This window comes from Euphorbia lathyris, chromosome 4, assembly GCF_963576675.1.
Source record: "Euphorbia lathyris chromosome 4, ddEupLath1.1, whole genome shotgun sequence".
Classification (NCBI taxonomy): Eukaryota; Viridiplantae; Streptophyta; class Magnoliopsida; order Malpighiales; family Euphorbiaceae; genus Euphorbia; species Euphorbia lathyris.
The window spans coordinates 60,813,173-60,953,286 of NC_088913.1; the positions used below are offsets into that span (position 1 = coordinate 60,813,173).

The 140,114-nt window shown below is 36.8% G+C and overlaps 5 protein-coding genes and 2 long non-coding RNA genes across 13 annotated transcripts; 5 read left to right on the forward strand and 2 right to left on the reverse strand.

Annotated features, from left to right (window-relative positions):
- Window positions 1–2,683: 2,683 nt before the first annotated feature.
- LOC136226917 (uncharacterized) lies at window positions 2,684–3,705 on the forward strand. Its single transcript, XR_010687905.1, has 2 exons — window positions 2,684–2,957; window positions 3,390–3,705. It is a non-coding gene; the product is annotated as an uncharacterized lncRNA (long non-coding RNA).
- Window positions 3,706–34,571: 30,866 nt separating this feature from the next.
- On the reverse strand, window positions 34,572–36,524 carry LOC136225694 (uncharacterized). Of its 2 annotated transcripts, XR_010687232.1 has the most exons (5): window positions 36,388–36,521; window positions 36,148–36,196; window positions 35,730–35,822; window positions 35,222–35,273; window positions 34,572–34,819 (listed from the first exon to the last, which is right to left on the reverse strand). It is a non-coding gene; the product is annotated as an uncharacterized lncRNA (long non-coding RNA). The 2 variants fall into 2 exon arrangements; XR_010687231.1 differs by having other exon boundaries at window positions 35,222–35,822; window positions 36,388–36,524.
- A 13,104-nt stretch (window positions 36,525–49,628) lies between these two features.
- LOC136225527 (uncharacterized) lies at window positions 49,629–52,409 on the forward strand. The gene is made up of 2 exons (XM_066013588.1): window positions 49,629–50,033; window positions 52,214–52,409. Exons 1-2 carry the CDS (start codon window positions 49,784–49,786, stop codon window positions 52,237–52,239), a joined length of 276 nt encoding a protein of 91 aa, XP_065869660.1. The 5' UTR covers window positions 49,629–49,783; the 3' UTR covers window positions 52,240–52,409.
- Window positions 52,410–67,733: 15,324 nt separating this feature from the next.
- On the forward strand, window positions 67,734–72,245 carry LOC136226704 (uncharacterized). 2 transcript variants are annotated; one of them, XM_066015329.1, is made up of 4 exons: window positions 67,734–71,387; window positions 71,480–71,606; window positions 71,850–71,951; window positions 72,141–72,245. In XM_066015329.1, exons 1-4 carry the CDS (start codon window positions 68,620–68,622, stop codon window positions 72,198–72,200), a joined length of 3,057 nt encoding a protein of 1,018 aa, XP_065871401.1. In that variant the 5' UTR covers window positions 67,734–68,619; the 3' UTR covers window positions 72,201–72,245. The 2 variants fall into 2 exon arrangements, 1 of the variants encoding a protein (XP_065871401.1); XR_010687823.1 differs by lacking the exon at window positions 72,141–72,245 and having other exon boundaries at window positions 71,464–71,606; window positions 71,850–71,949.
- A 1,025-nt stretch (window positions 72,246–73,270) lies between these two features.
- On the forward strand, window positions 73,271–75,989 carry LOC136226705 (protein disulfide isomerase-like 1-3). Of its 3 annotated transcripts, none has more exons than XM_066015330.1 (6): window positions 73,271–73,794; window positions 73,870–74,008; window positions 74,170–74,341; window positions 74,429–74,526; window positions 75,576–75,606; window positions 75,695–75,989. In XM_066015330.1, exons 1-5 carry the CDS (start codon window positions 73,277–73,279, stop codon window positions 75,588–75,590), a joined length of 942 nt encoding a protein of 313 aa, XP_065871402.1. In that variant the 5' UTR covers window positions 73,271–73,276; the 3' UTR covers window positions 75,591–75,606; window positions 75,695–75,989. The 3 variants fall into 3 exon arrangements, with proteins under 3 accessions (XP_065871402.1, XP_065871404.1, XP_065871403.1); XM_066015332.1 differs by having other exon boundaries at window positions 75,579–75,606; XM_066015331.1 differs by having other exon boundaries at window positions 75,579–75,988.
- Window positions 75,990–89,310: 13,321 nt separating this feature from the next.
- On the forward strand, window positions 89,311–91,777 carry LOC136226509 (V-type proton ATPase subunit G1). 2 transcript variants are annotated; one of them, XM_066015029.1, is made up of 4 exons: window positions 89,311–89,468; window positions 90,736–90,866; window positions 90,972–91,072; window positions 91,424–91,777. In XM_066015029.1, the coding sequence occupies exons 2-4, from the start codon at window positions 90,779–90,781 to the stop codon at window positions 91,565–91,567; spliced, it is 333 nt and encodes a 110-aa protein (XP_065871101.1). In that variant the 5' UTR covers window positions 89,311–89,468; window positions 90,736–90,778; the 3' UTR covers window positions 91,568–91,777. The 2 variants fall into 2 exon arrangements, with proteins under 2 accessions (XP_065871101.1, XP_065871102.1); XM_066015030.1 differs by having other exon boundaries at window positions 89,351–89,468; window positions 90,754–90,866.
- Window positions 91,778–91,866: 89 nt separating this feature from the next.
- LOC136226508 (uncharacterized) lies at window positions 91,867–95,176 on the reverse strand. Of its 2 annotated transcripts, none has more exons than XM_066015026.1 (8): window positions 94,985–95,176; window positions 94,699–94,900; window positions 93,041–93,431; window positions 92,815–92,952; window positions 92,578–92,737; window positions 92,347–92,488; window positions 92,129–92,269; window positions 91,867–92,049 (listed from the first exon to the last, which is right to left on the reverse strand). In XM_066015026.1, the coding sequence occupies exons 1-8, from the start codon at window positions 95,125–95,127 to the stop codon at window positions 91,867–91,869; spliced, it is 1,500 nt and encodes a 499-aa protein (XP_065871098.1). In that variant the 5' UTR covers window positions 95,128–95,176. The 2 variants fall into 2 exon arrangements, with proteins under 2 accessions (XP_065871098.1, XP_065871100.1); XM_066015028.1 differs by having other exon boundaries at window positions 94,752–94,900; window positions 94,985–95,126.
- Between the last annotated feature and the right edge of the window lie 44,938 nt (window positions 95,177–140,114).

A 140,114-nucleotide genomic window follows, 5' to 3' on the forward strand; every position in this document is an offset into this window, starting at 1 on the left:
CATGGGATGACCAACAATATGCGATTTACCATTAGCTTCAGAAGCATTGCCTCTCCTTCGGGCGTGTGGAATGCCTCTTTATTAGATATACCGATTTCATCCCATATGTCCACAGGCCATCAAAATCCTTGTGACGCGGGGTATACAACTGACCATTGTTATCTCGGTTTTGGGTACACGAAGGATCCAACATCGTAGCCAGGGTATATTCAATTTCGAGTTCCCTCATACTTCAGATAAATGGTCAAAAGCATCCTAGAAGATTACGAGTTTCAGACCTAGCAACCGATGCTAACCAGGTCAAACTCTTCCTTCCCCCAACACATCTTAAGGCACCCGCTTAACCAAAAGTCCAAACAGTCTCACATGATCACACATACTAGAGAAGGTGACTTGTTTACCCACGTCGAGATCTATCGAGATAAGATGGTCATCATTAGAGAAAATGAAGCTTTCCTTTGCAGATGCTTCTCCACTACCTTAACCAGACTCGTAAGGTACGAGCTCAAATGACTAGAAACTGGCCCTACACATCACTACACTTCCATTTGATGCCTATTTGATGCAGCGAAAATAAACAGACTTTCGTTCTAAACACTTGCTCGCGCACGAACAAAGCTTAAAACCGTCAACTATCGTTGAATCGCGCACGACTAACGAAAATTGGAAGAAAGAGAATAAACTCTGAAATTCTTATTAATCAATAACTGCCTTACATAAGGTGGAGGTCGAGCCTTTATATAGGCTGACAAAATAAAAACCTAATCCGAAACCTAAAAGGAAAAGGAAAACAACAAAAATAAGAAAAGTGCGCTAAAACACAAAAAGGCCGATTTGAGGCCCTAAACGACCTCGGATGGCTAAAAAACACGTCCACCATGGGTCCGTAGCCAACAAAATTAGGGTCCGAAATCGCTAAATTCCAACAACCCGTTTTATCTTCAAAATCTCAGTTTCGGGTCCGCTTTCTCCAAATAGTTTAAGGCCCGCTCCACTTCATCACTATTGTAATGATAATCGACTTTTCTCTTGAATTTTCAAAAATTTACGCGTTCTATCTTCATATATAAGGCTGTACATAATCAGTTAACCAATTCATCAACAATTTTTTTACGTGTTTGTTATCTTCATATATAAGGGTGTACTTTACTTCTTGTTATCTCTATTTTCATAGCTCTTTCTGAGTCCTTTCTAGGAGTACCTCGAAGACAGAACATAGCGTCAGAGAGGAGCTGGAGTCCGACAAACCCGTTCTGATGCCTAAATAAAAGGGTTGGAAGGGTCGAAGGTGATGAATTGCTTGTGAGATAATAATATTAACGTACTTTTAGGCTCTTTCATACCTGTCTATTTATAGTGTTTTTGCTAAATCTTTTTCTTCTAAACTTCTTCCATTATTAGGAATAATTTTCTATTAGGAGAAGTCTTTTGGTTCGTAAATAGTTGGCAAGATGATTTTCTTTTATGAGAAACGATTCCTGAAAGTCTGTTAGATTCGAGTGCTATTATTTTTCCACATGTCCGTATGATATCACTTCCTCATAAATAATTTTGATTATCCTACTTAATAACTAGTTAACATTTCATAATCATAAAAATAGCTTACCTGTACTAGTATTGATTGATAGTTAATTAATTAATACAAAAGAAGGTGTTAATTAATTAATAGTTTAGGCATATAATATACCCAGATAACCGTATATTAATGTAAAATAACGATAACTCAAAAGGTTGTTGCTTCTAAGCAAACATCTTTTCTAAAAACGACAATTTTGATGGCTTCAAACTCAAGTAATTAAATTAAATGTTTCTTTAAGTATCTTTCAACTTACGCTATAATTTTTCCCCAAAAGATAACCCCACCTCTAAATTAAATTCTAATTAACCAAACCAACATCTTAAACTACTTTTGTTGAAAACAAAGGCTTGGGTTCGTTATTATAATTCTATAATTCACTTAAAATTCAACCAATCAGATTGACTTTTTTTCCCACCCATTAAATTTCAATTTAGACTAATTAATTTATTAGTTTCTATATCTTGACAAAACACACTGTTTAGTCCCTGTATTTTCAAAAACACATGATAAAATTCCTAACCTTTTTCTCGATGAACTATTTAGTCCCTAACGTTTTTCTCGGTCAACTGTTTAGTCCCTGTCGTTAGACTCTCATGAAGATTTTGTTAGTCAATTTGGATTTGCGTTATTATTTTCATTTCCTTTAAACTCTAATGCATCTGAAATCAACTTTGAGTGTTCTTTTTCTTGATTTTCTTCTTAATCGTTCAAATTCTTAAGCACTGGGTCTGTTCTTTTTATTGTTCTCCATACAAATAGCTTTTTTTCTAAATTGGATTTCCTCTTCTAAAGTTTGAAGGTAAATAGTAAAGGGTAATTTAGTCATTTCCGAAGTCATAAACGGTAAAAAATCTAACAAACAGACGGAAAGACTAAACAGTTCACTGAGAAAAAGGTTAGGGACCTTACCATGTGTTTTTGAAAATACAGGAACTAAACAATATGTTTTATCAAAATATACAGACTAATAAATTAATTACCCTAAAAAAAATTAGTCTACGTCAGTGTAGGTATTTGCTTGCAAGAGTTGTCAAGAATCTAATAAAAGCAAGTGCTATAAATATACCAATTTAATTTGTTTAGTACTTGTCTTAATAAAGTATAGAGAAAATATTCCATATATAATATAAATAAAAGAGTTGAAACATAAAGAAAAGATAATCTTGTTTAGTCATATTGAAATGGCTCCAATAACAACAATCTTGTTGTTTCTGATATCTTCATTTCGTATTCTGACAGATCCAATAAATCTAGTATCGTTCAATGCAGTAGCTTATCGTGAAACTCCTTATTCAAGATTCGGTTATCCTCTCATTGATGTTTCCTTGATCCCTTGATCAAGATCAAGATCAAGATGCTGGTTAATTTCCATTATTAGGTGGGCTTCAAGCTTTCAATTTCTTGTTTTTTGTTTTGTTTAATTTATTACAAGTTCATGTTCTCTGAATATATATGAAGCAGAATGTCAATCTAAATTGAATGATTTCATTTATCTGCATCTAATTTTTGTAATGTTTGTTCAGATTTTCTTGTGTTTATTCTTAACTTACCATCACTTTAAAGAGGAAGAACAGAACCTCTTTCACTTTGAGCTCAAAGCTTCCATCACTTGAATGGATATGGATCTCTCTCTTTTTTATTTTATTTTTTGGTAATATTTACTCGTAAGTTATTTATACTCAGTGATAGATGGAGATTGAGAAAAAGAAGAGTGATGATTTTAATCCTAATTACAAAGATGAAGCTAACCATCCAAATTGATTAAGAACTTTAATTTTGTTCCTGAGAGAATTCCTAAAAATTTCATCAGGAATGTAATAGATGTACAGACTATCTCGTTAACGAAGCCCATGCTTCTCCACTTGGAGTTACGGTCCTCAATTAACCAGATCCCTGACCACATCCAATACATGTTATACAAAGACTCGTATAAAGGTGGATCCCAGGAATGATCGCTGTGTAGCTTGTTTTTTTTTTCGTGACTTTCTTTTTTGTTGTTCGCTTTTTAGGCATAAAGCCTTATTTTCTCTATGTGGTATTCAAAATTTGTAATTTGCTATTTGTGGTGTCATTTGGTAATATTTGTCTAATATTCATATATGATATTCAAATGAAAAGTTAAATGATTTGTTAATGTAATACATACACATACCAATTTATTTTAATTATTTTTTTATATAAATTTAATATGCGAATAAATAAAAAAATAATTTAAAATTTTTTTTTAAAGCAATTAGACAAATTAAATCTTACTAAATAATACTAAAGGGACAAATGATAAAATTTACAGCAAGAGCCATGGCTTTAATTTTTTTTTTTTTTACTTAACTTTCATATTTTAACAAAACTTTGTTTGTTTTCTTTACTTACTTTCATATTATACTGAAAAAACAATAAAAATAAATAAATAAAGATAATGGTCTTCTTAAACTGGATTGACCCATCTATCTAAGCCCATCTTACTTTAATTTTAGAGAAAATTATATTAAAATTAAGATTAAATTTTATTTTATATTTAACTAATTTTTATAGTTGTATTTCATCATCCCACATTTTTCTTATAAATATATTAAAATTCAATTACTAATTTATAATATTAAATCCTTTGTCTCCGTTCTTTGAGCCAAAATGATTATTTGGCTAAAAATAATCTTGATAAAAACTGTCAGGAACTCATGATTATTCCAAATTTAGTGAATTAAGTTCATAATATTTTATTTAGGTAAATTACACCCACGGTGAACTATATCTATTTTAACATTATAGTCACTGAATTTCGATTTTTAACAGTATGACCACTGAATTTTACACTTTTTAACACCGATGGTTACTCAATTTTAACTAACTCCTCAAAATGACCGTTAACAACTCCAAAATGAAAATATTCAAGAATTAAAGTTGTTTAGAACGACATTTACTATGAAACCACATTTTTTATTCTCCAAAATCACATTTTTTTGGAGTTTTCTCTTTCTAAAAATTCACTCTCCTAACCAAATAACACCTAAATGACCTCAAAACGAAAATTTTCAAGAATTACAGTTTTTTAGAATATCATTAACTCTTTGAATTTTTTATTTTGAAGCAATTAACAGTCATTTTGAGGCGTTGAGTGGCCACCAATGTAAAAAAATGTAAAGTTCAGTGACCATACCGTTAAGAATTGAAGTTCAGTGACCATGAGTGTAATTTACCCTATTTTATTTATATATGCATACTTATTTTTATGGGAAAAGTACAAAAATAAACCTTGTGGTTACACCTATTTTCGAACAACATCCATGTGGTTTAAAAGTATACCAATTGGTTCTAATTATTATTTTTTATTTTTTAAATTTTATAATAGAATTTGAAATTAATATATTTTAAAATTTGACGAGATATTAATTTTTTTATGAAACTCGTAATGAAGACACTATAATATTTTAATTTTTTTTTGTACATACATATATTTGTGATTTTTGTACTTATTCTTTAAAGAATGATTAATACTAGTTCTCCAATTCCCTTTTATGTGTTTCAAACCCATATTTAATGTATTATTTTTTAAATTAATCAACATATTATCGTTAAATCTATACTATATATAATTTTAGAAGCACAGAGAAAATGTAAGATTAGTTTTTAAAGGGTTTTTAATGATGTGTCATTTTAAGAAAAAGAGTAATTTTATTACCAATTTAAAACCCAATAAAAAGAAATAAAAAAATTAAGAAACAGAAAAAAGAGAATCCGATAAAAAAAAGGGTTTGATATTCTTTAATGCATGTTAATTACTACCTATATGTTTGGGCTTTTCAAATTCTAACTCTCTCACTTCCTCCCTTTATGTTTGGTTATGGATTTTTTTACATATATTTTGTTCTTCTTTTATTATATACTAGCAATAGCCCCGTGCAATGCACGAATTTTATATTTTCATTATTAATTTTTTCAATTAAATATATATTTTATATTTGATAAAATTCATAAATAATTTTGGAATTATATTTTTCTCAATCTGTTTTAAAAAGACATTACACATTATTATTTTCCAAAAGTATATAAGTAGCAATATAAAAAATTTCTTGAAATTAATTTTTGCAAAAATGTGCGGTAAGTAGTATATTGAAACATGTAAATAACATTGTTTAGGTGTTGTTGCCCAGTGACCATGAAATGGAAATAACTTGGCATTTTCATAAATAGCTGAATATATAAATTAACTTTAATCATAGATCTGCATACAAACACTATCTAATAGTTAATATCCATTTTTGAAATTAATCCTCTTTCTAGAATATAAAATTATTTACACAGTTAAATATATATTCTTTTAATAGTTTTTTTATACATATTTCCACGAATTGGTTTGTCAGTGCTTTGCCCTCTAATGGAGGTATGTATAATTCCATCGTTACTTCAGTATAACTTCAAAAGTCCCCGAAATGCATAAAAACAAATAATAAAAAAAAAGAAATCAATTTAGCAATATCTTTATAAAATTACATCTAAGAAAATATGATTACTTTTTGGGTTAAGGCATAAAAATATCCCTAACGTTTTGGGTCAGAAATAATTTTACCTCTAACGTCTAAAATGGTGCATTTGTGCCTCTAAAGTTGGAAGTTAAGAGCAATTTTACCCCTAATATTGATAAATTGGGTCAATTTAAGAAATAATTCATCAAACTGTCTTCTCGGTCATGAATCTTGTCATTTACACTTCACACGTGCGTCATTTTATCAGTAACAAATCACAAACATATGTTGGATGTAAAAAAAAATATACTGTCTTTTGTACGAATTAGACAAAATAATTCAAAAAATCCACCGAATTTATAAATATTAATCTCCAATTCTATTATTAAATTACAAAAAAAAAACATGAAATATTTTTTTTTATAGAACAAATTGATATGCAATTGGTGCAAAATAAGAAACAAAAATATATGTGTTTTATAATAATGTTTGAAATTGACCCAATTTATCAACTTTAGGGATAAAATTGCTCTTAGCTACAAACGTTAGGGGTAAAATTGCACCATTTTAGACGTTAGAGGTAAGATTGCTCCTGACCCAAAATGTTAGGGGTATTTTTGCACCTTAACCCTTATTTTTTACATGCTTTCAAATTTTATATCCTTGAACTTAGTAATCAATTGAATTACCCCTAGAGTTGGAAATGTTCAATTTAGACCAAATCAACTCAAGAACTTGTCTATATTTGATAAGTTAGTCTAAATACAATCAATTCATTATTTAAAGGTTTGTCAAATTTAGACTAATTTATCAAATATTTCTAACTTTGCCAAATCTGGAACTGTCTAAACGTCTATATGGGTCAAACTGAACATGTTTACCAACTTTAAGGGTCTAATTGGCCCTTAATTCGTAAATTCAAATGAGTCAAACTAAAATGATTTGTAATTAGTTTTTTTTGATAATTTTTCTGTTCCGTAGCAATTGCTAAGAGTGACATCAAGTAGTTGAAAGCACAATTTGTGACCTTAAAACAGAAGAATAACAAATAAAGAATGTGTTCGCGCAGGTTTTGGATCTCGATTCCTACTTAGACCATTTTTAAACCTATGCAAATTTCTACCAACTTAAATTATGTAAAATATACTACCTTCTCATAAGTACCATCGAAAATGTAACTTCCATTTACACGGATATAATAGAACTTTATAAACTATCAAGAATAGAATTATTAAATCAGATAACAAATGAATGAATATCAACACTTGATTAATTTCATATCAATTGTTATTAATATAAATAACCAACAAAAAATATTTAAAATTGGTTCAGTTTATTGACAAACTTGTTTGGACTGAATCATGTAATAGTTAAATAACAATTAAACTTAAATGTGTTTAAAGCTGGTGTTGAACCCTGTGTAATGCACAAAATGTATAATATTTTATTAAAAAAATATTGCACGGATGTATAATATTTTATAGAAAAAAAAAGTATTGCTAAAAAATATTCCACAGCATTGATAATCTCTTATAAAAGAATAATTATTGCAGCTTTTTATTTTTGAATTCATTTACATATTTACATGTTCTCTTTTCCTTATCATAACTAAAAGTTTTCAATGTGTTTTTAACTCTAGAAACCTTCACATGCAATCATCCATGACTAAATACTTATTATTATAACTGAAACTGATGGTAGATAGATTGAAGCAGAAATAAAGTTCAATTATGAACTTTCAACTTTTCCTGAACATGTGTTTTAATTCTATTATTCTATTAATTAACCAGCATAAAAAGTAAACATAAAATGTTAATAATTCTTATATATTAAGTAATTTACTACTCTGAGATATAAATACCTTGAATTGCGAATCGAATGACATTGAGATAACTCAATGATCTCAATGAGTATACACATTGTTACTTTCTGTATTTAAGGATACAATCATTTTCAATAAATAACATTCCCAGTTTTTTTTCCCAAGTGAGCCTTGTCAAAAAAAATTACTTTGAATGCAATTTCCATTGTATAAGAAAATGTTTTTTTCACATAATTGGATGGTTGATTCAGTTTAATCCTAGCATTGCATTTGATGTAAATCAATCCCATGCCTAAAAAGCCTCTCCGTTCTTCATTTAAGATACTGTTGGCCCAAAATAAAATAAAATTTATTTTATGTATATACAATACTTGGGTTTCGATTTTAGGATCTAGTTTATATTTTGTCTAGGAAATAATAAATGATAAAATAAAAATGAAAATACATTCGTAAAAACACGCGGGGCGTGCCTTCCTATACGCGAAGCGTATACCAGCCATCCGAAGACGTTCCGCTTCAGAGACTCCACTGCGCGGGACGTGCCTTCCTATACGCCACGTGTAAAACGCATCAACAAGGCGCTCCAGGATTAGAAACACAAACACGCGGAGCGTACCTTCCTATACGCGGAGCGTATATCATGCACCCGGAGAAGTTATACTTCAACAGCTCAACCATGCGGGGCGCAACACCAGAAACGCCTTGCGTAAACATCATCGACAAGACGCACCAAGTTCAGGAGCCGCACTATGCAGGGCGTAGCCAGACTTATGCGGGGCGTGCTGTTTCTCTCGGCGAACTAAAGGTCAGTTCTCGCCCGGAGCCCGTTATCGGTCACCGATTTCTCAGAACGCGTCCGGACACAGCCACGGGCTAGCCTACAAGCTTAGCCCCATCCCCACATCTAGGTCCAAACCTTAAGATTTTCTCTAACCACAAGGTAGTGGGGTGATGTGGCATGGAGGTTAGTGGAGGTTAGTGATAGTTGGAGGAAGTTGAGGAAGTTGATGATGTGGCAAAGTAGTGGGCAAGGTTAGAGAGAAAAATAAGGGGTAGTTGACCAATAATTACCAAAAAACTACCAAATAATTACCAAAACGTCACTCCAAAAAACTATAAATAGACCCCATCCCCTTCATAAAAAATCACTCATTCAACACACAAAACCCCTCTCTAAAGGTCCCTTCCAATGCTTTCTAGTTTTTAGTTTTAAGTTCTTAGTTCTTCTTTCCATTTTCTAGCTCTCTTTCTAGCTCTTTTAGTGTGCTTTAGCTTTAATTCAAGCCTCTTTTCAAGTTTTTCAATTCAATTTAGCATTCTCAAGCCTTTAATTTGCTCAATTCATAGCTAGAATTCTGTTTTTAAATTAATTTTCCAGATTCGTCCATTTATTTTCAAAGCCTTATTCCGTCCATTTAAATTCATTTTTTGCTTCCAATCCCTTCGACAAAGTTGTTCCTGACGTCCTGAAGTTCGATCTAGTGTATTTATTTTCCCAATTCTGTGTTCAAACTCTATTTATAAGTCGATCTTTCCAGCTCAAATTCTTTTAGATACTCTGTTTCCAGAATTTTCCAGATTCGTCCGGTTGTTTTCAATTCCCAATTTCGTCCATTTAAAATCCGTTTTTGCCGTTGATCCCTTATAGAAGTTTGTTCCTAGCATCCTGAAGTTAAATTTAGCCTACTTATTCATCCAATTCCGTGTTTCTTAAGCACCCAATCGAGCTCCCCAAAGTTAAAGATTAAATCTGCCCCATTTGCCTACCACATGTTTTGACATTGCCAAAGATCACGTACCGTACGGGGCCGACCGGCTGCAGCTCTCCGAGGACTTCGCACCAACACCAAAATTCAACATCAATCCGAGATAGCTATTGTGGTTCCGAGTTTGTTGTTGAATTTCAATTTATTTTATCGCATTTCAATTCTTTGTATTGATTTGTTTATTCTAATTCAATTGATTACCTATATGTTTAATATAGAGATTTCTCAATCGTAATTTATTTCATTTTAATGCTTACTTTGAACACATGTATTCAAACACTTATTCATATCAATAAATATCATTTTTCCCAAAATCTCGCGTCAATTTCGCACTTTAATTTCCTTTATTTTTCCGTCTTCAATTTGTACGCTTAGCTTAAATAAAAATAATCAATCTAGCAAAGTTTCTATAACGGCGCTAGAGACCCAAGAGGGACTTTTTCAATCCTTGCGTCCCTCGCCAATCGCTTCGATTTAGAATTCATGTCTTCGGCGCACAATTTCACAAACGTAACCGTTTTTCATAATTGAGAAATAATTTCTCTGGCACGCCCGCACCCTAACCACACGTGACAAGGTTGAAAATTAGCATATTTCGAAAATATCGCTAACAATTTTTGGCACGCCCAGTGGGACCTATGTTTTAGGCTTTTGCCAAAAATTTTAAAAGCCCGTTTCTTTTCATACCACGTATATATTTTTCATTCAGTTTTTAAACTACTTGTTTTTCATGCTTTGCTTTTATTCCATCAATAAGTGTTTACTTATTTTCTTGTTCTTTCTTTCTCAACACTAGATTACTAACTCGATTTCATCATTTTTATCTATAAATACTCACGAAGGATGCCTCCTAGGAAGAACACCGAGAAAGATCTAATTCCATCGGACTCCGAAGAGAGTCAAAATCAAAACCAAGACCGAAATAATGAGTCCGGAATACCCGAAGGCTTTATGGCCGAGACTGTGAGTCATAGTCGCGATACAAACCAACAACCACCTCAAGGCCCGCCCATATTCGACTTGGCACCATTTATAGCAAATATGGAGAAGCAAATCAACCAATTTCTACATGGGTTTTCACAATCCATGAGAGAGAATCATGAGGCTATATACAGCGCAATGCAAGCTAGCAACGAGGCCATGTTCAAAGCTAACAGCGAGGCGATAAACGATTCCAACAAGGTTCCGGCCCTCGAGGAGAGGATTGTCGATTTAACCGGAGAAATCGGCAAAATCCCAGAAAAATGTGCCGAGCTTTTCTCACAAAAGTTAAGATCCCAAGGACCGGCAAGCAATGGAAAAGGAACGCCGATCTCAGGTGCCAGTGAAAGGTATACCCCTCCACCAATCCGGGAAGAAAACCTCAGGTTCAATGAGCGCGGCGATAGGATCAGCCCAGAACACGTTCAAGTCCCACCACCTCAACAACAGTTTAGGTCTCATACTGGGCCTAGTAACCATGCCGAACATTACGGGGAGAGCTATACTCGTAACTCGGGGGGCAATGGGAGAGGAAGCAGCTTTCACCCACAACGGACGACGCACACACGCGTGGAACCCACCAACAACGTAGGAGAGGCCCAACGCATAAAGAACATCGTCCAAGAGATTTATGGGCCAGCCGTGAGGGAGGTGTACCTACCTGAATTCCAAAAACCGTACCCACGGCAGTATGACCAACTCTATCCCTTACCTCACAATTTTAGAGTCCCTGATTTCACTTTATTTTCAGGAGAGGAAGGGCAATCCACCGTAGAACACGTGGCACGCTTCACCTTTCAGTGCAGTGGTTTGAGCATGGATACGAACTTCGACATGTTGCGCCTGCGACTATTCCCAGGATCATTAACGGGACCGGCGTTCTCCTGGTATGCCACTTTGCCATCAGGGTCCATTCACATATGGGAGCAAATGGAAAGGCTCTTCCACAACCAATTCTACCGGACGGAGCCCGAAGTTTGTGTGGCGGAACTGTCCCGAATGACGCAGCGACATGGGGAACCGGTTGAAAATTTTATCAACCGATTCACAAAGATGCGACATCGATGTCGAATCAAAATCCCCGAGGTCAAATTCGTAAAGATTGCCCAACGTGGACTAGAATTCGAGAACCGGAAGAAATTTCAGGGGATTGATTTTCACGACTATTATGAGTTGGTGGCCAAGGTTTCGGAGTATGAGGAACTGATGAGAGAAGATCATCGACGCAAGAAGAACTCGATGGGAAGCTATCAAGGGGATGTACAAACACATGAGGTAGCCATCGCCGACCTAACAAACACCGGATCTCGAACATGTCCTGTGTTGTTAAAAAATCCCAAAACACCTGAGGTAGTCAAAAGAGTTCCAGCCACCCAATATACTTTTGATGTCTCAAAGACGGAAGAGATTTTCGATTATTTGCTAAAAGAGCAGTCCATCACGTTACCACCTAGGCATGTGATCCCATCTAAAGAGGAAATACGCGGACGAGATTACTGTAAGTATCACGACAACTGGAGCCATAATACTCAAGCTTGTTTTGGTTTTAGAAATGTCGTGCAGGATAGGATTAACCGCGGGATACTCCAATTTCCGGAAAAGAAGGAAAGCATGCTGATCGACGATGACCCATTCCCAGTAGCCAACATGATCAATGCCACTTCGCTAGTGTGGGGGGGCAGAGGAAAGCAACGTTGCGACTTAAAGACCCGGCAGATATGGGTACCAAAAACGATACCGTCTAAGTTGGAGGATAGTTCAAGGCAATCACAAAATACAAAGAGAAGAGATGTGCAACAACAACGACCACATTTTGTGACACCTTCGAGCACGTCGCCCATCGATCAATGGCGATTGAATAGCCACAAGAAGTTCCCAAGGCCGCTCTCCAAAAATGCGAAAAGAAGATTAAGGAAAAGGGAGGCAGAAAAGAGAAATGATCGAAAGGAATCATCCAGCGTTAACTCTAATGATGCGAAAGGAGGAGGAAAAAACCAAGAGCAAAACCTCTAGATCGGGGTTGGAGATTTCATCATACGGATAGAGTGTGCAGCTACCTCTTTAATCTTACCTTCGGATTTTAGAGGTGAAGACACCAAGGAGGAAGTCCCCAACCTCGAGCACAAGGAGCAAGAAGACACATTACCGAACGCATCGGGTGAAAAAGGCATGAAGAGGGTTTACTTTGACAAGCCCACTCCGAGAATGACCCGCCATATTAAACCTTTATACGTCAAGGCTCACGTAGATGGCAAACCAATCTCTAGAGTGCTCATTGACAACGGATCAGCCGTCAACATCATGCCGATGAAGATGGTCCTAGCCTTAGGAAAATCGGAGGAGGATATAATCTCGTCAGAGGTGTCAGTTTCAGCCTTCACGGGAGAAATTGCAAAGACATATGGTGTCCTGCCTTTGGAGCTCACCGTTGGCTCTCACACGGCCATGGCTGCTTTCTTCGTGGTAAATTCAACTGCGAGCTATTAGGCGCTTTTAGGGAGAGATTGGATTCATTCCAACTCATGCATCCCCTCGTCATTACACCAACTCCTTCTATTTTGGAAGGGAGACGAGGTGGAAGTTGTTCGGGCGAACGAGAAGCCGTTCGAAACTTAATCCGATGTGGTCGAAGCCAGACTCTATGAGGAATCTGTTGGCCCAATCCGAGTTGGGTCCAATCACAAAGAGCAATCATGCGGCGAAGAGATTAAGAATATCCTAAAGCCAACGGCAATCGTGCCTCGCCGAAGGCCATTCCGTAATGAACCGATAATTGAAGAAATTCCATGATTAAGACAAAATCGGGAAAAGAAGCGGTAGCTTCAGCCGCTATATCAAAACTGAATGCATAACAACTAGCGGAGAAACTATACCAAGAAAACGACGTGAGGGTCTCAGAAGTCGAAACCCCCAAAGGAATAACAGAACTGAATCCTCAAGGAGAAGAAATCCAACTACAAGATCTGAAGAGGGCAAACCCAAAGTTAGAAGATGAAGGTTCCATGGCAGTCGATCCTTTAGACGAAGTAAATCTAGGAACGAAAGAGGAACCTCGGGTTACATTTGTTAGTAGCTTACTACGCCCAACGTTGAAAAAAGCCATTATCAGTTTGCTTCAGGAGTTCAAAGACTGTTTTGTTGAAACACCTTTCCACATAATTTTGATTTGACAAAATTGTTTAAGTATAATTAAAATACATATTCTAAACACACCAAGTTTAAATGCTTTAATTTATTCTACTAATGTGTTTGTTCAATGTTGAGTTAAAACTGTTATAAGACATAAGGATTAAATGGCCCAAGCCCATTACGGAAGCCAAGGCCCAAGTTAAACAACTCAGTACACTCGGCCCGCGTATGTCAAGACGTTGCCGTTTTGAACAAAACGCAACTCAGCAAACGGAAGGATCTAGAAGACCTTCGGGAACAACTTCAAGATGAAGCTACTGAGTAGTCTTGACTAACGTACAAGACAGCAGCTGGCGAAGGAAAACTTCCAGATAAAGTGTTTCCTCTTTTGGCAAAGTTCAGACGACACAGTATGCTGTCCAGTTGACCTTACCATAAAAGGAGAGACCATCTGCTGAGCTGACCGAGGACAGAAGATACACGATTGTGATTGGCCGAGAGCTTTGAGCAAGTCAGGATGACAACGACATATAGCCGTTTCCCTCCAACGGTTATTTCGAAATTCAAAATGACCGACGCCCAGACGTCTCTATAAATAGTGCCATCATAAGCTTCACAAGAAACAGAACTTGATTAAGCAGTTACGCTGACCAAATTTCTACACAAGTTCTGCAAGCAAGAAGCAAAGCAAATCTTACACTACAATTTCTTATATTTGTGTAAAAGTCTAGAGTGATTGTTAAATCGTCTAAAGTGTCTTAGCACATCTTTGTATTAGGACAAAACACTTATCATTTCTAGAGATAGAAAGGAGAGGCTGAGTACTCGGTTTTAAGTACTCAGCGAGAGATTAGGATTGAGTAGAAGTATAGAGGAAGGTACTCTTGTCATACTCAATTGCTGATATTGTAAAGGGTTTGAGGCTCTACCTTTAAAGAGCTCAGTAGAGGATTTGAAATCTCGGAACGTGTTCCGGGGACAGGACGTAGGCTTAGAAGAAGCCGAACCTGGATAAATCTGCTGAGTGAAGTATTTCTTACCTTTAACTCCTTATTTATACTGCTTGCTTTAAATAATCAAAACTGACCAAGTAAAGAGGTCAAATTGAGTTGTGCGCGTTGAACGTCTGAGCTCAGGAATAGACTCTAAGTGCTATCTCCTGACTCAAGCTAAGAAACTGACCTAGTCACCTGTTGACTAAGCCAGTATCTTGCTGTTTACTCAGCGCTGCTGTTCAAACCTTTTTCTTTAGAAAAAGAAGTCTGCCCTAATTGCGAAAAAAGTTTAAATAGTTCCTAACCCCCCCCCCCCTTGGAACTATACTTGCAAACTTACAAGGGACCAACAAGTGGTATCAGAGCTCAAAAGCTCACTCTAAAAGGTCTAACAACCTTGAGCTGATCCCTACCATGGGCGAAAACAGCACTCGGTTTCTCCCTGAAAACCAAAAAACTCAAATACTGCCTGAGGGGCTGTCCATTACTAGGCCTCCCCTATTCTTCGGGTCAAACTATACCTTCTGGAAGAATAGGATGAAGAACTTCATTCAGGCTACAAACATGAGTGCCTGGCTATCTATAGTCCAAGGCCCATTTGTACCTGTCGAGGTTGTGGCTGGCCAAACAGTTGTAAAAGCTGAGGCCAAATGGACAGAGGATGATCTTAAGAAGCTCCAAAACCATGCTTCGGCTGTCAATATGCTTCACTGTGCGCTCGATGCTGCAGAATATAATAAAATCTCAGGTTGTGAGTCGGCACAAGAGATCTGGAGAAAGCTGGAAGTCACCTACGAGGGAACAAATAAAGTAAAAGAATCCAAGGTGAATCAGCAGATGAGACTGTACGAGCTGTTCGAGAGGAACAATGATGAGGGCATTTCAGACATGAATGCAAGGTTTACCAACATCATTAATGAGCTCAAGAGACTTGGGAAAATCTTCACTGAGGAAGAACAAGTCAAAAAGATTCTCAGGAGTCTTCCTAAAGACTGGCAAGCAAAGAAGACAGCAGTTGAGGAAGCTCATGATTTAACCACCTACAAATACGACGAAATCATCGGTTCATTGCTGACCCATGAGATATCCATGAAAAACTTTGAGGTGAAGGAAAAATCTGAAGACAAGAATCAGAAGTCACTTGTCATGAAAGCTGACTCCACTGACGGGAGTTCAACTGACGATGAGGAGATGGCTATGTTCACAAGGAAGATGAAAAGGCTATTCAAGAAGAGTGACAAATACTCTAAAAAGCCTTACAGAAAGTTTGATAAGTATAAGGCTGACTCAAGTGACAGCAAATACAGAAAGGACAGATCAAAGCCCATTACATGCTTTGAGTGCCATCAAACTGGCCATATTAAGTCAAACTGCCCCACATTGAGGAAAGACAAGAAAAGTGGGAAGAAAGCAATGGTGGCTACTTGGAGTGACAGCGATGAGTCTTCATCTACAGAAACTGAGGCCACCGAGTCAGCGAAGATATGCTTCATGGCTGACGAACTTGTTGAGCCATGCGTCTCTGAGCATGCTGACCTATCAGAAGACGAGGAGCAATCAAATGAGGTAATTTCTCTTCCCCAGCTCAGAAATGATATGGTTAATGCCCTGAGTGATCTCTATACACTTGTCAAGAAGTGTAATAAGAAAGTTAGAGCACTCAGCAGGCACTGTGACGAAGTGGAAGAGGTCAAACTGAGTGACCTCAGATTCCTTCTTCAGGACAATTCGACTCTGCATGATAACATGAAGATCATGCATGAGTATGTCTCTGAAGTTCAGTCAGTTTTAAAGAAACTGAGGAAGGACGTCACAACCATCCAGAACCAACTAAAGGTTCCAAACAAAAATGACATTCCTCTGAGAACTCAGTACCAAGGTACTCGGCAGAGATGGAATCCCCAGCGAAAAGTCCACTGTGACTTTTGTGGGAAGTTAGGACACACCACTAAGGTGTGCTGGCACGCTCAGCACTGGGGTGCTGACAAGTCAGTAAAAAATCCTAAACAGAAGGTCAGTTGTGACTTCTGTGGAAAGAATGGCCATACTGTCAATGTATGCCGCCATAAAATAAAATATGATGCTATACCTGTTGCACCTAACAAGTCAGGACCCAAAAACAATTGGGTACCTAAAAGTAACTAGTTACAATGCAGGTAAGCCTGAGATGTGCCGAGAAGTCAAAGATGTGGTATATTGACAGCGCATGCTCAAGGCATATGACGGGTGATGAAACTCAGTTCATCACGTTTGAGCGTAAACGAGGAGGGAGCGTAAGTTTTGGAGACAACAAGAAGGGTAAGATAGTAGGGTCAAGAACCATCAGAGGTAATCCTACTATTGAATCTGTCTCCCTAGTCAGCGGACTCAAATATAACTTACTCAGCGTAGCTCAGCTATGTGACAATGGGAGAAAAGTTATATTTGATGCTACTGGATGTAAAATATACGAGGGTAAAACAAATGAGTTAATTTTAACTGCCCCTCGGATAGATAATGTCTTTATGCTAAACTTAGAGAAAAAGTTTTCAGAAACTGTGTGCTTAGTATCAAAGGAAGAAAATTCCTGGCTATGGCACAGGAGACTTGGTCATGTAAGCATGGACCTCCTGGCCAAACTAGCAAGAAAGCAATTGGTTGAGGGACTGCCTGAACTTAAATTTCAAAAAGATCAGTTATGCCACGCTTGCCACGCTGGAAAACAAACCAAGCAATCTTTTCATAGCAAAAATATTGTCTCAACTAAACGTCCGTTAGAGTTGCTACACTTGGATCTCTTTGGTCCAGTCCAGCCGCTGAGTCTGGGTGGAAGAAGATTTTCCTTGGTCATTGTAGATGACTTCTCTCGGTATACGTGGGTTATCTTGCTGACCAGCAAGGATGAGACCTTTGAGACATTTTCAAATTTGGTTAGAAAAATTGAAAATGAAAAAGACCTAAAATTAGCTCATATCCGTAGTGAAAACGGTGGAGAATTCAAGAACCAAAAGTTTGTTGAATTCTGTGAACCCAGCGGCATTGACCACAATTTTTCTGCTCCTAGAACACCTCAGCAAAATGGGGTTGTGGAAAGGAAGAACAGAACTCTGGTTGAAATAGCCAGGACAATGCTGGATGAGCATAGGCTTCCAAAGTATTTTTGGGGAGAAGCTGTTAACACGGCATGTTATATTCTTAATAGGGCTCTAGTTAGACCTATACTCAAGAAAACCCCCTATGAACTTTGGAAATGACGAAAGCCCAATATTGGATACTTTCGTGCCCTTGGCTGTAGATGTTTTATTTTAAATACCAAAGATAGCTTAGCAAAGTTTGATTCAAAAGCTGATGAGGCTATCTTTTTGGGCTACTCAACAAACAACAAAGCATACAGAGTTTTTAATAAACGAACTCAAGTTTTAGAAGAGTCTATACATGTAGAGTTTGACGAAACTGACCCTGCAGGTAGATACCAACCGCTGACCAAAGATGATCCACACTCAGTAACCATCGCTGACCCAGAACCAGCTACTGAGTCATTCACGAAAAGGCTGACCAAGAGTAAGAGTGAACCTAAGATTACTTTTACTGACCCATCTACTTCTGCAGAGATTATTGAAACAGAAACAGCACAAGACATAAATCTACCTAAAGAGATAAAGATCCCAAGAGGGCACTCAGAGAGTGCGATCCTTGATTCTGCTGGGAATACCCTGATGACGAGGAATCAACTCAGGAAGTACCTCAGCAATGTTGCCTTCGTCTCAGTACAAGAACCGAAGAACTTCGCTGAAGCTGAGTACGATGAATTCTGGATGAACGCAATGCAAGAGGAGCTCGATCAATTCAGAAGAAACGATGTATGGGAGCTAGTACCTCATCCAAAGAGTCAAAAGACCATCGGAACAAGATGGGTCTTCAGGAACAAGATGGATGAACAAGGAAACGTAGTCAGGAACAAGGCAAGGCTTGTAGCTCAGGGCTACAGTCAGCAAGAAGGTATTGACTACGGTGAGACCTTTGCCCCAATGGCAAGGCTAGAGGCAATTAGAATTCTATGTGCATATGCATCTTACATGAATTTTAAATTATTCCAAATGGATGTCAAAAGTGCATTTCTTAATGAAGTTATAAACGAGGAGGTTTATGTAAATCAACCTCCAGGTTTTGAGGACCCTAAGTTCCCAAACCATGTTTACAAACTCAAAAAGGCTCTGTACGGCCTCAAGCAAGCACCACGTGCTTGGTATGAGAGGCTGACCAGTTTCCTGCTGACTAGAAATTACGTCAGGGGTAAAGCTGATACAACCTTATTCATTAAGAAAAAGGGTAAAGATACCCTGCTGGCCCAAATTTATGTTGATGATATAATATTTGGTGCAACTAACGAATCAATGTGCAAGGAGTTTAGCAAACAAATGCAGACTGAGTTTGAAATGTCCATGATGGGAGAACTCAACTTCTTCCTCGGTCTTCAAATTAAACAAGGAAAGAATGGCATCTTCATCAGTCAAGCCAAATATGCCAAGGAGATATTAAAGAAATATGACTTGGAGAATTGCAAGCCAATATCCACTCCTATGGGCACTGACACTGTCCTCTGCGCTGACGAGAATGGTAAGTCAGTAGACAGCAAATTATATCGAGGTATGATAGGCTCTCTACTTTACTTAACAGCCAGTAGACCGGACATTCAGTTTTCAGTATGCTACTGTGCTAGATATCAATCTAACCCTAAGGAATCTCATTACATTGCTGTAAAAAGAATCCTTAGATACTTGCAAAGCTCAGTGAACGCAGGTTTGTGGTATCCAAATACTCATGATTTTACACTCATTGGATACACTGACGCTGACTATGGACGAGATAAGCTGGAACGAAAAAGCACCTCTGGAGGATGCCACTTCTTAGGAAGCTGTCTTGTATCCTGGTTCAGCAAAAAGCAGGCGTCAGTAGCCTTGTCTACCACTGAAGCTGAGTACATTGCTGCTGGTCATTGTGTTGCTCAAGTCCTATGGATTAAGCAACAACTTGAAGACTATGGTGTTCAAACGAAGACAATTGAAGTCAAATGTGACAACAAAAGTGCAATTGATCTTTCCAAGAACCCAATTCAACACAGCAGAATGAAGCATGTCAGCATCAGACATCACTTCATTAGAGACCATGTACTCAAGGGTGAGATCAAGCTGACCTTTGTCCCAACGGACGAACAGCTTGCGGATATCTTCACGAAGCCACTGGCCCGTGAGCAGTTCAGCATACTGAGAGAAGCAATTGGTATGTTTAATCCTCTTCAGTAAATTCCTGTGCTAAATAAATATGAATGCTGAGTGAATTACTATGCTGAATGATTGATTGTTTGCTGAGTAACTCATTGAAACTGACTAAACATCAAATACTGAGTAACTTGCACACTGAGTAAATTAGTTTAAACTTAAACTTTAAAATCATCCGTAAATGCATTACTGACCACTCAGAATATCAAACGCTTGACATTCTAAATACTGAGTGTTAGATCCGCTAGCATAAATGCAAAGCACGCGTATAGCCCTAGGATGAAGTATTCGCCGTATATGTCATAAATGCCAGGATCGTTGTCGGTACACAATCCCAAGGCAGAACTGACACATGGATTCGATTAAGATCCACAACCGTTCATTCCGTCTATAAATTATGGGAATTTCCCCATCTTTTATTCTTTACGCTTAATCAATTCTAAAGGAAAAGAAACTACTTTGAACCTCTTCTCTCTCAAATTCCTCTAAGTTTTCCATATTCGAAGAATGACTAAGTTATCTTTCAACATCTCCGGTGCCGGCCACTAAAAGACCAGTTCCGATGAACCTACTGGAAATCCCCCTACGCCGAGCAAGGGAAAAACTGGCCAAAACTCAAACTCTGGTCAAGGAAAGACTGTGAAAATTCGTACCTACTCCAAAGTCTTTGAGAATGTGCGAGAATGGAAAGTTGAACCCTCCAGATGGGTTTCAGAGCACTTCGTACAGAATGAACAGCCATTTGCCGAATGGATTTCCAAGAATGAATGGACTGGGCTGTTCTCGGTCAGGGATGAAACTTATCCTGACCTAGTGAGGGAGTTTTACCACAACCTCAAGGTTGCCAGTGACTCCACCGACTACCTATGCACTGAAGTAAGAGGCAAAACCATCTTCATCAACCCTCTGTACATAGGAAACCTTCTCCAACTGAAAACTGAGGGAGCAAGGCTGAGAAAATCGGGAGATCAGGACAAGACAAACTATGTACACAGTTTCTGCAAACCCGATGGCTACTCAGGAGAAGTGTCAGCTTCTTCAATGGGTCAGCACCAGAAAATGGCTCACTACCTGCTGAGTTATTTTATTTACCCGAAGATCAACTGCACTACATCAGCAACAAACTTTGAACAGTGCTTCATATGGCACATGCTGACGTACACCCCATCAACATGTCGGTCTTCTTAGTTGCTGGGTTCCTACGCAGTACGGGTACGCTGAGACTTGGGTCACTCATAACTAGGATCCTCATTGACCACAAGATTGACCTCCAAGGTGAGGAATCTTACCGAGGATCTGAGATAACAGCATCCTCGCTGAGGGCGCTGAAGTTTGGACAGCCTTTGAAGAAAGGTAAAGCTGCTGCTGATGCTGGCCAAGCTGAGGAAACTGCTGAGCCAAAGAAAGGGCGAAGAACTAAGGCCCCAGCTTCCCGCAAGAGGAAAACTGATGAGACTCCTACTCCAAACGTTGAGTCTCTAGTAAAGAAGCAGAAGTCAGCTGGCAAGACAGCTGAGAAAAGAACCAGGCAAGGTGAGCCTGGAACTGAGGAAGCTGCTGAGCAACCTCAGAAGAAGCAAAAAACTTCAACTTTGACTCATCTGGAAGCCATACCGACCGACTTCATTGTACCGGGTGACTCTCACTTCACCTAGTGTCAAGGTACAGTTGCTGAGTCTGAGGAACCTGAGGTCCAACTAGATGATCACTTCATCTCTCAAGTTGAAGAAGAACTTGATGGAGATAGTACTGAGGAGGAAGAAGAAGAAGAAGCCAGCGGTCAGGATGACGCTGAGGATTTTGAGGAAACTGCCAGCGAACATGACGCTGAGGATGCTAACACTGGGTTAGCTGGTGGAGATGTGCATGTCGACACTGAGTTGGCTGCGGGAGTTGAGCAAGTACTTGACCAACACATTGTTGATCAAGTTGAAGAGCAAGCTGACCAGACTCATACTGAGCAACAGGAATCCTCTCCTACTCACTCAGAAGAACCTGCTCCTACTGACACTCCACCTCGTAGAAGGTGAAAGTTGGTCAAGGCCAGTGAAAAACCAGTCATTGAACTTCCTGTGCAACTTCCAACTCTTCCTAACATTGTCCTCGCTAAGACAACTAAGGACCCTTCTACCGTCCAACTTAAATTCTTCAATCGCCAATCCACTTCCACTACATCGGCGCAATTGGAAAAACAAGCCTCTGTTTCTTCTCAACAGGAACATGCCGACCCTAATGCCTCAGCAACATCAACCAGTCAAGTTGAGCCGTCTACTGTTCATGCTGTTTCCTCAAGCATGGTGCTGACTCCTCATCCTTCTGCCGTCAGCACAGACAGTGTTCAGGTTATTACTTCCACAACTCAACTCTCTGCTGATCAACCACCAATTCCTCCAACTCAAGTGCAGATTGAGCATACTCTTCCAGTAACTGACCAGGGTACTCCCTTCACTCCACTTCCTTCTGGTCATACTGATGTACATCTGAATGCCACTGAGTCCGGCAAAAAGATCATCGACTCAGTGCAAGCATTAATCCGGGAACTTCAACATTCCACTCCTCCTACTGCTGGTTCTACTATTCTCGAGACTACCCAGCTCTCTCAGGTCACTCAGCTTCTCAATGAAGTTAAGGGACTTAAAGATTTGTTGAATGTCGTCTTATCTTTCCAAGCCCAGCAAGCTAAGCAGGATTCTATTGCCAAGTTGGCAGAAATACAGCTGACAACAGTTCAACATCTGAACTCTCTCCATCACCAAGTCCAGAAGTTGTCCGCTGTGAACACTGACTACGCCACTTCCTCTGAACTCAAAATGCTCTTTGCTCAGCTTCACACTGAGCAACTGAAGACCAACGAGCAAATGGTGTCATATAGTCAGTGCTCAGTAGAGCAAATCGGTGAGGCTATAAGACTGCTTAATCTAAATAAGCAAGAGATGGATACTGACGCGTTGAAGCAGAATGAATTGCTGTCCCTCGCACAACAATCTTTCAACCACATCCGTCATAACAATATCCAACGTCATCATTATGACTCAGCTCTCTTAAAGACATTCCACCAAATCTTTGCTGTCCTCTCCGAAGCTCTTATCTGGCAAGCCAAAGCTCAAGCTTTCAGTGTCAATATGCTCAGTGCTGCTGATCTTCGAATACCCACAGAAGTATCAGCAGATGGCGTTTCCATCTTTGATGGCGTAAATGAAAGCGCTAAGAAGCTAAAGGAGCTTTCTCAGGAACTGACTCGCGCTGTCCTAACCGATGCATTCAAGCTCCCTGAAGTTGACAAAACGGGGGAGAAAGCGCAAGCAGCTAGAGCTCAGCATGAGCGACGTCAGTATGAGCGAAGTCAGTCTTCACAACACAAGAAAAAGAAATAGATAGGCTAGCTCAGTATATAGTTGTAATCTTTTGTTGCCTTATCTGTTTATGTGTTGCTGTGTAATGAATGACTTCCATCAATATATCATATCCTTATCTTCATCTTCAAATCTTAAGTTATGATATATATTGCTAAATACTGAGTTATTAAGTATCTTCAATTGAATCAGCCATGTTTAACACTTGTAAAATTATTTGACTAAATCAAATGCTGATAATATGTTTGACATTCACCTATATGCTTATAAAACATTGTCTATTAAGAACTCATTGAACAATAAATTACTCAGTGCACTCTATATGACTAAACCTTCTACTTTATACTGAGTAAATAGAATATGTTGAAATAGCTGACCTATATTTGAAAACTGATCTTTGACTTACTCATTTAAACCTTTAAATGTTTTAAGTCAGTAGCTCAACCCTTACGGGGGAGTTTGCTTAAATATACTAGGTCAACTATCATGGGGGAGCTCATACTGAGTTCCTTGCTGAATAGTTTTGCCAACATCAAAATGGGGGAGTTTGTTGAAACACCTTTCCACATAATTTTGATTTGACAAAATTGTTTAAGTATAATTAAAATAATATTCTAAACACACCAAGTTTAAATGCTTTAATTTATTCTACTAATGTGTTTGTTCAATATTGAGTTAAAACTGTTATAAGACATAAGGATTAAATGGCCCAAGCCCATTACGGAAGCCAAGGCCCAAGTCAAACAACTCAGTACACTCGGCCCGCGTATGTCAAGACGTTGCCGTTTTGAAAAAAACGCAACTTAGCAAACAGAAGGATCTAGAAGAGCTTCGGGAACAACTTCAAGATGAAGCTGCTGAGTATTCTCGACAAACGTACAAGACAGCAGCTGGCGAAGGAAAACTTCCAGACAAAGTGTTTCCTCTTTTGGCAAAGTTCAGACGACACAGTATGCTGTCCAGTTGACCTTACCATAAAAGGAGAGACCATCTGCTGAGCTGACCGAGGACAGAAGATACACGATTGTGATTGGCCGAGAGCTCTGAGCAAGTCAGGATGACAATGACATATAGCCGTTTCCCTCCAACGGTTATTTCGAAATTCGAAATGACCGACGCCCAGACGCCTCTATAAATAGTGCCATCATAAGCTTCACAAGAAACAGAACTTGATTAAGCAGTTACGCTGACCAAATTTCTACACAAGTTCTGCAAGCAAGAAGCAAAGCAAATCTTACACTACAATTTCTTATATTTGTGTAAAAGTCTAGAGTGATTGTTAAATCGTCTAAAGTGTCTTAGCACATCTTTGTATTAGGACAAAACACTTATCATTTCTAGAGATAGAAAGGAGAGGCTGAGTACTCGGTTTTAAGTACTCAGCAAGAGATTAGGATTGAGTAGAAATATAGAGGAAGGTACTCTTGTCATACTCAATTGTTGATATTGTAAAGGGTTTGAGGCTCTACCTTTAAAGAGCTCAGTAGAGGATTTGAAATCTCGGAACGTGTTCCGGGGACAGGACGTAGGCTTAGAAGAAGCCGAACCTGGATAAATCTGCTGAGTGAAGTATTTCTTACCTTTAACTCCTTATTTATACTGCTTGCTTTAAATAATCAAAACTGACCAAGTAAAGAGGTCAAATTGAGTTGTGCGCGTTGAACGTCTGAGCTCAAGAATAGACTCTAAGTGCTATCTCCTGACTCAAGCTAAGAAACTGACCTAGTCACCTGTTGTCTAAGCCAGTATCTTGCTGTTTACTCAGCGCTGCTGTTCAAACCTTTTTCTTTAGAAAAAGAAGTCTGCCCTAATTGCGAAAAAGTTTAAATAGTTCCTAACCCCCCCCCCCTTGGAACTATACTTGCAACCTTACAAGGGACCAACATGTTTCGCTTGGAATTATGATGAAATGCCCGGGTTGAGCAAGGACGTAGTGGAGCATAGATTGCCGATTAAACCAGAATTCAAACCCTTCAAGCAACCAACAAGGAGGATGAGCAAAGAAGTGGAAGGCAAGGTGAAGGAGGAGATAGAAAAACTTTTAAAGGCTAAGTTCATCAGACCAGCAAAGTACGTTGTATGGCTATCTAACATCGTGCCTGTAGTGAAAAAGAACGGTAAACTGCGCGTATGCGTAGATTTCCGCGATCTAAATTCAGCCACGCCAAAAGACATCTATGTGATGCCTATAGCCGACATGTTAGTAGATGCTGTGTCTAAAAATGAATTAATATCTCTGTGTGATTGCTATGCGGGATATAACCAAATCCCCATCGCCGAAGAAGACATTGCAAAAATGGCATTTCGATGCCCAGGGTCAATCGGCACGTTCGAATGGGTCGTCATGCCATTCGGTTTAAAGAATGCCGGCGCCACATACCAAAGAGCAATGAATGCCATTTTTCACGATTTACTCGCCACCTCTATGGAAGTATACGTAGACGACAACGTTATTAAGTCCAAGCGAGAAGCAGAACATGTCAATCATTTGAGGAAAAGCTTCGAACGAATACAGAGGTATAACTTGAAGCTCAATCCTCTAAAGTGCGCCTTCGGAGTCAAAGCGGGGAACTTCCTCGGATTCTTGGTCCATCAAAGAGGGATCGAGATCGACAACCATAAGGCAAAAGCAATCAAAGAAGCACAACCTCCGAAGAATAAAAAAGAGTTACAACGATTCTTGGGCCAAGTAAACTATTTGAGATGATTCATATCCAACTTGGCTGGAAAGTCCAGAGCATTCTCAAATCTGTTGAGGCTCAAAGATGAAGAAAGCTTCAAGTGGGATGACAAGCATCAAGCGGCGTTTGAGGAGATCAAAACTTACCTGAGTAATCCACCTATTTTGATGCCACCAAGAGAGGGCACTCCACTCAAGCTCTATATATCAGCAACCGACGAATCAATTGGGTGTCTACTCGCCCAAGATAATGCAAAACGCCATGAACAATCCATCTACTACCTAAGCCGAACGTTATTATCAGCAGAGACAAGATATAGTCCAGTTGAGAAAACGTGCCTAGCCCTCTATTTCGCTTGCACGAAGTTGAGGCATTACTTGCTCAAAGGAAGAGTTTACGTGATCGCCAGCACAGACTTGATCAAGTACATGCTAAACCAGCCCATCCTCTCGGGAAGAATAGGGAAATGGTCACTAGCATTGGCCGAGTTCACCTTGACATATCTCCCACAATCCTCAGTAAAGGGGAAAGCAATCGCAGATTTTGTAGTCGATCACCCAACCAGTTTCCAATATCCTGAAGAGGCGGAACTTCCAATCTATCTGACACATAAAGAGCATTGGCAGTTAAAGTTCGATGGTTCGAGCACATACAGCTCCAACGGAGCAGGAGTAATCATCACAGCCCCATCCGGAACTAAGACGATATTAGCTGTAAACTTGGATTTCGAATGCACAAACAATCAAGCTGAGTATGAAGCTCTGATCATTGGTTTGGAAATCTTAATCGACCTAGGAGCAAAAGAAGTCAAGATTTTCGGAGATTCACAATTGGTCATCCGGCACCTAACAGGAGAATACAAATGCTCAAGTTTATCTCTGTTACCTTATTTCGCATTTGCAATCCAACTTCTGGAAATGTTTGACGAGGTCAGTTTGGAGCATATTCCAAGAAATGACAATTGGGAAGATGACGAGTTAGCCCAAATCGCTTCTGGAATGAAGATCTCTAAAGAGACAGCATACAAAGTCGTCATCATCAGAAGACAGGGTCATCCTTCCGTGGCGGATAGAGGTGTCCAGTTCGAATCATTCGACATCGACATTAACTTAATTCAGGATTGGAGGAAACCATTCATCGATTACCTCAATGACCCGTCCAAAAAAGTAAAATATTCACTAAGCATTCAATCTCGAAATTACATGTTGATGGCAGGTGAGTTGTACCGTAAGAGCTACGACGGAATGCTACTTAAATGCCTCGGCTTCCCAAAAGCAATAGAGGTCATGAAGCAAGTCCATGAAGGCATATGCGGAGCTCACCAGTCGGGAAGGAGAATGCGGTGGCTTATTAATCGTCATGGGTACTTCTGGCCCACGATCCTACGGGATTGCATCACATATGCGAAGGGTTGCAAGAAATGCCAATTGTATGGCCAAGTCCAACGGGTGCCCTCAGAAGAATTACACTCAGTTGTGAAACCATGGCCTTTTAGAGGATGGGCTATCGATCTAATTGGGAAAATATTTCCAGCTTCATCAAAAGGCCATTGCTTCATCATAGTTGCCACATATTACTTTTCCAAGTGGGTAGAAGCAGCACCAATGAAGCAAGTCGGCCAAGCATAAGTAATCCAGTTCATCAAAGAGAACTTAATTCATAGATTCGGAATTCCAGAATCCATTACCACGGATCAAGGAACCATGTTCACAGGCGAAGATATGAATGAGTTCGCAGAAGAGTACGGAATTAAATTGATTCATTCCACTCCATTTTATGCACAAGCGAATGGTCAAGCCGAGGCATCCAACAAGATCCTGATCCAAATCTTGGAGAAGATGTTAGAAGACAATCCTAGGGAGTGGCATAAAGTTCTCTCAGAAACACTTTGGGCCATGCGAACATCTAAGACACGAGCGACTGGAGTGAGCCCGTTTTTCCTAACGTTTGGTCATGATGCAGTAATACCATTAGAAGTCATCGTGCCTTCATTGCGAGTAATGCGTCAGAATGACTTGGAGCCGGACAATTATGTGCCAGCCATGACCATGGAACTAGAAGATTTGGACTACGAAAGGCAGAAAGCGCTCAATTGCATGATGATCCAAAAGAAGAAAGTGGAAGACGTGTACAACAAGAAAGTGAAAAAGAAAAGCTTCAGAGAAGGCGAGCTAGTATGGAAGCTAATCCTACCAATCGGGACGAAGGACCGTGAGCTTGGGAAGTGGTCGCCCAACTGGGAAGGACCATTTCAAATCCACAAGGTGCTTCCCGGGAACGCGTATTGGTTGAAGAGTTTGGGCGGAGAACCACATAGGAGATACATCAACGGCAAATATTTGAAGAAATATTTTCAAAGTATGTGGGACGTAATTAACGTAGGAACCGATGAGAACGTCTTACACCGCACGAAGCGTAACTTATAACACGCGGAGCAGCCAGCCCGCAAGATGTAGAGGAAGCTACTGCCGGAGGACAGCTCGAAGCTCAAAACACGCAGAGCGCTCCTCCTATACGCAGGGCGTAGATCAGACACGCGTAGAAATCATACTCCGGAAGCTCGACTACGCGCGGCATAACTCTAGAAACGCCCCGCGTAAAACTCATCAATAAAGACGCTCCAGGTTCAGGAGCTTAAATACGCGGGGCGCTCCTCCTATACGCAGGGCGTAGATCAGACACGCGTAGAAATCATACTCCAGAGGCTCGACTACGCGCGGCGTAACACCAGAGACGCCACGTATAATCATCATCAATGAGACGCTCTAGGATCAGAGGCTCCTACACGCGGGGCGTAGCCAAACTTACGCGGGGCGTGCTGTCTATCTCGGCACTAACGGTAAGTATTTGGAGAAATGTTTTTTCGAAATATGTGGGATGTAATTAACGTAGGAACTTAACCAATAAATCATTTCAATTTTCAACTAATGCCTGCGTTTCTCCTTGTATCCTATGCATTTTCGATTATTTCACATGTACCATATGTTTAGGACATAAAAATAGATAAATTAGCAAATGGTCAGGCGGCAATTAGCTCATAAAATAATGTCCATTCGTGCTACATAAATAAATAAATGAAAGAATGAGCGTATATGGTCACAAACTCAAAACAAAGAGGAAAAGTACAGACAACCCGCGAATGTACCTCACGGAAACAAACAAAAATCAGGCTTTGGGTATTTCGCCCAAGATTCACAAAGTTTGGAGGCAGCCTCTTTGTGTTGCTCGCTCTGTCGGTGCCATTCCAAAATCTCGTCATAATGATTGGCCAATCGATCTTTCTCACGGCCCAGCTCTTCCTCCATCCGCGGAAAACAAGCTCTAAACCCGGAACTGGCTCTAACAATTTCCTCTTTAGACGCTCGAGCTTCAGCCACCTCCTTCTCTAATACCAAAAGACGCTCCTCTACAGCCGTAATTTTGGCTAACCGTTGCCTATCCGCTTCTTCAGTGTCAACCAAAGCATTAAATTTCTTGCTATAGGACTCAAGCTCCGCCATGTTTGATCTAACCCGAGCTGCAAGACCCGCTGCCACGTTTTTCTCAGTAACGTAGGACTGATAGCAAAACAAAACATGGTTCTTGGCGGATTTCAACGGCTCAGTCTTGAAAGGATGAGCACACGCACCCATCATGAGATCAAAATCAGTCATTGCCCTTTCAATACGGGTGGGAGTCCAGGAGTCAAGAGGAGAAGCGACGAGCTTACTAAGATTGGCACGAGCGTCACTCAACGAGTCATCACTAGGCAAGGATGAATTAGCTGCAACAGTAGACGGTCCTTTCAAAAATGAAAAATCCAAGCCGGCAAAAGGATTATCAGCTTTAAGACCGACAGGGACCAACAAAGGACGCACAAGAGATGATTCCTGCCATATTTCAGCAATTCAATCAATCAATCTAAACAATTTATCTCAAGCATGGCTCATAAATAACAGGTTAGCAAGATCATGCAAACCTGAGACAATGGTGCAAGAACCAGTCGGTTCAGGGAAGACGCGGAAGGAAGATGGGTTCGTGCCGGAAGTTGCAATAGAGTCATAGCCACCTCAGTCGAATCCTCATCAAGGGACAAGGTGCCAAGCAAAGACGTCAAGTTCCAACGTTCCCCCAGTTGATCCAGTGTTTCATCCTCAAAACCAAAGTATAGGCCTTCGTCGGAGTCCTCTTCTTCCCTTGGTCTCACGGAAGGCCCTTCAGCAATAGCCACCCACTCTCCCTCATCCATCATGACTGCATTTCCTTTTCCCTTGTCATTGGTGTCAAGCACATTCGGAGCTAGGAAATTCGGATTGTTGTCTTTCCCTGAGCTACCGCTTGAGTTTACAAAAAAAAGAGTAATAAAAAAAAATATATATATATAACTAAATAAAGCAAAAGAACTTACCAACAGGTGGGATATAATGCTGAAAAATGGTCTCCCACCAAGCATCAAACGAAGGTTGATCCGATCTAAGCAGAAGTGGTCCCTGATCATATCCTGCATCCAGAACCGCAGCCGCTATATCTTCATCACTAGCCCCACACCGTTGAGAAGGGGTAGGGAATGGGAGTTGCCCCGGGATAGATTGGAAAAAGCCTAATTGACGTGCCCAGAGACAGGGTGCATATAAGGTCAAACCAGGGTTTGATGAGCGAGAGATTCTGGTTCGGTTCACCCCATGGTGTAACCGACGTGTCGCACATACCGTCATCCACCATTCAGCACCTTCATGGGGGGCAGCATACAAGTAAGAGAGAGCCCAAGATGGTAGACACGAGTTATCCTTTTCCCAAAAAAGAAACAGCTTGTTATGAGTAGATGGCACCAAACTACGAAGAAATCTCACAACTACACTAACAGCCAAACTCGAAGAGCTATAGCAAAGGTCCACGCTAAGATGTCCAGAAGTCTCCATTGACGATGCGGTGGCCAAATGAGGAAAATAGATAAAAAGCCACAGTTGCAATAGCCACAAACCACCTCTAGGTTTTATGAATGGTTTATCCTCAACAGTAAGAGCTAGGCGGTGGAATGTTGAGGCCAACAACATGGTGCCAAGAGCTAAACGGCGGCCCGAAGCTAGAGCCTTAGCGATGATCAATATTTATGCAGTAGGTCTGAGGCCTAACGGCTCGAAGATATAATTGCTAAGCATCATCCACAGAAAATGCACATGATCCTCATCATCCAACTCTCTCTTGTCCAATTTCCTTCTGATCATTTGGACATACGTCCCGGCCTCTTTGGATAAGATAGCCTTCACTTCAGGGAACGCATTTGTCTCGACACAACTCGGGACTTCCTCTCCAATAATAGGCAACCCCGTCAAAGCAACTACATCACGTAAAGTGATAGACATGGGGCCCAATGGAAGGATCAACGAGTTACATACCGGCGACCAATAATTCAGCACCCCCTCAAGCACATTCACATAAGGAGTAATTTCATGACGGGTCAAACGAACAAAATCCCTAATGCCAACTTGGTCCCAAAGACTCGCATATCCCGACTCTAAGCGATCTACAAGGTCATTCCATCCAATGTAACAGCGAGGGAATATCAGCCCTTTCTTACTTGCAGGGAATTGATAAGTTTTCCTATGAAGGGCCAATTCGGTAGAACTACTCATGGGATAAAGGGGCAAAGGGGAGTTATTCGCAGCAATAGGGCTAATGGTAAAGACACTATCCTGAAATTGAAGTATAAACACGATCAATTAAAGCCTATGGATGCTACCTTCAAATACATGATCAGGAAATTGCAAAATTCATTGAAAATTACCTCCTGCAAGCCAAGAGTTATGCCCAGGTGAGAATCAGCGCGAATGGTGTCAGAATATGAACAGCTAGCTGTGACAGACAGATACAAAATTTCAGCAATAAAATTCCACCCACATATGGTAGTTCTAAAACTCTTACATTGAATTCCTATTCAATCTATCAGTTTTCAACCAAACATAACTTTACATACGGTAAAAGCAAAAGAAAAATCAACAAAGAAAGAAAATAGATAGTTTGCATACCCATGTTTGAAAAGATTGAGAGCTTGATTCCTTATGTTTGTTGAGCTTTGAGAAAAGAAAATGGCAGAAACAAAAAAAAAACAAAAAACGTAGAAGAGAAGAAGAGTTGCAGTTGATCAAGGTTGAGAGTCTTAATGGATTCAAATTCTAAAAATCCTGCAGGATTCTTTCTCTATTATCTTGATAATAAAAAAGAAAAAAAAAGATATTTAATAAAACTTCTTTTATGCATAAATTTTATTTTTGCTACTTTATTTATGCACAAAAGAAGGGGGCAATTGTTGGCCCAAAATAAAATAAATTTTATTTTATGTATATACAATACTTGGATTTCGATTTTAGGATATAGTTTATTTTTGTCTAGGAAATAATAAATGATAAAATAAAAATGAAAATACATTCATAAAAACACGCGGGGCGTGCCTTCTTATACGCGAAGCGTATACCAGCCATCCGAAGACGTTCCGCTTCAGAGACTCCACTATGCGGGACGTGCCTTCCTATACGCCACGTGTAAAACGCATCAACAAGGCGCTCCAGGATCAGAAACACAAACACGCGGGCCGTACCTTCCTATACGCGGAGCGTATATCATGCACCCGGAGAAGTTATACTTCAACAGCTCAACCACGCGGGGCGCAACACCAGAAACGCCTTGCGTAAACATCATCGTTCAGGAGCCGCACCTCGCAGGGCGTAGCCAGACTTACGCGGGGCGTGCTGTTTCTCTCGGCGAACTAAAGGTCAGTTCTCGCCCGGAGCCCGTTGTCGGTCACCGATTTCTCAGAACGCGTCCGGACACAGCCACGGGCTAGCCTACAAGCTTAGCCCCATCCCCACATCTAGGTCCAAACCTTAAGATTTTCTCTAACCACAAGGTAGTGGGGTAATGTGGCATGGAGGTTAGTGGAGGTTAGTGATAGTTGGAGGAAGTTGAGGAAGTTGATGATGTGGCAAAGTAGTGGGCAAGGTTAGAGAGAAAAATAAGGGGTAGTTGACCAATAATTACCAAAATACCACCAAATAATTACCAAAACGCCACTCCAAAAAACTATAAATAGACCCCATTCCCTTCATAAAAAATCACTCATTCAACACACAAAACCCCTCTCTAAAGGTCCCTTCCAATGCTCTCTAGTTTTTAGTTTTAAGTTCTTAGTTCTTCTTTCCATTTTCTAGCTCTCTTTCTAGCTCTTTTAGTGTGCTTTAGCTTTAATTCAAACCTCTTTTCAGGTTTTTCAATTCAATTTAGCATTCTCAAGCCTTTAATTTGCTCAATTCATAGCTAGAATTCTGTTTTCAAATTAATTTTCCAGATTCGTCCATTTATTTTCAAAGCCTGATTCCGTCCATTTAAAGTCATTTTTTGCTTCCAATCCCTTCGACAAAGTTGTTCCTGACGTCCTGAAGTTCGATCTAGTGTATTTATTTTCCCAATTCTGTGTTCAGAATCTCTATTTACAAGCCGATCTTTCCAGCTCAAATTCTTTTAGATACTCTGTTTCCAAAATTTTCCAGATTCGTCCGGTTGTTTTCAACTCCCAATTTCGTCCATTTAAAATCCGTTTTTGCCGTTGATCCCTTATAGAAGTTTGTTCCTAGCATCCTGAAGTTAAATTTAGCTTACTTACTCATCCAATTCCGTGTTTCTTATGCACCCAATCGAGCTCCCCAAAGTTAAAGATTAAATCTGCCCCATTTGCCTACCACACGTTTCGACATTGCCAAAGATCACGTACCGTACGGGGCCGACCGGCTGAAGCTCTCCGAGGACTTCTCACCAACACCAAAATTCAACATCAATCCGAGATAGCTATTGTGGCTCCGAGTTTGTTGTTGAATTTCAATTTATTTTATCGCATTTCAATTCTTTGTATTGATTTGTTTATTCTAATTCAATTGATTACCTATATGTTTAGTATAGAGATTTCTCAATTGTAATTTATTTCATTTTAATGCTTACTTTGAACACATGTATTCAAACACTTATTCATATCAATAAATATCATTTTTCCCAAAATCTCGCGTCAATTTCGCACTTTAATTTCCTTTATTTTTCCGTCTTCAATTTGTACGCTTAGCTTAAATAAAAATAATCAATCTAGCAAAGTTTCTATAACGGCGCTAGAGACCCAAGAGAGACTTTTTCAATCCTTGCGTCCCTCGCCAATCGCTTCGATTTAGAATTCATGTCTTCGGCGCATAATTTCACAAACGTAACCGTTTTTCATAATTGAGAAATAATTTCTCTGGCACGCCGGCACCCTAACCACACGTGACAAGGTTGAAAATTAGCATATTTCGAAAATATCGCTAACAGATACCTATGCCTTAGACCCTGCCATCAATATAATATATTTCATTATTTATACCATAAAAAACCCAATGTATGGTAATCACAATTAACTAATGTATATCTTAACTATAAAACATCCAAATGAGAAATTCATTAGCAATTGCAAGCTTCTATTTCCACAAGTTTTTTATTAGCTAAAAAGAAATTAGGCTGTCAAAAATTTCAGAAAAGTGCAATTTCACTATGTCAACAACACATGCTTTCAACTTATATTCAAGCAAGTTCAACTAAAAATGAATCAAAACAGAGATATGAAAAATGAAAACTACAAAAGAAGTAAAGACATAATTAATGGAAGAGACAGAAGGAAACAGAGAAGATAGATCATATAGTCCATGAAGATGAAGTATAAACCACTTGCAAAAGTCTCAAAATCAATTATACATTTTAATGTCAACTCCACCTTCCATGAACTTTCCTGGAACTTCTGATATCTATTAAATTGCAAAAGAAGGTTGGTTATTATGTATCCAATGGAAACTCAAATTCATTAGATAGAAACATTTGTTAAAGTTGTAAAAGTAAACCAATATAGAGACCTACTAACAGAAAAGCCAAAAAAAAATAAAAACTTAACTGGGTAACAGAGAACTTCTGACTATAATAGACTATATGTTTAACCCAGGAAAAACAAATTACAAAAAATTGAACATGTACATCAGTACCATGGTAGATCAAACCCATAGTAGAAGAGAGAGCAAACCCATGGAAAGTACAATAAAGATGGAAAATTGTGGAATGCGTGATCATAATTTGTTATTTGAAGGGAAGAATGCTATTTGATATTAAATGTACTTTATCCATATGAGAGAGGGAAAATATTGAGATGAAAATACCTGTCCACACAACCAACCGTTGTTAAAGGTGTCGTTTCTAATAAGCAACAACCTGGTTCAGGAGCAATTAGAACATACGATTTGAAATTACAGAACCGATTTTCAATGCGGTAAAAGACAGACTATAGTAATTCACTGTAAGAAATAGTACAATTGCACCAAGATCTTAGTCTGGAACTCTCAGTAAACCACACTGTGATAAAGAGTAAGATGAAGAAGGAAATAAAAAATAAGCAGTAATTGATGATGAAAATTATAGCAAAACAAACAAAGATTACAACAGTGCCAAAATTAATTGGTATGACTTTATCCCGTGCAATGCATGAACCCCGTGCAATGCACTATTGACAAATAAAAATTAAGAGCTCCATGTAGAATATAAATAAAGACTAAATTGACCAAACTTCATTCTCCAATCCTTGGTTTGACAATGAAAATTTGTTATGGAATATGCACAAATAGTTGATGCTACCAGCCCAAAAAAGGTAACTAAACCAAAGGTCCTAACCTTGACAAAATCTTATGAACATTGCTTGTCATTAGTAGAAAGGGAAAATGCTTCAATTAGTGGTTCTCTTGCATGTAGATACAGATTTTCATCCTGCAATAACATAAGATTAGGGAAAGTAGTTACAATTACAGAAAATAAGCTTAGGGATGTCACAACCAATAAATTGCACAAATACTTAATAAACTGAAACCCCAAAATAAATTGATAACATTCGTTTGATAAAATGAAAACCCAAAATAAGAATGAAAAACATGGTGAAATTGATAGGCATTTTAAGCAGGTGAAGTAGAGGATAGTCAAAAACACATACAAAATTAAACCCAACGCATGGAAATTAAGAAAAAATCAAATTAAAAAAGAATTAAACCCAACGCATCGAGATGAAGAAAAAATCAAAATCCCTGCAAATGTTTACCTCTTCAGTAGAAAATTGTTCACTTGCCATTTTTGTTTATCTCCAAGCACTGTCAAAGAAAAAGGTAAGAGAATAGATTAGGTCAAGAAAAAATTAAAACCAAAGTATCGATAAAGGTAAGATAATCGATTAGCTGGATGAAGAAAAAATTAAACCCAGAAAATAAAGCATCGATTAGATGATGAAAAAATTAGATGAAGAAAAAATTATCTCTAAAGCATCGATTAAGAGAGATGATACCATTAGAATAATGAGGGAGAGAGCAGTTAATAGAGATGGAATAATGGGTATAGCAGTTGAGTGGGGATAGGGATGAGATGGAAGAAGTGGGTGAGTCTTAACCCGTAAAGAGAAATAGGAGAGAGAAAGCAACTGGTTAACAAAATATCAATTAAATAATTAATCTAAAATTGTATAAAATTGACACATCTGCTAAATTATTATTAATGTGACATGTGGTAAGTGAGGTTTTTGCTTTTATAGTAGTAATGGATTACTTGGTACTCAATCAAATCCGATGAAGATTTGCTTTTTCTTTTCTGATGTTAATGAAGTTCTTCTTTTATTATATGTTACTTGGTATTCAAGTTCAAGTCCGATGAAGATTTGCTTTTTTTTATGAGGTTGGAGGCTAATTCATTCTAAAAAAATCTGAGTTAGTTACAAGGAAGTCATAAATAACTTAAAATATTACAATTGTATATATTTGTAAAAATAATTCTCTTTTTGTCAAATTTTAGTAATTTAAACTGTTTCTATCGGTATTTCATTAAAAAAAACTGCTTTTATTGTATATGGAACCACGTATTTAGTGGAAATTAACACTTTTTAAATTTATAAAAAATATTTCAAATTCTTTTTTAAAAAACATAATTAATTACTGACCATTAATTTGATTGTTGCTAGAAAAGTGAAAAACCAGAAATGGTGATCGAAGAACACAAACTGGTTTTTCCTTTTCCCAAATCTCAACAATCTTTCATAGGAAATTCTACAAATTTTATGTGTTTTACTTAATATTTCTGAAATTCTACATGCCTTATCTTGCACTGGATTTAAAAACTAGTTGATATTCATTTTTAAAGTATGATAACGTTTGATAACATTCAGAGATTTTAGAATTTTTGTGATTAGAACAACTTTGCCAAATCTGTTTCAGCAATTGGTGAAATTATGAAAAACCCAGAAAATCAAAGATTTTAATGAGTGACAAACTTAATTTGAATTGCATTGTTAGATTGCATAAATGGTAGAAATGGAAATTTAGAAACACTAAAAAGGGTAAACAGAAAACAAATAACGTAGAATGGAAAAAGATAGTGACTGCCTAAATATAAAACTAAATTATGAATTTGAAATAAAAAAATAAATAATTTAATGGCTACTAACTGTAATTTGACAAAACTAGAAATAATTCAATGAGATTTGATATTTTAAATTTAAAATATATGATGATGATAAAAGATAAAGAAAGGAAATAGTTAAATGTAAAATAAATTTCAAATATGATTTTGTATGTAATTTCCTCAAAAAATTTCCTTATCTTTTTCATTCATTTTTACTTAAAAGTTGATACCCGGATTTTAAATATTTTTCCATCTTCATTACGTTGGAATATTCTATAAAAGCAATATTTTAAGTTTTTCATTTATTTTAATTATCTATATTATTTTGGTTTTAATTTTTCTAAAGTATTTTTTCCTAATTACTTTTTATTTTGCATTCTAATTAGGGTAATTAATATATAATTTTCAGTTATACATTTTTTTCTTTAGTTTTCTTATTGTGCCTACAATTTGCTTCAATTACATTTTTATAGCTTATAAGAACATCTCTAATGCAAGGTGCTTGATAAAGTGGAGCGTGCTTGAAAGAGTCCTTGCATGGGAGTAACAAATAAATGTTGCCTAAATCATTATGACAATGTTGAGGTAATTAGCGTCAGTGGTCACAAAAAATTGGACAATGTCCCCCAAAAGGTCATAAAAGTTTAATTTATCTTAATAAAATCACGTAAGTTTGTTTTATCCCAATAAAATCATTTTGGATGTTTTTCGATCATTTTTTCATCAGAGTTGATTACGTGACATCTAATCACATGTTTCAACACCATGTGAAATAATAAAGAAATGTAACCACAAATTAACTCAAGTAAATAAGGATTGTCAATTAAAATTTTGACCATAAATTAACCTACGTGACATATCGATTATCAATTAAAATATGTAGTTACATTTTTTTAATATTTAAGTGGCACTGACATGACGTTGAGATGCCACATGAGCAATTTCGGTGAAAGAATGAAAGAAAAAAGTCCAAAGTAACTTTATTGGGATGAAAACAAACTTAAATGATTTTATTGAGACAAATTAAACTTTTATGATCTTTTGGAAACATTGTTCAAACTTTTATGCCACCTAATTATCCGGCAATGTTGCTAATCTTTTGCACCCCTTTGCACCTTTAATTTTTTTTTAATATAAAAAAATGATGGGTTAAGGTGTAAAAATACCCCTAACGTTTTGGATCATGAGCAATTTTACCTCTAATATCTAAAATGGTGCAATTTTGCCCCTAAAGTTTGTAGCTAAAAGTAATTTTACCCTAACGTTGGTAATTTGGGTCAATTTCAGACACTATTATAAAACACAGATATTTTTATTCATTATTTTGCATCAATTGCATATCAATTCATACTAAAAAAAGGATTTCATGTTTTTTGTAATTTAATAATAGAATTAGAGATTAATATTTATAAATTCGGTGAATTTTATGATTTTTTTGTCTAATTCGTACAAAAGACAGTATATTTTTTTATTATTTTTTTTCACATCCCAACATATGTTTATGATTTGTTACTGATAAAATGACGCACATGTGAAGTGTAGATGATAAGATTCACGACCGAGAAGACAGTTTGACGAATTATTTCTGAAATTGACCCAATTTATCAATGTTAGGGGAAAAATTGCTCCTGGCTACAAACGTTAGGGGTAAAATTGCACCATTTTAGACGTTAGAGGTAAAATTGCTCCTGACCCAAAATGTTAGGGTATTTTTGCACCTTAACCTAAAAATGATTAGTTGCCTATTATTGCTGGAACTTTATGGTAATATTTATAACTAACATAAATTATATATATCTCTTCAAAAAAAACATAAATTATATATAAAATAATAAATTGTGAGACCATAGTGATAATTTTTAGAATTACTTAGTATTAAAGCATTTTTTTTTTTTTTTTGCTAAATGTGATGTGGATAAGAGAGAAAATAAAATAATATATTTTCGGATCATGTATTATGTTTTGATAATTGTGAAGAGTGCTTAGTTTGCTCACTCTCTAAACAATGGAAAATTGATGCCAAATGTGTTTTAAAATTACAGAGAAATCATAAAAAATCATAATTATGCAATAATCCTATCTATGAAAAAGGGCGCGTGGTGATTTAAGGAAGTGGAGGAAGCAGGGATAGAAGTGGGGGAAGGTTAGGAATAGGCGGAATGGAAGAATTAGTGGAGGGTCAAATCTTAGGAGAGAGGAGGGAGATGTTGGGGATGGCGGTGTTAGGGAAAGCAGGGGAAGGGAAGAGCAGCTTTTGAGTAGAGGGAGGGAGATATGGGATGGGTCTTTGGGATTAAGGAATAAGATTGGGCTTGAGGGAAATATTCAAAGAATTAAATGAGTTAGGCCAAGATAGGGTTATTTGAAATGCAATATTGATGCTGCTCAATTTTTTGAGGAAGGGAAATTTGGAGCAGGGGCGATTTTAAGGGATGAGTCCGGGGAGTATAAAGGAGGGAGAAGTATGATTAGGTATGGAAAGGTGTCTGTTAAGATGACGGAAATTCTAGCACTCACAATGAGCATTGACTGGGTCTTGGCACTTGGACATACTCATGTGGAATTTGAAAGTGATGCTAAAGAGGTTTTGGATAACATTCGGAAAGGAAAAAGAGATATCACTGAGTATGTGTCAGAGGTTGATTATGTTAGATTATTTTTTCAAAACTATCCGAATTGCTCGGTGGTTTATGTTTCAAGGTTAGCGAATAGGGCAGCACATGCATTAGCACGTAATGCTCGTTTCTATGCTAATTCTTTCGTTCATAGTATAGCTCCTGTATTCATTGGCAATATTCTACTGCAGGATATGGCCCGATTTGATTAATAAAGTTTAGTTTTCCCTCAAAAAAAAAAAAATTAAATTTTACTATTTTTAATTGTTTAAATTGATTCATTTTATTTATTGAATTTATATCTCATTGATGTCTTTTTTTTTTATTTCCCTATTTTATCTTCTGATTACAACTAACATTCAAAGCAATAAAAGTTAATAAATGTATACATAGATTTCTTAAAAAAAATATATTGAATAAGGTATATACTATTTTTCAATTTTTCAAATTATTTTGTATTTATTAATATAAATATTGCATCATGTTGTTTGGCTGAACATTTCTTCTTATTTTTTTTCAATTTTTTACTTCATTTATTTTTAATATTGACATTAATACTGTAGGGTTAATAGAAAACTTATTAACACCTCCTCTATTGTACTCTTCCTACCGGGAAGAGTACAATAGATTTTTTTTTTTAATAATATAATATATTATTAAATTAATTTATGGATTATATATATAATTGAGTCATGGTGCTTTCTATGGATTATATATATTATTAAATTAATTTATAGATTATATAATAATTATTAAAATTTTAATTATTGAAGATAGTCTAATAAAATAGAGAGTTTATTGAGTTGATCCTATTCTATCATAAAAATTTACTTAGTTTGCACTTTTAAAATAGTATAACTATTAAGATAGAAGAATATCAAAACTAAATTCAATCTCAAAACTTCGTCGAATATAATAAAAAAAAAATACTACATTATAAAAATTAATGGAAGATGAATATTATAAATAGGCTTAATACATCGGTCGCTCCCTGAACTTGGTTAGAAAAATAGATTGGCTCTTTGAACTTCACATGTATTTTATGGGCTCCCTAAACTTACTTATAATGTAATAAATAAGCACAAAAATCCTATGTGGCATCTAATATCAATTTGCGTGTGATTCTGATGAGGAATGGCGCGTGATGGTTGTTCTTTGAGCAATCCAACAGTTAAACCATTCTTCTCCGTTTAACTTCTCCTACCTTTCTTCTCCGTTTTTCTTTGAAACTAAACAATGAGATAAAATCCATTAAATTACTATCTCTGAAAATCCAACTTGGTACAATCATAAATCCATCTTAATGAATATAAAAACTCAATTAGAAAAACTGTATAATAATTTACACATTAAATTTCCCAATTAGAGAAGTGGTAATGGAGGCAAACACAACTCTCTCTCACAAACCCATAATTGAATTTCACAATTTGAAGCTCAATGCATGAAAATTTCAGCCAAAGGACAAACATTTGCATTCTCTCTACATAAACCCAGAATTAATCCCAGCAAACCCATCTTCAGAATTCTCCCTCCCGTCAATTCGAAACACAAATCCAAAATCTTCAATCTCTTCTCCTTCCCTTACCCCTACATGACAACTTTCCACCTCTCTTTGCTCTCCTTATTCACTTGCCTCGACTTTCCCCGCCGCCACCCCTTTAGTTCCGATCATCCGAGACAACCTCAAGCTCATAAAAAGAAGACATCGATGATGCCAGAACTTCCTCATTTTCCAGCACCATATTCTTCCAGCTATTACACCTGCATTTTCTTTATCACGCTTCAATTGTTGAAAAGTAGTATTTTAGGGTAATATTTACAGAGAGGGGAACAAGAAAAAGATAGGTTAGAGTTTTTTTTGAAAGCCATGGTAAGAGTTTTTTGTTTTAGGAAATTTTATCCTTTTAATTCAATTAAAAGTCATACGTTTTTTATAAAAAAAAGTTCACACGTGGCATCATTTTACATATGTGTCAAGCTAATATTCCATGTCAGCGCAAGTGTTTTGCACTCTCCTATACATAGATGCATTTTGTGTATTTTTTTCTTTATTTATTGCATTACAAGCAAGTTTAGGAGCTCATGAGATAAATGTAAAGTTCAGGGAGCCAATCTAATTTTTTGGCCAAGTTCAGGGAGCGGCTGATGTATTAAGCCTTATAAATATAATCCTTTTAACTTTCACTCCACCTCTTATAATTCATTTCTTTTCAGTTACTTTCTATAATTCATTTACTTTTCTCTAATGGTTCTTTTTTTTTTGGTAGAAAAGGAAAGGAAAGCAAAGCAAAACAAGCAACTACACCGGGATTAGCCTAGGAAAGCTAACCCCAATCCTATCCTCTAAAAGAAGAGGAGAAAGAGCGGTAGGGGGAACGGTAAGGGTAGAAACACCTAACACCCCCTCATGGCCTGCCGCCGCCAAGTGATCTGCAATACGGTTCTGCTCCCGAAAAATGTGGCTGAACTCAAGGATATCAAATGAGGGGCTAAGCCTCTTAATAGCTTTAATAAGGTTGCGGCTATGAAGACTCATGGCATGACTACCCAAAATCATATTGATGGCCTCCAAGTTATCTGACTCCACAGAAAGCCTCTTAACACCCAGCCTAATCGCCAGCTGGATCCCAGAGAGAATGCCCCAGAGCTCCGCAGAGAAGGAAGAACCCAAACCCAAATTCTGGGTAAACCTAGAAAGCCAGGCGCCTCCCGCATCCCTAAGAACACCTCCGGCAGCAATCTTACCATTACTGAGGCAGGAACCATCAATATTCAGCTTCACAACCCCCTCTCTCGGCCTGCTCCAGCTCACGAGGTGGACATCACTACTCGGGGAAGATCTGGCAAGGGACTCACCTTTGAAACTATCAATAATAGAGGAGAGTTTCTTCAAGAAGAACTCAGCTAAGTTAGGCAAAAGCACAGCTTTATTATCAAAAATCTCATCGTTCCTCCATTTCCACACTTGATGACAGATAATGGCAAAGAAAATGTCCCCATGCTCCATATAAGACAATAACTTTCCCCTAATACCATCTGAGAACCATTCGTTCACAGAATGGGACATGAAGGAAGAGAAAGTATGATGAGGGAGAATTTTCTTCCAAACCTCTTCACTCTTAGGGCAATCCCTAAGAGCGTGGCACAACAATTCAACATGGCCTCTACATCTACCGCAAGCTCCAGAGGTCGCCAAATGCCTTCTGTATCTATCTGAGTTAGTAAGTAATATGTCTTTAACGCCCAGCCACAGGAAGCTCCTCATGCGGTAGGGGATTTTAAGGGACCAAATGGTCTTCCAAATATCCGAGGGATTATCAGTCTTGTTAAGGGAAAAAGCTTCAAAGGCAGATTTGCAAGAATAGACTCCATTGTTAGTCAGCGCCCAGCAATGCTTATCCATGTCTTCCTCTTGATTACTCACCTTCACTCCTCTAATTCTAAGGAGAGTCTCAAGGCTAAAGAAAGAATCAAATTTAGGCCAAACCCAGTCCCCTTCAGAGTCCACCACATCGGCTAACCTCCAGTTTTGGATATCACTAGGCGGGGGGGGGGGGGGGGGGGGGGGAAGTGCACACATCCACTAAAGGTTTATCCCCAATCCAGGTATCAAACCAAAAGCTTATGGACTTACCATTACCCACATCCAGACCAACCCCCGAGCAAAACTCAGCAAAAACGGCGCTAAGCCCTTTCCAGAGGAAGGAACAATTGATAACTCTCTCTTTCGGGCCCCCAAAGATCTTATCTTTTCGATACTTACCACAAAGAAGGCGAACCCAGAGAGAGGAGGGGCATTGCCACATACGCCAAAGGAGTTTCATTAATAAAACTTTATTATTATCCTTAGCTCTCCTAATGCCCAAACCCCCTGAATCTTTGGGCTGACAAACCTCACTCCAAGGCACCAGGTGGATCTTTCTTCCCTCCGCAGCTTCCCCCCACAGGAACCTTCGGTTAATCTTATCAAGATCATTAAGCACAGGATTCGGAAGCTGACAAGCCTGCATGATGTGGTTGGGAGCAGCGGAATTCACAGATTGAATTAAAGTCAGACGGCCAGCGAGGGAGAGAGTCTTGGCTTTCCACGTGGCACACCTCATATTGGCTTTGTCCAAAGTATCTTTAAAAGAAACTTTAGACACTCTCTCACTATGGAGAGGAATCCCCAGATACTTCCCAAGAGAATTAGTAAGAGGAATACCAGACAAATCATTCTTTTACATTTTTTATTTTTTTTCTTTATGAGTTCTATTTTCTTTCCTATTTTTTATATTGTTTATCTCGATTAGTACTATATAAAAATTATTACCATTCATTTCTTTGTATTTAGGTTTTGACTATGTTGTACAATAAGTAGGATTGACACAAATTGACATATTAATATATAAAAAAATGAGTCCCTTCCGGAAAAAAAGAGAGAAAAAGATGAATATGTAGGTGATAATGTATGAAGATAATAAATCCAGAGTTTCGAGTTCTTCAGAATTTAGTCCCAGACAAAAGGAAGAAAACGGAAGAAGGAGGAAGTTCAAAGTACAAGTCGAAGATAGAAGAAAATGAAAGATAAAAGACTTCCCTTGTTTACCGAAACAGACCTTTGAGTTACCAAGGGTAACTTGGTATTTTTCGCAGCAGACAAGGGCTTTTATGCCACAATGCCCTAATAGCACATTCTAGAACACAGTGCATAGAATAGCATGCACCTCACCACACACAATCAATGCCACTTTTAATCACAACCATCAAATGTAAGCCCTAAGATAAAGGGCACAGATGGAGCCACTTGTCACTGTCCTTTTTGTCCTTTATATTCCCTAAGAATATTGCCTTTCTTGGTGAGCACACCTAAGGGCAATATAAAATGTCTTGTTAGCTTATATTTTTAAATTAATGAGAATCAAAATCATTCAAAGGACCACGCCTAATTACCTCATTAATCTTCTTATGGTATCAGAGCACTAACTCTGCTCTTCTTGAAAAAGATTATCAGCAACATTAATGGCGATTCCCGTCATAAGCACGAGTAGCCCTTATCACCTCCCACAAAACGAAACACCCGCCCTAGCTCTTGTATCTCAGGTTCTCACTGGACCTAATTATCATCAATGGTCATGTTCTGTGAAGGTCGCCTTGATGTCAAAGAACAAGTTCTCATTTGTGGATGGCATGATAACCGCACCGGCGGTCATAGACAATATGTACAACCAGTGGGAGCGTTGTAACAATATGGTGATGTCATGGATACATCATGCCCTTTCCCCATCGATAGCAAGAAGCATCATGTGGATAGACAAAGCCGAACAAGTATGGGCAGACTTGAAGGAAAGGTTCGCCCAAACCGACTCTTTGCGGATCCTGGAGTTAAGAAGGGAAATACACGGGTTACAACAAGGAAACAACAATGTAAGCGATTACTATACAAACATCAATATCCTCTATGATGAACTCACCAACCTCAGGCCATTGCCGAAGTGCTCGTGCAGGCCACCGTGTGGCTGCATCGCGTTCAAGGTCCTGCGTGATCAGCAAGATGCAGATCAAGTGATGACGTTTCTGCAGGGCTTGAACGAGTCCTACTCAACCATCTGCTCCCAAATACTTCTTATTGAACCTTTTCCATCTCTCAACAAAGTCTTTGCTTTAGCTGTCCAACACGAAAGGAAGATAGGCCTAGCGCCTGCAAGACAAAACGAGACAAATGAGAACGCGCCATTTGCGGGAGTTATGAACAACCAAGGGAGACAGGCGACTTACATGAATAATGCCAAGAACGCGAATCGCAAGGGAAATGGGAACAGGAGCTCTTCCTTGTGCACTTTTTGCGGGAAAACAGGGCATACAGAGGAAATCTGTTTCAAGAAACACGGATACCCCCCAAGCTATGGCAACAGAGGAAAGAATGACGGCTACAAAACAACACAACCAAGGGCAAATTTCACGTCAAATTCAGAAAAAGAGGAAAGGAACTTGGATGAAGGGAACATTCAAGATGATCAAGAACAGTTCACACTTACCAAGGATCAATACCAGAAGTTGGTTTCTCTGCTTCCGCACAACGTCAATGGAAAGGCATCAGCTTCGTCCAGTAGCGTAAACACCTTCGCCAGAGTCAACAACTCCGGTAATGCTTCTAGCCCTCTTCAAAATAAACTAAAAAACTCTTGTTGGATTGTCAATACTGGTGTCACGAACCACATTGTTTGTGATGTTGGTTTTTACACCTCGCACAGAAAGATAGACAACTATTGGGTTAGTCTACCAAACGGAATGAAAGTAAAAGGAGAATACACAGGCACTATTATATTGAGCCCCAGCATAACATTGAATCATGTCTTATGCATACCAAATTTTGATTACAACCTAGTTTCGACTAGCAAGCTTTTACAATCAAACAACCTGTGCATCGTTATAACTGGTTCCACATGTGTCATACAGGATAGGATGAGTTCGAAGAGGATTGGTTGGGCTAAGGAACAGGAAGGCCTATACCATCTTAAGGATCCGTTGCCTAGCATAGTTAGGAATACAAATGCTAGTTCTATTTCCTTGTTTTCAATTAAAGCCAACATGTGGCATTCACGGTTTGGCCACCCCTCTTATGAGAGGCTCAAAGCTTTAGATTTACCCTGTAACGATTACAAGTTTTTCAAAGGAATTCCGTGTGACATTTGTCAACGAGCTAAACACAAAAAAATGCCATTTCATACAAGTGACAACATAGCAAAACACCCTTTCGATTTAGTACACGTAGACATATGGGGACCTGTCAAGGAATCATACTCACAAAAGTATTATTTCCTGACAATCCTGGACGATTATAGTCGATACACATGGATAGCGTTACTAAATAACAAGGGAGAGGCGAGACAGTCCTTACAAAAATTTTGTTCTCATGTGAGTAGACAGTTTGACAGGAAAATCAAGGTCATACGATCAGATAACGGACCAGAGTTCTCGATGAGGGAATACTAACTACGACACGAATGGGATTATACATCAGACCTCATGTCTAGAGACGCCACAACAGAATGGCAGGGTCGAGAGAAAGCATATGGACATCATGAACACAACACGAGCCCTAATGATACAAAGTTCATTGTCCAAGACCTACTGGACTGAAGCAGTCAGTCATGCAGCCTATTTAATCAATAGGCTACCATCCACACCCATTCAATAAAAAACTTCATATGAACGACTGTATGGAGAAAAGGACAGCATTGATAATCTCAAAACATTTGGGTGCCTGGCCTACGCCGCTACTTTGGACAGACACAAAACAAAATTCACAGACAGGGCAATCAGATGCATTTTCCTAGGCTACAGGAAAGGCACAAAGGGTTACAAATTGTTAAACATTGACACTAACACCATTTCTTTTCTCCAGGCATGTGAAGTTTTTCGAGCAATACTTTCCTTTCTCACAAACAGACAAGAAAGTGGACGCATCATTCTGCAATGACAAAGAGCTTGAGCTCTTACATACAACAGTCATAGAAGACGAGGACTGCACAGACATCACACAGATATGCCCAAATGAAGCACCAACAAGAGACATCATAGATACAGAGAATCATACAGACACAAACATCACACAAATAGAGCATGAAACTGAGTTGCAACATGAGGACACAAAGAGAAGATCAACCAGGATAAGGAGAACTCCAAACTGCCTCAAGGATTACCATGTAGCCTTGCTCAAAGGGGGGCCCCTCCCAGTCCTTACACACTCTCCGCACTCCCTTGATAAACATCTCGCTTACAGCAAGTTGTCCCATCAGAAATGAGTTTTCTCGCTTAACATTGCGTGTCATGAAGAACCTACATCATACAACAAGGCCAAATTAGATATGAACTGGGTGCAAGCAATGAATGAGGAGCTAGCTGCACTAGAATCAAATCAAACTTGGAAATTGACAGAATTACCTCAAGGTAAGAAGCCGATTGGATGCTGCTGGGTGTATAGAATCAAACATAAGGCGGACGGAAGCATAGCCAGGTTCAAGGCAAGGCTCATAGCAAGGGCTACAACCAACGAGAAGGCGTCGATTTCAATGCGACTTTTGCTCCTGTAGCAAAATTTACAACTATCAGAATGATTCTAACGGTAGCAGTAGCAAAGGGATGGAGCATACACCAATTAGACATTGATAACGCATACCTTCATGGAGAACTTCACGAAGAGGTATACATGACGTTACCACCGGGAGTAAGTGCAGCTTCGCCGGGTCAAGTGTGTAAATTGACCAAATCTCTCTATGGCCTCCGCCAAGCCGGTAGGCAATGGAATACAAAACTGACCGCTACAATTCTGCTCATGGGTTTTGTCCAGTCTAGTGCAGATCCATCATTGTTCATTAAGAGGGAAGATACATCGTTTACGGCACTGCTCAGAACGCCGATCTGGACACACCACCAATTTGGACAATGATGGCGACTTTGCTCTTCTGCGATAACATCTCCGCCATGCACATCGCTCAGAACCCCGTGTTTCAAGAATGCACGAAACACATTGACATAGACTGCCATGTGATCCGTGAACGAGTTCGCTCTGGGTTAGTAAGGTTGATGCCGATCTCCTCCGCCATGCAGTTGGCCGATCTGTTCACTAAAGCCCAACACTCGCCCCAGCTCCGCTTTCTCCTTGGCAAACTCGGCTTAGTCAACATCTACCAAGCCTAGTTTGAGGACGGGTATGAAGATAATAAATCCAGAGTTTCGAGTTCTTCAGAATTTAGTCCCAGACAAAAGGAAGAAAACGGAAGGAGGAAGTTCAAAGTACAAGTCGAAGATAGAAGAAAATGAAAGATAAAAGACTTCCATTGTTTACCGAAACAGACCTTTGAGTTACTAAGGGTAACTTGGTATTTTTCGCAGTAGACAATGGCTTTTATGCCACAATGCCCTAATAGCACATTCTAGAACACAGTGCATAGAATAGCATGCACCTCACCACACACAATCAATGCCACTTTTAATCACAGCCATCAAATGTAAGCCCTAAGATAAAGGGCACAGATGAAGCCACTTGTCACTGTCCTTTTTGTCCTTTATATTCCCTAAAAATATTGCCTTTCTTGGTGAGCACACCTAAGGGCAATATAAAATGTCTTGTTAGCTTATATTTTTAAATTAATGAGAATCAAAATCATTCAAAGGCCCATGCCTAATTACCTCATTAATTTTCTTATAATGTTTTAAGGTTTGAACTCTATATATGTTGATTCATGTAAAATTATGTGTTTTGCAAATATTAAAGATTTATATTTAGTATTTTTTATATAAAAACAAGTTTGTTAAAAAGTATTATATAATTCGCGCAACGCGCGGGTCATCGACTACAACTAGTATAAATTACTAACTGAGAACATTAGTTCTAAATGTTAGTTAAAATTGTTTCCAGCGGTAATATATGGTGCCTAATTTTTTATGTTAAAAACTGAATTTTGTGTAATGAAAAAAAAAAAAAAATCATGTACTGAAATGAAAAATCATTAAAATAATCCGCATAATGATGGTTTGCCCATATCATTTCAGCATCCCTCTCTCTCTCTCTCTCTTTCCAATAAAATTCACCCTCGATCGAAGGAGACCGTGAAGAAAGTCGGTTGAGAGGGTGGGTGTGGGAAGTTGAACTGTTGAAGTTCCAAAATCTGGAGTAGCAGAGCAATAGAGATGCATCTATGGCCATCAATGAGAATAAGGGACTCTTTCAAGATCGGCTATCTCAAAAAGCTGGAGTGGAACCTCGATAGAATGAACAGCCAGAAGAATCAGTCCCAGCAGGAGAAACTCTTGGATGACCAAGAAAACGTTGTTGATGGAAAACCCTTGTCAAACTACCCTTGTTTATCTAATTCTGCTCTGCTTTTCAGAGAAGCAATCATGATTCTCTCTTGCTGCTATTGTTGTTTCTGCTGTGGAGGTGAGTTCAATTTCCTTTCTATCTCTTCTTCTTTTTCCACTTTCCTTGAATTTGTTTGTGTTTCTTTGTTGTTAGGATCTGCGATTGTGTTTTACTGTTGTTTTTCTGGCTTTTTCGAGTATGTATGGGTTTGTGCCCTTTTAATCATCTTTTCGAGTATGTTTGATGTTGTTCCACTTCAATGGTTGAACTGTCCTGTTTCTATTTTTGCATCCATTTACCTTTTCTTCAATCTATTTTGTACTCAACTTTGTGTGACCTGAAGTGTTCTTTATTTTGTTAGATTTCTCAACAGAAATTACATTATTCATATAGGATGGATGAAGGATACACGAGCAGGCTAATTTTTAAATTTATACACCATTTTCTTTTCTAGTGTCGTCCTTTTTATTCATGTGAACGTATATAAACTATAAATTTGAGCTAATAGAGGAAAACTGAATCAAGAGTTAGGAATAATAGGGATATCTAGGGGACTCTCGTAATAATCTTGGCTATAGTTGTTTTGGAGGTGAATCAGAATGTCTGACTATGGTGATCTTGATGACTGCACTGAATGATATTAGAGCTGATGTATAAGTTCCTGACAGAAAAGACACTTCTTATGTTTGCTTTGTTGATGACCTGATTTTGATAGATGAAGCCAGATTTGGAGTGAGTTAAAAGGGTATTATTGAGTCTAATGTTTGAAGTTGACTAGAACTGAACGTCTATGTATAGCTCAATATGTGTATTTGAGTTATGATAACAGCAATGAAGTGTTTCAAACACATATTTCCAATTAGATTGATGAAATAGAGGTGCCTCTTGCCGATTTTCTGTTGTTTCTCTGGATGTCATATCTCAGTGTTGAGAAGGTTATAATCAGAATCAAATGACACCAGTAAAATTGATTAGGTTGATAAGTATGAAGATTGGAGTTTCGTAGAGTCGTCGTATTAGGCTAAATTTGAATGGAAGTGTAAGTAATTATTCTAAATTGCTATCTGATGATGGGTACAAGGTGATGAAGATTGTAAGTTACAGAGAATGTTGAAATGGAAGTTAGAAATTCAATGGGGTGGGATAGGCAACAAGTGCATATGTATGTTGCAGGTACCTGTGGTTGGTACCAGTAAAAGAGAAGATATTCAGCGATAGCCTAAATGCTTTGGCCATATTCTTAGTCTTGATGAATACTTTGAATCAAGTAAATCAATTGGGGGAAACAAAAAATGGACACATACATATTTGATATAAATCATAGTTTTTTAAAAAGTATTTCCAAAAACTACAAGCCTAAATATAATAGATTGTGCAATTTTCCTCAACTAGCTATTCACTTGAACTATATTGTGTAATTGTTTCTCTAATATATAAATCTGTTCAATATCCATTGAACAATATTATAGAGGACTTCCCTGACGTAGAAAGAGTGAGAATTGGGTCTAGAGAGCCAAACCTTGAATTGTGATTTGGGAATTTCCTGAGTAGATTGGATATATTTTGATGGACATCCTTTATGTTGTGGAGAGTGGAAGATGGGTCTTTTCTTGTGAGGTTTGTATGATGAAGATGTGTAGCTTAGAGGCTTGTTTAACAAAATATGTGTAATCATATGGAAATTCATCAGAATAGCATGAGAAGCTTGAAGTTAAATTATACTGCTATACAGAAAAAAAAAAGGCTAGGTTCTGTGAACAAATATTTAGTTTGAGAATTGCTATAGAAAGTAATCTCATTCAGGAAACTGAAATAGTGCTGCAATATGAATCTGACGATGAAACAATTTGCGGATAACCATCTCATTGCTCTTGTGGAATTTATGGCAAATGTTTTGGAGTTTCTGCGCAGTATTCTGGTGATTATCAGTGTGGGAAACTCCATTCTTGTACCTGATGATGTTGAGTAGTTTAAAAGCAAGTGATAGATGTTGCTTTCATGGGATAAAGTGTTTCTTAGATGTTTGTTTGTCCTAATGGATCTTTCTAAGGTTTTTAGTACTCTTCCTGCTTTCTGTATGATTTTGGAAATAATGATTTCTTATGCTTTTAATAAGGCCTCCTTTTGATTCACTAATGGAGCAAAAAGCATTACCAATTAGCGCATTATTATTTGAATGGTTTATAAGCTGGAATTTATTATTTCATAATTGACCATAAGGAATATGAAAATAATGGTAACTACTTGTTTGATTTCAGCTTGTGTTGATGAAGGTGAGGAGTAATGCTGCTTCACTTATTAGCCAATATTTGTTTGATGACTGAATCTGTATTTCTCTCGCGATGAAACGTTACACATAGGAGTTGAAAAATAGACAAAATTCTGTATAGTTTTGCTATTAACTGTGAAAAACATTTGGTAAAATGTCTCGTAGTCCAAGGCTTTACCTCTTCAGTCTTTTACTCGCGTTCTTTTCTCAGATGTAAGATTTCTGATAAAAATGTTATAGGATTACATACAGAGCATCTGTACTTGTCAAAGAAAGAAAACTGACTGGCTTTCTGAATTTACAGTATGTCTCGTTAGACCTCTGAAGAACTTGCTTAAACTGATAACGAGACCTCTTAATGAACTTGCTTAAACTGATATATTTGCCACCTGAATTTGTTTAAAGTGTCCTATTGATCTTCTAAACTTGTTTATAGTGTTATCCCACTAAATTTGTTTGAAGCAATATATATATATATATATATATATATATATATATATTAATATTAATCATGTCACTTCAAGCCACCTTCTTAGTAAGCTTCGTTCAGCGACAAGGCAATGACCTGGCCATGCATTTGCACTGTCTGCTCGTTCTAATACTTGTTCCACGTTTAATGAAGACGTAATGAGTTTTATTCCTTCCATTTTGTTAAATGCTTGCCCTTTAGTGGTTCATTAATATAATTTCTTTAAAAAAAAAAAATCATACTAGAAACAAGAATTAACAAAAACAAATAGATCAAAACAATGGGATAAATAGCTATCTCAATAAGAGGAGGAAGCAATCAAAATTAAAATAGATTAGAACACATAAATCAAAATTAAATCAGATTGTAATACAAATATCATATATATATATATATATATGGCCGGTTACAATGATATCTAGAGAAATCACACACGTATCAAATAAACAAAAAAAATAAAAATAGAAATTAATAGATATTTATGTGCAGTAATGACCGAGTTTAACAGCAGAGTGAACTACATAAATTCTATGAAGTAGTGGTCGACCGGTGAGTGGTTGAAGAAGTCGAAAAAGATGGAAAAACCTTTGGCTGCTATTAGTAAGAAGTACAGTAAAACTTTCATAAATTAATACTCGATAAATTAATAACTTTTTTAAATTAATAATTTTTTCTGGTCCTGACTTGGGCCAGTTCAATAAATTAACACTCGATAAATTAATATCTCTATAAATTAATAAAATTTTATGGTCCAAACATTATTAATTTATAGAAATTTTATTGTAGTAGGGTTCCAACTTTTGAAAAATGTTTTACTCTTTTCAAAAGAGTAAAAAAAAAATTTCCAATTCCTTCACATATTTTCTAGTTGACTTATAAATATTTTCCATTGACTTGTTTTCTAAAGCAAATAAAAGCAAATAAACATTGGAAAATCAGAAAATAGAGCATTATTATTCTCCAATTTATTGTGTCAATAATCCCTTAAGAAAGTTTGAGTTTGCCAATTATTAACGACTTTTTTACTGTTTGTGATCTCTGTTTGGTATTTTTTTATTTTATTTTTTATTTTTACATTTGCATTAGCTGAAGATGGTAATTTTTTTTCTAAATAGTTTGAATTCTTTTGGTCAATTTTTTTATAATTATCATCATGTTTACCATTCTTAGATTTTTTCATTTGTTTATTTATTTAGTTTTTATCAATTTTGGTGAATATACATATCTAAATTTGATTCATAAAAGCGGGCTTTTTTGTGTGTGTTTTGCAGATGTTTCTTTTACAAGTTCTCACCTTGAATACTGAAAAAAGTAAAGTGCTTCTTTTTTTTTTTCAAAAATTAAAATTGGTATTTGACATCCTTCTTGCTTTGGATTGGTTTAATGAAAATTTGATAATTAGGTTTTTAAAAAATTAATTTGATGTTTTTTATTATTATTTATAAGTGAATTAAATTCAGTTTATGAAGTACAATATTCAAATCAACAATTTTTCATTGTGTGGCTTATGAGTTTATATATGTTAAATGAGTTAGATCACTACGAAATTTAGTTAGATTCATTAAAATTACAAAAATAAGAAAACCACACTAATTTTGGCTCTTATCGGATTTTGAAATTAATTATTGAATTTCACAAACCTGATAAGATTAGACAGTCTAGATCACACACACCTTAATGAGCAAGTAAAATTTGCTCATCCACCGTTCGATCTGAGCTTTTTAGAATCCTAAGGTGAAGATTCAAAGCATCCCGAAGCTTAGATTTAATAAGCTCATATCTAACGGTGAGTGAGCAAATTCACTTGCTCATTAAGGTGCATGTGAAAATTCATGTAAGACTATAAGGTTGTACTAGTTAGATCTGGCAATTATCGTGTTCGAGTCGTATTCGTGTCGTGTCATTTTGGGTTCGTGTCAAAAAGAGTAAACCCAAACTCAACCCAAAAACTTTCGTGTTTCGGGTTACATGTAATTTTGTTATGCATATATATTAATAATAACTCTTAAAAATATAAGAAGATATGGTACTGTTTTTAAACATTTTATATCATTTTTAGATTAGTATGTTAACAATAATTATCGAAAAATTCGATAATATCATGTTAGAGGATCATGTAATGTGTTTATAACAATTTAGGAAATTCAAATCAATATTTGCAATTAATAATTATAATTTTATTATCTTTATTAATAAAGTGATATAAAAAAATATGAGAGAATATAACAATAATTTTCAATATCCGTGTTATTTCGTGTCGTTTTCGGGTTCACATATCAACACTAACCCAACCCAAAAATTAGCGTGTCAGTTTCGTGTCAACCCAAAAATGACCCATCACCTATTAAGCTCAACACTAATACTAAAAATCCGTGTCGTGTTCGTGTCATGTAATCGGGTCGTGTGTCATTTTGCCACCTCTAGTACTAGTTAATAATGGGTTGGAGGTTCCTCTAACAAATAAAGTGACTCTCAATTAGACTGCTTATGAGCATTGCTTTAGATTCAAACTAATCGAAGACTAGTGTGAAGCATAAGATATAAAATTTCATATATTTTAAATAAAATAATCAATAATTATAATAAATACATTAAATTAATTTAATAATGATTTGATTTGTTTTACAAATTTAATAAAATAAATTATCACTATTTAATATTTTGGGAAAAGTACGAAAAAAATGAATGTGGTTTGCCCAATTTGCAAATAGAGGCATGTGGTTTAAAAGTTTACAAATAAAGGTATGTGGTATGTTTTATTTACAAAATAAGGTATTACAATTATACAGTCAAGTTCTGATTACAACCAAATACATTTTTATCTTAAAAAAATTATTCTTACATATCAGCAAAACACAACCTCCGAAAAAAACAACTTTTTAAATCAAAACAATAAATTATATGGTGGAATTTAACGTTTTTTTTAATCTGACAGTTTATGAACTAAATTGATATTTAAGTTCATTTCACACCGTTGTAATTTGATTTTAGGATCTATGTTTTGTCAATATATAAATATAACTGAAAAAAATTAAAAAATACTCTTAATTGTCATCAATTACCTAAAAGTTTAATTTTAAATATTTTGTTTTGTAAAAAAAGCATACCACATGCCTCTATTCGTAAACTTTTAAACCTCGGACCTCTATTTGTAAATAAGGCAAACCACGAGTATTTTTTTCGTAATTTGCCCTAATATTTTTTATATTGTTTATTATACATTTTAAAATTTTATCTATTTGAATATTTTTTTAATAATAATAACTTGAAGAGTTTAATTAGCAATAAATTAAAATACTGTGAGGTTCAAAAATTATTTATCTTTATTATAATAATCAAATTTATTTGATAACTAGATTAACTTGAAAATAATCTGGGTCTACCATCCCTTATTGGTAGATCTAAATGTGCGATCTTCAGTTTTTTGAAAGACATGCTTAATAAGCATTTAGTAGTTGGAGTTTTCATTTTCTCTCAATAACAGTGAAAGTTGTTCTACTTCAATAAGTGGTTTAGGCTATGCTACTTTCTAGATGAGAAATTTTCTTCTTCCTAAATATTTGTGCGATGATTTATAAAATATGATGAATTCTTTTTTGTGGGGACGAATGGAGATGGAAAGAGGAATATCCATTAATTTGATTAGGCGAAGTTGTGTACCAATACGAAAAAGGGGGATTGGGATTTCAAGATCTTCCAGATTTTAATCTTTCGTTATTAGGTAAACAGGAATAAAAATTTATTAGTAATTCACACATCTTGGTGAATCGTTTGTTCAAAGCTAAATAATACCATAATGACTCTTTTCTTTCTTCCAAATTAGGCAGTAACCCTAGTATGGTTTGGAGGAGTATGTAGAGTTCATTTGAGGTCTTAAATCAAGATTTACGGTGAAAAATTGGGAGGGGAGATAAGGTGTCTATTTGGAAGGATTTGTGGCTTGCTAATGATGATAATCAGATGGTTATATTATGTAGTACGGGGCGAATTATAATGATACTGTGAGTTCCCTTTTTATCTCTAGTACGAGACTGTGGGATCAAGGCAAAGTCGAGAGTTGGTTCAATCTTTTGAAGGCAAATAACATTTACAATATGGTGGTACATTTCTAGGATAGGGATGATTGTCTTATTTGACATTTCTCAAAGGGCGGGTTGTACTCATCAAAAGCTGGGCATCAAATTATTGAGTCTATTCGTAGCATAGTGCAAAGCCAAAAGGGATGGATAAATCTATGGAGCTTAATCCTTCCCCCTAAACTGAAGTTTTTCCTTTTAAGATTTGCTATTAAGATGCTGTTGTTGAGCGATTTCCGCAAGTGCACGGTTTCGCTTGTAGTAATAAAAAAGATATCGATCCCACAGGGAACGTTTTTCAACAAAAACTTATTCAAATGTACTTTAAATACGATTTAAGGTTTATAGAAATAGATAATCGTTATTTGAAATTGGTTTTGAAATTGATAGAATAAGAATTAGGTTAGAATATGTAGAATGTTAGAAATCAATTCTGTTTTGAGAATGAATTACAAAACAGAAACGTTTAGTGTTTAAAATAAGAGATTAATTGTGTTCGTTTGCATTAAGCAAAGAAAACAACTTTAAACTTTGTATAAATTATAAGAATGTAATAACGTAAACTCCTTCAATTAAGGGGCTTTGAACCGCAGACAATCCTCCTATGGTCGGGTTAGATTGCTACCTTAACCAAATTAAGTGTTCAACAAAGTTTCCTTATAAAGATATTGAATTTAACTACGTTTTAATGAAAACGCCAGAACTCACTTCCAATCTTTCTCAGAAGTGCTACATAAAAATATATTGAATTATATGAACTTTATTAGATGAAGTATGAATTTGATACAAGTTTACAGAGAACAAGAAGCATGGAAGCTTTCGTCGACTTTCAAGTGAACGGGTTGTCAATCCTTTCCTCGAACCTCGTTTAGAGTTTGTTAGGCTCCTGGGTCGAATCCTCTACTTATTCTTCTCGCTGAATCTTCGGGATAGAGATGGGTCGTATACTACCAAAATGTAAACTAAATAAAACATATCTTAATCTAAATCTAAATGCTACTGTGTTTATAATTATTTGATAAACAATGTGTGTACATCATATTGCTTTTTACAAAATCGAACTTCTAACTCTGAATTACTTGACTCAGAATTTCTGCATTAATTATGTACTAAATCTTAACTCTAAAAATTATATATCAACTCTGAAATCAACTCTTTATTTATAGATGTTGAAGAGTCGGGTTTAAGGGACGTGTCTGCTGTGAAGAGACGTTCTTATCCAATCGAACGGACGTGTTTCTTTGAAAACGGACATGTGCAATTTTTCTGCCTGAAAATCTGAACTTACCGAGAATTTAAATTCTCGGTCGAGAATTGGGAAACAGTTTTTCAGCCTTCGAAATGAAAGGGGAGATGTCTGGGCGATGCGTGTCGCGACTGAGAATGGAGGATTCTCGGTCGCGACACGGAGTGTTTTTCTCCGTCTCTAACTTCGTCCTCATCCTCGTTTCGTTGCGTTTGATTTTTATCATCTTTGACTCCTTTTGTAGGGCGTTTCCTTCGTTTGTGACCTCTTTTCGTTCCTATTTGGATTTTATCAAATATTTAGATACCTTGCATGAAAGAAACATATTCGAACATAAAAGTACTCTAAATAGATGTAAACATCACAAATTTGTAGTAAAACTGATGTAAATATTGATGATATTTCAGGTATATTTTGGGCTTAACAGCTGCCTACTAGAATTCGCCTCATTCGGGAGGATATTAGTGTTCCGATTGGGTGTCGTCTTTGTACAAACGACATTGAACATGACTGACATCTTTTGCAGGATGTTCGTATGCGAAGCAATGTTGGGTAGCATTTCAGTTACCAACTCCTCAAGCGGAATGTGAGAAAGTTGAAGATTGGTTTATTGATCTTTGTGAAGTAGCAAATCTGGAATTTGTATGTTTCGGCAGTGGTTCTCTAGTTGATATGGACACACGGGAATACTCAACTTTGGTCGAAGTCGTGCCGAAATCCTAATGATGATATAAGAAGTTGAATGCAGTTTTTACATGATTAACGGCAAGGGTAGAGGACCAATTTTGAATCTAGGCTGACTGAGGATCAAAATAGTGAGTAAAGTAGAATTTCTAGAGAAAACCAGTTGAAGGGCAGGTGAAATGTAATGTAGACGCAACTATTTTTTAGGCCTCCTCTCATTTTGGTATGGGTATTGTTCTATGTAATCACGATGACCTATTTCCAACTTGTTATAGCTCGATCTCGAATGGCTTGATATCGCCCAAGCTGGCTGAAGCGCTGGCGTTATGAGACCGTATTGCTTGGACATTTTCTTAAGGCTACAACAATATCGATTTTGAAGTTGACGCAAAAGGAGTGGTGAATAGTTGGTGCTCGAACCACAAGAATCTTATGAAGTATGGTGGAATAGTTCAAGTCATCAAGAAATTTCTTCAGAATTGTCTGACTTGCGGTGGCGTTTGTTCTTCGATTAGCAAATGAAGTTGCACATGAGTTAGCTCGTTATTCTTTTTCTAGTGTTAATCTTTTTATTGCCTTTTCTGTTACTAGTTTTTTTGAAAAGGCATTCCTAATTTTTTAGATAGTGTTTTATATAAAGATATGAGTGATTAATGTTAATAAAGTGAATTTTCTTAAAAAGAAATGTTTATCAAAATTTAGCTAAATTAGAAGGTGGTTTATGAACTTGACTAAAATCTTATCGATATATGTACTTTACCATAGCCTTAGAAATAGTCATGAAATATACCTAAAATTAGATTTTATGTTTAAAATAAGGAAAAATTACAAAACTGGGTAAAATGGGAGGCCCATTTACTCAACCTACTATATATCTAGACTGATTTTGTGTGACTTTCCTATAATACCCTCAATATTTACGCGCGTCTGTCTCCATCCCATCTGACTTCGCATATTCGACCATATGCGAAGCCTGCGAAGCTAATGTTTGGATTTACTTAATGAATTTAGTTCGCATATGCGAAGCCTGCGAAGCTGAAGTTTGTTTTGCTTGATGAATTTAGTTCGCATATGTGAATGCTGGATATGTTTTGAAGCTAATTCGCGAAGTGGTATATAACAAAAAATGGCAAACAACAACGGATTCTAACATTAAAATCATAACATTATCAAAATTTACAACAAGATTGCCATAATAACAACATTCAAATCATAACATTATCAAAATTTACAACAAGATTGCCACAATGAACTCTACTAACTAATCATTTCAAAGTGAACCTAACTAATCCGATACCAATCTTGAAACGAATGAGTAATCTTGGTGTGCACCATATGACACATCCATCCCAAAAGGTCTGGACTTCCATTTCTCATCCCAGAAGGTCTGGACTTCCAGACCTTTTGGGATGGTCGTGTCCCACGATGCACACCAAGATTACTCATCCGATTTAAAATTGGTACCGGATTAGTTAGGTTCACTTTGAAGATTGGCACCATGGGATGGACGTGTCCCATGGTGCACCCCAACATTGACAACCTCTCCTAACCAACCACTTTAGGAGTGAATGTGTCAATCTTGAGGGAAGTTAATCCTTATACAGGAAGGAAAATCATCTCCCCTGCAGCCCAGTACGTCGCCTTCCAAAAAGGGATGTTACGTATTCAACCACCTTCAGAAAAAATTAATCGTGTTAGGCAGGGAAAAAGACGATTTTGGCTTCGCGAAATGAAGATTAGTGAAGCATGCGAATGTAAATGTGCAGGGAAAGAGGTGATTTTACTTCGCTAATCGATTTTTTCGCGAAGTCTGTGAGGTCTGAAACGTGACTATCTACGTCGCATATCGATGCTTTCGCGAAGTCTGCGAGGTCAGAAACGTAAGGATCTATTCACAGACTTCGCGAACTAATCGATTCGCGAGGTAGATCCATACGGTTCAGACTCTTTCTCTTCGCAGATCTTCGCGAAATCATCGATTCACAAAGTAGATCGTCACTTTTCAGGCTCGTTCTCTTCGCAAAGCTTCGCGAAACCATTGATTCGCGAAGTGTATTCATAAAAAAACGTAGGAAAAAAAACAGATACTTACATTTTTCGCCCCTTTCACCCCCAAAAGCGACAATAACAATATGATAACATGAGAAGAACGAAGAAAATAACGTAGAAAAACCATTTCTTTGATGGTAATAAGAAGAAAGAAACCAAGCAACGAACAGGAAGATGAAAAACCATGGCTTCGTTTTCTAGGGTTGGGAAGTTGCAGCATCAAGAGATGAAGAGAGAAAAAAGAGAAATTCATTGTGATTTTGACTAAATGGTGCAGATTTCGTGCAATTTAAAGGAAGATCAAAAGTCTTGAAATCATTAATGCAGGTGCAACTTTTCGCATAACCAAGGAGATATGGGGAGTGGCCGTTCGCGAGTGGTGGGAAGTGGGAAGGTTAGGGGTATTATGGGAAAGTCATACAAAATCAGTCTAGATATATAGTAGGATGAGTAAATGGATTAAATATGTAAATGGCCTCCCATTTGACCCAGTTTTATAATTTCCCTTAAAATAAAGGGTCAAATACATGAATATCATAATTAAGTATAAAATTACAACTAAGTCATATTACTAAACTTAATTACTAATATGTTAGTATTCTCTAGATATTATGACTTTATACCATAGTTTAAAAATTCTAAACTTTAATTCATAAATTATAAACCCTAGAAAATATATTCTAAACTCCTAATTTATAAATTATAATCTTTAAAATATATTAAAAATACTAATTTTACTAATTTGATTTAAGAAAAAATTATGACTTGACATAATTATAAATAGTTGTGAAAACATGAATTTCTGTGTAATTTTCCAGTACTTAGCTTTTTATTATGTAATTCCAAAAAACTTCTCAAAAGACTGAGATGGCCTAGGCCCAATACTGGAGGGTCCAATTTCTTTTAACTATGTACTAAAAAAAGTATACATATAATAATATTATTATTTAAGCTTTAAATGACTCAACTAAATATTTTATATTTAAAAATTTCCAATTGATTTTTAAAAAAAAAAATAGATTGATGGTTAATTTATAAATTATAAAATATCTTTTTGATTTTTTAATAAAGAAAGATATATGGTGAATGTAATAATATGTATTGTACAATTGTTAATACAATACATTTTTACTTATCATTTATTAAAAATATATTTTAACTTTTTTATACTTTATTTTTGTTTGGTGTATTTGTTGTTTGTTCATCTATTGAAGATACAATTATTTTCATAAAAAAAAAACTTTTTTACGTACATTTTTATTATTATTAAAAGATGTATTTATCTATTATTTCGCTTGGGTATATAAATTTTCAAAACCGGTCATGACTATTACAGAAATTATTTACAACTAAATCTATCAGTGCTATGTAATAATAATAATAATAATAATAATAATAATAATAATAATAATAATAATAAATGGATAATCACATGTAAATAATTATAAGGCATAAGGCCATGTAAACAACACAAGTTAGATATTCTAGACTTGTTTAGGTCTGAATATCAAAATCTCGTTTCTGGATTGAAGGACGCATGTTTGATAAACTTTGATTTTTTCAATAATATCTCTAGCTTCAAAGGTTACATAACACTTTAAATATGAATAACCAAATGCGTACAAAACTTTCACAAATTCCAGATTCCCATCCTGCATTAATTCATCATCAATTTTTTTAAAAATTCATAACATTTAGATATAAAAATCAATAAGAAATAGAAAGAAAAGTAACCTTGAGATTATGTTGGTGAACAACATACTTGACAGAGTTCTCACACTTTGAATCGAACGGACGTGTACCTTGGAGATCCACCGCCCGGAGTAAACTGCAACCGTCTTTAGTGAAGATAGGAAAAGGTTGAATGCCTTTGAATGGTATGATATCAAACCCCTAAAAACAACAATTCAAATTAGGGGTTTTGCTGCTCATCCATTTATTCAAAATCAATATGAGAAAATCAAAATCTACCTCGCTAGCGGAGTATGATTCTTCGTATTTCGATAAACTTTGCGATTCTTCATCCATCTCGAACGCTTCAAGAAGATCTTTGTAGAATTGTTTGTGATCGGGGTCATCTTTGTAGTCTTCTTCCTCGGACTCTTCGGAAATAGGCGATGGCTGTTTAAGGAGTGAATCCAACAACTCCGGTAAATCGCTGTAAGTTGAGAATATCTTGTTCTTGCCTTGAGAAACCATACTCGCAACTTTTATTAATTGAATACGGATTGGGAGGGAGGGAGGGAGGAAGAAGATATTTATAGGTTAGTCCATGTCCAACTCCTACTTGGACTTCAAAACTTCATATAACTATACATTCCCTGTTTGTTTCAAATTCAAATTAAATATAAGTTGAAATGGTTAATTACACTTATGAACACTGAACTTTGCTTGTTTTTTCAAAACGTAAAATAAAAGGAATTGAACTTTACATTAAGATCATGTTTGTTTGGAGGAAAATATTGTGTTGTGGAAAATTTTATAGAGCGGCCCAGTGCATTACGCGTCCACGCTAAGCGAGGGTCCGGGGAGGTCCCACCACAAGGGTGTACTGGGGCAAGCCTTCCCTTGCCAATTTTTTATGAAGGAAAATAAAATATTTTTCTGTGTTTGCCAACAACACTGGAAAATATTTTCCAACCACTAAATATAGATTTTCTATATTTTTTTTATTTTTAATTGTATATATAAAACACAAAAAAGAGATTCACATGTATTAAGCACAAATTAATTAAGCATAAAAAACACATATAAACTGTAAGCTGTCGTTTGGTTCGCAACGTGGAATGGAATAGAATTGATATTCCTTAGGAATAACTATTCATATGTTTGGTTGCTGGAATAAGATGAAATAGAGTATATAATTTTTCATTCAAAAAACAACATTACCCTCAAATCTAATACTATAAATTGTATGTTTTCTCGTGTTATTAACGTTATTGTGTTTTTTTTTTTCATTTTTTCACGTTTAGTTTTTCGGTTTTTTTCTTTTTTTTTGCGTTTTTTATTTTTCGCATTTTGTTACTTTTTCGTGTTATTCACGTATTGTCACATTTTTGTGTTTTAGCATTTTTCGCGTTTTCGTATTTTTTCACGTTTTCGTGTTTTTTTTTGTATATTTCGTGTTTTGTCACTTTTGTTGTTCATGGTTTGTGCTTTTTCAAGTGTTTGCTTTTTTTTCGTTTTTGTGTTTTTCGTGTTTGCTCACATTTTCATGTTTTTGTGGTTTTTTTCATATTCTCGTATTTTGTAACGTTTTCATGTTATTCATGTTTTTCATATTTCATATTTTTTTTTGTATTTTTACATTTTTTAATATTTTCCTCATTTTTCTCTAAAGGCGTTTGTTTTGGGGAAAATGTTTTACCTTTTTGAAAATGGTAAAACATTTTCCTTTATTTCTTCATTCATTTTCCATTGACTTACCACTTATTTTCTTGCAGAATATTTTTCAAAAAAAAAAAAAAAACAAGCATAAATTATATCCATATGGACACTAACAAGGAATATGGTTCCATGATCCAAACCCATAGTTTCAAATCTTTACCTTTACCCAACAGAGCGTTTGCTAGCTCAAAGCACCCAAAGGCACTCTAGTCATTTAGCCCATTGATCAACCTCTATTTTAGGAGGACTTAATTAATGGAAAAGGATCCTCAATTCTTCTCTCTCTAGATTCTTTGCTCACCACATGTCTCTATACTAACTTGATTGTCGGAATGTATATAGAGAAGAAAGACAAAAAGATGATAGCCGGAAATCCCATAAGCGTGGAGTAACACACGACTCAATTTCTCATTCTTGAAAATCATCCATCTCACTGTTACTTTGTCAAACACAGTAATTGCCTATTCGCAAGCAACCCATACGCCGATCAAGGTGATAGTTGATTGCCAGCACTAGCTCCCCCTCTATCCAAGTCCAACAACTTTGGCCCATAATGTCCATCCATATAGTTCCCCTTTATGGAGACATATGCCTCCCTTCACGAAGGACGAATGCCCGACTCTCCTGTCCCTAGTGGACGAGGGTGGATCGCTTAAGTCAGTTCAGACTACTGACCCAGGGGTGGTAAAGATCCAATGCCAACGTAGTCCTTGTCCCCTATAGTGTTGCTTATACCAACTCAGCCTCTACCATCTAGTAATACAGTCGCATAATTTGGACCCCATTCTAACATAAATCAATTTTGACGAAGAATCCACTAAACCAACTTATCAATATGATAAAGAGTTTCCAAACCGCTCAAATAGTTCAGACATCAACACAAATGAAGCTTGTCTACCAACACCAGGTTCTCTAAATGGACAACCGAAAGATTTGGGAAATCATGAGGGCCCAAATTTCCGCACAACAACAACCCTCCACTCTGGCTTTACCAACTTCGTTCGTCAGGGCACCAACACTTATCGCTAAAGCTAAGGAGAATCAGTTATACGACTGAAGGCAAGCAGTCACATAGCTGAAGTAAATAAGATCCATAATGTTATAAAAAATTGGCTTGCTCAGTCGTTCAGACGATTGTCTGACGTATTCAAGTTCGAAAGCTCCTGAACAACTTCGATTACTTTTTAATTACAATATATATTTTTATTAATTTTTAATTTAAAATAAAATAATTGATGACATAGACAAAGAAACAAAATTAGTAATTAGTCATCGAATCTAACTCTTAATTAGTCACAACTCAACAAGGTCTATAAAATATTTAATGATTGCTTTGAGACTTTAGATTTAAAGTTCAAAAATACAAACCCTAAAGACTAATCTGCTCCTAAGTTCTCTTTCCCTACGTTGTCATTCCCGTCAATAGCATTAAGAACTACCGTCCATACATAACCACACCGACAATCTCTAATAATCAATAATTACTAGTAGTTTTAGAGTTTGGTCATAACATGTGATTGTGTGAGTATATTATTAGAATTTTTTTTTTTTTTTTTTTAAATTTATATATAAGCTATGTGTTAACTATTCTATGCCTAAATAACCATGGGGTTGTGGTGGTAGAGCGGTAAAGGCTCTTCCTCCCTTAACCAAAGGTCCAGGGTTCAATCATCGCTTTTGGGAATGGAAAGAATTTTTGTGGCCAGCATAGCCCCACGTGGTGAGGCGTGATGTTCACATGCCCCACCACGTGTGATTTGTTTTTTTCAATTTTAGATTTTAATTATTATTATTCTAAAAAATTCTAAATATTATAATTATTAACATTATAATTTGAATTATAATTATTAACATTATAATTAAATAATGTGAGGCGTGATGTTCACATTCCCACGTGTGATTTTTTTTTTCCAATTTTACATTTTAATTATTATTATTCTAAATAATTATAAATATTATAATTATTCTAAAAAATTCTAAATATTATAATTATTAACATTATAATTTGAATTATAATTATTAATATTATAATTAAATAATATACATTAAGTATCAAACATGTGTTAAAAATAATAAGTTCTAAAAAAATTCTAAATATTAACAAATTACAACAAGCCAATTCGTCCGGTTCCATTCCTCAATGAATCGATGTGTGATAGATTTAAGAAAGACTATTCACATGCTCACGTGTGAATTTATTTTTCCAATTTTACATTTTAATTATTATTATTCCATGGAACCGGACGAATTGACTTGTTGTAATTTTTTAATATTTAAAATTGTTTAGAACTTATTGTTTTTAGGGTTAAGGTGCATGAATACCCCTAACGTTTTGGATCAGGAGCAATTTTACCCGTAACGTCTAAAATGGTACAATTTTATCCCTAATGTTGGAAGCCAAGAGCAATTTTACCCCTAACGTTGATAAATTGGGTCAATTTGAGAAATAATTCATCAAACCATTTTCTCGGTCATGAATCTTGTCATCTACACTTCACACATGCGTTATTTTGTCAGTAACAAATCACAAACATATGTTGGGATGTGAAAAAATAAGAAAAAAAATTAAAAATATACCGTCTTTGTACGAATTAGAGTGAAAAATTTAAAAAATTCAACGAATTTATAAATATTAATCTCCAAATAATATTTACAATTTGTTAGAATAATTATAGTATTTATAATTGTTTAGAATAATAATAATTAAAATGTAAAATTAGAAAAAAAAATTATTCCTAATGTTGGAAGCCAAGAGCAATTTTACCCTTAACGTTGATAAATTGGGTCAATTTGAGAAATAATTCATCAAACTATTTTCTCGGTCATGAATCTTGTCATCTACACATCACACATGCGTTATTTTATCAGTAGCAAATCACAAACATATGTTGGGATGTGAAAGAAATAAGAAAAAAATATTAAAAATATACTGTCTTTTGTACGAATTAGAGTAAAAAATTTTAAAAATTCACCGAATTTATAAATATTAATCTCAAAATAATATTTACAATTTTTTAGAATAATTATAGTATTTATAATTGTTTAGAATAATAATAATTAAAATGTAAAATTAGAAAAAAAAAATTCACGTAGGCATGTGAAGAATATGCCTCCACCACAGGTGGGGCGTATGAACATCACGCCCCACCTGTGGTGGAGGCATATTATTCACATGTCCCGACACCGAAAATTTTATTTTTAAAAAATCATTCGATTTTACTTATAACAATCGTAGATAAAACATATTTTTGAACAAAATTATGTATCATTAGTCATTTCCCATGTTTTTTCTTTACCAAATTAGTCCGGGTTAGATTTCAGAGAGTTTTATGTTTTGGAGAGTATTTGAAATTTTAAGAATATGTTTTGGAGAGTATTTGAAATTTTAAGAAGATGAGTGAATTTGTTGAAAGGACAATTTCATCTTTTCACGGGGTTAGGGGGTAGGAAATGGTGGCTAGGTTTAATAATACACTTCCAAATCTACCAATCCCAATCTCGGTTCGGCTCTTTATCACTGATAGAGGAAAAAAAGTTCAGAATGACTTTTATTAGCTTCAAATCAAGAAGGTGCAGATAAGAGAACTACAAAGAACAATTGAACCACTACCACAAAAATAGAGAATGTAGTCTTCCCGGAAAGCAATCTAATTGGGAATTGTTTTTTTTTTTTTTTCTAGGGAAGGAATTGTTTTCTAATTAGAGCTGAAACGCAATTCTTTTTTTTATTTTTCTTTTTAAATGGGATTCTGAATCCATTTCTAATCGAGAGTTTCCAATTTAGAAAACACTTTAATCTTTTTCTACTCTGAAATACTTGAGCGTCTCTTCTACTGGTTCAATCTTGGTGCTAAATTTATCATCAGCTCAGCACTTTTCAATATATATATTTGACAAAAAGCTTAGCCTAGGTATGACCATATTTGGGATCTAGATAGTTGCGAAGATCAGAGAAGACATGGAATAATTGGAGTTGAGAACAACAATTGTGAATTAATTGGGTGCGTGCAATGCCATTAAATGGGTGTGTCATGCCATCAAAATGCTTGCTTTTTTATGTTTTAGTGTAATTTAGGCTACCTGTTCGTTAAAATGCCTAAGTGGATTCTTTTGAATAATACATGCCTGTTTTTCTCGATATCAATGCAAGCCTGGGCATAGTTGAGTGAGGATGATGTCAGATTTTCAGTTGTAAATGTGATCCCAAAATCTGTTACTGATTCCAAGAATGGAATGGAGCATAGATAGAGGAGCAGAGTATTGATTATCCAAATATAGAATAGAATCAGTTGGATGATCCACTTTTGAAGCAAAATTAGCGCATATCATCTTACTTGTTTATTGGCATGCGTAAATCCTTACACTTGACAAATGCTGTTATGCTTTAAGCTTCTTTCTTTGCAGGTTTTGATCTTACATTTCTTACACGACTGCAATTTCAGCATCAAAATTATAGCTTTTGTTCTTGTTTCACAACTGTAGAAATGGATGAAGTATTTGGAAGAGAGGGTAGTAAGTACAGAATCTCTTTGGCAGATTCAACAATGATGTTGATTTTGAACCGTGCAATGGACAAAGCACACGATCGAGCACAGAGAAGAGAAGGTCCTATTGAGTGTTTGACAGCCATATCCATGTTTTACGAGCTAGCAGTGATGCAATTGGAAGGCTGTTTGAAGTTTCTTCAAGAAGAATCGGACAGCAGTTTTGAGAGCAGCGACGAAGAGGTGTTACGAGACTTGGCAGAAATCAGAGATCGTCTCCTCCGACGCCTCAAAGATGCTGAGTTCGCTATTTCAGAAAAGGATAAAGAATTAACTCGTACGCTTGAAAACGAGCTAAAGCTCAAAAAGGTACTGGAAATCAAGGAAAAGGAATTGGATTTTTTGCGCGCAGGAGCTGGAGATGATGAAGAACTCAGTCATGGAAATCAGGTAGGCGTAGTTGAAGAAAGGGATGAGGATTTTTCTGGGCTGAAACATTCTGTAGAACAGCAGGTGTGGAGTATCAAACAAAAACTTGAACCTGAAAGTAAGTCGTTAGATAGAAGGAGAAACAGAAGCTGTGACAGCTTCGATATTGAGCTAATGGGGATAGACATTGACATCTTAAAAGAAACTATGGATATTGCTTTTGGAAAGATGCAGAGTGCAATTTTCTCGTCTGAAATGGAGCCTGTAGAGCATCAATGGATGTGGACAGTTGAGAAGGATGCATTATCTATTCTGATAAAAGGATTTATGAGAGATTTCCAATCAGAAATTCACCAAATTTCTGAACATTGGTCAGATTCAATGAGGGAAATTAGATTCTTGCATGATGAACTGCTTAATCTTTGCTTATCTGAAAGTAATCATGAGGGAAAGATCATTTCTTCAAAGGCAATAGGAAAATCTTCTTCAGATGAAAATAATGAACAGAATCAGTCCGATGACGAAACTGAAGAAGATGATGGTGGGAACTTGGTTGCTAAAATGATAAAGAATCACGAATCCATTATCAAGAAAAAAAGCAAAGAGGTGAACTGGGAAAAGCGAGAAATTATGGGGGAAAAGAGGTGTTCATACCCTTGGGGAGAGGAGGATGCAGCCAGTGCAAAAAAAAGGATGCAAGATGTGATTACAAGAATGGGAAGATTAATTGATCAGAATGAAAATTTTGATAAAACTTTCAACCACCATATTAAAGTCGACGGAAAGGAGGAAGGTTCTTTGAGCAGAACGTTGTACAAGTTCCACAAGAAACAAGACAAGCAATGTCAGATTGGTAAGTTGAAATACAGCCAAGAGAGGATGAATAAAACTTCAATTTCTGAAAAAGTATATGAAGCATTTCAGGGTGAAATGAAGATACTGAAAGAAGAGGAGGAAGCAAGTCTTCAGACCCTGATAATGAAAAAGACTTGTGCTACACTTTTAAAAGGACTCGTAAGTGATTCTAGCAATAAGGAGAAGGTGAAAATGGTCAACAAGTGGAATGACCAAATGGAAAGTGATAAACTTGATATTCAGATTAGAGAAGAGATACAGTACATGGTGTTTAAACAGGTAGTGAAGGATTTTTGTGCTCAAATCTATAGTTTGGAAGACAAAAATCTAGCAGGAGAACTAAGGGAGGAAATATCAAAGGTCTATTTTGCAGAAATATGCAAGGAATGGAATGAAATAGTTGGAAGATATGATACTGAATATCTTGTTAGGGAAGAGATACATCAAATTGCCTCTCGAGGGTGTTTAAGGGATATAACTGAAACTACTGATCACATAATAACCAAATTGAAAGAGTTGATTTTGGAGACGAAATTGAGGGAGGAAGTTTATACGTCCCTCTTCGGTGAACTGCACAAGGAATGGAAAGAGGTTATTGAAACACCAGATACCGAGAGACTAATTGGGGAAAAGATATATCAGATTGCCTTAGAAGAGAGCCTCAAAGATATGATAAACTCCAGTAATAGGTTACTAGGCAAACCTGATGAGGCAAAGAATTCAACGAATTGTATTTATAGCTTCGGATTTCAGTGTTTGGAACACTCAATTGAGGAGGATATATGCAAAGTTCTTTTCAGGGAAACGTACAGAGGGTGGAAGAAGGAGATAGATAATCATAATTTTGAGAGTCTCATCAAGGAAGAAGTTTTCCTGCTTGTTGTTTCTGAGTCTGTGAAGGAAGCTAGTTTTGGATGCAGAGAAGCTGCAGCTCAGAATCATTTTGAACTCTTAGAAGAATCCACTTCATTTAACAACTCAGATAGAAGTCCAGAAGTTTGGGAAGATGACCTTTTGACTCAGAAACACGATCCAGAATTGAACTGCATTGAAGTTGAGAAGGGTTTGATTCAGACAGAAAGTTCCGAATTCAAGGAGGATGGACTCAATCATCTGAAGCAAGAAAATTTAAACAAAATAAAGATTTCTGGAGAGTTGTTATCTGAGATGAGAAGCACTTGTACTTCTATGAGCAGCAAAGTTAAGAATGCTTTGGACCATTTGGCTATGAGTAAGGCACTAGTAAATGAGTTAAGATCTTGTTTACTTGTAGCAGTTGAAGGTGTAGAAAGTTTTGATGAGAAGGTATATCCTTCATCTTCTGAAAGTGAGATGGAATCATCTTGGTTTCAAAAGAAAGCAATTAGGGGGGTGAAAGTTCAAGCTCCATCTTATTCTTCATTTATGCCTATCATGGAATTTCTGCAAGTATTTATTGAATTCAAGTGCAGAGTTGAAAAGAGTTTAGAGCTGAACATCATGAAGTACTTAACTTTTCCTTGAGCTTTATATACCCATGAATATGTTTATGAAGTCTTCCTCTATTGCATTCATGATCAGATCCCTGTACTTACAGGTTGGAAGGAGCAATACGGGACTTAAATCCACTTGCTCAAGTTGTTGCTAGACAAAGGAGGAAAATACGGCTCTATCAAAAGGGTTTCCTCAATCGATGTGAAAACCTTAGGAAGGCTGAAGCTGAGGTACTAAGCTACTTTTTCTGTATTTTGTATCAATTTTCTTTTTTGACCCTTGACCTGTGTGTAATTTTAGTAAGATTGAGTTCATTTTACGAAAAATGCAAAATTGAAGGACGAAATTAACATATAAATTTCATTTTTTGAGCAATTGGACCAGATGATACCCTGTTATGCACAAAAAAAGGTTCATTTTGGAGCAAATTGATCCTTTATACAAACTTTTTAGATGTTCTCAAAATTTTGTAGGTGGATCTGTTGGGGAATCAAGTTGAAGTACTTTTAGTCCTACTTCAAAAGATATACAATATATTGCATCAATATTCACCAGCATTGCAACAGTATTTTGAGGTGAGCAAAATTTTGCTTCCTTGATCTTTTTCTGAAATGCATGCTTAGAAGGCCTTATCATATCACATATATCAACAGACAATTCCCTGTACAAAAATGAGGGACCTTTTTATGGTGTTTCGTTTGAAATCGGACAAGACAATATTTGCCTAGTTTGAATTTGTAACTCTAACTAATGGTGGTATACAGGTCTCGGAAATTTTAAAGCTGATCAGGAAAGAACTAATTGGTGAAGTTAATGACATGTAAGCCTTGGTTGTAATCCAGAGTTTCTGGTTTTGCTTAGTGTATCCCAATTGGATGTCAAATGATTTGACTGCTTGGGTTTATAGGTAATGTGTAGAGAAACAAGAATCAGGTAATATAATATGATGAAAGGTCTTTTAAAAGCAATTTTCTGTCTTTCTTGATTAATTTCAGGCATCCAAGAGATGCTAACATGCCCATTTACATGATTCAGATAGTCTTTCTCTATTATGCAGAATACAATATCTTCATCTTTTCTTCTGTCAATCATATATGTAGTCCTATTAATGATAACAGTTAGAAGGATGTATGTAACGACCCGAACACGGTCCTAAGGGGGTGGTGCCAAAAACCAAAGCAAGGAGTGGCTCCAAACGATGACGATGGGGTAGAATGAAATGAATTCCATATTAGAAATGGAGGGAGTGACCTGACTATATTATTAGTAAGGTACACTTCCAATACATATAAATGCATTTTAAAACCCTGAAAATCAAAGAATGCGACTTGGGTCAAACAGACAGTATCTACATGACTTGATCAGGCCGTTACAATGGAGCTTTATCTTTTTTCTATTCTATTCTTCTGTATAGTCTTGTCTTTAGGAATATATAATTGCTTACAGCTGTAGATTAACCTACCATATACTAATATATAGCTAGGTTTTGTACCTTACATATATTTACAAAGTATTACACCTATTCACAAATATTTAGCCAAGAAGTAGGAAAGTCCAATAAATAATTAACATTTTCACTGCACGTTTTCTTTAAAAGCACTTTGATGAACTTCTTTTAACTTTTAAATCTATAAAATGAAAAATCTTATCAAAATTTTGACAGTGTTAAAGTCAGTAACTTGGAATAAGGCAGAACATGGATTTGATTATAAAGTATTTTTAAAATAACCGATGATTCTTATAGTTCATAATACATACATATAAAAAAAAAAATTCTTGAAAGAAAAAGTCAACTGTAAATAGAAACACTCTTCTCATTCCTTCCTGCACAGTCTTAAATCTTAAACATAATAAGTCAACTCTGCTCCATTCTTCTCTGATTCTCCAAAGATCCACAACCATGGCCACACCCAGAATCCTTCTCCTCTCCTTCTGCACTTCCATCCTCGTTCTCTTCACCATCTTCTGCTTTACACCTCTCTCTTCATCAACACTTATTGCAAAAGCTCTATCAATCTTTGACCACAACAGTGACAACACGGCTGTTGTTTCTTCTGCCTCAATCAATCCACATCACAGGCAGAGGTCAAAGGAGGGGAAGGAGCTCCATCCGCGGCTCGAGGCTGATGAAAAGGACGTGGTAGTATTGACAGAGAAGAACTTCACTGAATTTATTGCTAAAAACCGATACGTGATGGTGAAGTTCTATGCCCCATGGTGTTACTGGAGCAAGAAGCTAGCACCAGAATATGCTGCAGCTGCTACAATCCTCAAGTCCAGGGCTGTTCTTGCAATGGTAGATTGTACTCAAGAAGCAGGGTTAGGAAGGAAGCTCCAAATTCAGGGCTATCCCACTATGCTTTTCTTTGTTGGTGGAGATGAAAAGATTCAATATGAGTTTCTTCTTGACAGGACCAGGTAAGGTGTGCTGTCTTGGTTATCATTTTATTGCTTGATTATTAAATTAAATTGTTATTTCATTTTCCTCTATAGGGATTCTATTGCCAATTGGGTATATCAGAAAATGAACAATTCTGTTCAAAATTTGACATTATTGACATCGATTGATGAGGCAGAACGTGTATTAGCATCAAACTCATTAATAGTTTTGGGATTCCTACATTCTTTACAGGTATCCTTTTATTTGCTGTTATAAATTCATTATATTTGTTTAGGGGATGTTGATGATTTCATGTTTGTAAAATGTAATCCTTTATAAGCATTGTTCATTTGTGCTCTTCTTGATTGTGCAGTTATATAAGCCCCCAAATTTGATTCCTTGAATATTGACAGGGTGAAGAGAGTGAAGTGCTTGCTGCTGTTGCAAAGCAGAATACTGATGTTAACTTCTATCAAACTGCAAATGCTGAAGTGGCTAAGTTGTTCCATATTGAACCGCAAATCAAATGCCCTGCACTTGTTATCTTGGAAATAGAGAGTGGAAATCATACCCATTTTGTTTATGGTTAGATTCATCAATATTTTGGATTTCAGATTCCAACTTTGTTTTCCACTTGATTGATTGTCTTCTACTTTTCGCTTGCTGTTGCAGACGGTCAATTCACCATGTCAGCAATAGCAGATTTCGTATCTACATATAAGCTTCCTTCAGTCATCACTTTCACAATAGAGGATGCTCCTATGAAACAGGCAAGCTATTTTCTTTTTTTATGAAAATAGATTGTATTAATCATCAAAAGGAGCAAAAAACACACTAAAACAAAGGCAAAAGCCTTACACCCAGAGAAAACCCTTCCACAGAAACAAATAAAACACCCAGCAACTCAGAAAAACCTACAGCATCAACAAAAACGGGAAACAACCCTTAAAAAAAAAAAAAACAGCCCCACATTAATGCCACAACTCCCAATTACATAAAGGAGAGCTAGAATTGCAATTCCTGCTTAGTACTTGAGCCTCAACACAAGAATAAACATTGTTGAGCACTTTATGAGAATCAAAAGCCTTTTGACTAAAAACGACTTCATTTCTTTCTCTCCACAACCAATACACTGCTGCAATCAGAACTAACCATTGAATTACAGCATTAATAGAGTTCCCTCGTGCCCTTCTAACATACCAGCTAATAATTCTACGCCAGTTATACATGTGCATTGAATCATATGGCATATGGAAACTATACATAAGTTTTCTCCAAATATCTGTGCTCATTTGACACTTAAAAAATAAGTGAGCAATAGTTTCATCTTTCCTTCCGCAAAGCTACATTTAGAATCAATAGACATATTCCATTTATTTAGATTAGCCTTAACAGCTGAGCGAACCTACCTCGAAGCACAAACCCACAGAAAGAAGCTACTGTTAAGAATGTGCCTGTAACCCCACGTAATAATCCACCTAAGGCACTTTATTCTTTTTAGGAACTAAAGCAAGATAAACACTTTTCACAAAATATAACCCGGTTTTAGAATGTTCCCAAGTAACAACATCCTCTTCCACCGCTATGCTATAAACCACGAATAAACCTGCAAGATATTCCATATATGTCATAGTGCAAATATTTTGTTTTCTTAGATGTTTGTAATTCAGAACTTACTTTATGTTTATTTGATTAGTTATGGCTTTTGATTTTGACACCCGAACAATCATTGAAGTTTATCTCAGTATTCAAAGAAGTAGCAAAGTTTTTCAAGGGAAAGGTGTTTATAAGTTAATATATTTTACTTCTTTTTTCTCAGCAGAAGACATTGTGATGAGCAAGAATCAAATGTAAGAAATATCTTGTGATGAGCATAAGATGGCCTAATATTGGACATTGTGTTAACCTTCTGATGCAATCCCTTGTTGTTAATTTCAGTCATTGAGTAAGCTGGCAATGCTGATTTTATCTTAAAATTGTGAATGCCTCGTATATGCATCTTGTTGGAGTATGTGGACAGCATTTTCTTCTTGGAATTGTTATTGCAGCTGTTTTCTTTTGCCTAAATTGATTTCATCGAACTTTATGTTTCCTGAAACATTTTCAACTTTCTATGCTCCTGTCCTGTCAAAGCTGTTCCTGCATTAAATGTAATACTAGATTTTGTTTATAAGTTATATTATTGAAAGATATTGTGCAGTTTATACACCATAAAATGACATTTTAGTTTCTTTTTTTTATCATGTTTTCTTGTAATGATTTCTCCTAGAAACCTATGTTGCATGAAATCTTGATTTTTGAAAATTTCCTATGTTTCAATTGTTGAAATTTTTATAAATCAAACATTACATTCTGTGGAGTGACGGATTTAAGATTCACTAACAGGAAATGTTCCAATGCTTATAAATTGTTCAATGGAGTTTTCTGATCCCAATGGAGATCGACCCCTACATTTATCTCTGATTTTGGATCACATTTTTATAATTTAATAAAATTAAGTACTTAGTCATTCAATCAACATTAGATTGTATATATGCAACAAACCGATTTTAGACCAACAACAACAACAATTCAATTAAAAAAAAAAAATCAATGAATATCTGTGCTTTTTGGCATGTTATACTATCAACCGGTTTTAGACCAACAAAAACAACCATTCCAATACAAAAAAAAAAAAAAAAAATCGATGAACATTAAAATTTACTAAATTCACCAAACACAATTCATAAAAGTCACCAGATCAGTTCATACTTAAGTGAAAACAAAACCCCTAATGTTAATAATACTTGCAAATTGAAAGAGCAAGATTTACCTAACTCAGCACATCCATAATAGTTCCACTAAATATATTCCCAGCTGCAAGGAATTTCAAGTGTAGCTAAGAGAAAAACTCACCTAAAAATCAATGTAGTGAACTAACAAAGTAAAAATACAAAAAGAATGAAATATGACAAAACCAAAAGAACACGACATATGAACAATATTCCAAATAAATGTAAAGCTCTTGCTCGGCACCATATACATTCTTATTCCAGCAGCTCAACAACTTTAGCAAGAGTAAATCTGATGATTATTACAGTATAGATAAGGAAAATGAACAATAAAACCCTGGTAGATCGAGGAAGAGAACAAATAGAGCTTACCATTTCTATCTTTCGATTTCAGAAATGAAGATTTGCATGTAGAAGCTTCCATGGAGTAAGGCAAGAGAGGGATGCTCGAGCTAAAATGAATTATCGAGCTCTAGAGAGAAACCTAATTTACTATATAGTGTCATCCTATGATTACGTTTTCGGTTAAAATATAGTTTTCTTAACATGACAGACCTGTGTCATCCTAAAACCACATGTACATGAGGGGGAAATTGGTCCTATATGGACCCCTTATGGTATATTATGGAAGATATGTGGAAGAGTAAGATGGATTGAGATGGATTGTAGAAGAAGAGTGGAATGAATGATAAGAAGACTCGTAGAAAGATCCTTAGTATATAAGAAGACTCGGAGGAAGATCTGTGGAGAAAGAGTACTTTACGCTTAATCTTTAAGAGAACAGAAATTTAAATTATTGTTTCGAAAAAACAATTAGATGATAGGAAAACAAATATCTAGCATATATCTTATGTTGCATAGTAATGTGTGAATCTTTTGTAAGGTTTCTCGGCAGGGGGGAACCAGGGGGGTTAGGGGGGCTCGAGCCCCCAGCAGGCGGCCGGAGAATTGAGAAATTTTTTTTTAGTAATGGTGTCTGGTAATATTTTGGAGAGAATTATATTGACTATATGTAGTATTATTTCAATGTTTAAAGGTAGATATTAAAAAGTTTTTATTTATTTTTATTTTATTTTTCAATGATTATAAAAACATGTTACCATTATTAATTAATTTAAATGGACTCTTTATTTTTATTTTAATAACACGTTTGAATTCATTTTTAATATGTCTTTACCATTAAAAAAAAATAGACATATTTAATATTCATTTTTATTATATCTTTACCATAAAAAAGTAAACATGTTTAATTTTCTATTAGTTCAATGCTCTAGTTTCTAAAAAAAAAGATAACATTTTTACAGTTTTAATGTGTTGGAGGCTAAAAAAATTTTGTCCAACCCTAACGGGCTGGACTTTAAAAATTTACCGTCAACCGCACAGTTAATTTTGATTTTTTTTGACGTTTTAAATTTTTTTTACTGATATGTTTGAGTCCCGGGTCATCCGGGGTCCTGGTTCCGCCACTGTTTCTCGGGACATTCCGCTTCAATTCCTCGAGACCAATCCATAAAATGATATTGCCATGTTATAACTTTGTAATTGATGTGATCTTCGAGTCCTATCAGCTCAATGATGGTTTCTTATACACTAGAAGTGTTACAATCAATCTCAAACACATTAGGATAGTGATAAAACTTAATTCTATTTTTATCACTCTAGAATTTTATCCTTATTCTAGAGATAAGATATCATGAATCTTATATAGGCTCACAACCAATCACAGATAAATATAAATTTTAACATTACTATAGTTAAACTATCATATTTCCACTAGCTGCACTAGGTTAGCTATAATTATAGACTAAATAATTATTACCGTATATGTTAAAAACAGAAATAAATTAATGCAAAATTAATCCAAAACATTTCATATATATATATATATATATATATATATATATTATTATTATTATTATTAAACAATTTCAAGATTTGTCAAAGCAAGAATAACAAATTGAGTTGTCAAGCTGGCTGGGCTACCATTACAAAGTAGTGTATATATAAGGTATAATTACATAGAAATTTCGTAATGGATGTGTTTGTGGACAGCTACTTGCCGGCAGCTAAGTGTCCACTTAAAAAAGTTAATTTCCAAACTATAGATTACAGGTTAAAAACATTTTATTAATGAGGATAACGATGATATTTACTATGTAAATTATCATAAAATTTGTTTTTCTTTTTTAGACTTTTTGAACTTGCACTACTTATAACTTCCCACAAATTACAACTGATTTATCAGTTTTTACAATTAATCTAACAATGACAATGCATCTTAAACTTCTGTGTTTCTTAGTTACACAAATTATTGAGTGCACATATTTAACAAATTCTCATCGATCATTACCCGTAAGGTTCTTCGAATTTGATTCTGCACCAAGTCCTAAAATAGCTGCTCCTATGCCTGCAGCTGCACCAGGTGCTCCTATAGCACCAATATTTCCTCCTCATTCTGCACCTGTAGTTGCTCCTCCTCTTCCTCTGGGAAAACCACCACAAGCATTGCCTCCTAATCTGCCACCGATGAAAAGTTCAGCGCTTTCGGGTTCAGGTGGAATGAATGGGGGAAAGAAGGCTGGAATAGTGGTTGGAAGTGTTGCAGGTGCTGCTTTGTTGGTTGGTGGTGGAATGATGTACAAGAAACGCCGCTCTGATAAGAGACTCAGGTTGCGATTAGCGTCTATGCAACCGGTATTTCAGGTGGCTATGACTGACCTTTCACCTGGACATCACAGTACAGCATCTCCGAGGGAAAAATGATGCATGCAGCTGGAGACTAAAAATGTTGGTGTACATGCTTTATCTATTTAGACCAACTACTGGTGCGCTAACAGTAGTGTTCACCTGCACCTTGAATGACTAAATTTTAGTCATTCACCGTTAGATTCAATCTTATTTAGTCATTCAGGGTCCAAGTGAGCATTACTGGTTGCGCTAATACGTACTACAAGTTTTGTGGTAAATGTGACATACATAGGACATGCAAGCATGGATAATTGTATTATAATTTTAATAATTTGTAACTTTAGTAACATGTTTGTAGTATTTTATTTTGAATATTTAAGTAGCTTAAGAAAATTCAATCAGGAAACTTTGGGTATAGCTTCATTTTTTTTGTTCACTTTAACGATCAAAATAAATATATTCTCCTTTTTGTATTTTGAATTCATGTTGAAAATGATTTTGTTAAAAATAAATTAAGCTAAAAATGAAAGCTACGTAAACAGAGATTGATGTTTCTTTCATACAGTTGTTCAATTGAAATGCTATAAAAAAAACACAAGAAAGACTATAGAAAAACCCTTCAAAAAATCAATTTATTGATAATAATTCGTAAACTTATTACAAATTATAATTTTTAGGGTTTAAATATCCAAATAAAGTAAGCAAATAATAATTCATTATCTTCTTGGACTCGCAAGGATTAGAAAGTAAAATTCCAAGCTAAAAGTAACACACCTGTGGAAAAAAGTCCATTAGCGACGTGTGTCACCAATGATCTCGTCTGGGCGATGCAAATGACAGGTCATTTGCATTTTGCATCAAAAATGATCTTGTTATTTGCAACGTGTTTTTTGAAATCGTGTCACAAATACTATTAGTTTTCTTAAAATGTTCCAACAAGAAATTTGGAATTCCATGAATTCCTGAATTTTTGAATTCACATAATCATATTTCAGCAAAAAAAATTTGGAATTTTGTGAAATCTATTCTGTGTATTGTAGAATTTCTATAATTTATGTGAATTCCAGAAATTATTGAATGAATTCTCTAATTTATGACTGCATAACAATGGTTTCAAAAACAACATAAACTGAAAAAATATATCAAAATTAAACTTGTGACCGTTTACAGAAAATTCAGTAGAATCTCTTTATAAAACGGACATTTCATAGCATAATTAGGGATAATTAGGGTCAATTCTGCGTAAAAATACACGCTTATTAGCTATGCAATCATATTTAAGACACCAAGTACAATAAAATAAGCAATGGGAATGAAGCACCGATGTCTTCATAGCTGCTAGCAAATAACCTTTCCCAAACATTTTTACATTTGAATAAAGTAATTCACTATGAATTTGCTGTAAGTTCTTAACAAATAATAAAATTTGGTTAGATCGGGTATCAAATCCAATGGAGTAGTATTGCAAGTATTAAACTAATAAGATTTATACCATTATTTAGGTGACTTAAAAATGAAATTTGTTTTCTAATTTAAACCTACTCGTGCCTAATAAAATAGAATGTCATTTTTAACTCATCATGTGTTTTTAATTCCACAAATTAATAATAAGGTTGTTAGCACTCAAATCCTCGACCGTTTGATCCAACAAACGGCTCCGATACCATGTTATGAAACCGATTGAACTAAAAGCTCTACCTACTAATTTCTGCTTCAATCTCTACTTTCAAGTAAGGTCCAATAATTTCTTTTCGATATACTTTTGATATATGTTTTATTAGATTGTCAAGCAACACTAATTAAGCAAAACCAAAAGTGGATGGTATAGCATGAAAATTATTCAACATTTGTCAAAGCAAGAAAGACTTTTACGTTGTCAACCTTGTTACATGTATTATTCACTGTATTAATGATATAAAAATGTCAAAGCAAATTCTTGGATTTCTCTTTAACATGCAAACACAAAACAACAAACTAAGACCATGAAAATGGCAAGAACAAAAATCAAAATCCAATTGTATGATCATCTTAAACTTGTCAATTCAAGAAGATATCCATGGAATGTCAACCTTGTTGGAGCAATTTTCTTATTGGAATTATTAGCTGTAGGCCGGCATATACTAGATGATCGTCGTTTACTATGTTGTTTTGCTGTTTTCTTGTGCCTAGCTTAATCAATTTCATCGATCCCTTGTTTTTCTTCAAACATTTTAAACTTCTTCATATCCTCATAAAGTTTCTCATCATCAGCCACAAGAGCTAACACTTTCAATTAGGTTATAAAAAATGAAGCTAAAACAGTGTTTCTTTCTCATCCTATTGCTTCACTACACAGTTTCAGCCACATGTAAAGAAGCAAGGTTTTTCGAATTTGCAGCTGGACCCTTTCCTGATGGAAACCTCGGCGCACCTGTTCCGGCTCCGATAAATACAGTACCTGTGCCGGAACCAACACCAGAACCTTTTTCACCTCCGCCAGGATCAACTCCTTCTCCATCAATTGCTCCACCTCCACCATCGGGGAGTTCAGGATCTTCCGGGGGATTGAACGGCGGACAGAAGGCGGGGATAGCGATAGGAAGTATAGCAGGGGCTGGGCTGTTAGTGTTTGGGGGAATGATATACAAGACACGTCGCTCTAATATCAGAAGAGCGAGCCTTGCATCAGCGGCTAGGACACCTATGCTCTGATTTCATTGTTCTCCTTTTTAATTTGATTGTGCCTCGTAGATCGATATATTAGAATGTCATAAACCTCTTTTCATTAATTTTGCCTTTTTAAAAAAGAATTACTGCATCATTTTTTCTAGTAAAGTTATGAGAAATTTTTTAGTACAGTGCTTTATTAAACCTTATTAATAAAAACATAACATAATATTTTGAATTTCTACTCTAAAATTTAATAAACACACATTTAATCGATGAATGACCAAATTTGGTTATTTAGGATCCAAGTGAATACTACTAATAATTGTAAAACTTTTTTCTTTACCAATTACTTCTCAATGAGATTATACGCATTTCATTTTTTATTAATGGAATTCATTGCACCCGATTCATTATAGAACTTCCCCGCTTATCCTTATAATTATTTTTAATCCACATCATAATTAAATAATAAATAAAATGTCTTAATATAAAAAAACTAATAAAAATCAAAGTCACGATTAATTAACTGGGGAATAAGGTTTAAAATTTGCCCTCAATGTTTTTAGAAAAGTGCATATATATGTCTAATATTGAAATTGTACAAATTTACCCGTATGCTTGATGCAATACTCGATCATTCTCTTCTTCTCCTTTGGAAATTGTTGCCTCTATCTTCGTCATCACCTCGTAGGGTTTCCCATATAGTTGGTGCCTATTTATTCAGTTCTACCAATCTTACTTTTCCACTATTGTATACAACTACCTTCTATTTATAGACCGCTTGTATCATGTAATCCTAAAGCTGGCAGGATTCTATATCCTCCTAATGATGCCTTGGGTTCATATTGCTTTGGGTTCTATTATATAAGACCATAATGTCTCTTAATGACCCAATCTTTACTAGTATTATTGTCTCCACAAACAGTATCTATTGAATCATACCCTCACATTCTGCTGCATCATTAATAGTGGGAGATTACTGCATATGTAATCTGGATCTCAGTTAGATCCTCAATCAACCTCTTATCCAGGTTCCTTCTATTAACTCTTCATCATTTAAAATATTGTTAATCTAGTATATTAGGAACAATACTATATGCGGCTTTATTCACCACGAATAGATGCATGCATAATGCTTCATTCGTACATATCCTGTTTACCAGGGCCGTCTCAAGCATTTTGGAGGCCCTAGACTTATTGTGCATTTTTTTCCATATCTAAATCTAATAAAATCAATAAATATTAAATAGTAAAATTAATAAATTATTAACTACAATTCAAGTAGTATAATAATAACATAAAGCTAAGAAATTATTATTCTTCTTGCTTTTGTACATGTAAAATCGAGTTTTCTTTTATATATTTAAAATAAAGTTTCTTCTCACCAGTCATGCGAGAAGCAAGCAGACGACAAAATATTAATTTCTGGAAATTAATCTTGGACGGTTGAACTTGAACCTAATCGCAAGATTCTATGGAAAGAAAGAGAAGAATTTATCTTCGAGATTAAAAATTGGGGGAGTCGCGTATTTATTATGAATTACAGGCTTAAATCACTATTTGGATATCGATTGATCCAAGGAATCTTGTCATTTTGATCTATCCAAAATTTTATCATTTGGCCACTGAACTATCCCAATTGGTGAAATTTCAATCCAATTTAGATGGAAACTTAATAGAATTATTGACATATGATGATATTTTGATAACTAGACTTGATAAATTTTAGTTTATAGATTTGTTTTCTTGTTTTAATCTCATTAATTATTTGGGTAAATCAACTTTAAAACGTACGACATATCAAGCCCATATGTTGAAATATCATCACATATCATAAGGAAACAATTTTATCAAGACTTCATCAAAATTAAATAGAATTTCATCAATTTGAATAGTATATGGTCCAAATGTGACCAAATGATAAATTAGTGGTCAAATATTAAAATTTTAAATAAATCAGAGTCTAAATAACATTTTATATCAAATTACAAATTGTAATTTATAAGTGCATTTCGTCTTGTAATTAAAAAAATAAAAAATTTAAAAATCACTACAATAACAAAATAATAGTTTATACATTGTTTCCAAATATGAAAAAAAGTTCAGAAAAAATAAGTATAGGTGTTGTCAAAAGAAAGAAAAAAAAAATAAGAGAAAAAATGAACTAATAAATGTTGATCCAAAGAATCATCAAAATTGAGTGAAATTTCATCAATTTAAATAGTTTATGGTCTAAATGTGATCAAATAATAAATTAGTGGTCAAATATTAAAATTTTAAATAAATCAGAGTCTAAATAACATTTTGCACCAAATTACAATTTATAAGTGAATTTCATCTTATAATTTATTAAAAAATTAAAAATTTAAAAATAACTAAAATAATAAAGTAATAATTTATATATTCGTGTTGTCAAAGAAAGAAAGAAAAAAATAAGAGAAAATGTGAACAAAAAATTGCTAATCTAAGGAATCAATCCCTCACCCTTATAAACATCTCTATTATGTCTTTACCATTCAGCCTAGCAGTCTCATTTGTTATATATTTAAATCTATATACCTTTTAACTATAATTTTTTTTAATAATTATCAAATTTTAAAAAAAATTCCGATCGGAGGTCCCCGTAAGTCGGAGGCCCTAGGCGGCCGCCTAGGTGGCCTCCCCCTGGAGCCGGCCCTGCTGTTTACTACTGAGAGAGCAAAAGGGATCTTTTTGGTCCTTTTGAATGTTTCTTAACACATCTTAGTTTATTTAAATTATTTAGTCTTTTTCATAAGTTAATTGAAGGGCGAGTCTCTCCTTGTAAAAAAAAATGAGATGCTTCTTCCCAAAGAAACGAAGCCTACACAAATTCCATACGGGTCATTCGGCTTTTGCATCACTGTCACATTTCTCAACCACTCTACGTGGCCCTTTTCTCTTGTGAAACCATCATTTGGCCATTTTTTTTATCTCTTGTCCCATGACTCTCTGCTTTTTAGGTGCACAATTTCTCCTTCTCTAGGCCATTGATTTAGCTAGTGGATTAATATCTTATCTGGGTGTTATGGCCTTTAAGAAACTAGGATCTCGATTATAAGGCTTTCTTATGTAAGAATCATATCTCTTGGTATTAGGAAAGATGGATCTCGAATGTAAGGCTTTCTTATTAGGAGGCCCAGAATATGATCCTTCAGCTATCACATTATTTACCCCTTTTAATTTCTTAGTCTCTAGTTGATCCTTATCTCATTCGGATCCGTATTTTTGGTCTAATTTTTTGATAAAATAGTCTAGCTTGCGCTTTTCCATTAACCTTTTGATCTTCTTTCCAAGGTCCGTATAGTTCTCAATAACATGACCACTCATCTTATGGAAACAATAATAAGCCTTTGCATTCTGGCCATAGTGCTCTCTGACCTTTTGAATTAGATTTTTGATATCTTACTTAATCAGGCCTTTTTCAATCCATATCAACACCTCATTCTTTGATGTGTTGAGCAGTGTCTATGGTGATAAACTCTCATTCCCTGGATTGTTGGAGGATCTTTTCGAGGGTACACTAAGAGAGATGTAGTTTTGGCCTTCCTTATTGCTCTTCTCAGGATGCACCTCATTAAGTTGATCACAAGTCGTGTTTTGAGTCATAGACTCCAGAAAGGTCGGAAAATCAACTTTCTGAATGCTTAAACAAGTTCTATTAAACCTATTCATTTAATATCTCCCAAAGATTCCCATGAACTCTATTGAAGGTTGTGTATTGATTGCAAAGTAGTGACTGGTGGAATAGAGGCTATAAACTTGGTAAAAGCAGTCACTATTCAATTGTTCCCAATTATGGATGGATCATGATCCAAAGATTGGAACCAGTATGTCATAGCTTCGATCAGTGTAGTTGAAAATATTCGGCACATAGACGCCTCGTTGGCTCCACATACATCCATAAACTCCTTGTAATTCCTTACATGAATAGTGGGATATGTATCCCTTTTATATTTTGGCAAACTGGGTGGCTTAAACTTCTGATCCATTGGCAATTAACGATGCTGACAGGGAAGGGTTAATCCTTGCTTATCAATACTGGTTTATTCATAGCCACCATATACCTCTATAAAGTATAGCAACAACAACTTTGTCCTATCATGCCCTTTAGGTACTAAGATCTGGATTCACCACATTGGTCGGGCCAATCGTGACTTGGGGTATGCCAACTTCATTGGATTCGCCCGTAGTGGGGGATGAACCAATCTAATAGAAAGTGGAAAATCCTTGCATCATTCGATATCTGAACCCTGTATAGAGATATAACCAATAATATATATGGTGGATAAGTTACTTACTGGCGGGAATCCACCAAATGGATGGTACATGTATGAATTCACAATGTTTGGTACCGATTACCCATATGCATCACATCATCTATGGAACGTTGGACAGTTGGTCTAATAGTCGCAATAGTCATCTTAGAGGTTGGATGATGAATTATAGGGTCATCCCTAGGCATGGGAAAGAGGGGCCACCTGCCCAGGGCCCAAGGGAAAGAGAACACTAAAAGAACAATACATCATTTAAAATGCAATACGAAAATAATCATAAGTCTAAACAAATTGCAACACGAATCTAAGACACATAGGAGTGAGAGGTTCAAAAATAACATTTTTGTAAAAAAATAAATACAAAAACTAAAATCTTAATGATAATTATAATCTCCAGGTCTAAACAATCACAACACACAATTTTATAACTACATTTTCTTATAATAACTTTTCGTACCTTGATTCAGATTATGTTTTTCAGAAATATAAGTGTTGCAAATAACTTTGCTAAATATGTTGATGTCGGCACTTCTTGAGTTTGTCAAAGCAACAGATTGTTATCCAAATATTTCAATTGTTTTTCGAACCGTCCTAACTATACCGACGACCATCGTATTTGCTGAGAAATTATTTTGAAGTTAAAAGTATTGAAAAGCTATTTGAGATTATGAACGTTACAAGAAAGGTTGAATGCTTTGACCATTTTATGTATTGAGATAAATATGTTAGAGCATATTGATATCGACACTATTATTAGTGATTCCGCATCTAGAAACTATCAATTAAGTCCTTCAGGGCTTTTTGCCTTCCGTGCGTGCGACCACCATTTATTGCCTCTAACTGGTGCGTTGTCCCATACCATTAGGATGGTGATAGGTGGCAATACGGGGCACAAATCTCTAGGCCGTCTTCACCTACCCTATAAAAGTGATTTTCTTCTACTTTTACGGGTTTTACTTTTGCTCTTCTTACTTTCATCTTTCTTCTATGGGCTGATTTGCCAACATCGATCTTACACGCTCGGCAACAGATAGACCTAAATCTCGTGCAATAGACTCCACGACTTGTTCATTGAAAGATGGTGGTGAGAATTTATGTGCCGAATGGACTGTTCCATCTTCCAGGATGGTATTGTGCCCTATAAAAGTCCTATTATTTCTAGTAGAGGGTGGACCAGAGGTTCCTCTATTGGAGGGTGGAACAGAGGTTCCTCTAGTGGGAGGGGTTGGTCCTTCCGATGTCATTTTGTGTTCGTGGTGTAAACTCTATTAATCTTAGATTTCCACCTTCACCGCACCAGTTGATATCTCACAGAATTTCCTTCACCGAAATGCTTCCTTGTGAGGCGCCATTAGGTTCGGTCGGGGACACTCTGATGCTTAAGTTAGTAATAATTCTAGAGAGAATAAACAGTAAGCACAAAGTAGGGATTATAAAGTGTACCTAGAATACCTTATAGTGGAGGTATTTATACTGGTTTCCATAACCATCGAAGTAGTTCCTCATTCAATGCCCTTTAATTTAGTTTAATGGTACATTCTTTATGTCTGACGGTTAGTGTTTTTAATGTACCGTTTAATGCTATTAATTGTAGCGGTTTTCCTGATAACGGCTTGGTGACACTATGGGCGGAGCTATCTTAGATGGCGTGTCCATGTCTGCCTGGCAGATGTGGGTCCTTAATGGCGAATGGTATTTACAAGGCGGATCCACGTGGCAAGGTCTTTATGGCATGTGATTTCTAGAATACGCCTTAGCCTTGACTCGGCGGATCTTCTCTGGTGGCGAATCATTTCTTTACCATTTGATCATTTATTTTATGGATATTTATGGTTATGCCCCATGGATAATATTTGGATGTTATCAGTAACCTTAATCCCATTGTGCTACAACCAACCAAAGTTTGAAGAATGTTGCTTATTTGTACCCATGACATTAAACTAGTGGATATCTGAGATATTTCTACTCTTCTTCCGAGTTGGGTTACTATCTTGGCCAACACCACAAGGAATGTGTTTTCATCCCCCTGGTCTCATGTCTGATCGGACCCACTAAAGGAGTCTGTAGATGGATTCCTTTGAAGGGTTAGCTTATAGAGGAACGTCAGAGTTGTATATATTAATTTGTGACATCTTCAATTTGTACTTCCTCCCTCACGTTTTGGGAACCTCCATCAACATGTGTTGTTGCTAGAGTCGATGAAGTCAAGGTAAATCTTGGCTCCACGGTCACCACATCAATGAAAATTTGTGTAGATTTTCGATGTACTAATCTCTAAAGTGTCTCACTGTCTGAATACTTTCCTGCAAAATATAATATAATAACATATTATTCAAAATTTATCCATCTATTCTATTTTTAAACCTCAATTTGATAAATAACCTATATCTGCATCGAAAATTTTCGGTATTATAATTTCTATTTTGCTAATTTGGTTTTAAATAAAATTTTGCTAAGTTTTGGGTTATAGGCAGTGTTTTGAAAACCGGACCGGACCGGCCGGTCGAACCGGTCGAACCGCGAACCAGTCAAGTGTTCGATCCGATTTTAGCTATATAGGTTCAACTATATTAAACCGCATCAAACCGGGGTTGAACCGCGAACCGGTGTTGAACCAGTGAACCGGATTGACCCTGGTTTTTTACCATTTTTTTGAAAAACATATTGAATTAAGGAAAAAATTTAAAAATTAGGTAGAGAACAACCTCTTTAATAATTGGTGTTAATTAATTTAATTTTAATCTTAATATTATGTTAAACTATGGGTTTGATTTTAGATGTGTGAATTTTTAATTAATGTGTTAAATTAAGGATTGGTTACCGATGTGTGAATTTTTATATTATATGTATGAATTTTTAATTTTTAATTAATATATTAACTTAAGAATTGTTTATTATATATATGAAATTTTTAATTTTATGTTCAATGAACCATCATTTTATTTTATATATATATATATATTTATTTTTTATCCGGTTGAACCATTCCGGTTGAACCGATTGAACCTATTGAACCTTAAATCAGTTGTCTCACCGGTTCAACGTCCGGTCCGATTTTCAAAACATTGGTTATAGGTATATTTAGGTAAAAAGAAACACTTTAAATTATGCCTTTTTCACTGATTCCCGTTAAGCCAATTGTCCTTCAACTTCTAGTTCTATAATGGAAGGTAATATGGGTATTTGGGTAATTTAAGTAGTTACATCTTGGTTTGCAATAATAAAGTGTTCGGGTCGATCAGTTTTTTCACAATCACACATACGCACTTCTCCCCCAATTTTGGATCCAAAAGAGCTCCGCTTCTTCAGGTCAGTTTGATGATTCTCTAATTTTCTAGATTTTCTGCTATTCCTTTGCCCACCCTTTTCTCTGCTTAGACAATTCTACTTGACATTCGTATAATCATCATTTTTTTCTCTGTATTTTCGGCCCATCCACGTCTTTAGTAAAAGATAATTCGTTTCTTCATCGCTTGATCCTCAAATCCTCAATTGGATCTGTAGCATAATTGTTAATTTTTGGGTGTAAAACCTTTGGTATGGCATGGCTGGATTTGATGTACACTGTTGTTCAAATTGGTTGCTATTCCGTGGTTTACTCTTTGAAGCCGAGATTTAGTAGATTCATACGCAAGTGTTAGAATTTCGATCAGTAAGAAAAGATTATGGCTTAGATCAGTTCTTTTTTGTTTTTTGTGGTTGTCATTATTTTATAGAGATAATGCAATTTTTTAAGTTAGATATAACAAATTGAACTTACATGATATAGTCAATCGCCACTCAATTGCTTTTCTTTTGACATTAGAATTAGAGGAGGAAAAAAAAAGTAATTTCTGGCTTCTTGAAATCACAGTTTTTCTTCAGTTTGGGTTGGTTTGATATATTACTTTTTGAGTCCTAAATTGGCTTAGCTATTTTGTTTATTTTTTGGATTCAAAACGCTAACCAAATTAAGAAGGGATATTGAAACAACAAAGTAATTCAAGTTCTAGTGTGCCAAAGCATTCTTTCATAAACTTATACTTTTCCTCAGAATCCTCATAGCCATATTCTGGTTAAAGATTTTTTTGGCTTTTTATTCCTGTTTTCAAATGATGTTTGGCTAGGTTAGGCATAACTATTTGACGTGTCAGCATATCTTCAGTAGGCAGGCATTGATGTTACCTTCCCTGCCTCCTTGTGTGGATTTGGGTGTTATCAATCATGCCCATGTTTTGTGTTCTATCTTTTGACTTTGATTCTGCTATTTAGTTACCGAAGCTTGTTACCTAGAAAAATAAAATCAAGCACAAAAACTTTTGACTTCATACAAGCAAAAGCTTGTTTGCAGTGCAAGCTGTATAGGTGCTTCTGGTTGTATTTTGTTTTAATTTATCTGATTTGAGTTTTAAATGGTATATATACAACTAGTTTGTATAATGGAACCATTTTCTTGTGTAAGTACTGCCTGTCCCTGGGATTAGAAGTATTCTCCAAATTTGTGTAATCCTCCTCACTGATAATGTTGTTGGAATGCATCCTTAGACAAGCCATTTGACCGAGTCATGTAACTTGCTTTCATATTCTCTGATTGCAGTAATTCCTCAAATTTCAGTGTTCGATTCATAGTTGCTAGAAGAATGGATAGCAACAGGGGTCAAAATGGAATTCAACTACTGCTAGCCGCAGAACAGGAAGCTCAGCATATTGTCAATGCTGCCAGAAATGGTTAATATTTTCCCTTTTGTTGGCATGTTATTGAAAATTTAAGTTTGTCTATTTTGTTAAATGAATTTACTGGATGACATTTTTTATCTTTCTTTTTCTACCCAGCAAAAATGGCTAGACTGAAACAAGCCAAGGAAGAGGCTGAAAGGGATATTGCTGATTTTCGCACTCAGATGGAAGCTGAGTTCCAGAGAAAACTTGCAGAGGTTAGAATCCCAAAAAAATAACAGCATTAATATTTTTTTTTTCTTTTTTTTTTGGCTTTACCTGGGGAAAAAAATTAAAGGATGTATGGTTTAGGTCATATTGGTTGCATTCTCAAACATTATATGTTAAGTTTATATCTATCATAATTTTGCAATATAGCAATGAGAATGGGAAATATGAATCATGTTGCAGATTAAATCATTATAGTCTATTTCCCTAGTATCATTTATTTTTTATGGTTTTGCTATTGAAATAAGTGAATTTTAGATCAGCTAATCCCCTCTTGAGGGATATTGTCATATTATTGCATAAAAAGAGCTGACTGAAACCTGCTAATTAACATCAAACAGAGCAGCGGGGACTCTGGTGCTAATGTGAAGAGACTAGAGGGAGAAACAGCAGAAAAGATTGGCCAACTCAAGATAGAGTCATCAAGAATATCCCATGATATGGTAACCATGCTCCTGAAGCATGTGACAACTGTGAAGAACTAGTGAGCTTGCTAGCCTCAGAGACTCTTTCTGTGTTTATTACTTTGATTTAAATATCGGTGGTGTTCCGGATTGGTGAGACTGCATGCGTTTCAGTTCTCCCTGGGATATTTATTTGTACAATTGTAATGCTTGGTAATGTTTCTTCTATCAAATAAATTATCTTGATATCTTAATTGCGCAATGAGAGTTTACTATATTTCTTTGTTGATACTTGTTTGGAGCAATTTTCGATTCCATTGAAAGCACGATTTTGTATATTATATTTACATTCAAATGCTGGTTAACTGTTGTCGATGCGGTTAGAGATGGAATGCCGAGAAATCCTCCAGAAACTGCTCCACAACTATCCCACAAGCAAATATGGCTACTCCAACAAGTGCAGGTCTTGATTGCCATACCGCGTTTTGACTCTCTCTGTCATTCATTGCCCATGCCATAGCTGGTGGAAGAACTCCATACAGCATTGCCATGCAGTATCCTCCCTATTCCACATTCCAAGTTTTCATTAATATTCAGAATCATTAATTCTTCGCAACATGCTTTAGCTTAATCTGGACATACCGCAAAATCTGTAGCAGGAGAGACTGCATCTGGAACTGTGATCGAGACTAGTAGTGTTGGAGCAATAACTATTGCCATTGCTGTAAAACTTATTCTATTTCTTTCCCACCAAGAACTCGTCCCAGATGGCATTTTTGGTTCCTGAAATAATATTAGTATAAGAGTCATGCTGCATGATATACAGAAGAACACTTGCACTTCTGTATGTCTCATTTCACCTGAAAAATCTGTGCAGTGGAAAGATTCTTGAGTTGCTCCTTGAAGAACTCGGAGAAGCCCAAGAGTGTTCCGATCAGCGAGGTTCCTACTGCGAGAAGAGAGAACGCCTCTACCATGTATGAAACTCCATTCCCTCTTTCACTAGAACAAGGGAACTGCGGGATCTTTATGATACTCGAGACGAAGAAAGTCATGAAATTATAACCAACAAATTGAGTAAGAAAGCAGACCTCATCAGGAGTTGTACAGGATCAACAACTTGAGCATTATCGGCAGAGAGACCAAGAGCAACTGCATCCCAAACAAGCAGTGCTAGCAATGGCACAAAACTTCCAAGCAAAACTGAAGCTCTTAGTCTCCTCAAATCATTACCCAAATAGGCACAGAGAACTGCAGGAAGTAACAGTAATGACAAAACATCTGAGGCATTCTGAGCAGCTTAATGAACATGAGATTGAAATGTTTACCGGGCGCCAAATCGTGATAAACTAATGAAAAGATTATTACAGGAATTGTAGCAGGGACATTTCCCCAATCACTTCTTGCTTCCGTTCCTGACCACTCTCCATATACAACTGCTATCACTTCAATAGCTACCAGCAAACCTGCATCAAATCTTTCACCATTTGCATTCACATAAACATAATGAACTCGAGACCAAACAGGCGATAAGATGAATTATTTGCTTTTTACCTATCATGGAAGAAGTGAGCCATTGATTGAGTTGATCAGTAGCTGCAGAGCCACCAAAGGAGATAAGCAAAGTGAAAAGAGCAGTGAACAAGCAGCCTGAGAGTGATTGAGGAAGATTGGTGAAATGGAAAAGGAGCTCTCCAAATTTGGAAGTATAGGCAATCATTGAAGCATAACCCAAGAAAACATAGATCAAAGTGGCTAAAGTTCCACCAAAATCTCCTAGTGTCTCTTGTGCCATTGTCCTTATGGATATCACATCTAATTCTCCTTTTTCATCATCGACTTGTCTTTTTCTCCTCAAACCCACATTGATTTCAATAAGTAATAGTGCTTCAACTAAGAGAAATCCCCAACATGCTATCATGGCTACTGAACTTGGAATAATTCCCTACAATGTGGAAATGCAATCATCACTCAAATTTATTTACTTGTGATACTATATTTCATTACATTAATATATCAAATTTCTACTTTCTAGATAATTCTTCAAGTACCCTCTACACCAGTTAACATATAGGTGTTGTTGGAGTGCACTATCTTACTGCCATTTCATTGTTCATAGAGGTGTATTTTCACCATCATTCCAAAACGAAGGTTGCACATCAACATTGCCTCCATCATGCCTTGGAATTTATCAATCTGATATCTTCATCAACTATCCATTACTTACAAAACTTTAAAATTTGTTTATTCTACTTCACACTATTTGGCTATTCTATTTCAGTTCTGGAACATTTGACCATTGTACTTCCATTTTTTTTTTCAAAAATTGACCATTAATGGATACTCATGTGATGGTTTGACTATATTTTGATTCTTTTTCATAGATTATTTCGGCTTAATACATCTCTACCCTGCACACTTGTCTAGAAAAGTCAATTGTTCCTTTATACTTTGAAAACGTTTGATTTACTCACTGAACTTGCTTATAATGACCCGTTTTGTCTTGATTCCAGATTGATCAACAAGAAGGAAAATGGAACTATTAACCCTCTAAAATGACATATTATCCTCATAAACACTCTTACAACATCTACCAGTCTCTGAACTTATTTAAAATGCACGCATTTCAACTTAGTCCAAAATCTGGTCTTGCTTTGCCACTCGAACTTTTAGAGCTTTTATTTGTCAACAACTTCAAGGGATAAATAAGACGTTTTCAAAATATAAATGACTTTTGACGTTTTTCGATATGTACATGGGACTAGAGATATATTAGGCCTTTCTTTTTATATTTTCACTCCAAGTAGACAATGAAAGTGTTTGGTTAGTATCGAGACACAATGATATTTCGGAAGAAAATCAACTAATTTCTATTAATAAACAGTAAACACCTGATATTAGATATAAACAATTTAACCAAACAAGCTTATAATCAAGGGCCTCATTTATACAAAAATTAAATTTGCTAACAAGATAGAAGTAGGGGAACCAAATTCCAAGAAAAGGAAATCAAATTTTATCTTCTTCCTAATATTCATACCCTAATCCCTTATCATGAACTCCTAATGAACATATTATTAGAGCTTCCTAAAATTGTGAGTTACAAACTACAAAGTTTTAAAATTTTGCCAAATATCAAAGTTTAGCATGTGATAAATACCAAGAAAGCTTGCATCTTTATATATGGTGTGGGTAAGAGAAAAGAGAATTACAGCAGGAGAAGCTTTAGTGGGTAAAGTAAGTATGCCAGAACCAATACTAGTACCAATAATAAGAGCAACAGCACCACCAATACTTCCTTTCTTCTTTTCTTCTTCATCCAGATCCGCCATGGAAACTTTCTTTGCCTTTGTTACAACCCAACTTCTCTGCTGCTGCTGCTGCTGCTGCCATTTGTAGCCTTGATAGGCGCAGCTGGGAGGAGGAACATAGTAAACTCATGGTTACCTTTAACATATTTATAACATTCATTTAACATAGTAGAAAGTAGTATTGTACATTCTTTTCAAGTGCTTCAAGCAAATTTTTGTGCTTCTGATTTGGTTTGTTGATGATCTTGTCCTTGTCCATGCTGGAATTAATTTTGCACTTGTTCCATGGATTGTTTTGGGGTACAAGGAAGGCATGGAGTTTGCATCCATTATAGGTAGCTGAAAGAGAGAAAGAGAGAAGGTATGAAATGAATGGACAATAAATGCAAGTTCCCCATAAATCTTGGAAGTGGACCATTTGCCAGGATATTATTGGTCCTGATGTTTTTTTTTTTTTTTTTTTTTATGAAATGCTTGTAATTTTATTAGATGAAATATAAAAAATAAAAAGTACAATAAACAAAATATAAGAAATAAAACCTCACATATTTATATTATAAAAAAAACCTTACATAATTACAGATTAAAGCCACGAAGAGATAAAAATGACTACAAAGAGTAAATAGAACCCATAAAAAGGATAAAAAAATACAAAACAACAATATATTTTTCGTAAATCCAAATCTGTAGAAAGACATCCGCAATCCAAACTTTATCTTTTACATCATTCCAAACATTCAGATCAAAGTCATTTTTTTTATTGCAACCACGTAGATTTATTGATCTACGGACAAGATAAACCATTTCCGCTCTTCTTAAATCCGAAAAAAAAAACATAAACCATAGAATAATAGAGAGCAGATATAATCAGACGGATAAAGAGGTCTGATGAAATATATGAGCACAGACTAAAAAAGCAATAAAAAGAATACATAAATCTAATCCAGTGTGAGGAGAAAGAAGGAAGATCATTCATCATTCTCAAAATAGATTAACAAAATAGAAAGATTGACGGAATGGAAGAGAAAGGAATAAGAAAAGGATTTACAGTTTTTTTTCTTGGTTTGCTGAACACTTTAAATTTTTGTATAATAAATTTTCTCCGTCTAAATATTCTATTTCGGTATTTTTGAGATAACCCAAACCACAACGTTATTTTCACTCGAAAAAAGTTTTGAATTTTCTTTACTCCTATGCTATATTTTTTTTTTCTCCAAATGAATTAGATGCAAGAAATTTGATTAGATAAAAATTATCTTCACCATGTCATTAACTTCAATAGTGATACCAAATTTATTTATTTTTTGACTTCAATAATGTCACTAAATTTTTATTTTTTTACATCAAAAATCACAAATATCATTTTTCCATAAAAAAAAACTCTACAATCTTCAAAGTGTCAAAGTACGAAACAATAAGTTTTTGTTTTGAAATTTTCCAATTTTATTTATCTAGTCTACTAATTGATAATATTAGTGAAAATTCACAGCACAATAATCCAAATAGTTTTCTGGAAAGATTCAGTTATTTATTCTTGCAAAATAGAGATGAGTCGAGCTCCGGCAAGGGACTCTCCGACGTTGAAGTTGGTGTAGGCTTTCTGATAATAGTCAATCAACAAAACAACAATAATGTGACATATATAGTAAAATATATACATTGTGCATATAGGAGCCCTTTATAGGCTTGTAAGAATCCTATTTAGATTAGGATAATACTTTCCATCTTTAGTGTTTAGGAAGAAACTCAGTCTGAAGTGGATATTATCTCTTTATCAAATTAGGAAAGAATCTTAGAGATGCTTGATTCCTCTAAAATAGGAGTAATCCATGCGGGTGCTAGATTTCTAAATAAAATATGACTCAATTATCCTTATTACGAAACATGTGTTCTAGAAGCATGCTCCGGATGTTCGGTCCATCATAGAAGGTCAAATACACTCTTAATCGAACCAAAAATGTATTTTGTTGTTATGATAAGTTCTCCCCACAAGCCTTGTCTAGTCTTTTAAGGCTAGTAGACACCTTTGCGATTGTCAAGAAGAATAGCCATCTTTGAGAATGTTCCTTACCCTTTCCAATAGTGACACATATTCTGACATTCACTCGAAGGAAACGAACCATTTTCTTTCCTTTATTTAAAGAGATTCAAAAAGGAATTGTATATTTACAACATCTTTTATTCCCCTTTTTGGAGAACAAGTTTCTTCGTCTTTTTTCCCCTTTGAGCTTTCACCTTCTCAAGAATGATGATGTTCTTCACCTTCATTCTTCATCCTTTCTTTGTGTTTTGTGCATAGAATGTCGCAATTCACTCAATTACCCAATGAATCATTTACCCACAACTATGATGCCCACCGGTTGTTTATAGATTACCAAAAGGGTAGTGAATAACATTAGACAAAATGCGCCCATCGTCTTTCCATCTTCTAGTTTGGAAACCTTATAAAACCCCTTAGTAAACTAGGGAATGACATCCCTGAAGAATCTAAGGCTTGAAAGAAGATGGCCCCGTGATTGAGGCCATTTTTCTGTCATTACAAAGGACACCATTGATTCCAAGTTTCAGATATCTCTTAGCTATATGCTCAAATGTATACTAGCATGGCACACCTGCCACCTAATGGATACTTCTCCATGATACGGATTTATGACAAAAGAGTTTATTTTGAACTTAAATCAACAAAGAGATTCTCAAGCTAAACTTAAAGAAGTCGTGAAACTCCTAATATTCTAGAGCTAAACCCGTAGGAATCAAAGATCTCTATTAATAAGAGGGATGAACCCTAATACTTCTCAAAGAGAAAGATGTAATTTGATTGATAAAATTTATGTCTTACAAATAAATAGATGAACTTATATCATCTTCAAAACCTAAATAACAAATTACATAAAAGCCAAACCACATAAGTAATTAAGGGGATAAGGGCAAGGGGTAAAATGGGATAAGTGTAAGAGGTGGCAAGCTTGTAAATAAACTGAGGGTAGGAGTTGTAAATAAAGAGTGGCAAACTTATAATTATGATAAAGTTAAGGCTTGTTGATTAAGTAAAGCCACACGCCTTGTGGATTAAAAATCAGAAACTTCGGGAGTTTGTTTTCTTCTAGCCACAGGTCGTATGGGTGTTTTGTTGACAGTTCTCGTTCTTTCTCTTGGGGTCACACATCGTGTGTCTATTTGACACATCATGTGAGCCTCATTCTTCACACGGCTTATCCCTTTCCCTAGACATGTTGCCCCTTGGCTCGACTTCTCTCACTACTCGTCTCCTCACATGTGGTCGAGTGGATGCATGTATCATACACCCCCTCTTGAAAATAACTTGACCTCAAGTTACTTTTTGAGTATGGAAGAAACTCGTTGACCTTGAAGGGACTCAAATTTTTCAAATCAAACAAAAGTGTTGTCCGAAATGAATTCATGAAGCCCATTCCACAAACTTTCGGATTCACCTTCTTCGCACGAACTCTATCTACTTTCGGATTCACCTTTTTCGCACGAACTCCATCCTATATTTCAACTTATGACTTGCCCGGGTTCTCATCCTCCTTGACATCCACCTTCCGCCTTCGACCAGAATCAAATGGAATATCTCGTCGAAGGTGGTCCAACCTTCTTGGCCTCCACTTCACTCACTTGAAGACTAGCTACAACCTTCTTCCGCTAATAGCCTACCTTAAATGGAATGTCTCGGTGAAACATATCAACCCAATTTAGAGCGATCCCGTTAGCACTCTTCAAAATCCTAACATGATCTTGAGTTGAATATTCTCAAACTTTTCTATCCCTCACATCATTAACCCGGAGGCTTTGCTCAACCTCTACTTGCCAATTACCGACATCAAATGGAATATCATGACAACCCTTGTCAACCCACTTCATAGTGATCTCATGAACACTTGTATTAGCTCCTCCCTTGCCTTGAGTTAAGAATCACGGGATTTCAAGATTCGCCTAACTTGGACACTATCCTACAACTCTTGAATATCTTCGATTGTCTCTACATCACTCTTCACCACAAGGTTACATCTCATAGACCCCTCATAGGGTAGATTCTTCCTCAACAAGCACAACATAGATCCCAACACATACATTTCAATAAAGCACAAAAGAATAACTTCAGATTTTATTCAAGAGGCATCATACATATGATAGGATTTTTGGTTATTGATTCATTTTCATCATGCACGTGCTAGGATTCTCGATTCTTTCAAGAGGCATCACAAGGTACCCTTCATCCTCCTTCTTAGAGTTCAAATTACCATGTGGAAGACTATATGTATTATCTCCGAGATCCATGCCATGTCACGTGGTATCCTCCCCAAAGGTGGAAGCCCTCGAGGTTGCTCATTGAAGGAAAAGTACTTGTCACCTTTGGACATCGGTTCTATTTCATCACTCTCAAACTTGCTATTTCCTTTCTCAACTTCATTATTATCTTTGGAGCTTACTCCATCATGAGAGAGGTTATGCAAATGATCTATCGGACCCAAGTCAGTGTGATGCAGTAATTTTCCCTAAGGTGGACATTCTTGAAGTTTATATTATGAAGTATCATCCTTGGCATAGTCAGGCATTGGCTCAACTCCCTTTGAAAATCATCATGCAATAGTTGTAGGAACCAAGACCATGAGTCCCTTTCATTCTAAATCAACAACAACTATAAAGAAAGAGGGAACATGTTCTCATTCCCATCCTTTGTTTATGGCAGATAGTGCATGGCCTCCCATAAAGCACTTCAAATTGCATTCATCCAAGAATATCAAAGTTTAAGCCCAAAGAAGTATCTTTTTTTCTTTGCAGTCAATATGTAATACATATACTTAAAAACAAATATTTCCCTGGGAAGACTGTTTATATCAGCTTCATCATCCATGTTTTCACCTCTTCCCCTTCCATCTTCATATACTAGAGTCAACTTAGTCCTCACTCTCACTAGGGTTAGTCACTTTGATAATCTCTATATAATCATACAGTCTACAAGATTATTCTTTAACCTTGCCCTCTATGATTTCCCTACCTACTTTTTTTAGCTCTATAACATTTGAAAATTAACATATTAAAACCCAGGTCTCTCTTTATTTTCCTTTGCACTATTTGCACATTCCAGTCCTCATCGTCTCTGAATTCTTCTTGGTATTTCTCAACTATGAATTGGGTACTATTATCATATTCTCTAGGACATGTGTGGTTTAGCTTGAAGGACTTTATCCTAAAAGTAAGGTTATCTCTCACCTTAGATGCCTTAATTCTGAAATCATAACCTTTAAACTTACAAGTAACATCTATCACATCTTTGCAGTTTTCTTATACAAATAAGATAACCTTTATCTATAACTCAATACCTTAATGCTTCCCTAAATTGTGCAGCTGAAATAATCTAATCCCTAATGATAACTCAGTTCTTATATTAGCCCTATGCTCAGCATTTGGCTCAGACCTATCATTATCAAAACCTTGTAAACTACCCAGTTCATCATCTAAATCTGGAGCCGACTTATTAAATTGTCTCAATTCCTCTGTATTTAGATCTTGTTGGTCATTTACAGGTTCATTTATAGGCTCATTTACATGTTCATTTGTTGGTTCATTTACTAGTTAAGTTTGTGGTTCATCTGCTGGTTCATTTGGTTGTTCATTCGGTGATGCAGTCTGTGGTGAAATATATGGTGCAGGATGTGGTTCACTCTGTGGTTGAGTTGGTGCTTTATTATGTTCTTTATTTTCAAATATATCATCACCACTTTGATCAAACATGGATAATTCCTCACATTCAAATGATTCAACATCCATTGCACCATCTAATTCATCCCCTTTTCATCGACATAATCACTATCATCCTCTTCTTTATAATCCTCTCGAATTCCTAAAATATATTCCATATACCACTTCACTAATATCACATACTTCACTATTCTGACCCACTTCATCACTTACATCTTTATCTACATTGTGATTTAGAACATCTTCATCTCCTACATTTACATTATGCCCTACATTTCCATTCACATGTAACACCTCCCCTACAATTGTAATGTCATCTGAACTACTACTTTCTAATATTCTTTCCTAACTCATTCAGTCTTGTGCACTATCATTGGAGGTTGAAGAGCCTCAAAGTATATCTCCATTCATCATAATATTTTGTTATGTTCTATCATAATGACTATGTTCCTGTCATCCTCCATCTCCTCATAAGACAACTCCCATGTCAACCCCTTCAAATGATACCACGAATGACATCCATCTTTATACCCTAAATCTCAATAATAACCTAACAATTGAAAATAAGATAGGAGATATTTATCTATGATCACTATTGCTACATCGCGTATATAAGATCCAAGTTGGCTCAACATATGAGTCTATGGGAGTGCGTATACGCAATCTCAATCAACCCCAAGATCACGACTATGGGGCTGTGTGTACGCGATCTTGGTTTTTCCATGTGGCCCTCATATGGGACTGCATATACATATTCATATAGACAATCGAGACTTCATATATGCGGTCCCGATGGTCAAGGACGGTCTAGAATGGACCTTTGAGGCTTGCGAACTTCTATGAACCCTATTGTTGAAACACCTTTCCACATAATTTTGATTTGACAAAATTGTTTAAGAGTAATTAAAAAATATTCTAAACACACTAAGTTTAAATGCTTTGATTTATTCTACTAATGTGTTTGTTCAATGTTGAGTTAAATTGTTTATAAGACACAAAGATTAAAAGGCCCAAAGCCCAATACGGAAGTCAAAGCCCAAGTCAAACAGTTTAAGGCAACTCGGCCCGCGTATGTCAAAATGTTGTCGTTATGTACAAAACACAGCTCAGCAGCAGAAGGATCTAGAAGACCTTCGTGGAACAACTTCGGGACGAAGCTGCTGAGTTGATTCGACAAAGAGTACAAGACAGCAGCTGAGCAAGAACAACTTCCAGACAAAGTGTTTCCACTTTGGGTAAAGTTCAGAAGACACAGAATGCTGTCTAGTTGACCTTACCATAAATGGAGAGACATTCTGCCGAGCTGACCAAAAGCTGACCGAGGACAGAAGATACTCAAATCTGATTGGCCGAGAGCTCTGAGCAAGACTGGGTGACAACGACAGGTAGCCGTTTCCCTCCAATGGTTATTTCGAAATTCGAAATGACCGATGCCTCAGACGTCTCTATAAATAGAGCCCTTCAGTTGCTTCATAAAACACAGAACTTGATCAAGCCATTACGCTGACCAAAATTCTACTCAAAGTTCTGCAAGAAAAAGCAAAGCAATCTTACACTAAATTTCATATCTTTTGTGTAAAAGTCTAGAGTGATTATTCAATCATCTAAGGTGTCTTAGCAATCGTTGTTTAGGACAAACACTTATCATTTCTAGAATTAGAAAGGAGAGGCTGAGTACTCGGTTATAATACTCAGCGAGAGATTAGGATTGAGTAAGAGGAAGGTACTCTTGTTATACTCAATTTCTAAGATTGTAAAAGGTTTGATGCTCTACCGTTAAAGAGCTCAGTAGAGAATTCGAAAGCTCGGAACGTGTTCCGGGGACAGGACGTAGGCTTAGAGGCCGAACCTGGATAAATCTGCTGAGTAACATATTTCTAACCTTAAACTCCTTTATATATCTATTGCTTGCTTAAACAAAAACTGACCAACTAGAGAGGTCAAGCTGAGTTGCGCGCATTGAATATCTGAGCTTAGGAATAGACTCTAAGTGCTATCTCCTGACTCAAGTAAAGAAACTGACCTAGTCACCAGTTGACTAAGCCAGTATCTTGCTATTCACTCAGCGCCGCTGTTAAAACCTTTTTCTCACGAAAAAGAAGTCTGCCCTAACAAAATTTTTTAAATAGTTCCTAACCCCCCCTTGGAACTATACTTGTAACGTTATAAGGGACCAACAAGTGGTATCAGAGCTTAAAAGCTCACTGTAAAAGGTTTAACCACCTTAAGCTGATCCCCGCTATGGGCGAAAACAGCACTCGGTTTCTCCCAGGAAACCAAACAACTCAGATCTTACCTGAGGGGCTGTCCATTACTAGGCCTCCCCTATTCTTCGGGTCTAACTATACCTTCTGGAAGAATAGGATGAAAAATTTCATTCAGGCTACAAATATAAGTGCCTGGCTATCCATAGTCCAAGGTCCATTTGTACCTGTCGAAGTTGTGGCTGGCCAAACAGTTGTTAAAGCTGAGGCCAAATGGACAGAGGATGACCTCAAGAAGCTACAAAATCATGCTTCGGCTATAAACATGCTTCACTGTGCGCTCGATGCTGCAGAATATAATAAAATCTCAAGTTGTGAGTCGGTGCAAGAGATCTGGAAGAAGCTGGAAGTCACCTACGAAGGAACCAATAAAGTAAAGGAGTCCAAGGTGAACCAACAGATGAGACTGTACGAGCTGTTCGAAATGAACGATGATGAGGGAATATCTGACATGAATGCAAGGTTTACAAACAGCATCAATGAGCTCAAGAGACTTGGGAAGATCTTCACTGAGGAAGAACAAGTCAAGAAGATTCTCAAGAGCCTTCCCAAAGACTGGCAAGCAAAGAAGACCGTTGTTGAGGAAGCTCAGGACTTAACCACCTACAAATATGATGAGCTCATCGGCTCGCTGCTGACCCATGAGATATCAATGAAAAACTTTGAGGTGAAGGAAAAGTCTGAAGACAAGAAGCAAAAATCTCTTGTCATGAAAGCTGACTCCACTGATGGGAGCTCAACAGATGATGAAGAGATGGCTATGTTCACAAGGAAGATAAAAAAAAGGCTATTCAGAAAGAATGACAAATATTCTAAGAAGCCTTACAGAAAGTTTGATAAGTATAAAGCTGAGTCCAGCGACAGCAAATACAAGAAGGACAACTCAAAGCCCATTACATGCTTTGAATGTCATCAAACTGGCCATATCAAGTCAAGCTGCCCCACACTGAGGAAAGAAAGGAAGAACGGCAAAAAGTCAATGGTGGCAACATGGAGCGACAGTGATGAGTCTTCATCATCAGAAGCTGATGCCACTGAGTCAGCAAAGATCTATTTTATGGCTGACGAACTTGCTGAGCCGTGCATCTCTGAGCATGCTGACCCCTCCATTGCATCTGACGATGAGGAGCAATCAAATGAGGTAATATCACTTTCCCAGCTCAGAAATGAAATGGTTAATGCCCTGAGTGATCTCTATACACTTGTCAAAAAGTGTAATAAAAAGGTTAGAGCACTCAGCAGGCGATGTGACGAGGTTGAGGAGGTCAAACTAAGTGACCTTCGATATCTTCTTCAGGACAACTAAGATTTGCATAGTAACATTGGAATTATGCAAAAGCTTGTCTCTGAGGTCCAATCAGATTCTAAGAAACTGAGGAAGGACGTCACATCCATTCAAAACCAACTAAAGGTTCCAAACAAAAGAAATATTCCTCTGAATACTCAGTACCGAAGTACTGGTCAGCAGAGATGGAATCCTCAGCGGAATGTCCATTGTGACTTCTGTGGGAAGAAAGGACACACCATAAAGGTGTGCTGGCACGCTCAGCACTGGGGTGCTGACCAGTTAGTGAGAAATCCTAAACGGAAAGTCAGCTGTGACTTCTGTGGAAAGAATAGCCATAATGTCCAAGTATGTCGCCATAAAATAAAATATGATGCTTTACCTGTTGAACCTAACAAGCAAGGACCCAAAAAGAATTGGGTACCTAAAAGTAACTAGTTACAATGCAGGTAAGCCTGAGGTGTGCTGAGAAGTCAAAGATGTGGTATATTGACAGCGCATGCTCGAGGCACATGACTGGTGATGAAACTCAGTTCATCACGTTTGAGCGTAAACGAGGAGGAAGCGTAAGTTTTGGAGACAACAAAAAGGGTAAGATAGTAGGGTCAAAAACCATCGGAGGTAATCCTACTATTGAGTCAGTCTCCCTAGTCAGCGGACTCAAATATAACTTACTCAGCGTAGCTCAGCTATATGACAATGGGAGAAAAGTTATATTTGATGCTACTGGATGTAAAATATACGAGGGAAAAACAAATGAGTTAATTTTAACTGCCCCTCGGATTGATAATGTCTTTATGCTAAACTTAGAGAAAAAGTTTTCAAAAACTGTATGCTTAGTTTCAAAGGAAGAAAATTCCTGGCTATGGCACAGGAGACTTGGTTATGTAAGCATGGACCTCCTGGCCAAATTAGCAAGAAAGCAATTGGTTGAGGGACTGCCTGAACTTAGATTTGAAAAAGATCAACTATGCCACACTTGCCAAGCTGGAAAACAAACCAAACAATCTTTTCATAGCAAAAACATTGTCTCAACTAAGCGTCCGTTAGAATTACTACACTTGGATCTCTTCGGTCCAGTCCAGCCGCTGAGTCTGGGTGGAAGAAGATTTTCCTTGGTCATTGTAGATGACTTCTCTCGGTACACTTGGGTCATCTTGCTGAGTAGCAAGGATGAGACCTTTGAGACATTTTCAAATTTGGTTAGAAAACTTGAAAATGATAAAGACCTAAAACTGGCTCACATCCGAAGTGATAATGGTGGAGAATTCAAAAACCAACAGTTTGTTGAATTCTGTGAAGCCAGCGGCATTGACCATAACTTTTCTGCTCCTAGAACGCCTCAACAAAATGGGGTTGTTGAAAGGAAAAACAGAACACTGGTTGAAATAGTCAGGATAATGCTGAGTGAGCATAGGCTTCCAAAGTATTTTTGGGGAGAGGTTGTTAACACAGCGTGTTATATTCTTAATAGGGCTCTTGTTAGACCTATACTAAAGAAAACCCCCTACGAACTTTGGAAAGGACGAAAGCCCAACATTGGATACTTTCGTGCCTTTGGCTGTAAATGTTTTATTTTAAATACCAAAGATAGCTTAGCTAAGTTTGACTCAAAAGCTGATGAAGCTATCTTTTTAGGCTACTCAACAAACAGCAAAGCATACAAAGTTTTCAATAAACGAACTCAAGTTTTAGAAGAATCAGTACATGTTGAGTTCGACGAAACTAACCCTGCAGGAAGATATCTGCCGCTGACCGAGGATGATCCACACTCAGTATCTGCTGATCAAGATACAGCCGCTGAGTCATTCCCTCAAGGGCTGACCAAAGGTAAATGTGAACCTCAAATTGTTTTCACTGACCAGTCTACACCTGCAGAGATTGTTGAAACACAGACAGCACAAGACATCAATCTACCCAAGGAGATAAGGATTCCAAGAGGGCACTCAGAGAGTGCAATCCTTGATGCAGCTGAGAATACCCTGATGACAAGAAACAACTCAGGAGATACCTCAGCAACGTAGCCTTCGTCTCAGTTCAGGAACCTAAGAACTTCGCTGATGCTGAGGAAGATGAATTCTGGATGAGCGCAATGCAAGAGGAACTTGACCAATTCAGAAGAAACGATGTATGGGAGCTAGTGCCACATCCAAGGAGTCAGAAGACCATTGGAACAAGATGGGTCTTCCGCAACAAGCTGGATGAGCAAGGAAACGTAGTCAGGAACAAAGCAAGGCTTGTAGCTCAGGGCTACAGTCAGCAAAAGGTATTGACTACGGTGAGACCTTTGCCCCAGTGGCAAGGCTAGAGGCTATTAGAATTTTATGCGCTTATGCAAGCTATATGAACTTTAAACTGTTTCAAATGGATGTTAAGAGTGCATTCCTTAATGGAGTTATAAATGAGGAAGTTTATGTTAACCAACCTCCAGGGTTTGAGGATCCTAAATTCCCAAACCACGTTTATAAACTCAAAAAGGCTTTGTACGGCCTCAAGCAAGCACCACGTGCTTGGTATGAGAGGCTGACCAGTTTCCTGCTGACTAGAAACTATGTCAGGGGCAAAGCTGATACAACCTTATTCATTAAGAGAAAGGGTAAAGATACCCTGCTGGCTCAAATATATGTTGATGATATTATTTTCGGTGCTACTAATGAGTCAATGTGCAAGGAATTTAGCAAGCAAATGCAGACTGAGTTTGAAATGTCGATGATGGGAGAACTCAACTTCTTCCTTGGACTTCAAATCAAACAAGGGAAAAATGGCATCTTCATCAGTCAAGCTAAATATGCCAAAGGAGATATTGAAGAAATATGATCTTGAAAATTTCAAGCCAATATCCACTCCTATGGGCACTGACACTGTCCTCTGTGCTGACGAGAATGGTAAGTCGGTAGACAGCAAATTATATCGAGGTATGATAGGCTCTCTACTTTACTTAACAGCAAGTAGACCGGACATTCAGTTCTCAGTATGCTACTGTGCTAGATATCAATCTAACCCTAAGGAATCTCATTACATAGCTGTAAAAAGAATCCTTAGATATTTGCAAAGCTCAGTGAACGCAGGTTTATGGTATCCCAACACTCATGGCTTTACACTCGTTGGATACACTGACACTGACTATGGACGAGATAAGCTTGAACGAAAAAGCACCTCTGGAGGATGTCACTTCTTAGGAAGCTATCTTGTATCCTGGTTCAGTAAGAAGCAGGCGTCAGTAGCCTTGTCTACCACTGAAGCTGAGTACATTGCTGCTGGACACTGTGTTGCTCAAGTCCTATGGATTAAGCAACAGCTTGAAGACTATGGTGTTCAAACAAAGACAATTGAGGTCAAATGTGACAACAAAAGTGCAATTGATCTATCAAAGAACCCAATTCAACACAGCAGGATGAAGCATGTCAGCATAAGACATCACTTCATTAGAGACCATGTACTCAAGGGTGAGATAAAGCTGGCCTATGTCCCAACGGATGAGCAGCTTGCGGATATCTTCACGAAGCCACTGGCTCGTGAGCAGTTCAGCATACTGAGAGAAGCCATTGGTATGTTTAATCCTCTTCAGTAAATTCCTGTTCTAAATGTAAATTTATGCTGAGTGAATTACTACGTTGAATGATTTATGCAAATGCATGCTGAGTGATTGTTATATTGAGTACTTAACGCAAAATATATATTAATACTGAGTAAATGTGCACACCGAGTAGTAATCTCAAACTGAGAAATCATCCTTTTATATACTACTGACCACTCAGAATATAAAACGCTTAGTATTCAAAACGCTGAGTGTTAGATCCGTTGCATTAAATGCAAAAGCACGCGAATAGCCACCTAGGATGACGTATGCACCGAATGTGTCATAAAATCCAGGATCTTTGTCGGTTGACAATCCCAAGGCAAAACTGACACATGGATTCGATAAGATCCACTCTTCACCGCTATAAATAATGGGTAAATCCCCATTTTTTATTTTCTTTACACTTACCGAATTCTCTGGCAACGCACTCTCTCTCTAAAAACTCTCAAAGCTTCCAAATCTTTTTCTGAAACTATGACTAAGGTTTCCGTTAACATCTTCTGTGCCGGTCACCCCAAGACCAGTTCCGATGAACCTTTCAGGCAAGCTACTTCGCCTGAAACTACAAAGGTCACTATGCCGAGCAAAGGCAAAGCTGGCCAAGCCACCTCATCTAAGGGAAAGCCGACCAAGGCCAGAACCTACACCAAAGTTTTCGCAGACGTTAGAGAATGGAAGATAGACTTCTCTAGATGGGTCTCAGAAGCCTTCGTAAAAACTGAGCAACCCTTCTGCGAATGGATATCGAAAAATGGCTGGACCGAGCTGTTCTCCATTAGAGATCACACCTACCCTGACCTAGTAAGGGAGTTCTACCACAACCTCCGAGTTGCCAATGATAACCAGGACTATCTGGTAACTGTGGTAAAGGAAAAGACCATTTTTATAAACCCTACCTATCTTGCTAACTTGCTGAAGTTAAAGAATGAGGGAACAAAACTGAGGTGGTCTGGGGATCACGAAGGAACTGGGTACAATACCACCTTCTGCAAGCCCACTGGCCACTCTGGCGAAATCTCCAGCACCTCAATGGGTCAGCACCAAAAGATGGCCCACTATCTGCTGACCTACTACATTTATCCCAAGATCAACTGCACCACCTCAGCAATGAATTTTGAGCAATGCTTCAAATGGCATATGCTGACATACAAGCCGATCAACATGCCAGTATTCTTGATTGCTGGTTTCCAAAGGAGCACTGGAACTCTCAAGCTGGGCTCGTTTATCACCAGAATCCTCTTAGATCATCAAATTGATCTATCTGAGGAAACTAAGGCTAGAGGATCTGAGATAACCGCTGCTTCGCTGAGGGCTTTAAAGTACAATCAGCCAATTAAGAAAGGGAAAATTACTGATGAGGCTGATGAGGAGTCAACTATCCCAAAGAAGGGCAAAAGGACAAAGGCTCCAGCTGCCCGAAAGAGGAAAGCTGTTGGGACTCCTTCAAAGAAGGCTGAGCCTCAGGCCAAGAAGCCTAAGTCAGCTGCTGAAAAAGGTCAGGAGAGACTTAAGTCAGCTGAGAAGAGGAGCGGGCAAGATGAGCCTGAAATAGAGGAAAGAATAGATACTGATGAGCAACCTCAAAAGAAGCAGAAGTCTTCTATGCTGACCCCTATTGATGCTATCCCCACTGACATCATCGTTCCTGGTGATTCTCACTACACTCAGTGTCAAGGAACTGAAGCTGAGCATCAAGAAGATGATGTGGAACTGGATGATCACTTCATCACTCAGGTGGAAGAAGAACTAGATAACGATGATCAGGATGATCAGGAAGCAGAAGAAGAAGCAAGCGGTCAGGATGACGCTGAGGAGACAGCTAGTGAAGAAGAAGCTGCTGACCCAACTAATACTGAGCTAGGTACAGATAAAGAACAAGAACAAGCTGACCAGCTTACTGCTGATCAAGAAGAAACTTCTCCCTCTCACTCAGGAGAGTCTATCCAAGCTGACACTCCTCCTCGCAGAAGAAGATTAGTTAAGGCAAGTTAGAAGTCTGTCATTGACCTTCCTATTCAAAAACCAACTGTCCCTGACCTTGTTATCCAGAAGCCGACCAAGGATCCTTCTACACTCAAGCTAAAATTTTTCAGAAAACAAACATCTTCTACTCCATCGGCTTCTCTTGAAAAGCAAGCCTCTGTTTCTTCACCAAAGGAACACGCCGACTTGAATGCTTCCGCTAATTCTACAAGCCAAATGGAGCAAATTCCCGTCAATGCTGTTACTCCAAGCATTGTGCTGACTCAGGACATTCCTGCTCCAGTCAGCACAGACAGCATTCGAATTACTTCTTCTCCAATCAACACTTCTGCCGATCAATCAGCTCTACCCGAGACTCAAGTGCAGATTGAAAACACACTTCCAGTCACTGACCATGTTATTCCTCTGACTCCTCTTCCAACCGGTCATACTGAGGAAACTAGGCAAGTTAATGAAGGCTCTCTCAGCTACTTGCATGCCACCGAGTCTGGTAAAAGAATCATCGACTCGGTGCAAACATTAATTAAAGACCTTCATCAAACCACTCCACCTGCTGCTGGGTCTTCTACTGTTGAGACAACTCAGCTCTCCCACATAACTCAGCTTCTCAATGAAGTTAAGGGATTCAAGGATTTGCTAAGTGTCATAGTCTCCATTCAAGCACAGAAACCTAAGCAGGATTCCATCACAAAGCTGGCTTAGCTCCAGTTGACAATAGTTCAACATCTCAACACTCTTCAAGGTCAAGTTCAGACCTTGTCAGCTGCGAACACGCGATATGCAACTTCTGATGAAGTCAAAATGCTCTTTGCTCAGCTTCACACTGAGCAAATCAAGACCAACGAGCAAATGGTCTCCTATTCTCAATGCTCAGTGGAGCAAATTGGAGAGGTTGTTCGATTGCTGAACTTGAACAAACAAGAGATGGACACTGACGCCATGAAGCAAAATGAGATATTGTCTGTCACCAAACAAACCTTCAACTGTGTACGTCACATCAACATTCAGTGTCAATACTATGACTCAGCCTTACTGAAGACATTTCATCAAGTCGTTGCTGGTCTGTCAGATGCAATTACCTGGATAGGTAAAACTCAAGCTTTCATAGTAAGCATGATCAGCGCTGCTGAACTCAATATACCCACAAAGGTCTCAGATGATGGAGTTGCTATCTTTGACGGCGTCAATGAAAGCGCCGATAGACTTAAGGTGCTGTCCAAGGAACTAACCAGAGCCGTCTTAACCGACGCTTTTAGGATTCCTCCTCCCGATGCTGACAAAACGGGGGAGAAAGAACAAGCTAGAACACAGCATGAGCTTAGTCAGTCTAAGCAAAAGAAAAAGAAATAGATGTAGGCTAGCTCAGTATATGTTATATGTGTAGTTTCTATGTTTTTCTTTTGTCTTTTATTGTATACGCTGACTACCTCTATTAATATCAATACTTGCATCTTTTTATCCAAAACCTGAGTTATTTTATACGATGCTGAGTATTAAGTTATTATGTATCTTCAATTACATCAACTATGTTTAATGCTTATAAAAAACTTATTGATCGTACCCAATGCTGATAATATGTTTGACATTGACTTGTATGTTTATAAAACATTATCTTATAAGACTCATTGAACAACAAATTACTCAGCGCCCTCTGAATGTTAAAACTTCTGCTTAAACACTGAGTAAAATAGAATATGTTTCATGAGCTGACCTATATCTGAAAACTGACCTTAGACTTACTCGATTAAACCTTTAAATGTTTAGAGTAAAACTAAGTCAGTAGCTCAACCCTGACGGGGGAGTTTGCTAAGTTATATTAGGTCAACTATCATGGGGGAGCTCAATACTGAGTTCTTCGCTGAATAGTTTTGCCAACATCAAAATGGGGGAGTTTCTTGAAACACCTTTCCATATAATTTTGATTTGACAAAATTGTTTAAGAGTAATTAAAAAATATTCTAAACACACTAAGTTTAAATGCTTTGATTTATTCTACTAATGTGTTTGTTCAATGTTGAGTTAATTGTTTATAAGACACAAAGATTAAAAGGCCCAAAGCCCAATACGGAAGTCAAAGCCCAAGTCAAACAGTTTAAGGCAACTCGGCCCGCGTATGTCAAAACACTGTCGTTATGTACAAAACGCAGCTCAGCAGCAGAAGGATCTAGAAGACCTTCGTGGAACAACTTCGGGACGAAGCTGCTGAGTTGATTCGACAAAGAGTACAAGACAACTGCTGAGCAAGAACAACTTCCAGACAAAGTGTTTCCACTTTGGGTAAAGTTCAGAAGACACAGAATGCTGTCTAGTTGACCTTACCATAAATGGAGAGACATTCTGCCGAGCTGACCAAAAGCTGACCGAGGACAGAAGGTACTCAAATCTGATTGGCCGAGAGCTCTGAGCAAGACTGGGTGACAACGACAGGAAGCCGTTTCCCTCCAACGGTTATTTCGAAATTCGAAATGACCGATGCCTCAGACGTCTCTATAAATAGAGCCCTTCAGTTGCTTCATAAAACACAGAACTTGATCAAGCCATTATGCTGACCAAAATTCTACTCAAAGTTCTGCAAGAAAAAGCAAAGCAATCTTACACTAAATTTCATATCTTTTGTGTAAAAGTCTAGAGTGATTATTCAATCATCTAAGGTGTCTTAGCAATCGTTGTTTAGGACAAACACTTATCATTTCTAGAATTAGAAAGGAGAGGCTGAGTACTCGGTTATAGTACTCAGCGAGAGATTAGGATTGAGTAGAGGTATAGAGGAAGGTACTCTTGTTATACTCAGTTTCTAAGATTGTAAAAGGTTTGATGCTCTACCGTTAAAGAGCTCGGTAGAGAATTCGAAAGCTCGGAACGTGTTCCGGGGACAAGACGTAGGCTTAGAGGCCGAACCTGGATAAATCTGCTGAGTAACATATTTCTAACCTTAAACTCCTTTATATATTTATTGCTTGCTTAAACAAAAACTGACCAAGTAAAGAGGTCAAGCTGAGTTGTGCGCATTGAATATCTGAGCTCAGGAATAGACTCTAAGTGCTATCTCCTGACTCAAGTAAAGAAACTGACCTATTCACCAGTTGACTAAGCCAGTATCTTGCTATTCACTCAACGCCGCTGTTAAAACCTTTTTCTCACGAAAAAGAAGTCTGCCCTAACAAAAAAATTTAAATAGTTCCTAACCCCCCCCCCCCCTTGGAACTATACTTGTAACATTATAAGGGACCGACACCTATCTCCCAAACCAGAACTCTGATTTAAGCCCGATCATTTTTGTTAGGTTTGTAATGAGACACTCTATAACTCTAAAGTAAAACTTAACTCTAACATTGATCAATGCATCGATCAAAGCTTAATTTCTTCCCTGACTTCCAATGATCATAACTTGCCCGTTACGAATCTGAATCTGGTCTAGTTAGTTACACTGAAACGCTAATCATAAGTACTACTCATCTCGTACATTATCAAGACCTAACTAGCCTCCAATCAAAGGATTGACATTCGACTCAACTATGGTTGATCGATTTTCAGACTTCTATGAGTTTTCTTCCCTTAAACATTATCGTGAATTTATGCAGTAACCAATATAAGGTTTTCATCATTTGGATCTAGGCTCCGGTGTTTACACCAGGACCAGGAAGTGCATCCATATGTGCAAGAGAAAATATGTCCTAGAGTTATTGAGTGACTACAATTTCTTAGGATGCAAACCAATGTCCAAACTAGTCATTCCCAACTTTAAGCATACATCGAATGTCACACCCCTTTTAGATCATACCTAACAAAGACTCAATGACAGAATGTTGTACATCACTCACACTAGGCCTGAATTATCCTACATTATCAACACCTTATCTCAATAGATGATCTTAATAAAGCCCGTAGAGTACTCAATTATCTTAGAAGGACACCAAGCCTATGCGTTTATTTTCCAACCACTAGAAAGCTTCAATTTTAAGCCTTTTTATTCTGACTGGGCATCTTGCCCTGAATCCAGAAAATATATCATGGGATATGCAGTATTTCTTGGCACTTCGCTCATCTTTTGGTGATTAAAAAAGTAGAGTATAGTATCTCGTTCCACCTTTGAATCAGAATACAGAGTCATGGCCTCCACTTCATGTGAGCTACATTGGCTATTATATCTTATACGAGACCTCACACTTCACTATTTGTCCCTGTTTTGTTGTTCTATGATAATACATATGCTTTTTATATTGCTCAAAATCTAGTGTTTCACGAGAGAACTAAGCACATCAATATCAATTATCGCATATTAAAGAGCGGTCCAGTTTGATTTGATCGACCTTATGTCAATTCTATCGATGCTATAAGTAGCAGATCTCTTCACCAAGCCTTAACACATTCCCTCTAGCATCGCTTCATCCTTTCATGACTTTGGCCTCTTCAATCCTTTCCTAGCCAAGTTTTAGGGGTTGTAATAAGTTATAATGAGTTATTTGATCGGTGAAATCAGTTGAAAACCACAAGTGAAATCAATTGAAACTAGTTGAAAGCACATTACTATCTACAACGGTAATAAAAGGTTTCTAACAATCATAAAGCTCAATGGTCACCAAGCTCGGTAAAGTTCAGAAGACTTCTTTTAGAAGTTGTGCATCCATGTCGTCAGTCCATTCAAAGTTGAATCCACCAATAGTAATAAAAGCAGTAATCACACCATCTGATGCAATCATTTGCATCATCATGTACCCTTAAATTATTTAAGTATTTCTGTTATTTTCTTAGCTAAGCGCAGAGTGCAAAGTACAGCTTTCTCTTTCAAAGTTGACAGACGTTACTGTTAAACATGTATATATGCCCCTATTTTCTTAGTTTAGATACTTTAACAAGAAAGTTAGAGGAATTCAATTGATTATTCACTCATTCCATTATTACGATGAATCACAATTGAAGAACAAATTATATCGTTTGCTATTATTGGAAAGTTGTCAAAGATCTGATATTGCAACACAACAGAAAATAGAGCAGAAATTGAAGTGAAGAGTAGAAAATTATGAATGGGTTGAAGAAATAATCACTCCAACATACATTTAGTCCTTTAGTTGGGTTTGATTAGGAGATTAAATGATTTCCAAATATGGAAGTCAAAAGTTAAGTGGGTATTATTAACATGATTATATCCGTGATTAATGGAATTAAGTGCTTCAAAACAACCTTTTTAATCTCATGAATTAATTATCACTTCGCCAGAAAACATCAGAACCTCAATTAGTGCCCATAATTTTCCTTAGTTATATTTTTTTGTTAGTAGTAAAAGTGAAAAGCATCAACTAAACAGAAATAAACTATGAAAACAGAAAAGAATCAAATCATAATCACACATCAAATTAAATGTCTTATCAAATATTTACATTAGTTAGTGGGGTTATTCCTTTCAAAAAATAGTGGGATTATTAATCAGTATGTCAATGGGTAGAATAGAGGTGAGACTTGGCGCAACAGTAAATATTGTTATCGTGTGACCCATAGGTCACGAGTTCGAGTCTTAGGAGTGGTCTCTTGTTAAAACTCCAAAATTGATGATTTTGAAAAATTAAAAATATAGTTCTATAGTAAATATGATACTAAACAACATCTATTTTTGAAAAATTCATTTTGAGGTCGTTATCGGCCAAATTTGACAAAGTAAAAAAACATGTAAAATTTTGCAACCACAAATTTTTTTTGCAAAAAAAATATATAAATACCATTCTGCAAATCGACTAAACCATATGGTAATTATTTGTAATTAATCCTAATATTAATCTAGTCAGTCTTCATTTCTTCCCTCAAATTTTTAATATGTATTCGTTAATCTATATAAAAATAAATTCAACAATACAAGACACTTGAGCAAACCAATACATGAATCAACAATTTTGTGACTTTCACTTGTAAAAAGAGTTTGAGAATAATCTTAAAATAAAAACAAAAACAATATTTAAGTAGTTGTCTAATTTTCAAAAATAATTTGAGAGGAATCTTGTAATAAATAGTGAATAGGGGTAACCGAGGTGGTATACTCATATTCATTACGAGTCATTTTTAAAATCACATTCTTGTCCTTTTTATATAGATTTCAAATAATCTCATCAAAATTTGATAGTGTTAAAACGGGTTAGGTTATGCTTACTTTGTTTTTGATAAAGTAAACCTTACTTTGTTTAACAAAGTAAGCCTTACTTTGTTTAACAAAGTAAGCCTTACTTTGTTTTTTCTACCATTGGATGGTGATAAACTTTGACAAAGTAAATTCATCCAATGGTAGAAAAAACAAAGTAAAGTTTACTTTGTCAAAAACAAAGTAAGCATAGGAGGCACCGTGTTAAAACCCATAAAATTTATACTCGTTCATATTACAGTAAAGCCTCTATATATGAATACTCTATATAGGAATAACCTCTATTTTGTTATAAAAAAACTCGGTCCCAACTTAGTAATAACTTCTATAATCAAACTCTATTTAGTAATAACCTCCCAATTGTTATACAAATAGCTCGGTCCCAAGTGCATTCCTATATAGAGGTTTTACTGTATTATTATTTATTTGTAACAAAATAAAATATTTTGTTCAGTATTTCATAATAGGTAAGAATTTATTGGACAACTACGAACTCTTACCCTTATTAATATATAAACATGTTCACATATCCGTATATCCGTCCGACTTATCTAGACCCGTGTTTAATTGGTTGAGCTTGAACAATGAGATTTTATTATAGGTCCAGTTCGGTCCGGCTTAGGTCTAGTTTGGTAATTTTTTTTATATTTTTACATTAAAGAAATGAATTTATACCGCCACTAACTTACGGTAATATTATACCAAAACTCAAATATATAAAACCTTTCTAAAAAGGTAAATTATAAAATTGGATAAAATGGGAGGTCCATTTACATATTTAACCCATTTACTCAACATATTACATATCTAGACTTTATTTTTATGACTTTCCAAAAATACCCTTCATATATATATAACACTTAGAAATTTCTTAGTCTTTTTCTTTCTCCTTCTGTCTGACTTCGCGTATATGACTTTTACTTTGCAAATTCGCAATATGCTAATTAGCATAATCGATTTTACTTCTCAAATTCACAATATGCTAATTAGCAGAATCGATTTTACTTCGCAAATTCGCAATATGCTAATTAGCAGAATCGATTTTACTTCGCAAATTCGCAATATGTTAAGCATTTGGGAACATCAAATTTTGAATCGTGTTTCTAAATCCAATGGAAACATCAAATCGTTCATTAACGCCGATATATCCTTCAGAATATCAGCGTTTCTATCGACTGAATCAGCTGAAAACTCATAAAAGGTTGAAGCTAGAACTATGCCGGATCGGTGAGCGATAATGGAGCGGCGGTTACGTTCACTTTCGTCACTCCATTTCTTAATCCTTTGCAGCAGAGAAAGGCATTCAGATTTATCCAAAACCTTCACCGCGGAATCAAGCTTTTGAAGGAGATTAGTGATTTCAACCGACGAGATCGAAATTCTCAAAGTAGGAATATGTTCAACGTCGGAGTTCTGATTCTCGACGCACCAATCTTGAATCAATTTTTGGAGAGAATGGTCAGGGATTTGATCGAAACTTGTGAGGATCTGATTAGTTACAGGACAAGTGAAATTCTCGTCTTGAAGCCATGATTCAATGCTTTCTTGATCGTAAGTGATTCCAGACGACAAGGGGAAGATGAAAGATTAGGGTATTTTGGAAAAGTCACAAAAATAAAGTCTAGATATGTAATAGGTTGAGTAAATGGGTTAAATATATAAATGGGCTTCCCATTTGACACAGTTTTGTAATTTTCCCTTCTAAAAAAGAAGTGTCTAAATGTAAAATTCCAAAACTAAGTAAAACTAAAGTATAATTATAACTAAAATAAGGAAAAAGAAATATTAAAAAAAGCATAAGAAATAAAAGTCATCTAAATAAAATAATGACATAAATGTAATAACTAAAAAAATAAACAAGACCCGACATGAACTAAAGACTAATTTCCCTTCGTAAAGAAAACCTATTAGGTTTGAGAAAGAAGCTCGACGCAGTAAGGCCCAATAGTAAATAAGGTCGTCAACCATTAAGTGAGGTTGCAACCTCACAATCCTCTGCCTCGAATTGGGGTCTCGGGTCGGCGACCTAAGACCTGAATTGGTGACTCGGGACCCTAAAATGGTCCATTTGTGTGTTTTCGGGTTTCTAATGCCTCTTTATTGCACTTTAATCACTCTACATACTCCAGTAAGTCCTAATTTTCCATTTGAGAACTATTTCTCTAGGTTTGATAACATCGAGATATTATCTACGGGATCAAAGAGGATATTTACCAAAACGACTGCATATTCGGACGATCCGGGAAGCAATGGCGTATCAAGCAAGCCATCCGAGTGGCGGATCACCTAGACTCCGCCACACGCTATCCGTAGTCAAACCTACAGGAGACCCGCCATCATGCCTCGATCCGTCCGTCGAACGGTTAAGCCGATTCTCAATAAAGGCAACTAATAACCCATTAATGAGCTAACAATCATACTTGAATGAGATCAGTAATCGCCATTAATGAGGCATTAATGGAGACTCTCTAGTTACTAGGAGTTACGACTACATGACTATAAATAGCTTGCATCCCAAGCTATTGAGGTACACACATTCTCGCTCTCATAAATCCTACTTTTTCATTACAGTTTATTCACTACGCATATACTGACTTTGGCATCGGAGCTTCCCCCCGTCGAACCCAACGACGCCCCCCGCAGGGAAGGAATCCGGTCGAAAGTTCATCACCAGTTATCAATTGGTGCGGTGAACATGGAAGTTCTAATAAAAAAGGACTCAGTTCACAATCCAAATATGGCAAGTGGGGGGTCTAACCCCTCAACCGGAGCTATAATACCACCCACACCACCATCAATTAATCCCACTACAAACGTTGGTCGCGTTGATCCCAATGCACCAATCGTCCATGACGAAAGGGGCATGTCGCCAGAATCCTTTTGGGAGATTTGCGCAGGTACCATAGGGAGAGAACATGGACCCATTATGTTGTAAGTGTTGTATGCCCTAGGCCATTCCTTTTGTATATTATACAGTGTGAATTTTGTATCCAAATGGCAGTTAATAATATATGTATTCATGTGTAATTATTTGTATTGTTTAATTACTTAATGAATAAATATATATATATATATATATATATATATATATATTAGTCCAAAGATTATTTACAAAGAGATAATATTATTAAGAGTTAATAATAATGAGATATATTTCTTTGGTAAAATAATAATCTTAAATGTTCATAGTCGGTGGATAATGAATTGGACATTCATGTATCCTTAGACTATCACCTCTGTTTATTTTCTCGATTAGTATGAGACATTAATCAGAAACAGAAAATCTCATTCTGTTTGATATGTTGATATCAGAATAAATATGTAAACATTCAAAGAGGTGAATGGTTCGAACTGTGACGTTAGATAATAATTGCACAAAGGTTTACTCCTAGTCAACATAATTATTATCTGGATCATAATAGTGCATATAGTCCTTTGACTTGAGGAAACTTAGTTGTTCTTGCACAGGTAATTATAGTTTGTTCATGCTTTGTACTGGGATCTTAATTCTGGTAATCCGGCAGTGAATCGCTATAGTTAGTTGTGTAGTGTAACAAGAGTTTGCTAATAGAGGATTCATTACTCTAAGTAAATAGAGATAAATCCTAAGATAGTTATTGATTGGTTTTTTGATGGAATGAGTTCCTGGCCAGGACAATAAGACTCATCTGATGAGATAAGTATTAAAGAATGGTTCTTTGATGAGAGTCTTATTTTATCAAAGACTTAATCAATATTTCTTAGTATCTTGACGATTAGAGCTTGACACTTTGTGGCTCTAGTCAAGATCGGGATTTTTAATGAAAGGATTTTAGTGCATGGAAATTATGATCGATGGTTCATAATTAGTTTAATTATGAATTTACTTTAAGTAACTTCATTCTTTAATTGGGACGTCATGGCGCAGTGTGTTAGCTGGAGATCATGACCTTTAGAGGACTATAAGTATATATAAGCTAAGCTTATATAGGATACACTTGTAGTACAAGGAATTGGATTCCTAACATAATTAATAAGTGTTATTATTATGCCTCTAATGCCAGTTAAAGATGAACCTAGAAAGTCACACACATATAAGTTGTATGTATCTAGCTTTTGTTAAATTGATTAATTAAAAGTGTTTTAATTAATTAATTGACACAATTGAATGTGTCAATGGGATTGGCAAAACATTCTAACACTGTTTGATATTCAATTGAATGAGGAAATTATAAATAATTATTCTTGCTCAATTTAAATTGATGTCTTTTACCGAATACAATAGTCAAGTGTTGACTATTAGAATTGAGAGGTGTGTTAAATTAGCCCCTCTAAAATATTGACTAAAGGATATAATAATAATTAATTAAGTTGTTAATTAATTATTATTATATATATATTTAATAATAATAATATAATTAATTATTATATATATAATAATAATATTTATTTTTATTATTATTATATTTAATATTTAATATTATTATTTAAAAAAAATAATAATATATTATTACATGCAGTAGGACACGTTATCAATCCAGTAATTGATATGTTTACATATATATATATATATATAATATGTTATATATATATAAAAAACTTGTTTTTTTTGGTAATTATATAGAAAAAAACCTTTGGTTGATTTTCGGTGTTCATCAATCTTTGAGCAAGAGTTCTAATTTCTTCAAGGCTTGATCTACTCGACTTAGTGGACTGACTAGAGACTTCACCACTAGAAAAGCTTTAATACCTGATTGGAATCTACAATAGGTATTTATTCTGATCTCGTAGTATAAATACCAATTTGATTATTAAAAAACTTAATGATCTTGGTTAAGGATTTTATGTCAGACATCGGATGTTTGACTGTTTATCAGAGTGATTGGATCACACTGATTGTTTGTTTAGGGAAAATTTTTGAAATTCGTTCCTAAATACCAACATGCTTCCGCTTCAAATCCTTCATATGGAAGGTCGATTGAGGGCCTATCTAGAGAACCAGGATGTAGGTGGACCCACGACATGAACTATTCCCTCACTGAATCGTCGTCAACCGCCAAGACCGACCTTATCACAATGGCAAAACGCCTATGTTGGACCCAATGCTCGCCGAAATTCGTCATTTTTTCTCTCTCAACCTGTAGATTCAACAATCGTTAATCCGGAGCTCGTTAGCAACCTGCCAATAAACCGAAGGTTATTTCCCGATATACCGGAAGGAAGTCGTAGGAACGATCAACCTCCCCCGAGGAACACAACAAACCTAGGGATCACTATTGGCGGACCTCAAGCTCCTCCAGTACAAACTGGAACGCCGGCGGGTCAGGGACGAAATAACACTGTGGCGGATCAACTGGAAGATAGGCGTGATGGTCATAGACATAAGAGACGAACCAGATCCCATAGGAAGGGATGATCCAAATCGCGTCCACATCACAGGCGCCGAACTGGATCCCCCCGACATGGAAGATCGCCCCCACCTCCCGAGCGGATGGAGAACGAACGCCGAGCTAAGTCGCCTCACCAGGTCATTCAACACCCGCCACCAAATCAAGGAGGAGGCAAACGGTCTCCACCAAGAGGGCGGGGTGGTGGCGGAAGAAGGTCACCATCAGATCCTTCATCAGAATCCAGCTCATCTTCCTTGCAACGAAGCATGTCTCATAGTAGGAGATGCCCCAGGAGGGATCAAGGTTCTATTGCGGATCAGATCAGGGCAGAGATACGTAGGCAAAATGAGGAGAATGCTAGGCACAATCCATTCGCCAACCGAGAATTTCCCTTCACTGCGTGGATTGAAGCCGAAGAAATTGATAGGCATTTTAAGATCCCGAACATACCAGCCTACTCTGGCGAGGATAATCCCGAAGCCCATGCAAGGAAGTATTTCATGTTGCTTGGTCTTAACCGTGCAAGTGAAGCAGTATTGTGCAGGATGTTTATCACCACGCTAAAGGGTCCAGCATACGATTGGTTCCAATCCCTCCCCCCGGGATCAATAAACAGCTGGGATCCGTTGAGTAGGGAATTTTGTGCAAAGTTCGCAGGATGCATTCCGCCAGTGGTTAAATCGCGAAAGCTCTTCGAGCTAAAGCAAAAAGAAAATGAATCTCTTCGAGAGTATGTTGACAACTTCAATAAGTTATGCATTAGCATTGTTGATGTGGATCTCTCCATAACAGTTGAAGCAGTGGTAAAAAATACAACTTGCAAGAGCTTGCAGGTGGATCTAATCAGAAATAAACTAAAGAATATAGCGGAGCTGATGGAGAGGTGTAAGGATTTCATGGAAGTTGATGACATCCGTAGAGAGTCGGCGTCTCCTCCAAAAAGAGGGAAAGGCGAATCCCGAAGGCGGGATAAGGAAAAAGAAAAGCCCTCTGACTCATCCTCCTGAAATAGGCAAAGGGGCTCTAGGAACAAACCAGCATATACGCCATCGTTTACGCTGTTAAACGCCTCCAAAAGCGAAGTGCTAATGTGGATAGAGAAAAGCCAGCACCAATTGAGCATTTCATACCCCGAACCAAAAGGGGGAGAGTACACCAACACGGGGAGAAACCCCAAGAATTATTGCAAGTACCACAGGAGGAACGGTCATGAGACAGATGCATCCTGGGAGCTGGCTAGGGAGATTGAAAGGCTTATCGAGAGAGGAAAACTGGACAGGTTCGTCCAGAACGACAAGAAAGGAGATGGCGATAAACTAAGAGATGAGCCGAAGAAGCAGGCTAAGGGGGTCATTAATGTCATCGCTGGCGGACCAGGATACCAGCCTATGGTAAAGAAGGCAAAAACCATCACTCTAGATAGAGCATCACTCAATCGCCCCTTTGCTGATGTTGGTCCAGCGATCCCCCCACATGCAGACGCTCTCGTCATCACTATGATGGTGGAAGGATGGGAAATGAAGAGAGTGATGATAGGCATTGGCAGTTCTTGTAATGTCATCACTAGGGGAGCATTCGCCAAACTCAAGGTTGATCCTATTCAAATAGAGACCACCATCGTAGACATCCTGGGAGTAACAGGTCACACAATCCAGACAAAGGGACAAATGACACTAAAATGCGAATTAGCAGATGAAGATCATGTATGGATGGGAGATCTGGAGTTCTCCATCATGGACGGTCAATTGGCATACAACATCATCTTAGGGCGGCCTTTTATCTCAGAGGTTGCAGCTCTCATATCGATACGCCATTTGACGATGTACATCCCTACTGCCAAGGGAGGCGTAATGATCAAGGGTAACCAGAAAGTTGCTCATGAGACATACTCTGCATCCTTATCAATTCGCCCTCAGTCCAAGGATGACGAAGAAGATGAGCTTGTTACGACAGCCCTTGGAGATACAGAAATGTTCCTCATTACAGATGGTAAACAGGTACGGATCGCCAAAGGCCTAAGAGTGGAGATTAAGGAGGATGTTACGAAAGTTCTCCGTGAATTGAAAGACGTGTTCGCATGGAAGGATGAGATCCTCACAGGGGTCAGTCCAGATGTGATCACTCATAAGCTCAATATCGCCGAAGACGCGGTCCCGGTGGCTCAGAAGAGAAGGAATCATGGGCCAGAGAGACATAAAGTGATAGAGGAAGAGATATCTAAACTGAGAAAGGTTGACGCCATTGAGGAAGTTATTTACACGCAATGGCTGGCGAATGTGGTCCTAGTTAAAAAGACAGGAGGATCATACCGCATGTGTATCTATTTCACAGACCTTAATAAGGCTTGTCCAAAGACAACTACCTTTTTCCTTGCATTGACATCCTAGTTGACGGAACCGCATGACATGCAGTATATTCCTTCACAGATGTGAAGTCGAGTTATCACCAGATCCTCATGGAACCATCAGACAGGATCAAAACTTCCTTTGTAACTCACCAGGCGACTTATTGCTTCAAGGTCATGCCTTTTGGGCTGAAGAACACTGGAGCTACTTACCAGCGGATGATGAACAAAATATTCGAAGGAAGAAAGGGTGACAACTTCTCAGTTTATGTGGATGGCATGATCATTAAGAGCACCACCATGGAGAGGCATGTAGAGGACATAAGAGAAGTCTTAGGAGTCCTTCGCCATCACAACATCAAGTTAAATCCTGAGAAGTGTATTTTTTGGGCAACTTATGGAAAATTCCTGGGATACATGATCAGCTAGAAAGGAGTAGGACCCAATCCAGATAAAATCAAAGCTGTACTGGATATTAAGGCGCCACAAAATGTCTGAGAGGTGCAACGCCTTAATGGGCGGATCATAGCACTTGGTCGATTCATCTCATGCTCCGCTCGTAGATGCCAACCTTTTACGAAGTGATAAAAAACAGAAAGCATTCGAGTGGAATGAAGATTGTAAGCAGGCCTCCGAAGGGATCAAACGCTTCCTCTCAAAACCGCCTCTAATGACAGACCTTTGGAAGGTGAGAATCTGTACATGTATGTTTCTATTACTGATAAAGCAGTTTGCATAGTAATGATAAGGGAAGAAGACGGCCAGCAATATCCGATCTACTATGTAAGCAAAGTCCTAAAAGATGCTGAAACCCGGTACTCAAGATTGGATAAGATGGCTTTGGCAGTGGTCACCACTTCGATTCGCCTGAGACCTTATTTTCATATCACACCCGACCCTTAAACGACCTCAATCGGCATCGGGCGTGAGATTAGAAAGACACAATCAACACTTAATAGTCTCCAAATATCATAAATATCACTTTTATAGGCATTCCTCAAAAATGTATATTCTAAATAAATCAATATTCCAACTACATTAGTGATTCAAGAACCTCAACATTTTTATCAACTCCATCATATCACAACCAAAATACTAAGGTTCAAATGATAATTCTAACAATAAGCAATAACTTCCAAATTCTCGCCTATTCGGTCGGTAACCTTCTCTCTATCATGTACCTTCTCAGCTAAAAGCATTAAAACATTTAAAAAAAGGTGAGACAAAAATCTCAGTAAGCAATTATCAACTACATAAAATACTTATACTCAAAATAACTATATTTATAGTTAAATTTTCAAAATGCATAATATAAAATTCATATTCTTCAAAATGGACCTTTTATGGACTAAACCATAATAAAATACTTAAAATAGTACATTTAACCAAATATACAATTTAAAATATCAAGCTTGCTATCATTTTTCAAAATAGCACACATAGTCAAAACGTAAATCACTGTATTAAAACACTTAATATAAAACTCATGTCCAAAATAACTATATATATTTATTTGTTTAAAATCTCAACTATACAAAATAAATAGGTTCGCAATTAACCATTTAATTAAATCAACTGTAAATCAATAAATACTTCATAAACTGTTTTTCGGCAAATACTTTATAAATCGTATTTTGATAAATATTTCATAAAATGTATTTCAATAAATACTTCACAAACTGTATCTCAATAAATACTGCACCAACTGTATATCAATAAACACTTCATAAACCATATATCAATAAATATCTCATAAATCATATATCATTAAATATTTCGCAAATCATATATCAATATATACTTCGCAAACCGTATCCATCCGAGAGATAATCCCCGTATGTATCAATCCCCACAATATAATAGAATCGAGATATCTCATAATTTTGTCTAACCCGCATGGTCTTACTCAACACTTCTTTGCCATACCCGCTAGGTCTTTCAACTGTGTACACAGGCCGTATTTCTCACTAAATACGGACTTTAATAAAAACCACCTATCCGGATTACTCTTGATGGATACTAAAAATATTATAATTTCATAATATAATTTAAAATCAGAAATATATTTATATACATATGACTCATAAATCAACATCATAATATTTTCTCAATATCTTTATTCAATCCATTTCCAAAATATTAAATCATACTTCATAAATCAAACAAAAATCACCAATAAATAATTTATGGACATACTTATCAATAACTTCAATTTCTTAAAAATAACACATAAATCATCATATATAGACTTTATTTCAATAAATCATAATTTCATCAAAATTAATATTTTAACAACCTTTAATTAAAACTCAAATTTACTTTGAGAAATAATTCATAGAAAACCACTCATTTACTCTTCAAAATATCAAATCTTACACAAACATTAATCAAATATACTAAGTTCATCAAAACCAAACTTAAATCATGTATACATAAACATATATTATAGGTTGAAATTGACATGCAAATACATATATAATTACTTGAACTTAACTTTAAGCTCATGTCAAAAACTAATTCATAAAAACTCCAATTAATCAAATGCATGTCAAAAATCACCACAAAAATTCAATTTTCTGTAAAATATAGATTTATATATACATATATATACATAAAAACTCAAAAGAGCAGTTGATAATTACTTACCTTAGCACTAATTGAGAGAAAAAAAACACATTAAAACCTCAAATCTTCCCCTCTAATCTGCTTAGGACGAATTGATTCTACAAATCTCCAAATCAAAATCACACCGACCACAATGTGTATTAGGATGTCTAGAAACTACTGTAAAAAATTGAGCTCGATCCGACGGTGCAAACTCTAGATATCAAATAATGATCAAAACTAGGTGAAATTTGGATAAAATGAAGAACAATGGAGAAGATGAGATGAATTCTTTTTTTTTTCTTCTTTTGGGGTAATGATCAGCAGCATTGAGTCACGAAATTGGCTTCTTAAATTATGGGATTTATGTTCCCAATGAGGGAAAATATCCCTTTTGGTCCCTCTAACATTTAACTTCTTTTAAAACTTACCCTAAACTTTTAATTTTACACTTAAATCATGAAATTAGCCTCCAATCTATATCCATAATATTCAATTAACTCCCCAATCAATAAACAACTATAATATAATCTTATATTAGGGTATAATAACTAAAATTAGGGACACGGATGTGACATTTCAAGCACACACAGTCATCGTTCGCACCAACATACCCATGAGGAAGGTATTACAAAAGCCGAAAACTTCAGGGAGGCTGATGGAATGGGCGATCCGCCTGGGCGAGTTTGATGTTCGTTATGAAGGCAGATCCTCCTTGAAAAGCCAAGTCTTGGCAGACTTTGTAAATGAATTCACCGAAGAGGGCATAAACCTTCCCAAACCAAAACTGGAGGAATGGACGATGTACACGGATGGCGCTTCTTTAGTGGAAGGTGCAGGAATATGCGTAGTAATCAAGGGACCTCACTACATCAAGTTACATTATGCTGCGAAGTTAGAGTTCCCTACAACGAATAATGCCGCAGAATATGAAGCCTTGATATTGGGGCTACGCCTGCTGAAGGAAATCACGCCAGAGCGAGTTGTGATCTACAACGACTCTAAGCTAATGGTCAATCAGGTGATCAAAAACTTTGATGTAAAAGATGAAACTCTGGTCAAATATGTAGAGGAGGTCAAAAAGCTATTAAACCATCTGGAAATCAAAGAAACCAAGTGGGAGCTAGTTCACGTATTGCGAGGATCAAACACAGAAGCGGATCACTTAGTTAAGCTGGCTTCAAGCAAAGATCAGTGGGCGGGCCTGCAGTGCCCATTCGAGGTGAAAGTCAGGCCGGCATTCTCCCCAGAAGTCATAGCTCTTCTTACGCCCGCCGTGGGATATTGGAGATCGCCGATCCAGCAGTATCTCACAAATGGGACTTTGCCTCAAGACAAAGAAGAAGCCAGACGGACGGTAAGAAAAGCGGCATACTTCTCCATAAGAAATGACCAGCTGTACAGGAAATCTTTTGGGCACCCCTGGTTGAAATGTGTTACGATGGAAGAAGGACAAGAGATCCTCAAAGAATTACATGAAGGTGCTTGCAGAGCCCATGAAGCATCCGCCTCCACTCTGAAAAAGTCCAGGTTATCCGGATTTTATTGGCCTACGGCGGAACTCGATGCACAGAAGCTGGTAGAGACGTGTCATAATTGCCAAGTCCATGCAAACGAGTCCCACATGGCTAAGCACCTGCAAAAGCCCATTATCGAAGGACGACCTTTTGCCATCTGGGGAATCGACATTGTCGGTCCGTTTTCTTCTACCAAGAGACAAAGGAAATATGTGGTAGTAGCTGTGGACCACTTTACGAAGTGGGTGGAGGCCGAAGCTGTCTCCTCCATAAACGCAGAGCGGATGGTCGAGTTTGTCAGGGATAATATCATCGGAAGATTCGGGGTCCCCCACACGATTATCACTGACAATGGGACGCAGTTCAATTGTGGAGAGTTCAGAGCATTCTGCGAAAGTCAAAGCATTCAGAATAGGTTCGCCTCTGTTTACTACCCCTAATCCAACGGGATGAGTGAAGTCACAAATCGAACGATCGTTAAAGACATAAAAAAGAGACTGGGGGAGCATAACAAAAAGTGGGCGGATCAGCTAATGAATGTCCTATGGGCATACAGAACCACTCCTCGAACAGCAACAGGTGAATTACCGTTCGCCCTCTCCTATGGTGTAGAAGCTGTGATCCCCATTGAGATTCAGGTCCCTAGAGACAGAGTCTTATTCTATTGCGAAGATAAGAATGACCAAAGGTTGAGGGAAAGTCTCGACCAACTAGAAGCAAAAAGGGAGAAAGCGTATGTACGAATGGACGCCTACAAATAGAGGATCGCAGCCTATCATGACAGACACGCCAAGCTCGTGGATCTAAACCCAGGAGATCTAGTGCTCCGGAAGGCGGATAAAATTCAATCCACGGAGGGCAAAGGAAAGTTGGGAATCACCTAGACGGGGCCATACAAGATAGTCACCAAAATTGGACCCGCCACTTTTAAAATCCAGGATATGGAGGGGAACACATTGCCACGGACGTGGAATATTCAGAACCTCCGCAAATATTTCGCCAGAGAATAAAATGTAACCAAGGTCTTGAGTACTCTTTTTCCTTTAGTAAGGTTTTATCCCATGTGGTTTTTCTTATTAAAGGTTTTAATGAAGCTCACACATAAGACCAATTTACTCTAATAAGGTGAATCGTCATTTGATAAAGAGAAATTTTCCATCTTGCAAATTCTTTCTTAAGTATTTTCTTGCAGCAATATAAATATTCCAGATTCAAAAAGGGGAGGCAACAAACGCATTCCCATGGTAGAATAATGCCATTATGGCATAACTACCTTCTCCTCAAAGATAGGAGAACAATAATCTCAGCAGCGGATCAATTTACCTCAAAGATAGGAAATAATTGATTACCGTCAGAGACAGAGTTAAAATATTTCTCAGACGTGAGATCTTTACACTCTCAAATACTCTCCCCAAAGAAGAGTTTCAAGACCTGGCGGCAGATCGATTCACCTCAAAGATAGGAAGCAAATCGACCGCCTAAGGCAGCTTAACTTCCTCAAAAGGAATAAAAGCTTCAAAGCCTTAAAAAAGGCTCACACCCCAAGGTATGATCCGCTCGCCGTAGTAATAAGAACGATTACCCGCCATAATCTCCGAGTTCGATAGGCCAGCTTTATGGTTCTTAGCATCCTCCTCCATTTTCTCCTTCAGGCTGCGGATCTCCACGTCCTTGCTTTCATTAAAGGCAATGGCGGCAGCAACATTTGCATTGGCAACGACAACTTCTTTCTCCAGCCTTTTTATGGTGGCTTTATCCGCCACCCCTTGAAGTAGATCCGCCTCCATAACACGCATGTGTGTATACGCCTGGCAAAGCAAAGGATAATTTAAAAACAAAATCTGCCCAAAGGAGATCACCCTTTCATCCAAAAATGTAAAATAAGGAAAATAAAGCTTACCGAAAGGAGATCCCTTTTCCCCATCTTGGCATGGGCTGATCCGGAGAACTTGTTTTGACTCTCTTGCACTTCACCGAGTTGACCAATGGCTTCATCAAGGTCATTGATAACCGACTCGTTCCCCATGGACCCTTTATCATCGTACTTGGCGAGCCAATATCCTCCCAAGTCGGGCTTAACCACCTATGCAAGAAGCAGAAGGCCTAAATCAGAATCCATAGTAGAAGGGAGAAGAACGGTAAAGTAAACATACCTGCTCCTGATCCATCCTAGGCTTCCCAGCTTTCAAGGCATTCGCAAGTAATTTCTCTCCACTAGTAGCGGCGGATCTCCTCTTCTTAATAGGGGGATCCGCGGCACCCTCCAAAGGGCGTTTCCTGGAGCTCTTACTGGGATCCGCCACTTGCGCATCTTTCTGGGCCTCCAACTCCTTCTATTTTTTATGCTTCTCTGCAAGGGCGTGACTAGCCTCAGACAAACCCCTGACAAGGGAACAAAAAATAATAATCAAGGTTCAAGGAAGAAACAAAGTTACCTTCATCAAGTTGAGTAAACTTTGCGTGAGTAATCACATCCCCCACACGGTGGACCAGAGGAATGTCATTCATCATAAATTCCAGAGCATCGACATACGTCCAAGCATCCGTTTTGATGCTCTTCAGGAGATCCGCCACTTTCTCATCGCTGTCAGTCAGTATACGCAAGTCCCCAGCCATGTGTTGAGGATTAGCGTTCCAATTCAACGGGAATCCCAGGGGTTCACCCTCTTTCACTTTAATAAAGAAAAATGTTTCATCCCAGAGATGGACGTTTGACATCTTATCGCAAAAAGGCGAATAACTCTTGAATTTGGCAAAGGTGTAGAAAGATTCGGTTTGACGCTTCGAAGGTTTGTGAAGAGATCGGAAGACACGAGGATTACAGACTACCCCCAGATTCGAAGCTAAGTAACAATCTAGAGCTATGTCCAACCAACCATTTGGATGCAGCTGGCAGACAGTGATCCCAAAGAACTCCAAAATATCCCCCATCATCCAGGGAAGAGGAAGGCGGAATCCTCTCTCTGTTAGGGATTATAGCCAGTTAATCAACTGTAGCGCAGCGGAATTGCTGTTTAAAATTTATTTCTAATCCCTTATAGCTTGATCTTTGTCCATTAACCATTGATTGAATAAAACCTTTTGGATCCGTTTAAGAGTAAAAACTTACCCGGACTGTCTCTTCTAGAGACGACTGAAGAATCCACAAAGTAGTAAGATCTCCGTAGTCAGGTGATGAGTGTCGAATTCACCAAAAATAAAATACCTACTCTTGGAATCCAAAAACTGTAGTAAATATGGAGTAGGGTCGAATCCTCAGAGACTGGTAGAATTATAACTTTTCAGAATTAACAATTAAAAGTAAAAGGGGGTTTTTGGTTTATAGAATGAAATAAATAGAAAATAACAAATAATAATAAAATAGGAGAAAAATTAAATAGTTGAGAAATATATATGAGAAAGATTCCAGCTAGAGGTTATGTTTGAGTCTTGAATTGAACAATTGATCATCGATCATAGAAAATATAAATTTCAACCCTTCAAATAAATTAGCTATGGTTATTAAAAAGCATTAACAACCTATCTCTTCTTACCGATTGGACAATTAAGAAAAGTTCATTAATTTTCCCTAATCAATTAAACAGTTCCAAACAAGCTTTGGAATTTAATTTGATTGAAAGCATTAAAGTATGAAAGAGATACCAATTCTACTCAATAATCACTAAAGCAGGATTATTTAAAGCATATTAATTACATTCACAACATAGGTTAAAAGCTTGTCCACAATTAACTATGTTATTTGCTACTTGCATTAGATGAATTAAACGATTACGTATTTAAACATCTAATTAGCGAAACGATTACAAGTAAATAATCAAATCAAGGATTCAATTAAATCATGCAATACGAACAAGAACAGAATAGAAATTGATTACTTGAAATAGATGAAAAAGATTAAGTACAGAATGATCTCCCAATTGATTGTTCAAGACCTAAAAACCTCTAGCTAGAAATTGGAAATGAGTTCATATTGGAGGAAGAAGAAGCCATGGAAGAATAATGATGCATGAAGAGCCTTTGATATTTTTCTTGTTCTCTCTATGTGTGTCTGTCTCTATGTGTGTGTCCTCCTTCCCAATGTGGTTCTGATTGTCTCTTTTTATAGCTTTCACAATTGTGCCTCTTGGCCTTTAGGAGAGAGAAAAATTGACTTTTATTAATTTCTCATAAAAATATTAAGAGAAACTCTTCTTTAGAATTGAACTCTAAAAGAAACTCCCTTTTAGAATTAAATTCTAAAAGAAACCCATATTTAGGATTAAACTCTAATTAGGACTATTTAAGAAAATCCTAATAGAGTTAAAATCTTATAAATATTATATATGTTAAGAATCTCATAACATAAGTCATCAACTCTCTATTAAATGCTTATTGATCCACAGGTATAGGTTAGGACAGATCATCATTTGAAACTCCTTTTCAGCACATGACTTGACAAGTTTATCCACATGTATAGGTTAGGACAGATCATCATTTGAAACTCCTTTTCAGCACATGACTTGACAAGTTTCTTCAAATTCTCTTTAAACTCCATAGAATCACCATTTTAACCATCAATTTGGAATTGAGTCTCAAAAATACCTACAAAACAGAAAACAAGGTAAACTTGAACCTAAACAACAAAACTAAAACTAAACCATAAGGAATTAAGATATAAAAATATGTATAAATATGGACCTATCAAAATTCCCCCACACTAAACCTTGCTTGTCCCTAAGCAAGAACAAAACTAAAACCAAATACAAAAACAATTATCAATATCCTCCAAAACTATCAAATTCGAATTACCAAGCATTATGGAAATGAATCTCAATAATAATCAAAACATCAGAAGTTTTCACAGTTAATTTTGTATTCAATAGTTAAGTAAGACATCAAGTTCAACAATGCTATCGAATCAAATACACAAAGCTTGATAACTCTCACAAGGTGGTCACTCAATTCACACACGTGTTTAGGGAAAAATATACTTGAAGCTCTCGATTCTATACAAGGAATGAACTACTATGAATTTGCACTTCAATCTAATCTCGACCACTTGTTATATAATCAAAACAAAAATCCGAAGGTCTTTGAAAGGGTTGTAACGGGGTTAGGGTTAAAGGTATGGAAAATGGGAAAATTTAGGTTAACAATAAAAAAAATTAGCAAGCAAGTCAAAAGAAACTAAATCTATTAACATATGCACTAGAAAGGAGAAAGTTTACCAAAACTGGATTTTTATTTTTTTTGAACTTTTTTTTTCTTTTTTTTCTGATTTTTTTCGCTTTTTTCGTTTTTTTCATTTTTTTTTCTTTTTCTTGGATTTTTTTTATTTTGTTTTTTTAGAACAGAAAAGGAACAAAAGTTAGAACAAACTTGACTGTTAAAAAGATGTGAAACAAAACAACCAACAAAGAAGAGACGAATTCAGCTGTCAAAAATTGGTGGCAAACAGCTGATAAACAAAACTGAGAATTTATTTCTTTTAAATAGAAGTGAATAAACAAAAGATGAGAACGAAATTGGCTGCTAAAAAGATGTGAAACAAAACAGCCAACAAACAAGAGACAAATTCAGCTGTCAAATATTGATGACAAACAGCTGATAAACAAAAGTGAGAATTTATTTATTTTGAATAGAAACGAAAAATAAGACTGACTGTCGAACTTTTGAAGTGCAACAGACAAAATTTCAGACATCCTTGACTTTTTTTTTAAGGATGAACCTCCTTTTGAATGATATGAGCATATATGAACAATGACTAGTGCAGACATTTTATAGAAAAAAAAACTTGTAGAACTGACTTGCTTACCAACTTTTAAGATTAAGGGTAAAAGTCAGTGTTTGGCTAAAAGAAAAAACAATTTAGTGTGTACAACAAAAAAAAGGTTAAAGGCTCAAACTTGGCTATCTAAGGGATAAAAATTAAAAAGGGTTAGGCTATTTAAGTCAAGTGGTTAATCCTAATTGCCTTCCTCACTTCAATGCATGACTAAAAACGTGTGGTCTCAAAAAGCATTTGATGCAAATTCCAGAGTTGCAAACCAAGTATGAATTCACACATAATAAAAAAAAAATTGGAGCAAACGTTAAACGTTGATGTTGTTTAAGCAAATTGCTCCATTGGCTCAAAAGCTCACAGAAATCGAGGGTAATTGTACCAAGCTTTGCATACTTTTCAATCAATTTGATCGTTTCAGTTAAAATGGATTACTCAAAATAAAGACTACCAAATCAACTGTTACTAAGTCCAACACTCATCATAAGTTTTAATTGATTTCGATAATACGAGCTAATTAAACTATCAAGTTAAGGAGAATATGATTAACACGACTTGACTAAAACACAAGCTAACTAAATGCAAATGAAAACACGAAACACAAACTAAACATAGAGAACTCAATTTAAAATGAAGACTAAAATGCGAAAATTTTCTCCAAAACATCTCTCCCCCACACTAAAACACACATTGTCCCTAATGTGCAAAATACAAGGACACGAATTTATTTTTGAAACTGAATTTAAATAAAACAAAATTAAAATAAAGTAAAAGGATAGAAATTTGGGTTGCCTCCCAAAAGAGCGCCTTTGTTTATCGTCTTTGGCTAGACATTATGCCAAATACTCAAGTAATTCCAATGGCATTTTTGTGTTCCTTCAAGACTTGAATTAACACTTCCTCAGGCATTCCTTTTGGTATGATCACCGGAATGGTTTCATTATCACCTAGATACACAACCTTGAATTTACCAATTACGGCCTCGGGTTCTATCTTTGGATCACCTTTCTCACACAAAAACTCTTTTAGCTCCACTTGCAATGTTTCTTCAGAAATTTACTGTCAAAAATCTCATGCATGGGATTAGCAGCATCAGTAGCTAAATTAGAAGCGACATCATATGGAAATTTTGTAGCTTCATATATATTAAATTTAATCACTTCATCATTGAACTCCATAGTGAGTGTACCTTCATGCACATTAATTATAGCTTTAGATGTTTTAAGGAATGGTCTCCCTAAAATAATTGGTGAAGACTTAGGAAAATCATCATCATCCATATCTAAAATATAAAAGTCTGCAGGAAAAACCAAACCATTAACTTGCACAAGTACATCTTCTAGTACCCCATCGGGATAAGCATTAGTTCTATCGGCCAATTGAATTATTACACCCGTTTCTTTCAGAGGTCCAGCATTTAAAGATGCATAAATAGAACGTGGCATAACATTAATTGAAGCTCCTAGATCCAACATAGATTTTTCAATTCTAACATTTCCTAACTTGCAAGGGATAGAGAACATACCTGGATCTTCACATTTAGGAGGAAGTTTATTTTGAATTATCACAGAAACATTCTCCCCTACACTTATCCTTTCATCACCTCTCAATTTCCTTTTGTTAGTACACAAATCTTTAAGAAATTTAGTATAACGAGGAATTTGTTTAATTGCTTCAAGAAGATGGATATTTATTTGAACTTTTCTAAACAAGTCTAGTACCTCTTTCTCTTCATCCTCCTTTTTAGATTTTGAAAATCGACTTGGGAACGGGGGAGGAATTACAATGGGTGGTGATAACTTGCCGGATCCGATTTGATATTCTCTGCCAGAGTTACCTGCAAAACAGAACCGGAGACAGGATCTCCGGGAAAACTCTCCGACGATCAAGTCAGTTTTTGTAAGAAGGTTGGTAATTTGACAATAGTATTGCGGGGAAAATTGTGAGCGTACCTTTTTCCCTCGTTCTTAAGGCCTTTTATAGGTGTTTTTTAGGTAACCGCCGAGGGCGGTTACTCCTTAGTGGGCCACGTTCTGAGGGCGGTTCCCCCTTTTTAGGTCATGTCCCTTTCGTGGCTTTCATGGCAACGAACGTGGTTCTGAGTGGGAGTCTTGATGCTCCGTTTAGGAATTCGGGGCGGTTACTCGCTGCGCTCGCTTCCTTTATTCGGGTCTCATCCGATCTTAGACCATAGGTCTAAGTATGGGCTGGGCCTGCGAAATGAATATGACCCGGTTTAGCCTCGCGGGTCATCACATGCCTCCCCTTTAGTTTGATACAAGAGCCCTTTAGGGTCTGTTCATAGGGGACGCTTCGTTTTTGCTTGTCTATTCAAAATTCAAAAACTTGTGAATTTTTCCTCTTTCGTTATTTCTTTTCCGGCGTCATCTTTTCCGGCATTGACCTCTTATTTCCGTCATTTCTCTGTGTTGTCTTTCCCATGTAAGTTTTCCTCTTCATAATTTGTACCTCGTTCGGCTTTTTACTTCTGTTTATTTCTTTTCCTCAACATGTCGAACCCCGACCTTGACTTCGCACCGTTCGATGAGAGCTACGTCCGCGAGGTTTCTCATGAAGTTGATGAGATGGTTGATGAAGTTTCAACCAGTTCTCATGGGTCTGATTCCCACCCCGCTGACTTCCTCCACCTGGCGAATACAACCGACGAGGGTCTAGGTTTTGACCCTAAGAAGTTGATTCCGCCACCTGTCCCAACCCCCCGTTTGTTACCAAAGAGGGACAAGTCGGGAAGCCTAGTTTGTCGCGAGACCATTGAGGATTTGCGGGTGCAATATCCTTGGCTCCAAGGTCTCGAGACCATCATTCCCGGGGAGGATAGAGGACCGGGCGATTACCCAAAGGGGTATTTCACCATTTTCGTCGCCCAGATTATCTGCGGCTTCACTTATCCGCTGGCGGATGAGATTGCTTCCATCCTCGGCGGTTACGGAATCGCACCCGGGCAGTTACATCCAAATGGATGGGCCGACTTGACCCTGGATAAATTTCTGGCGGATTGTTTGGAGGTTCCTTTCTCGCTTAAAATTTTCTCCAAGCTTCATCATTTTAAGAGTTCGGCGGGGTATTTCACTTTCATCCGCCAGAGCGGATACTATGGTTTTGACGAGAAACTGAACAAGATCCGCGAGTGGGATCGGTCTTACTTTTTTATCAAGTTTAATGAGGGAAATCCGAACTTCCTTCGCCATTGGGGCCGGCCCAATGTGAAGAGTTTGAACTTCGGTTATCCCAGCGAGGAAGAATCCGCCGTCATCAAGTTCCTGAAGAGTACCCCTCCTTTTGTATGGACATATGATCAGGCCTTCCATATGCTAAGGAGCCGAGTAGCGATTGCCTACCGCGAGGGGGATCGCGTGGTCTATATCCCTTATCGCGTTTTTGTACAAGGTACTTTTTATTTCCAAGTTGATGATTTCTTTTAACCCTTTGCAGGGGTGATCCTTTATCTCAAATCGCTGCAGATCGGGAGGCTAAAGCCCTAGCGAGAAGGAAGAAGCGGATGGCGGGAACCGCCTCCGTTGTAGGGGCGGATTCTTCTGGAGGAACGATTCCTTCCATTGAGGCGGCTTCTCCTGTAAGGGCCTCCGTTTCACAAGGTCCCGCTTCTGCCTCCGAGGATCTTCCTTTGACGAGGAAGCGGAAGATAAGTGCGGATACAGAGTTTTCTCGTCCCAAGAAGAAGAACACCTCCGTGTCCCTTACTGTTGGCGGTACACCCGTATCCGCCTCATCCAAAGGAAAGAGCAGTACCCCAATTCATGAGGTATCCTGATCTATTCCCTCTTTCTATATTGCTACTTTTTTCCTCATGAGCTATCTGCTGTTCTCTTGATATTTTTCTTTACGCCTTTGCAGCCAATTCCCGACATCAGCGGATGGTGGACTAGGACCTTTGGCATGGCCGTGAGTTTTTCTTGCAAGGACATTGTCTCTTCCATATGCAATGTCCTCGGGCGGCTTCCCTCTGCTTCCCGTGTACGCGAACAAGTACCGCTCCCTACCGCTGTGGAGGGGATTGAGAAGCGTTCTGTAGAGGTATATTGTTGCTTGTCATTCTCTTTCAAGGATCTTGTGTCCATTGTAACCGCCTATTTCTATTCGCCCTTTTTTATTCGTGAGCCGTTTTATATGCAGATTATCAATTTCGCTGAGGGCATTCTCCGAAGGGATGCCGAGCGAGCCAAGGAGTTGGAAGGTCTTGGTACTGAATTGGCGACTCAGAAGTCGCTTTATGATGATGTCCAAGGGAAGGTGAAGGTCCTAGAAGGCGCCCTTCAGAAGGCTGTGAGCGAGAAGGAGAAGGCTCTTAAATCTCTTCAGGCTAAGTCCGATGAGCTGCGAAAGGCCCTCGATGATCTAGCTGATTCCAAGGAGACACAAAAGAAGAGGGCTGAGGAAATTCTGGCTGAAGACGGTGCCCGCATCTACTGGTATGGGGAGCGGATTCATGCCGCTTATGAGCATGGACATCAGGGTCTCGTACTTAACCGCCCCAAGGTTCCCATCCCTAAAAAGGATTTAACTGAGAAGTGGGACAAGCTGGAAGCCGAGGATGCTGATATGGATGAGGTACTCCTCTTAGATTGGAAGATTTTCAGGAATCTCCAATTATCGGCGAGATCCCTACCCAGAATGCGGAAGACGGGGCACCGCAGGACATCTCTCAGCCTGAGCAAGAGGTACCGCCCTCTGAAGCAGTTATTGATTCGAGGGTTGAGGATTCGCTTGAAGTAGATCCGCCCACTGGAGGAGATGAGGGAGTCGCTGGAGGCGAGGAAAGCAATAGGGGTGAAGGAGAGGAAGCTGTAGCATAGTTTAATTTATATTTGGACTTTTTGTATGTAACAAACTGCCCGTATATATTAATTTTCTTTCACTTGCCGCTTTGCCTATACGTGCGATTATTGTCACTTTATTTTTATGTATGATCCTTGCCTTTTGCCGACTTCATACTTGTAATTCTTCATAGTAATTTTTGCTTTCGCTAGGGTGGCCAAACCCTTTTTGTAATTTTTGAGTACTCGTTTATTCGCTTAATTTTATGCCTTACTCTATTATTTTTCTTTCGAAAATAATATAATTATAAGGTTAATCATAAGGTTTTGTGAGTGATGCGTAATCATGCATCCGCCTTTCTTTAATAGGCAACACATTTATGTGTTTTTTGAGTTTAACCCTAAGGGTTTTGCGAGTGATGCGTAATCATGCATCCGCCTTTCTTTAATAGGCAACACATTTATGTGTTTTTTGAGTTTAACCCTAAGGGTTTTGCGAGTGATGCGTAATCATGCATCCGCCTTTCTTTAATAGGCAACACATTTATGTGTTTTTAAGAACAATCCGCATTCGGGCGTAACATATTGAATAAATGTAATAATTGAATACCTCTATTGATAAAGAGAAAAGGTTTATTACATAGGTACACCAACTGTGTGGGATCAAAGCCTCATTAAAACCTTTTATCAGAAAACCCAATGGGAAAAACTCATAAAAGGAAAAAGAGTACTCGTCATTTCCTCGAACTACTCGGCCTTTTTATATAGGCGTAGATTCTCTAGATTCCAGGTGCGCGGGAGCTTCTTTCCGCTCATTTCTTCTATTTCAAAAGTGGCTGGTCCCAGCTTCTTGGATACTTTGTATGGTCCGATCCAGTTGACGCCCAGCTTGCCTTTGCCATCTCTGGATTGTATTTTATCCGCTTTTTTCAAGACCAAGTCGTTCTCGTTGATTATTACTTTTCGTATTCTTCTGTCATGATATTTTTTGATTCTATTGCGGTATACTGCCATTCGCATGTAAGCTTTTTCTCTTCGTTCCTCCACAGAATCCAAAGCATCTCTAATGTTGATAGGATTTTGTGTGTCGCAATAATAAATTATTCGATCTGTGGGCGACTTGATTTCAACAGGTAGGACTGCTTCGGCTCCATAAACTAGCGAGAAAGGTGTTTCGCCTGTTGCTGCCTTTACAGAGGTTCTGTATGCCCACAACATATGGGGTATCTCATCCGCCCAACCTGTTTTTTTGTCTCCTAGCCGCTTCTTGATGCCTTGAATCATGGCCCTGTTGGTAACCTCTGTCATACCATTCGATTGGGGATGGTTTACGGAAGAAAAATGATTTTTGATCCCCATGCTTTCGCAGTATGCTTTGAATTTGGCACAGTTGAACTGGGTGCCATTGTCGGTTATAAGCTTTTGCGGGATTCCAAATCGCATGATAATGTTCTCTCGTAAGAACTCGATCATTCGCTCAGGTGTTTGTACGGTTACTGCCTCCGCTTCTACCCATTTGCTGAAGTGGTCAACTGCGACTATCAAGTACTTCCTTTTCTTTGTCGTTTCTGGGAATGGACCCACTATATCGATTCCCCATGTTGCGAATGGCCACGCCGTCATTATAGCGATTTGTTCGGCTCCGGGAACATGCTTTTCATTCGCATGTATTTGACAATTGTGACATTCCGCAACCATCTTCTGGGAATCTTCCACCACCTTGGGCCAGTAGTATCCCATCAGTTTGACCTTTCTTGCCAACGCCGCCGAAGCTTCGTGCGCGCCACAAATTCCTTCATGTAATTCTCGCAGCACGTAGTCTCCTTCGTTGCGACCAATGCATTTCAACCATGGACATGTGTACGATTTTCGATACAAAGTTCCATCCCGAATTGAGTATCGAGCTGACTGCCCAATTAGCTTTCTGGCTAAGCTCTTATCAACCGGTAAATCTCCCTGCTCC

Coding starts and splice junctions, on each gene's coding strand:
- LOC136225527 (XM_066013588.1), top strand. CDS start 49,784: ATGCATCTATGGCCATCAATGAGAATAAGGGACTCTTTCAAGATCGGC. Junction 50,034..52,213: donor TTGTTGTTTCTGCTGTGGAG/GTGAGTTCAATT, acceptor GTTTGATTTCAG/CTTGTGTTGATGAAGGTGAG.
- LOC136226704 (XM_066015329.1), top strand. CDS start 68,620: ATGGATGAAGTATTTGGAAGAGAGGGTAGTAAGTACAGAATCTCTTTG. Junction 71,388..71,479: donor TTAGAGCTGAACATCATGAA/GTACTTAACTTT, acceptor CTGTACTTACAG/GTTGGAAGGAGCAATACGGG. Junction 71,952..72,140: donor CATTGCAACAGTATTTTGAG/GTGAGCAAAATT, acceptor GGTGGTATACAG/GTCTCGGAAATTTTAAAGCT.
- LOC136226705 (XM_066015330.1), top strand. CDS start 73,277: ATGGCCACACCCAGAATCCTTCTCCTCTCCTTCTGCACTTCCATCCTC. Junction 73,795..73,869: donor TTTCTTCTTGACAGGACCAG/GTAAGGTGTGCT, acceptor TTTCCTCTATAG/GGATTCTATTGCCAATTGGG. Junction 74,342..74,428: donor TCATACCCATTTTGTTTATG/GTTAGATTCATC, acceptor TTGCTGTTGCAG/ACGGTCAATTCACCATGTCA.
- LOC136226509 (XM_066015029.1), top strand. CDS start 90,779: ATGGATAGCAACAGGGGTCAAAATGGAATTCAACTACTGCTAGCCGCA. Junction 90,867..90,971: donor TGTCAATGCTGCCAGAAATG/GTTAATATTTTC, acceptor TTTTCTACCCAG/CAAAAATGGCTAGACTGAAA. Junction 91,073..91,423: donor TCCAGAGAAAACTTGCAGAG/GTTAGAATCCCA, acceptor AACATCAAACAG/AGCAGCGGGGACTCTGGTGC.
- LOC136226508 (XM_066015026.1), bottom strand. CDS start 95,127: ATGGATGCAAACTCCATGCCTTCCTTGTACCCCAAAACAATCCATGGA. Junction 92,953..93,040: donor GCTCACTTCTTCCATGATAG/GTAAAAAGCAAA, acceptor GATTTGATGCAG/GTTTGCTGGTAGCTATTGAA. Junction 92,489..92,577: donor CCTGTACAACTCCTGATGAG/GTCTGCTTTCTT, acceptor CCCTTGTTCTAG/TGAAAGAGGGAATGGAGTTT.